The sequence below is a fragment of the Vulpes lagopus genome, chromosome 11 (assembly GCF_018345385.1).
Source record: "Vulpes lagopus strain Blue_001 chromosome 11, ASM1834538v1, whole genome shotgun sequence".
Lineage (NCBI taxonomy): Eukaryota > Metazoa > Chordata > Mammalia > Carnivora > Canidae > Vulpes > Vulpes lagopus.
The window spans coordinates 26,067,688-26,180,526 of record NC_054834.1 but is presented as its reverse complement, the minus strand read 5'-3'; the positions used below and the strand labels follow the sequence as shown (position 1 = coordinate 26,180,526).

The 112,839-nt window shown below is 44.1% G+C and overlaps 4 protein-coding genes across 6 annotated transcripts; 3 read left to right on the top strand and 1 right to left on the bottom strand.

Moving 5' to 3' along the window:
- The first annotated feature begins 6,777 nt into the window (after positions 1-6,777).
- Positions 6,778-71,292, top strand: SPTA1 (spectrin alpha, erythrocytic 1). 3 transcript variants are annotated; one of them, XM_041722156.1, is made up of 51 exons: positions 6,778-7,014; positions 8,041-8,166; positions 10,089-10,229; positions 10,897-11,043; positions 13,229-13,362; positions 13,891-14,035; positions 15,674-15,828; positions 16,776-16,911; positions 17,028-17,129; positions 18,529-18,666; positions 19,278-19,388; positions 21,011-21,088; positions 21,233-21,388; positions 23,021-23,225; positions 24,823-25,004; positions 26,306-26,549; positions 27,789-27,911; positions 31,214-31,431; positions 32,255-32,347; positions 34,128-34,265; positions 35,243-35,394; positions 35,935-36,121; positions 37,911-38,012; positions 39,535-39,626; positions 40,257-40,401; positions 41,127-41,308; positions 44,483-44,582; positions 44,696-44,893; positions 45,650-45,793; positions 46,382-46,485; positions 46,954-47,116; positions 47,373-47,504; positions 48,004-48,141; positions 48,321-48,425; positions 49,657-49,865; positions 51,351-51,471; positions 52,024-52,145; positions 52,940-53,072; positions 56,997-57,095; positions 57,790-57,952; positions 58,521-58,597; positions 61,415-61,624; positions 63,820-64,116; positions 64,957-65,069; positions 66,207-66,224; positions 66,715-66,766; positions 68,071-68,258; positions 69,125-69,178; positions 69,599-69,745; positions 70,392-70,536; positions 71,072-71,292. In XM_041722156.1, exons 1-51 carry the CDS (start codon positions 6,778-6,780, stop codon positions 71,195-71,197), a joined length of 7,227 nt encoding a protein of 2,408 aa, XP_041578090.1. In that variant the 3' UTR covers positions 71,198-71,292. The 3 variants fall into 3 exon arrangements, with proteins under 3 accessions (XP_041578090.1, XP_041578091.1, XP_041578088.1); XM_041722157.1 differs by having other exon boundaries at positions 56,997-57,099; positions 57,785-57,952; XM_041722154.1 differs by having other exon boundaries at positions 47,370-47,504.
- Positions 71,293-74,888: 3,596 nt separating this feature from the next.
- LOC121501569 (olfactory receptor 10Z1) lies at positions 74,889-75,830 on the bottom strand. Its single transcript, XM_041773744.1, has one exon. The coding sequence runs from the start codon at positions 75,828-75,830 to the stop codon at positions 74,889-74,891; it is 942 nt and encodes a 313-aa protein (XP_041629678.1).
- Positions 75,831-99,262: 23,432 nt separating this feature from the next.
- Positions 99,263-100,222, top strand: LOC121471514 (olfactory receptor 10X1). Its single transcript, XM_041722329.1, has one exon. It carries the CDS (start codon positions 99,281-99,283, stop codon positions 100,220-100,222), a length of 942 nt encoding a protein of 313 aa, XP_041578263.1. The 5' UTR covers positions 99,263-99,280.
- Positions 100,223-111,158: 10,936 nt separating this feature from the next.
- On the top strand, positions 111,159-112,112 carry LOC121501352 (olfactory receptor 6P1). The gene has a single exon (XM_041773314.1). It carries the CDS (start codon positions 111,159-111,161, stop codon positions 112,110-112,112), a length of 954 nt encoding a protein of 317 aa, XP_041629248.1.
- The last annotated feature ends 727 nt before the right edge of the window (positions 112,113-112,839 follow it).

Below are 112,839 nucleotides of genomic sequence, written 5' to 3'. Positions count from 1 at the left end.
ATGTGTCACTACATGCAGAAGAAAGTGGTAAGTGTTGGAATGATACTGGTACAAGGCACATTCTCTGATGCACAGAGGCTCACAATTTGGGACCAGAGTTTAAGAAATGAAAGAAGCTGAAATATTTCTTTTACTTTTTCTGATCTGGAAGCAACCATTCTATTTGGTCCACATTTTAAAAAATCAGCTTGCATAAGATTAGTGAGGGTCTCCCATTCATGGTAGGATAGAATGAGATACTTTTATTAAAATATGGAGCTGACTTCACATATGTTCTCATTGTATGCATGATGAAGTTCAGCCATTTAACTTAGTACAAGATTATAAATACCTGTTTATATTCAGGAGGATATGATTAAGGTGGTGGAGAATTAAAAAAAAACAGGATAATAATTCCCAGTAGTTTTGTATTATTAATTGTTGCTGAAAACCTAATGACTTTCATTCTCTTGAGACTAAATTTCTGTCTCTTTACCTCATATACCTTTAGAACAGTGATTTTTCATTCTTGGAAAAATAGCTACAATAAAATCAAAGATGTTGTCCAAAATGATGAGTGAAAGGAAGTACATAGAATTGGGGAAGGTCATCAAGATGATGTGATGTTGGTTGACCCATGAGCTGGATCTGGGTAATGGGAGGTCCACAACCCCTCCCTGGTCCTTGGAACGTGGATTCTACTTGCCTTTCCCTCCTAAGAGGCTCCTTGTTCCAAGAACCCAGCCTTGACATAGTGATGTGCTGCTGACAGCATCTGGCCAGTATACATGACTGAATCCCGTTAATGCCTCTAAATAAACTTTTAAGACTCTAGCGAGTGAGAAGATAAGCCCATCCCATGGTTGCCCAAGACAAACATTGTACGTAAGTTCCCTTTGCTTATGAAACCTGCCACCTACCATCCTGGAGTGGCCTGCCTCTTTGGGGGGCTTTTAATTTGTTTCAGAAAAAGGGAAAAGATGATATAATGGAACCTTCGATGTAGACTTAAAAATGTCTTTTCTTTCAGTGATTGATTTACAAATGTCCCGGTTCAAGTCACCTATATTTGCAATAACAAACTATTCTTCCAGTTTTCTAAAATCATTGTTTTCATGAGAAAATCAAATGTTACTGACATCACTTTGCTTGTAGTATATATATATATATATATATATATATATATATATACACACACATATGCAGAGGAAAGTGGTAAATGCATATCTATATATATACATATACACATTTATGCATTTTTTAAAGGATTTTATTTATTTATGACAGACAGAGAGGGAGAGAGAAGCAGAGGCACAGGCAGAGGGAGAAGCAGGCTCCATGCAGGGAGCCCGACGTGGGACTCGATCAGGGGTCTCCAGGATCCGGTCCCGGGGTGAAGGCTGTGCTAAACCACTGAGCCACCAGGGCTGCCCCTATATTTATGCATTTTGAATGAAGCCAACTGTAAGCACAGGAGCCATTAGCATATTCTCATTACATATGTAATGTGAAAAGTGGGCCCTCTGTTTTGTAAACCCCTCGAGAATAGGCATCTTGCTTTGTTCACCTCTATGTTCCCAATGCCTGTTAGAAACTCTTATCCATAGAAATGCTTGATAATGGTTCATTCAAAGAGTAAAGTTTTAGAATAGAGGCAGTCTATGTTTCTTGACAAATTACAATTGATAAAAAAAAAATTAAGCTATAGAAAATACTCAGGCTATTGCTACATTCACCAGAGAATGACAGGGGAGGGGAGATAATGGGCAAAGGCAAGTTATCTGGTCTATTTGCAGTTGCACATGCAGCAATTTTTAATAGTGAAATGAAGCCATGTCACAGATAATCCACTAAAATTTCTGACTGGCATATATTTAGATGTTAAATAGAACTTTCATTGATATCATGGGACTCCAGTCCCTTAAATATAAGAACTAAACTTCATAGTTTAATTAAGGCTGTGAAGGAGATAGTATGTTCAGTCCTGGCACTTGGCTCCTACTTTCTTTTATTTTAATGAGAAATAATATGTTTTAGTTGAGCTCTTTTTTCCCTGAGTGGGGCCATGGCACCAAACCTGCTATTTTTATAAGGTTTATAAGGACTTGGGTTTATTGCTGTACTCAAAGAAAATTATTAGCGGATGGGAACATCAAGCAATTTTATGTGAGATTTTTAAATGATGCATTGCAAATCATTCTTTAAAAGGTTCAACCTTAGCTTTATGAGGAATTATCTCATAGCAGATCCCTGCCCTTTACATTCTGATTCTCAAAATTAATGATTCAGTATAAAATGTATGACTTATAACTAAGATATAAAGTGAGTCACATAACAATTCTCTGAAAGAGGTAGGTTAGTCATTACCACCCCCATTATATACTTAACAAAATTAAAGCAAATTTCCAATGCTCATCTGGTTATTGAATGGAGGAATCAAGCCTTCAAATTAGATGGTTCAGTCTCAAATCCATTGTACTTACCATTATCCCCAGCTCTCCTCTCTCCTCGATCACATGGTCCATTGTATAAAGCAAATGTCATGGGTCTTGTTTTTTCTATTTAGTGCAGTGACACTAAGTAAAAAAAAAATTAAAAAAAAAAATAAGAGAGACCCACAGATGATTATAGTAGGGAGCACAAGAGTTCTATTTCTTTGATGATAGAATCGCAAACTTGAAAAATATATATTCTGAATAGAGTTAAGACACAAATAAATAACTTTAGAGGATCTCGAGTGATAAGAATTAATGTGGATACAGTTAACTGCAAAAAGATCAGTTTATGGTTTTGAATTATATTATCTAATATTCTAACCCATTTAAGAGGCAAAAATTAGAGATATTTAAAAATGAGAACTAATTCTGGAGAAACAAAAATTAAAAATGTTAAAATAATAAAATAATAATGACTTTTATCCCGTGGGGAAAAATTATTTTACATTAAAATTAACATTATTTTTCTTGTTGGTAAATGAGCTCAGAAAGTTGGACTCCAGAAAATCCTTGTTTATCCAGTAAACATGATATGAATGGTAGTGATGCAAGTTGGGAATACTCCAGAATTTGGGGTGTAAAGCATCTCTTGGAGTTTCCAGGCCCAAGAAAAGATCTGATAACTGAGGGGAGGCCCCAGACAAGCTGGACAGAGCTGATTAAACCGGTATGTGAAGCACAGATCTGCCTAGAGCAGATAACCACGACCCACGCAAGGACCCTGCAAATTACTCCCGCCCATAAAAAACTGAAGGTAAGACTCCTCTCTAATGAAGCTGTCTGGGATGCACTCCAGCTTCCTCTGCAGCTGCTCAGCACTCACTCATTTACAGCGGAGCAACTTGCAATTTTAAAAAATTAAAATAAAAAATGATAAAGATATACAGGGCTCTAAACCTCACTGTATTTGAATCAGAGTCTATGTCGTCAGAGCCAATGAGCATTCTTGGAAAACTGTGAAAATGGCCAGAAGGTCAGGAGTCTAAGAGTTAAGCCATTGGGACTTAAGATTTTCTTATTATGTCTCTCCATCAATCCCAAGGGTACCCTGATCCTCGCCTCAACAGTGGTAGTGCTCAGGGACTGCAGCAACTCGACTTGGCCACCCTACAGGGACTGAGAAGATGGAATGGGACTGAGGCCTGAGGCTAGTGGGCAGCTGCTATCAGAGTAGCAGCCAGAGTGCTATCAGAGAAGCTTGTACCATGAGTCTCTCCCAGCTGCCCACTATGGCTAAAAACTCAGAGAACGCTGAGTTATGATGCATAAAACCTCTTCCTGGACCCTTGCACACTTCCACATCACTACCTGCTCTAAAAACTATTGTTCCTACCCACCTTTATTTTATATTTCATGGTGACCAATCCTTCTGATTGGCCTTGTTATTTCTTTGGTCACAAGGTTATCACAGAGTTGGCACTGTTGGTGAGAAAATTCTGGAATGGGTCCACCAGAGATATTGATGGATAAGAAAAGTTTAACTAGAATAGATGAAAATCAGGGTGGCATGATGGTCATACTCACAGGGACATGGCTCATTGTTTGCATATATACAAACCAAAAGCCGGGGGATGGAATGCCTCTCAGACACTACTTCTGTTCTCATATAAAAATAGGGATGGTAATACTTGCTTCACAGAATCTTCTAAAGATTAGAAATTAATGAGAATCAATCATGTCAATATATAAATTTTATGTACATTAAGATAATTGATGGTGGTTCTTATCTCTTAGATAAAGATTTAAAAAGTCTTCTCCTCACCCCAACTCCATCAGAGGTTCCTTGGTGCATGTGATATAATTCATTCTCTTAGACTTGCGTTCCAGCCTGTAATGCTCTAATATATTCGAATATAATGAAACTATATGGAAGGTCAAGTAATACTAGACTTTCAAGAAGAGTATTTAAGCTGTGTCAGTTGAAGGAGAGGGAAGAGGGGAATCAGAAGTGTAAAACCTCTCTCTACTCTAGTAGAATATGAAGCTAGGATATTTAAGCTGGAATCACCCTGGAATGATGCGTGAGTAGCACACCTGGCTCAGCTAGTTTCCTTTTGTGGGAGGGTTTGAAGCCATCCTACTATTTTCTTTTTGTTTATTTGTTTCATTTATGTAGTTGCTAAAAAGAAGTATGCCTTGGAGAATTTCTGCTTCCTCTTCTCTCCATTAAAAATAATTCCTAAAATAGGATGGCTTTTTTTCCCCACATTTTTAGAACTCTATCCCGTTTTCAAATATCTTGCGATTTCATTAGTTTGTCAAATAAGGTATCCTAATTTTTGCTTCACGAAATACAAATAAACACACATATATCTTACTTCCTTGATTCCTTCCATTTAAATGATTAAGGGTACAGATAAATCAGGTTTTTAAAAGCCCAATCTGTGAAGCCAGAAATAAAATTTTCTTCCAATTTTGGCAAAGGCTCTACAGAGAGAATTAGGATATCTTGTTGATTTAAAGGCTGTTAAAAATCTGTGGCTGGGTTTGATGAAGTTGTTGAGTTGTATTTCCTAGAGATGGGTTGGAACAAGAACCTAGGCATGCCCCGAGTTCCTCTAGTTCTGCAGGGTCCAAAGGTTGGATGATCCAGAGTTCCATCCTAATTGACCATGCTCAGACATGGAATCTGAGACTGATCAAAGAAACACAACAGAATTTTAACACAGCCTCTTTATTTTATGTCTATAATTGTGGGTTTTTTCTTTCTAATTTTTCATTTAAAAACCTAACTTTTATGTTTTATGAAGTCCTATTGAGGAACTTATGGAGCCACAGTCTCTGAACCGCTGAGTCACCCAGCGTCTGTGCAAGTTAGTGGCTCCCTCAGATGAACCTGTCTCCTGAAGATAACGTGGACTGTAGCTGGCAAGGTGCAGGGCTCAAGGTTTTTTTTTTTTCTTTCTTTTTTTTTTTTTTTTGACTCTTCCATGTATATAACGTTTCTTTCATCTTTATCTGAAGAAGGCTAGACAATTTCATGAGAATTGTCTCTCTTTCTCCCTCTTTATCATCTTCCTCTCTCTTTCGGGTACATTTTACCTTGCCACGTTCTTGACCTTTACGAAAAGTGAAACACCTTCCAAAGGAAACCGTGAGTACAGAATTCTTTGTAGTACAATTTCTCATTGACATAATTAGGAAAGCTGTCTCTTTTTGAACTTCCTGTCCTGTATTTGACAGAATCTATAAGAATGGTTTCTTGGCTTTTAAGAAGTAGAGAAGTTTAATTTTAATGGTCTTTTGGTGAATATATCACTTTAAACAATGACCTTGAGCTTGTGACTATACAGTATCAAAATCTAGCAATCTTTGCATTTAGCATCAAAATCTAAATGCAAAATCTAGCATTTATCTGTACCCAAAATCTAGCAATGACCCATAGAGAACAAGCAGGTAACTTGGAGCAAAATAATGTGCAAGGAAGATTTTGGTCTCCATAGAATGATTCAATTCTGTAGCCAAAATAGTAAAGACCATACACAAAGGAGCAATTATATTTTGGGAGGAAGAAGATTAAAATTTGAATTTGATGTTCAGTGATCTGGCTGAGATAAGCTAGGGGAAACTGCCCATATCTGGATGAATGAAGGTAAACCCTATGGAAATTTTGTAGGACATTGCCCCAAATAGGTCAGATCCTAGTTATATTGTTTAATGGTATAATGTTTTATACTGCAAAAGACAATTATAATTTGAGAAGCTAATAATTTGAAATTTTGTGATAACTGGATGAAGGATATCTAAACTTTTTATTTGTAGGATTTGCGAATAAAGCCAATAAAAGGGGTACACAATGTATGAGATATATTTTATATATAAAAACAAACATTTCCAAATGTTTGTGCATGTCGTTTATTAAGTTTATTGCAAGCCTTGTTTAATTATTCATTAAAGTAAATTCAGAATGATCAGTACATGTCAATAGTTTTTTAGCCTTTGAAAAGAAAACAAAAGTTGATCTCTCTTTTATGCCTCTGAAATGTGTGATTTCGTTAATTTATACTTGTCTTTCATCATTCATCCAAATTATTTCTATTTATAGAACTTAATAAATGTCAGCACACATTTATGTGAAAAGTTAGAAAAATGTTCTGAATGATAAAGAATTATTAGCTTAAAGATTAGCTGTGTATGGTTGAAATTATGTAAATACACTAGAGCCCTTGTAACAATAGGATTTTACAGACTTCAAGACATCCAAATATAAGTTCAACATGAGTAAATGTCTCGGGACATATAAAAGGGACATCCCAGAGATTTGAGAACCAGAAAGAGATAGAAAATTTTTAACTTTCAGGCTATGGAGAGTGGCGGACCAAAAGTGCTGGAAACAGCGGAGGAGATCCAGAAGAGGCGTCAGGAGGTGTTGACTCGCTACCAGAGATTCAAGGAGCTGGTTGCTGAGAGGGGTCAGAAGCTTGAAGAATCCTATTACTACCAGGTTTTCAGACGGGATGCAGATGACCTAGAGAAGTGGATCCTGGAGAAACTCAAGATCGCAGATGATAAGAGCTATGAAGACCCAAGTAACATACAGGTACTCCGTTCCTGTGACTTCAGGCCAGACTCTAAGATCTCCAGGGAGGAAAACAGTCTTGTAATATAAGTGCATATTTAGTTATCTGTAAGGGAGTAATGTCACAGAAAGTTCAGACTACCTGTCACGGACCATAATTCTGCCTCTAAATGGCCCGTGTCTTTAACTTCTTAAAGCCTCAGTGTCTTCTTTACAGAAGAAACTCTCTCTTTGCATGTAGTCTTAATCTGAAGTCAAGCTGTGGCCATAATAGTGAGTGAGATGTTGAAGAATTTATGATGCATCAGGCAATTTCCATGTTTTGAGGTGAAGAAACGTCAGTGCTTTCACTCTGCTTGCGATAGGAGTTGGTGGAACTTTTCCTGGGTTTCTCCAAGGGGCTCTCCATGCCCTAGCTCCGTCCACATGACAGGTGTCAGGAGGAGAGCTTGGGTGGAAGCTCCTCTCCTCCTTGTATTGCAGCATATGACAGAGTCATGACCAGAAGAAAGGGTTACCTGCCTAAAAGGGGTCATTGATGTAGGAGAGACAGCACCTGCATTAATAACAAAGTGATATCTATTAAAGGATCAATAAATACAGGACAATAAGAGTATTATCTGATAAGCAGAAACCTCTCAATTAAAAAAAAAGCCATTATTGTAATTATCAACTTCCTCATTGCCTTCAGTTTTTCATAGCACTTGCTTCCTCTTTTCTGAAGGGGAACAAACGTGGGACATCTTTTCATTCCCACCAATGGCAACTGAGACCTAAAAGTAACAGGATATTTACTGGAAACTCCCCAAAGGCAATGGGGACAGGGCAAAATATTTCTCTGTGACCCATGACTTTGAGCCTGGGTGGACCTGAAGTGACCATTTCTATTAGGATATGACTTCTCCAGCTCTGGTCATGGGTTATCACTGTATCTAGGTTGTGAAACAAGTAGTTCTGCCCAAAAGTAGGAAAAGGAACAGAAGAACCCCTTTGTGGCCCAGGGACACTAGGCTTCGTTAGCCATAACTTCTGATTTCTAAACTTCAGGGCAAGTACCGGAAGCACCAATCCTTTGAAGCAGAAGTGCAAGCAAAATCAAGGGTCATTCCTGAACTGAGAGAACTCAAGGAAACTCGCTTTGTTGAGGGGCATTTTGCCTACGAGGAAACCACAGTAAGTGTACAAGGGCTCTGTAAGACACGTTTCCAGGGGTTGATCACGTTATCAGAGTTTTCATTGACAATGCCAGGTATAATGTAGGTGGCTTGAAACTGGGGTTCTTGCCTCTTATCTTCCACCGGGGTGGGACAGGAATGATGACAGATGTCCCCATGTCCCCTGAGGCAGTGGGGAAGAGCTACGATACAAAAGCTATCCTGGGAGAGCATCACATTCCTCCTTGGCCACTGCAAAATCCAGTCCTCTTCAACCCAGTTCTGTGTGTCCCAGACGATTGGCTTTCCCAAATGTCATTTCTAATGATTTCTTCTGCTCTCAGAGTCCTCGTCCTTTAGACTTTTCAAACAAGGGATGCTCTGCCAAGTGAATCTTCTTTGATATATCCCTCTCTTGCCTGTGATGCCTCCTTCTCTTCACCGCCCATATGCTATGACAAATATTATAGTTCTCAAAACCCACTCTTCCATTCATTTAAAAAAGCTCCTAAAATTCCTTGTCTTCAGAAAATCTCCCCTAAATACTGAGGACTGAGGACTGTCACCAATTTGGAATTCATTACTGATGTATCAACTCTCCTCTGACTTAATTTCCACAGTCTTCCAACCGGGTTTTTTTTATATATATAAATTTGTTTTTTATTAGTGTTCAATTTGCTAACATATAGAATAACACCCAGTGCTCATCCCATCAAGTGCCCCCCTCAGTGCCCGTCACCCAGTCACCCCCACCCCCCGCCTTCCTCCCCTTCCACCACCCCTAGTTCGTTTCCCAGAGTTAGGAGTCTTCCATGTTCTGTCTCCCTTTCTGATATTTCCCACTCACTTTTTCTCCTTTCCCCTTTATTCTCTTTCACTATTTTTTATATTCCCCAAATGAATGAGATCATATAATGGTTTCTGTTGATAGAGTCAATTCACGATCTCTTCCATGCTAGTAGATTTTTTTTTCCCGTTTGTTTGTTTTTACTGCTTAAGTATTTTTGAAACCACCAAGCCAAATTTATGTGACATATTTAAAAATTGGGTCTAGTCTTTCCACATTTAGCTTACAAATTCTAGTCCATTTTACTGTCAAGAAAAATATAGTCTGAGGACACAGACTTTAATCAGAAGAGAACCTAACTGAAGAGAACGTAACAACAAAAAATCTCAGCAAGTTATTTATTGATATAAAATAGAAATTATTCTTGTATTATTCACAGCTTTGTGTGCCACCAATCCCCTAATCAATTAAAATAGTTGAGAAATGTTTGAGACATCTTCACAACTGTCAGACTCCCTGTGCTCTATTAGACCACAGAACTGTAGGATTCAGAGAGAAATGTGGTCTAACAGTGGAGTGGTTGAAAAATACAAGATTCTTGAGAACATGACGTAGATAGTACCTTCAATTTTACAAGTCATGTAATACATGATCTTCTAAGCTCACCTGGCATCAAAGCCTGCAAATATAAAGCCTCAAAATTCTCTTATTGCTTTGGTGCCACTAATTTCCCTTATAAACTGGCAACATTGCAGCTCTTATTCTTTCTGGCAGACAGTTCATGCTGAATTTCTTCCCAGTACTTAGATCACCCTCTGCCCGTCATCTACCTATGAAAATCCTATCTGTTCCTCAAGCTTCAATTCACACCGAGCGCCATTACGTGAATCCTTATTCCACCCTGTCTTACTGTTTGTAATCATTTCATCCTCTAAAAGCTCTAAGCATCTTCTTCTCTTATGGCAGATGTTATGCAGCTTGGTTTAATAGCTACTCCTGAGCACTTACTGATTTCCTCCTTTAAACATTTGTTAAGCAATTAATGCACGAGTGAATGAGGTTTTTATCCAGGCCCCTCTCTGCACACGTCTCTGCATCTGTACCTGCTCCACAGTGGATACGGAGTCTGAGCAGTTTTGCATCTTCTCCCAAAGACCCATCTGGAAGAGCTGCACAAAATATGGAACCTGCTGGTAGAGCTGACTCAGGAGAGGGGTGCCCTGCTGCTGCGGGCCCTGAAGCTCCAGCAGTACCTGCAGCAGTGTGCTGACATCTTGGAGTGGATCGGAGACAAGGTACGGGGTCACACAGGCCACGAACAGGACTTCCCATCCCCATCCCAGGCATTCTAATACAGGCTATTCGTAAAGCAGTCAGGGTGTCTGTTCCTGGCCTTTGTTCCCTGAAGGAAGGAATTTTGGCAAAGATTTGGAGGTATCCTGGAGATTATTGATATTGTGCATGGGAAAAAGTGCTCTAGGCTTGTCCCTGCCTGCCTGCCGTGACCCTTAGAGCTCCTTCTCCTAAATATTTGCCCTTACTCTCAGTCCAAGCTGAGCGTTGCCAGCTCTTTTCGTAAGGGTTGCCTCTCAGGACCTGTAAGTATGGAGGTTTCTATTTTGCTAAACACTTAAGGAATAATCCCATAGTTAGAACGGAAGATACACCCAAGTAAGTGTTTACCGCAACGTGTTTGTAGATACTCCATGTGCTGAATTGAGTAGAACCAGGATGAATTTATTTTTCATATTCTAGAACAAAAAAGGGTGCTTCCAGGAGCTTTGGCCAACAATGTTCTCCCTCAGGAAATATGTTCCTGCTTCAGGACCTTTTCTAAAGGGCTGCCCCCAAGCTCTACCAGCCTCCCCTTCTGAACTCTCCTGGTTGTGCAGGCAATGGTTTGGGGCATTAGAATTACAGAAACTGTTTGCTGGGAACTCAGCAGACTTTTATTGTCCACAGGAGGCTATAGTCACATCAGTGGAGCTGGGTGAGGACTGGGAACGTACAGAGGTTCTACATAAGAAGTTTGAGGAGTTCCAAGTGGAGCTGGCAGCCCGGCAGGAGAAAGTGGATGGAATAAACCAGTATGCCAACGAGTGTGCCGAGGTGAGGAGCAAAGGGTCAGTGCAAGGCAAAGGTTCTGGCATCCAGAACCTCCCGGCCATCAGTGGGTGGGACATGAAGGACATGAGACATTGTGAGAAAACAGAGATGCATGTCCCTGTGGTCACACGCCCAGGGGAGGGATACTTGGGTGGCTCAGTGGTTGAACACCTGCCTTTAGCTCAGGGCGTGACCCCAGGGTCCCAGGATCGAGTCCCGCATTGGGCTCCCTGCAGCGAGCCTGCTTCTCCCTCTGCCTGTGTCTCTGACTCTCTCTCTCTGTGTCTCTCATAATAAATAAATAAATAAATAAATAAATAAATAAATAAATAAGCTTAAAAAAATATGCCCAGGGCAGTGTCATCTCCTATCTGGGTCCATCTCTTGCCGGTCCATGGACATAGAGGTGTGAGAAGGAAAGACAGTGTATGTGTGCACACATGTGTGTGCACATGCATGTGTGCAGAAGAACTAGACCCACACGATGTAACTCTTGTGCAGAACACCTGCCACTTGTGTTTAAGCTGCACCCTTTCCTCATGAAGAAGAACCAGCATAAAGTAGCAAAGAATATAAAATAATGATTGGCTATCATAATGTATATGACGTCATTATGCATGATTTATTGTGAGTGGGGGAAAGAAGAAGGGAGACAGTTTTACTTTCATTCATTTAAGAAAACGTTTAAATAAGTTTTCAATGTCTGAGAAAACTATTCAGAGTGAGAATAAACAACCGTGGAATATGCAGGAAAACTGGGGAGCCAGCCTGGTTTTTACATGATACAAGGGAATTAGAAACTCTAACCATTGATCATTGTGTTTCCCATTTGGTTTCACCATCACTGAAGCTCCAGGATGGGAACAATCCTTCTGTATTAACAGAACCCAGACTTCAGGATGCATGGGTTGGGGGAAATAGCCTGCATCTCAATTTTTTCCCAGGCCACGTTTCCAGCCATCTCTAAACTTTCTCTCTCTACCCCCTTTGTCTCATTGTGGAAGTTCCTTGGTTATTCAGGACTATCTAACACGCCACTACAAAACTTAGAAAAACAAACATTTTCTTTCTTCCAGATTCAGTGATTCAGCTGCTCAGCTAGGCAATTCTCCTGACCGCACCTGGTTTTCTTGAGTGGCTGCAATTATCTGGTGGCTCAGTTGGGGTGGAGGGTCTAAAAACACCTTGCTTCCATGTCTGGGGCCTTGGTTCTCACTTCCCAGCAGAGCATATTTTTTATGTGTCAGTGTTCCAAAGGTAAGAACAGAAGCCGAAGGGCCTCTTTGGCTGAAGGGCAGGAGTTCATATCATTTCTGCCACATTCTATACTAAGCCAATCATAGGCCAACCCAGATCCAAAGCCTGAGGAAACGGACCTCCCCTCTTGCAAGGAGGTCTTCATGGCAAAGTAATATGGCCACTTTATCTAAGCAACTTTAGGAAGGATTAATCCAGAAAAGAATGTGTCCTCCGCTCTTGAAGAGTGGGACCCACACAACTATAAATAGAAAGGGCTATACATTCAGGAAGGAGAATGTAGAAAATTCTGTGTGGAGAGGCTTCAGAATGGGAATGGACATTCCAAGAGACAGGGACAGAGGAGTATAGGAACTGCTCAAAATCACAAGTGTCAAAATAAGCTGATGCCATTAATTTAATCTAGTATTCACAAATCTCAGTGCTTCAGATGGTGTGCAATGATGTACGGAATTTTCTGAGAAATTGAATGTGTGTGCATGTGTGTATAATTCTGGGAAGAGGGAAACAACTCTTCTTAGATTCTCAAAGGTGTCAGGACCCCAAAGGAGTTAAGAACCACAGTAGCCGAGTTGTGGAAAATAAAGTCATATTTCACAGAGGGAAATTTTTCCTCCTGATTCTCAAGGGACTTAGCAAGCATCAGAGTGGAATTCTGAAAATAACACAGGGGCTGGGCAATCCATGTTAATAGGCTGTCTCAGTGCTGTGAGAAAAAGATACAGACAGTATCTGGTGGTTTGGCCTCTAGATTTTGGTAATATTCGGTTGGGTTAAAGCTAGGGCGCGGGGCTAAGGCAAAGATCAGGGCCTGGCTGCAAGGTCATTCTCCATTCCTGGCAAAGTAGGAACCCGTGTGAAATGAGAAGTATTCAATGATTTTTGGAATATTCTCACCTTTGTCTAATGCCAGTACTGGTTCTTCCCACAGGAGAACCACCCTGAGCTGCCCTTGATCAAGCAGAAGCAGGATGAGGTGAATGTTGCCTGGGAGCGTCTCTATGACCTGGCTCTGCAGCGAAAGGAAACACTGTCCAGTGCTGCAGATCTCCAGCGATTCAAAAGGTGTGAATTTGGCCAACACATCATGGGAAACTCTGCAACAGCACGTGTTTGTACTTGTGCTAGCCTCTGACTACTGTTAGCAATCAGTGGCCAATATCTCAAACCAAAGTAAGTCATGTGCTTGCACTTAAGGCAGCAATGAAGAGTGTAGTTGAGGCAACTGTGACCCACCCTGTAGCCAAGTGTGTGATGACCAGAGCCCAAAGCAGTAAAACTGGCACGGTGAATTAGTAATGGAAATGCTGCAGAGACAAGGGAAGTATATTAGGAACTGGATGAGGGTGGACGGTTGAGTTGGGAAGAAAAAAGACAGTAAGAGCTGACCCAGATGTGGGAAGTATATCTACTTCCAATGACCAGATATTGCCCAGGCCTCTGTAACTCAACTCAAATCATTCAAAGCAAGAATCCTTTACATTACTTTTTGCTAGTGAGTAGGAGTTCAAGGTAATTGCTAGCTGAGTGAACCAGGGTGGTCTTTGCTGTGCACCTGCCATTTTCTTTGTTGGGGCTCCTGTTGTCTGGCAGGGATGTGACTGAAGCCATCCAGTGGATCAAGGAGAAGGAGCCTCAAGTCACCTCTGAGGACTATGGCAAAGACCTCATTGGCTCTGAGGACCTACTTCATAATCACAAGATCCTTGAGAGGAATCTTGCAGTCATGGAGGACAAGGTAAGCCACTGTTGGAAGCATAGGTGGCCTCTTGGGCTGGAAGAGGTATATGGTGGCCACTCTGCCTCCAGAGGACATAGTAAATTCACTAGTTTGACAAAGGAGAAATTCCTTGGCCCTGAATATACTTCCTTGTTGTAGTTCATAACTTGTACATGGATATTGGATGTCCTTTATTTTTATTTACATATACGTACATGTTTCATATACTCTTGTGGTTTTGTAATGTGCTTCATGACTTAAAAACAAAAAAGATACCTCCAAGAATGGTTTTCTAATCTTACCCAGAACCTGCAGTCAGAGAATCTTTCCTTTTGTCAAACCAGCTGAATCCTGTTTCTTTTTGTCCTTGACTCAGTGATAAGGGAAGAAATTTCTCCTTCTCCTCTTTTTCTTCCTCTTCCTTCTAAATAGACTCAGAGACACCTAGGGCACCTTACTTAATCACCCTTGGGCTCTCTTCTGAAAGCTGGAAGACTCCAGTCCTTATCCCTAGATGACTAGACAAAGGCATGCTTGAGCTTGGAGCAAGCTCTGACTCCTGACGCCCTCCCATCCTCGCTCTTCCCTTACAACATCACCTATAACCTCAGCTAACTCCTCTGGAGTGCATACAGTGGAATCAGCCCACTGGAGGTCTCTACCTGCTGCTCCCTGACCTTAGCTTTGTCCCTGGAGCCAGTTTCTGAAAACTATCCTATTATTTGATTTCTTTCATTCTTGCTCCATTTTTGCATTTAGTCTTTTTCCCCCTAATAATGAATAATAAAATTTCATAACTTGTTGCATAATGATAATGAAATGTCAAATTCCAGACAACACCTGATTATAGTTAAATATAATGAAAGCACTAATGGTAACATATGGAAAGTCACCCAAACCCACATTTTTGCCCCAGTGGCTCTCCTCCTTAGGCATTGTTCTCAGAATGGTCTGGCATCGCTGAAAATCTTGGCAGAAATTCTCCTGGGCAGAAGTGTCTCTCTGATTTCCACAATAGTATTTATGGAAACAGTAGAGAGGGTGGTGAAGGACAGTCTGAGGTCTAAACCTTGTTTCTGACACTTGGGAGCTAAACGACCTTGTGTAAATAAAATACCCTACCTCTCAGTTTTCATATAAAAGGGACATAAGAAGAGTTTCTACCTCTGAATATTTTATTTTATTTACTTTATTATTTTTTAACATTTTAAAATCTAAATAATTTGTCAACACATAGTATAACACCCAGTGCCCATCACATCACATGCTCTCCTTAATGCCTGTCACCCAATTACCCTATCCTTCCACCCACCTCCTCTTCTGCAACCCTTTGCTTCCCAGAGTCAGGAGTCTCTCTCATGGTTTGTCTTCCTCTCTAATTTTTCCTCACTCAGTTTCCCCCTCTGAGTATTATTTTAAAAGGACAAGGACATGCGTGTGAAGTGCTGAACAATAAGCACTCAACAAGAGACAAAAGTGGTCAGTAGATCATTATTGCTGACATAGGACATTAGCATATTAATATAAAATTACTAATGTAAGTATATTAAATTATTAGTATTCGTATAACTGTTGTGTGAGATTTCGCCCACAAAACTTTGTCAGGATGAATCAGAGTGCTTGGATTTCCCACTAGGTTTCTGTTTCATCCCAAAGGTGAAGGAGTTATGCGCCAAAGCAGACAAGCTCATGCTTTCCCATCCTCCAGAGGCACCTGGGATTCAACAGATGAAAGAGGATCTGATCTCCAACTGGGAGCACATTCGAGCCTTGGCTACCACCAGATATGTGAAGCTGCAGGCTTCCTACGGGTGAGAAATCCCTCCTCCCTGTTGCTCTATCTCTACAGATATAACATCAAAAGCAGAAATTAAGAATGAAAAGAATCAAATAATGAGGGAGTCTACTTAGTGGTAGAAGAGAAAGGTTTACTTGTTAAGAGGAGTCCTCTGACAGCTGACATGACACCCACATGACACCTTCCCTCACTGAACCCCTTCGGTCTTCCTCTACCTGCATAGTTGTCGGATGCTAAATGAAGTGGCCCGTGGTCCAAGGACCTGGAAAAGCAGCGGAAGAGATATCAAAATCCTGGCCCTAGCTTAGGAACTGAAATAAATTTCCAAGCTGAAGGGTTTAAAAATAAATCTAGAATTATTTCCGGAATGTGGGTTAGCTTGCCAAAAAGCTGAGTAATCGTTTCAATAGTTAATATCTATAGGTAGTCACTAAAACCCCAGAAAACAGCGTTTATCTTCCTTTTACAATTCCAAATTAACTGGCAAGCATTTAATTATTTGAATAGGTAATGGTTTTAGTGGTTTCAGTTTTATTAATAGGGTTAAGGGTGAGCTAGGGTGCACAGAGGCTCCTAACCTGAATTCCTAACCTGAAAGATCCCTTTTCCTACCAGGTGTTTCCTGTTATTTATATGCCATGTCTTATTTAGTGGCCTCCTTGGGAGTACTTTGCTGCACTTCAAGTGCCTGTGGGGTAGATGAGACCTTGTGATGTTGGCAAAGCAATGCCCACATACCTCACCGCAGGATGGCACAGTCATCCCAGGAGTCAGCAGCCCCGAGGGAAGGACAATCTGCTTCACTAAAGGACCTGAAGCACATCAGGGGAATGGAAGGGGTAGAATTAGGGTGAGGAGTACATTGCACGTCTCAGCTCAACCCAACCCGGAGTCTTAGCTCAAAGTCCACTTATACCTGGTTTCTCCTGGGATTCCCTTCCCTTCTTCCCTTCCCTGCAGGTACCAGAGGTTCTTATCTGACTATGAGGAGCTCTCAGGCTGGATGAAGGAGAAGACAGACCTGATCAATGCTGATGAGCTGCCCAAAGATGTGGCTGGTGGGGAGGCCCTGCTGGACAGGCACCGGCAGCACAAGGTAGGCAAGAGCCCCCACTTCCACCGCCCTCCACCCCGTGGGAGGAAGAGGGGGGGGGCAAGAGTGCCAGAGAGTTTCTTGCTGCATTTTAAGACATTTTTGCCTTGTGGCCATAGCACGAGATCGAATCTTACGAGGACCGATTTCAATATGCTAATGAGACTGGTCAGGAACTGCTGGACGCCAGTCATGATGCTGCTGATGAAGTTCAGGAAAAGGTAATCCAGTGTAACAGTGTGTGAAATGTTGATACATATTTAGCCCCACTTAATCCCATCAGAATATGATCATCTCTGAATAGGAAGAGAAGTCATATCAACGTCTTAATATTGACCCAAATTTCACACTGCTTCTTTCATATATTGCCTTAGCTAAGTTGAGTTATCTGCAATTCTCAGGATGTGATGTGTGCTTCCTCACCTCTGATCCCCTATTTCCTGAACTCACCTTATTTCATCAATTTGCCTTCTCCTAATTTGAAATCTCCATACCACCTTGCTTTGCCATACATGCTCTGCTTTATCGCTTTTCTATGTTCACCTCTGGACTGTGAATTCTTTGAGGACTGCACCTATTCATCTTTGGATTCCCTAAGATGCCTGGCACATGCCTTGCTTTCCTCTCTCCTCTATAAAGCCTCAAATCACACTGATTTTCCTGTATCTGTGTTTCTCAGATCTACATTAAATAGAGGAAAGCTTTAAATAGTCAGAATCCCACTGAATGAACAATCAGGTTTGCCATCCTCTTAATCTCCCGAATCACAAGGACTGGCCTTGACCCCTGACCCCTGAGAGATTTTGTTTCAGTCACAGGGTCACAGGAAATCCTTGGGATGATCATTAAAATAGGATTTGTAGGCTCTTTGCATTTCATTAGATTTCAAGCACAGCCTCTAGTGCTGGCAGATGGATGAGGTTGAGATGGCCATATTTTGAATTCACCCAGAACTCTATGGAAAAACTCAAGCATGGATTTTTAATTTTTAACAATTTTCTGCCAGAGGAAACCTACATCCTTGCAAACATACCGGTTATCCTGGGATTCTGAGAATCGGTGCTGCCTTTTTGATGGAGTTAACAGTGGTGCTAATAAATTGGAATTTCTCAGGCAGATGTGTGGGCAGGAACAAAGGCTCTTATGGGTTTCAGAATGTGGCCTTTCTCTTTCCTTGGTAGTTCTTATTTACTTTCAGAAGAGAATGTGAACCTCTCAGTCTAATCATTTAAGTGCTCTATAAAGTTCAACTTCATCAAGTATCCACCTTTTTTAGACATTGCACTTTTCTCTGGAGCGCTCTAATCTAACAAGTCCTTGGAGTAATGGTGCGCTCCTGGTATGTCCTGCAATCCTGATCTCCTTTAAACCTCATCCTTTAAACCTCTGTTTGGTACAATACTTCCCACACTTCTACTCCCTGCTTCTTCCAATTAGAATTCATCTTTTCTTCCTCATTTATACATATTAAGTATGTTGTTATACCTCTGCAATGCATTTATCTCATTTTGCCCTGCTATAGTTACTCACACATTGAAGTCATTGGAGAAGAGCCTTTTGTGCATCCTTCTAAAGCCCTTGCATTTATTAGAGACTCACATTTTCTCTTCCTTTCCAAAGATGACAACACTTGCCAGTGACTGGGCTGCCCTGCTGGGACTGTGGAAGCAGCGACAGCATCAGTATGTGCAGTGCATGCTCTTACACCTCTTCTATCGTGACAGTGAGCAAGTGGACAGCTGGATGAGCAGACAAGAGGTAAAAGGAGGGGCTCAGCAAGTGTTCAGAAGCCATTTCTCCTACCCCTCATTTATCACATGACTACCATCAGCACCATCACAACCACTTCTGTAGGCTGGAGATTGTCCTAGGAAGTGGAGGGTGACCTACAAGGACAAGAGACTATTACAATTCCCTCGTGAACAGATGCCTAAAACAATACCTAAAAACACAGCAGAGAGGCGTTAACTTCAACTGAACATAGGGCTGAATGAATATCAAAATGCTAAGGGGTCAGGAATAGAAAGTTGTGACAAGTCAGGCCAAGTTAACCAGAAATTTCCTGGAGGAGGTGAGTGGTCCTCTTGAGGCAGCATTGGGAGGTTGGAATGGTGCTTGGATTAGTGAGGACAATTCTACATGGACAGAACCAGAGACAAAGATGGTGAAGTTGTGTGGCAGGACAGGGGAGGATTCTGAAGTTCCTGCTGCTTGAGGTTAGTCCCTACCCACCATCCCACCATGTGCTAATCCCACCTTGCTCTTCCACCATCTTCTCACCATCCTAAGTCTTTGTCTCACATATGTTCCAAAAGCAATGTTTCTCACCAATGACGAAGAGCTGAGATGTATCTCTCTACCTTCTATAGGCCTTCTTGGAGAACGAGGACTTGGGGAACTCCCTAGGCAGCGTGGAAGCCCTTCTTCAGAAGCATGATGACTTTGAGGAGGCCTTCACCGCCCAGGAGGAGAAGATCATAGTAAGCAGTGGGCCCTGGTGCTGGCTCTATGGCCACCTCATACAATATGAGGGTCACACGTAACATGAGGGTTCTTCTTAAAAGAGGAAACACCCAGAAAAGGAATTATACCCATTTTTGTGATCACATTTCTTACTCTACAAAGCATACTTAGAAGGTTTTTAAAGATTTTTTTTTTAGCCATTTACATTTTCTGACAAAGTGCATGATTGTTTTGTTTTTTTTTCTAGTGTAAATAGATATTATTGGATCCATATCTGATATGGAATTATTACTCGGAAATTTGAAATGTATTGTTTACATTTTTTAGGTTTTTTTTCCTCTCCAGTAATGTCTCCATTTAGTTTTCTTTAGTAAAATCTAGACGTCTAAGCGACATCTATTCTTTTCCTATATATCTTCAGCTTTGCATTTCTCATCTACTGAGACCACAGTTTTCCTGTGAACCCTTCGTTACAATGTCCTAGAAACTGGTCAATGTAGAAGCAGGGCTCAGACAAGCGTGGGAGGATTTTATTGGTCCAATGTACTGTATGTCTTTGGCTGTACCCTTGACTGATGTTGGCTTTTAATTCACGCACATGCACATATACTACCACCACTGGCAGCAGCCACACCATGACAATAAAATTCCAAGTTATGTTAATCTATAGTCAGTATGGTGATTAATATGGTCCCTTATCCATCCATATGTTTGCTCTGTTTATTTTCATTGGTAAAAGATTTCATTGGTACAAGATAAGTTATTGCTTATAAAATGCTATCATTAATTTTAGATTATTTTCCTATCCCCAATCACTCAATCCATCGTAAATTCTAACAATTTGAGGAGCTCATGAATGAATATGAAAAAATTTCTGACCCTTATGCCTATGAGGCCAGAGATGTACATATAAATATGTATGACAGATAGGTCAAGAGAGAGAAGGAGGAGGAAGGGAAAGGGAGAAAGAGAGAAAGGGGCTGGCCACTGGATATAACCATATCCAAAGTGCTTCCTCTTGAAAATTCAAGAATAAGAGTACATGGGTGTCTCAGTTGGTTAAGTCTTTGACTCTCAGTTTTTGCTCAGGTCATGATTTTCTGGTCATGAGATCAAGCCCCAAGTTGGGCTCCATGCTTAGTATGGAGTCTGCTTGGGATTCTTTCCCTCTCCCTCCTCCTCTGCCCCTTTCCCTACTTATACATATTCTATCATCTATCTATCTATCTATCTATCTATCTATCTATCTATCTATCTATCTATCATCTATCTATCTATCTATCATCTATCATCTATCTATCTATCAATCATCTATCTATCAACAAATAAATAAATACAATCTTAAAAAATTAAGAATAGATCAAATATCACCTTCAAGTGACATCAAAATTCATTTACTATAATCTAGATATTAAAAATATTGTGACATAAAAGAGGTTAATTAATTTATCAAATACACATTTTAAGAGAGAATTTGTAATAGAAATCAGAACTAGGACCTAGATCTCTGATCCTGAAAGTTGTTCTCTTCCCATATTTCCCACATTTCCTCTTTAAACAGCTACTAGCCAAACGGTGACTATTTCCCGGGGGGCCACTGAGGAAAGCCACGTTGGTTTTTATTGTTTTTGTTTTTCAGATCTTAGACAATAATGCAAAGAAGCTGATTGATGGTGGCCATTATGACTCGGAGAACATTGCTGCTCTTCGAGATAAAGTATGTCAGAAGCCCCAAATGTGTCTGCCTGTCTGTGCCCTGGGGCCCGAGGAGTGTTGGGGCCCCAGGGACCAAGCTGGGCAGTGAATCGCATGTGTCCATATTTAGCTTTGCTGACCATGGGTGTTATCATGGATTTTTCAGCTCTTGGCCCGACGGGATGCCCTGCGTATGAAGGCTGCCACCCGGCGCAAACTCTTAGAGGATTCGAGGCTTCTGCAAAAACTGTATGAGGACTCAGATTACCTAAAGAATTGGATCACCAAGAAGAAAAAGTTGGCAGATGATGAAGATTATAAGGTAAGCAAGGTTTTCAGACCCTGGGCATACTCATCAGGACTTAGCTTCGTGGGACTGGAGTTTTAGACCTGAAAGGATGCCAGAGTTCAGCAGATGAGCCTCCTTTACAGAGAAGGGCCATAAGCCCTTCAAGGCAAGATATTTCATTAAAGGCCAACCAAGACCCTGGTTTCTGGATTTCCTGTGTCTTCCTGCCTCTCACTTCTTTGCTTGCTCCAGCACAACTTCTAATGTTCTATAACAGAATGGGGGTAGGGAGGGATTGCTCCTTATTTCGCTGCTTTTTGTCCCTTGGCTACCTCTGTTGCTCCCTTCTGCACCCTTATAGTACAAAAACATTGTGTTTGATCCTCATGTACACTCAAATTTACTAAAAGCCACCAAGAGCCCAAAGATAACCTCAAGGTTGGGCATAATGCAGAGTTACACAGTTTTGTAGTTAGAGTGGAACAACTCCTTATTTTTACTGATGAGGAAACAAAGGATTTGAATTGGAAAGTGACTTGCCCAAAGTTATCCAGTTATTTAGAAAGCATTTTAACATAAGCATTAGATGCATGAATTCTGGGGAAGGTGATCCTCGACTTGAATTCCCTCCCTGTTCTGTCTCAGTTTATGTGATTTGGGGAAATTCTTGACTTATTTCTGAGCTATAGATTTCTCTACCTTGGGGTTGTGTAAAAGATATAGTTTTTACTCATAAGTGTCATGCAATATAAACTATTAGACACAAATATATGTACTTATAAACTTTCACATTTACAATCAAGGCTAGAATTAGTCTCCTTATTTCTAGGCCAATACCTATTCCCAATATTTACTTTTCTAAACATAATTCCATTTCAAATGTATACCTCAATCCTTTTATTTCTATATCTTTATAGAACTATGAACATCTTATCTGTACCTTTCACTTTGTGAAACTTGGAAATAATATGCTTGTGTTCTCTGGAGGAGGTGTGGTTCCAGGGTATACAGAGTAAACAGTTCTTCTCCAAATGAGGCAAATGGATGGATGGCTCATGCATGAGGATGGAAATGGGAAAAAATTGTCATCTTTCATGACTGCTCTTGTTCATCTGTTTGGTTTCTTGAATTCCACATTTGGGTGAGGTCTTATGGTATATGTCTTTCTCTGGCTGACTTATTTCTCTTAGTATGATATACTCTAGACCCATCCATGTCATTGCAAATATATATATATATATATATATATATATATGTATATATATATATATATATATAATCAACAATAACTAAACTATGGAAAGAACCCATATACATATGTTTCTATTAGTCAATGGACATTTGGGTTCTGTCCTTAGTTTAGTTATTGTTGATAATGTCTGATTGATGGTTAAAATTTGCGTGGGGTGCCGTATCTAAAATGATCTTCAGGAGATATCTAGGCTCTGTAGAAAGGCACGCATGATTAGCCATGTGTGCCATGTGGCTAGAAGGAGGGATTGGCCACATGAGTTTACTCACATAATCTGGCTCAGTACTTGGACTATGACAATTCTCTTCTTTCCTCTCCTTCATGTAGTTGTATTTATAGTGAAAGGTAACCCCATCCTCAAAATTTCTGCTCCTGATTCTTCAGATAATAGTTTCCTTTATTTTTGAATTTAGGATATACAGAACTTGAAGAGCCAGATTCAAAAGCAAAAAGAATTTAAAATGGAACTGGAAGAAAATCAACGCCTGCTTGATACACTAGAGAAAACTGGCCAGGAGATGATCGAGGCTGATCACTATGCCTCGGACAAGGTGAAGGTTCGTGTAAGTGAGGTTGTCGGCCTCTGGAAGGAGTTGCTGGAAGTTACCGAGCAGAAAGGTGAGAAACAGAGGTTTTGGTAAAAAATTACCTCCTAAATCCTGGAACCTACCATCTTAATCTCTATTGCTTTGAATTTGCCTGGTGACTGCCATGAGAAGGGATGCCACTCATTTCTTTCTTGTGTCGACCAAGAAGTTTTTATAACCCAACCTAAATTTAACACATTAAATATGTACAATTTTATGTTTTCTCCATGCATGCACCCTCAAGTGAAATTACTTCTGTTTTCTTCACTTTGGTCCTGCCAATTTTTTTCTTTCTCCCAAATAAATATTCTTGAGCCATGAATCCAGTATTGGCTACACATCTGAAACTAGTGTCCTTAAATTAGGTTCTACATCTTGGGTTCTATAGATAAGATGATATTATGACCCAGGTTATTAAAGTTGACATTAAAAGGTTGCCAGTACCACATGTGATGTTCCTACAATATTTTACTCTTATAAATGGGGCTTGATGACTTGCGTTTTTCACCAACTGAAAGTGTTCAGACTCTGTTGTAAGGTCTTTAAAAAAAGTATCCCACACATCTGCTTGAATAATTTCTTACATTTAACCTCACCTCTCTCAAAAATTCATGCAGTTGTGACTAACAAATAATGAGGTTTTCCTGTCAATATTCTGCTTGTTAGACACAGACTCCATCATGGACATGACTCTGCCATGGTTATAGAAGAGATATACCATGTTGGTTCTTTTAGATATCATCCTAACGTAATTTTTGGTTTGGGAAAAAAATCCAACCTAATAGTAGCCATAAGATGTTACTACTATTCCTCACCATCAGGAGAAATTAGTAATTGCTTCACAGAAATAATGCAAATAATTGTTGTAAGGTCAAAGAATAAAGAATTTAGCTGAGAATGTTGTGGATAATCAAAACATTTTCTGGAAGAGAAAATTGTGAGGCATGGCTCATGATGAAGGACAGGCATCATGAAAGGCTGGCAATGTTCTGAGAAAGACATTTATAAAAAGACAGTTCAAACTTTCAAACAGAAGCAGTCCAATTTTATACTTCTTTTTTTCCACAAAGATTTTATTTATTTATTCATGAGAGAGAGAGAGAGAAAGAGGCAGAGACACAGGCAGAGGGAGAAGCAGACTCCCTGCAGGGAACCCAATGCGGGACTCCATCCCGGGGGTCTCAGGATCACGCCCTGGGCCGAAGGCAGGTGCTCAACTGGAGATCCACCCAGGTGTCCTCCAATTTTATACTTCTCTTGGGAAATATGGAGTTTGGGTTAGAATCCCTTTGAAAAGGAGGTCTCAATAAAGAGTAACACATGATGTACAAAAATATTCAAGATGGTTAGGACCTGATACAACAAGATTGTACCTCCTCACCGCGGAATAAACTGATTGTTTATCTTTGTTTTGAGAACGAATGCTACTAAATTTTAAAACAATTACCATCCAAATTCTACAAATTTAAGGTGATTTTTTTGCATAATCACATGAGAGATGGATATGGTTTTTTTTCTAAATAGATTATCAAAGTATTATATTTCTCCTTAAGCTCGATGGAAGGTACATGACTATGTGATGGGGGAAGAGTCATGGTCCCTGTCTCAGACGTAATGCCTCATTCCAGGGACCCAGCTGTATGAAGCCAACCAGGAGCTGCAATTCAAGAATACTGCGGAAGACCTGGAGCACTGGCTGGGCGAGGCAGAGCAGCAGGCCGCCGCCGAGGACTACGGAAAAAGCCTGGCAGATGTGCAAAACCTACTCAGGAAACACGGCTTCCTGGAGTCCGCTGTGGGCAGCCATCAGGTCCGTTGCCGGATCTTGGCCAGAACAGGCCAGAACGGCCATGCATGCACTGAGCACACAGGTAGTAAGTCACTCTCAAAAGAGAAAGAGCAAGAAGCCAGAGGTAAAATTCCAGCATTGTAGTCGGTCAGCTGCCCCTTTCTAAATCTTGTCTAGTGTAGCCATTTTCTGGGGGCGGTCATCTCTGTTGGGACCCCAAGGCTGGTGGGACTTCATGGGCTCTCCTCTTTATGGCATCACACCCCCACTGCAGAAACGTGGGCCTCGTTATCCAGCTCATCGTTCACTGGTTATGCGATCTTTGGTGCATCTTTTCACCTTCTCACATCTCCATATGCTCCTCTGTACAATGGCCAGCATTACCTCTTCCTGTTCTGGCACTCCACGATTCAAAGCTTGAAAATAATCTTTAATCCTACTGCTTTGTTAGTTCAGAACATTGAAGGATGTAGCATTGAAGTGATTTCCACAAGGTCACAGAAAAAAATTGGCATCAGGGTGAGGACTAGGATGTGGATGGATAGGCTCCTAGTGTCAGGGTTATTCCTCTGACATCCCCCCAGACTGTCACTCGAATTTATCCAGTGAGTTGTTAGAGTGTGGACCCTGGGGGATTTTCTGGAGAACTCATGTCTAGTTGACTCACTTTCTTATTGGAGGGGTCCCTAGCTTGATCCTTCTGTTTTAGGGAACAGAGCTGTTGCCTAGAAAGTCCTACTGGTCTGTCTTGTTAAAATACACTTTTAGGATGTCTGCTCCTCTGTTAAATGGGAAAGACAAATAATATACAGGACACAGAAAACACGAAACAAACTCAGTCTTAGATAGCTCCAAAGATGGCTTGATGGAGGTTGAAATAAGGTAACGAAACAGTAAGATTCCTTTTTGAAGCTCCACATTTCATCTCTGGGGCATTGTTCCTGGGATGCCACAGACTTTTCAGCCTGGGGAGTTTTGGTATTAGCTATACCTGCAGCTCCTGTGTAAAGGAGGAGGGCGGGGGTAGGGTGGGGAAGGAGACAGAAAGGCTCCTTCTGTTTCCCTTGGGGCCATGGTTAACACTCCAAGGCTCTGTGGTTTCCCTAACTTCCTTGGCACCCTCTCTATATATTCTTTCTGAAATGAGGTTTAAGAATCACTTTCCCATAAATAGCTCTTAGTCCTGACTTTGGCATCCCCTGCCACTGTCTCACAGTTGTGATTAGAAGTTGTCACACAGTACCTGTGGCATGCGGAAGCCACCACCCCCCTTCCTACTAGACTGACAGCACCTCCTGACCCGTACTCTGCCTCTCCCTCAGGATCAGATGGACATCCTCAGAGACCTGGCAGCATATTTTGAAGAAAGAGACCATCCTGATGCTGGGGACATAAAAGCAAGGCAAGAGTCCTTGGTGTCCCGGTTTGAAGCTCTGAAGGAGCCAATGGGCATCCGGAAAAAGAAGCTCATTGATTTTCTCCACCTGCATCAGATCTGCAGGGACACAGAAGATGAGGAAGCCTGGATCCAAGAGACTGAGCCCTCAGTGGCTTCCACCTACCTTGGTTAGTCCCTGAGCATGAGCGGGCTGAGCCACAGAAGACCAGGGGCTGCAGGCTGTTGGGGAGATCTGGGACATGCTAGTGGGGGCCTGGAGCGTTTACTCCTGCTCTTCCCTCTCACACTCAGGAACAATTTTCCTGTCTTCCATAGAAGATTTTTTTTTAGATTCATACTGAAAACTTTACCACCCAAAATAAGGCATGAACTGTGCCATGAATGGAAGACCTCGGGGAAAGCTGGAGTGGCCAGCTTTTTGCTCCTTGCTCTAACTTATGCTCCTGCCAAGGCTCTTGGCTGAGCAGTCATGGCTGGTCCTGGAGGTACCAAGTGACTGTGTCTGTAGTGTCAGCACCTCCCATTTACAAAGATCTCAGCCACTACAAGGAGAAAAGGGAAGGGACGGCAGAGAAAATCCGTACTTTCCTTTCCTTTGGGAGCCGTCAGTTCATCACTACCAGTGCCAGGACACAAGTGGAATGCAAACTCAGTACATGTGTACTGGAGACATCTAAGAGGAGCTGATGATGGTGGCAGTGGAGAGGCCAGTCTGGGAAAACTTCTAGAAGAGAAAAGACCTCTTTGAAGGGTGGATGGGGATGGAGAGTTCCCAGAAAGTCATTTAGTCAGAAGCATAGGGAAGGGAATTTTGAAGGGATGGGAGATAGAGAGGATGAAGGTGACATCTGGAACTGGGGGGCTTTGAGGGTGGAGGAAATTAGCAATGCACAGCATTTAGCCAGTGCTTGTTAGTGTGAGCAGCAAGGGAGGCATGATTTATAAGTTATTTCTAATCTTCACAAAGAAAACTTCAAAACACATAGCATGCCATTTTCACAGCGAAAAAAACCTAGCCTAGCGGATTTAATAACTTTCTGCTACCCATAGGAATCAGCAAGTAAAAGATCCTGCTTTTTACACCATGATGTAAAATTCTGAAAGAAGATGGATTGCATGGCATTGGAATTTTAGCTGAAGAGTTACTTGCCTTTCTATCTATACAGTGACTTATTATCTTTTGTAAAATAGTGAGTTGAATTTTCCTAGTACAAAGAGGCAAGGGAAAGAATAATGCTGGACAGAGTTATTCGGACAAAGTGGTATGAATTTCAGGAAGCCCACTCAGTGATTACAGCCTCAAAGGGAAAAACGTGTAGCTCCATGAGTTGTAAAGAAGTAGAACAGCCTCTTCTTATTCCATACAATAGAACAACACCAGCCCTTGAAATTATCTTTCTCTGTAGGCAAGGACCTGATTGTCTCCAAGAAGCTTCTGAACAGACACCAAGTCATCCAGGATAACATTGCCAGCCATGAGCCACGCATCCAAATGATAACGCAGAGGGGAAATAAAATGGTAGAGGAAGGTAGGTATGGTTCAGGTTGAATTGGTCAGTCATCGCTATGCTAAACATCAGGGAAGAAGTTTGTTCAATTTTAGGGCTTCATGGGAATTTAAAGATATCCAATTCACCTTCCCAATGCAGAAACCCCCAGTTGGGCACCTCTGACCGATACAATGATGTTACAGTATTGCTTATATATTCCAATAACAGGAACCTCCCTGCCTCACAAACCAGTCATTTGTGTTTTTCAGTTAAGCCAAAATTATTAAATAAAATATTTTATGATAATAATCAATTTGCTCTTCTGTAGAAGTTACAGAATTTATTATTATTTTTGGGGATTTTATTTATTTATTCATGAGAGACACAGAGACAGAGGCAGAGACACAGGCAGAGGGAGAAAAGCAGGCTCCCTGCGGGAAAGCCCGATATTGGACTTGATCCCAGGACCCCAGGATCATGCCCTGAGCCGAGGGCAGACACTTAATCACTGAGCCATCCAGGGGTCTCAAAGTTACAGAATTTAGAATTTAAATTATAAAGCCCCAAAACAAATCAGGTCCTTTTCCCCGCATGGAACTTCCAGGTCTGTGAAGACTTGCCTTGGGTTGCCAATATCTTATAGTCTTGATAGTTAAAAACACCATTTCTTTAAATTCTTTCCTTTATGTAGTCTCAGTATCTCTCCTCCTCCTGGTTTCCCGCCTTCAGAAACTGCTTAAATATGACGTTCCAGGTGTGCTGTAAGCAAGGTAGATTGCACTGGGATCCTTCCTCCCTTGATTCAAGAATAGATTGTGGCCAATAAAGAAATAGTTGCCAGCCAGCATCCAGCTATCAAAAGTATAGCTTAAAATTCATATTGTTGAGCAAAAATTAAGATCTCAACTGAGTGATTCAAACCTAAAAATGTTTATTTATGGTTGCTATTTTACTATGACTCATTTTATTTTTTTTTTCTTGAAATCTCCAGTTGTAATTGCGGATTTCACCTGTTTCTTTCAGTTCTATCAATTTTTGTTTTATGTATTTTAAAACTATGTTATTGTATGCATATATATTTAGACTCATGTCTTCTTGATTAATTTAAATCTTTAATATTATGATATACAGCTCTCTTTATCCCTGGTTACATCCTGAAGACTACTTGGTGCAACTTTATTACAGCCACATCAGCTGCCTTCAATTCATGTTTGCACATTATGTTTCTCCATGGTTTTGCTTGTACTCTGTTTCCTTATGTTTAAAGCAGATTTCTTATAGACAGGATAGAGCTAGGCTTTGCTTTTATGTTACGCAATTTGGTAATCTCTTCTTTTTAATAGGATTATTTAGACCATTTGCTTTTAAAACAATTATCAATATGGTTAAGCTTAAATCTAGTCTCTTGCTATTTTTTTCTTTGTCTATCAGTTTCCACTTTCTTTGGATTAATTATGTATTTTTTATGATTCCATTTTATCTCCATATTTGTTTATTAGCCATAGTTCTGTGAGGCATGTGTGTGTGGGGGGGATGTGTATATGTATGTTTATTGTAGAGTAGGGATTCTCCAATTGTGGTTTTGTGGGCTTCATAATGATGTTAAGACCTTATTTGCCTTTTTCATATTCATTTTTTTGTAAGTGCACCCTGAAATTTTCTGCACAATGTTTGATGATGCCTTTGGTATAATGGTTAATAGAATATATAGCTGTATGTTCTTTTGTCTTGAAATTTTATGTTGAACTATCAAATTCTACACCAGAAACCAATTTTATCATATATGTTACCTAACTGAAATTTAAATAAAAACTTGAAATAAAAAAAAAATTATAAAAGGATTCTGGGAGCAAATATTTAAGAGCCACTGACCTAGGATTTAAAATATAGATCTTTAAAGCATCACATTCTAACTTTATATAATGTCATACTATTTCATGTGCAGACTGAGATCCTTAGGCAGTATGTTTCCATTTCTCTTATTTTCTCCTTTGTATATTGAGGTCACACATCTTAATTTTACATGTTATAAACCCACCATGCACTGTTTCTAATTTTGCTTTACCAATCAATTAGCTTTGAGATTAAGAATGGAGAAAAAAAGCGTTTTATATTTATTCACATATTTGTGTTCTTCATTCCATTGAAGACATTGATATTTTTACCTTATAACTTTTCTTCTACATGAAGAGCTTTCCCCAATAGCTCTTGTAGTGCATGTCTGCTAGCCATAAATCCTCTAAGCTTTTGTTGGTCTAAAAGACTTCATAAATTCTTGTTGACAGTTTCTCTCTTTCCAGACTTTAAAGATGCTACTGCATTGTTTTCTTACACTAGGGGTTTCTGATGCAAAGTCTGCTCTCCCAATCTCTGCTCCTGTGTGTAATGTGTCTCTTTCCTCTGTTATGCTTTTAAGCTTTTTATCACTGGTTTTCAGAAATTTGATTACAGTATAACTTGGTGTGGTTTTCTTTGTTTTTTGGATTTGGCGATCACTGAGCCTCTTGGAGCCTCCAGGGAACACTCTAACCTGGAATTGATTTCGTGATGAGTCCACCACAGAACATAATTCAGTCCGCTTTGGTGGGAGCTGATGTTAACTACCCACAGCCCTATGTGAGCCTCGGGGATTTTGGCCTCTTGCTTTTCAGTCCCCCTGTCCTCACTTTGAGGAGTCTCGTGACACATGTGTGTTAGGAGTCATCAATCAGTCAGACAGGCGAGGGCACCCCCTGCAGCCTCTGAGGCTCCATCTGTGTGAGGCAGGCTCCTTCTGGGCTGTCCCGCCCGCCCCGGCTCCCTCTGCTGCTCAGCTCAGCGTGACATCCAGGTCTACCAGGTGTTGACCTCCAGCACTACAGCCCAGAGACCACCCTGCGCCTGAGGGCACACCTCATTTCTTTCCCTTCTCTGAGCAGTCACAATTTTCTGCCTGTGGTCTGAATATCATCGGATCTTGTCTGTCCTGTTCTCTAGTTAAGGTGGGAGAACAGGTCTTGTGGGAATAAATCCCTTTGGGACAATCTGCTGGATTTCCTATTTGCTCCAGAGAATACATGTTTTTGGAGCAGGACTCACACCTAGGTTCTCTGTTTTCAGGTCTGTGTATCACAGACTATACCACCCCCTTCATCACCACCCATGCACGCCCATCCTCCAGGAGCACCTACTTATGCTCAGTCTCAGGTCATTCTAACTTCCAGGAATTTAGGTAAATTACCACACTGACTGCAGGTAGCCAGAACCTCATGCCTCCCTTTCTCTCTCTCAGGTCACCAAGAGGATTAAAATATAGTGATGTTAATGAGGCTAATCCTTCCCTTTCTATAACTACTCCATAGGGCACTTTGCTGCAGATGAAGTGGCCTCTAGGATCAAGAGTTTGAATGACAATATGGAGTCTCTGCAGGCTCGGGCTGCTAGACGACAGAATAATCTTGAAGCCAATGTCCAGTTCCAGCAGTACCTGGCTGACCTGCATGAAGCAGAAGCATGGATTCAAGAGAAGGAACCTATTGTAGACAACACTAACTATGGGGCTGATGAAGAAGCAGCTAGGGTAAGGTGGGCATGGGGGTGGACATTGTCTAGTACTCACCAAATAGTACCAAATTAGATTATGAGACAGCTACAGGTTCTGTGAGATTATTTTGGGGTTTCCGGAGGGGTAACTTTTGGCCTTCACCAGTTGGGATAACCTCAGAATTGACACAAATCCTGAAAGGTACACTACATTTTCCTGATCCCACAGAGATTTATAGATTCCTTAAAGATTGTCTAAACCTGAAAAAGTGTGACTAGGGATCCATGCTTACCTTGGTCCAATCCTAAATTTCCCGGTATAATCATGGAATTTCATAAACCAACCATGGTTCTAAGATAAATACACTATTTATTTTATTGAAATAAAATCAGACAGACATGCTGGAGCAAGAAGAATCTCAAAGGTCATAGTTACCCTCTGTGTCAACTTCTCATTTTATTCGTTGTCTTGTAGTAAATCAGTATAGTTTTTAACAAACCTTCAGCACTAGAAATAATTGCAGTGGGCACCCAAAGCTATGCTAGTGTTTAATCCCACAAAATAACATCAGCAGCAGCACCCTCTCCTAGCTATGATGTGTGTCTAACATTTGTGCCATTTTGACTTTACTTTGAAGCAAACGTATTGAATATATTGAAATTGTTGATTTTTTAACTCCTATTTTTCTGATATCTGCAAATTTAGAGTTAAAAAATAACTTCTTTATTATAGATGGAAAGTGTCTCTTATTAGGAATTAGGACAATTGAGGGAACCCAAATTAATAGCTGAATGACCCCCAGGAATGCTTAGTGCACCTCCGGCCTTCACTTCTAATCATCTCTCATCAACAAATCTAGGCTCTCCTAAAGAAGCATGAGGCCTTCCTGGTGGACCTGAGTGCATTTGGCAACAGCATGCAAGCCCTGAGGGACCAGGCAGTGGCCTGCCAGGTGAGAAAGCGTAGACATGCCAAGCATAACACTCCCCCCAGACTAAATGGGATTCTCTTTATTACCATCTTTTACTTCTAATATCCCAGGAAGCAATGCAAAGGACTAATCTCTCTGTTCCTTATAAGCAGGAATTGTAGCTTCTTTGTAGCATTTACAGAGATTCAGTCCATAAGAGGTTCTCGGTGGGTGAGTGCGATCACGTGCTCATAGATGTACTCTCGCTTTCCATGGACATGGAAAAGACATGGACATGAGACATGACATGAGACATGAGACATGAGAAAGAGTCTCAGAGGAAGGAGTGTTCTCCTCACTCGAAATAAGAATGTTGGAAAGTAGGAAGATCTTTATAGCTGAGGTGAACCACTTTATCTGAGTTATTTTTTCTTTTTTATTTATTAATAAAAAGTTTTTTTTTCTTTTTTATTTATTAATTTGAGAGAGAGAGAGAAAGGGGGAGAAAGAGAGAGAGCATGAGCAGGGGAAGAGAGAGAGGAAGGAGCAGACTCTCCACCGAGCAGGGACCCTGATGTGGAGCTTGACCCCAGGACCATGAGATCATGACCTGTGCTGAAGGCAGATGCTTAACCAACTGAGCCAGGGGCTCAGGGGCCCCTGAATTTTTTTTTTTAATTTTGATTTTCTGGATTTTTTTTTTAAGTTGGTTTACTGTGCAGATGAAGAGAAGAAGGGCTTTTCTACTCATTAAACAATGAAAGCAAAGACACCAAAGCACAGAATAATCAGGTGTATTTCGGAAATGGGCCGTGCAAATGCTGGCAAGTGTGAGGATGCCCCAGCCCGTGGTGAGAGCTTGTCCTGGAGAGTGGCAAAGCTGGGATCCACTGAGTGACGGGGGCACCTCCTTGGGGTAGCAGAAGGAAAAAGAGAGACACCTGATACCATCTTTCTAAGGAGAGGCTCTGCACTCACACACTAGGAGTAGACAACAGACATAGGCACCGCATTCCAGGCCACCATGTGTGTTTAGAGCCTGCGTGCTGTGTCTCCCTCTACCTGCATGGTGAAGCCTAAGCAAGAACAGATGGATGTGTGCATTGTGTGTGCTGAGGAAACACGATACTCAAGGGATGTAAGTCAGCTGAGTCTGTAAGGGGAGGCACACATCTTCTGCTCTAACCTGATGCCGGGGTGGGCCATCGCTTACAAAGAGGTGTGGTATTCTTGTTCATCCTCTCAGAGGTAAATTTGCAGAAAGTGTCAGTCAGAGAAGGCTATACTTCGGAGAGCAGGCTGTTTGCTAGAGAGAGATCCAAGATCTTTGATCTCAGGCCAGGTGTCTGTTTTTATAATTCTGTGGCCTTTCCTGTGCTGTAGGTCACCCACCTCTCAGAAAAAAAAGAGTCCACATTTTCTTGACACAATAATTTAAAGATGAAGAAGCGGTTGGGAGTGTTGTCAGTGGAGGCCCAGGAAATGCAGAAGGTGATGAGAGATAGTGGGTCTTTCACTTTCTCAAATAATCTTCTGAAATGTTGATGCATATAATCCTTTATTACCTGCTTTACGAACCAGAGACCTAGAGCGCTTAATTTGTTTCTGACAAACTACATGCCCACTTGCTCATTCTGTGTTCGTACTTCCCAGCCTGCGCGCCCTTCAAGCGTCAGGGTGGAGCCGTGTCTCCACGAACATGTCGCAATCTCTGTCTTGCTGGTAGCTGCGTGGGAGGCTCCAGCTCCAGGGACAATGTAGAGGCTGTAGAGGACGTGTTGCCAGCAGGTGACGGACGTGATCCTCTCCCTCTTTTGTTCAGCAACAACAGCCTGCGCCAGTGGAAGGAGTGGCTCGAGAACAGAGGGTGGTGGCCTTATATGACTTCGAGGCCCGCAGCAACCGAGAAGTCACCATGAAGAAAGATGATGTCTTAACTCTGCTCAGTTCCATCAACAAGGTGACTTTCCCTTCTAACCTGCTTCCCATTGGCAAGACAGCTCTTCAGTAGTCAGCTCTCCCGGCCCTGCAGGTAGCCGTATTTTAGCCAAACAACATTTTCCTGTTGCTGCCTCTCTTAAATAGCTATAATTTATTAAGTAGTATCTTTCCTCAAGATACTGCATAAGATCCTGTGTATATATCCTTTGGGGTTATAAGACCAATTACACTTAATAAAATGAAGACTCAAAGAGCATAAGTAGGAAGCCCAAAGACATAGAAGTGATGAATGGCAGTTCCCTAATACTAAACTAACCCTTTTTTGTCACCTGTTTGTCCCTCTCCTGTCCCAGTGGTCCTAGTGCTAGAACCACAATGGGCTGGATGAGGAGCAACCCGAAGAAAGAGAAGTCTCATGTCAACTGGTTTTCTTTAATGTGTGAGGAACAGATCTGTGAAAGAGCCTGTGAGAAAAGGAACAAAATATGACTCTTTTCGTGAAAGCTCAAAGGACTTTTCACATCCTAATAATTTCCCAAAATTATTGGGGAGAAGAGAAGAGAGTTTGGGATGTTGTTGCCCCGAGAGTGAGCGAATTTTTGAGAGGGAGGATGGGTGTTCCATGATGAAATAAGCCGTGTGCCAGTCCCGCTTTGTCTTTGCTCAGATTTTTCCTTGTCATCCTGTTGTGCTCCGAGGACATTGACTCCAGAGTATTAGTTCAGTGACACCCCAAACTGCTCTGTGGGGCCCAGGGTGATACTTTAACACCAAACATCCACATAAGTGAGTTCCAGGGCCATCCATGCACAAGTTTTAGGTGCTCTGGGAGAGGGGTGAAGAGGAGATGCCCATGCCGGACATTAGCAGCAATGGTTTGTTTTTTGTGCCTTCAGTCTGCTCCCGGGCCTATGGACTTAGTTCTGAGAGTTGGAGCCCCTCCTATCTGTGGTTTTCCAAGAACTAAGGAAGGAATGGGGCTCTCTCTCCCTTCAGGACTGGTGGAAGGTGGAAGCTGGCGACCACCAAGGCTTTGTGCCTGCTGTCTATGTCAAGAAACTGGCTCAAGATGAGTTTCCCATGCCCCCCCAGCAGCAGCAAGAAGAACTAAGCACCATCGCCCAGCGCCAGGAAGACATCGAGAACCAGTAAGTTGTAGAGGCACTACTGGCAGAGACACTTCTCATGACTCTGCAGCTGTTAAGATTAGCGATGCCGTTGTAATGTCACAGATTTTAGGAGCTAAAAGTAAACTTCAGGTCTTTGAAATACTTCGGATTTTGTTTGAGAACCTTAAGTCAATTGCCTGAGGTCGGGCACTTGGCAGGACCTCTGAGGGTTATGGGAGGCCGTCTGACGTCCGTGTGAACTTTGTTTACGTTACGAGGCTGCTTCTCATCCAGCTGTCGGCAGGCGTGTGAAAATCTCACACCTAGAACAGGGAAGGGGTGATGCCAGTCACGCTATTGGAACATTGGAATTTTGTATTATTTTTAATGGAATCCAGTGTATTCCTCTCTCCGCTCTCAATGCTTCTTTCCTCCCCAGATTTATTTCCTCCTCCCCTCTGGTCTTCTTTTGATTTCCCCTCTCTCTCCTTCTTGTTCCCTGCACCCTCCCTGCTCCCACTCTTCTGTGCTTCCCCCATGTTTCAGGAGACTGTTCCCACTCTCTGTTACTGTGCACAGGTACCGCTCCCTCCTTGACAGAGCAGAAGAGCGCAGGCGTCATTTACTGCAACGCTACAACGAGTTTCTGCTGGCCTACGAGGCAGGCGACATGCTGGAGTGGATCCAAGAGAAGAAGGCGGAGAACACTGGGGTGGAACTCGATGATGTCTGGGAGCTGCAGAAAAAGTTTGACGAGTTCCAAAAGGTGAGAACAAGCAACCTTCCCTTCCAGGTGGCTTTCTGACAGTGACCACTGCTTCCTTTTATTCCACATCTCCTCCCAAGTGGCTCCTCAACCAATGCTCCTCAAACGCATTAGTTGCATTTGCTAAATATCCTTCCCAGAGCTGTTGAGAGTTCCACGTCTCAAATCTCCCTCTGGGCCGCAGAGGTGGAAGGAAAATACAGAGGAGACTAGTGGCCCTGGCTCTGCAGCCTGCAATTCCTGATCCCCCGGGAGTGCTGATCTCCCTGAGTTCTTCAGCACTTGCCCCACGTGGTACTGAATTCTGGGATCCCAGGTTGAGGTGGGAGCTCCAGAACTCTTCAGAAACTCTATGAGGCAGAAGCTGAAGTGGGAAGGTGGAAAGAACAACCCAATTTTACAGCTGGAGAGTTCCTAAGTTTCTGCCTGCCTAAAACCTTCCATTTTTTGTTCTCACAGATTCATTCCATGTGTTATCTAGCAGTGAATATAAACCTCTTCCTTGCTTTCTTTTTCTTGTGATGCCTTCCACATAGAATTCAAGGCGACACATAGATGATGCATAGATAAGTAGATAGATGGTTGATAGAAAGATGATACATGGATAGATGGATAATAGACAATAGACAGATAGATAAATGGATAATAGATGATAGATGATGGATGGATGGATAGATAATGATAGATAAATAAATAGATAGGGATCATATGTACACATATGGAATATTTAAGGAAGAAGGAAAGTGAAAGAAAGGGAAGCAAGGACAAAATTATAAAAGAACTCCAAGAATGACACTCCCATGAAGAAGCTCATACAGAGGTCTTTGTACCATGAAACGGACAATATCATCCCCATAGGCATTGTGATGAGCTACCCAGAGCTATTTCTTACAACACCCCTTAACACAAGCAGATTGCAACGTATTCCGTGAAATTCTCTAGAAGGCAGAGGAGTTTGTGTTGGCAGGAATGCACAGGACACGGTTCAGGTAGAGAGCCCTCTGACGGCACCATTTTTTTTAATATAAATTTATTTTTTATTGGTGTTCAATTTGCCAACATATAGAATAACACCCAGTGCTCATCCCATCAAGTGCCGCCCTCAGTGCCCGTCACCCATTCACCCCCACCCCCCGCCTTCCTCCCCTTCCACCACCCCTAGTTCGTTTCCCAGAGTTAGGGGTCTCTCATGTCCTGTCTCCCTTTCTGATATTTCCCACTCATTTTTTCTCCTTTCCCCTTTATTCCCTTTCACTATTTTTTATATTCCCCAAATGAATGAGAACATATAATGTTTGTCCTTCTCTGATTGACTTATTTCACTCAGCATAATACCCTCCAGTTCCATCCACGTCGAAGCAAATGGTGGGTATTTGTCATTTCTAATGGCTGAGGAATATCCCATTGTATCCTTAGACCATAGCTTCTCTATCCATCATCTTTTGATGGACACTGAGGCTCCTTCCACAGTTTGGCTGTTGTGGACATTGCTGCTAGAAACTGATGGCATCATTTAATGCAGGAGAGATTTTTAAGGACTCTCCAACATTGGACATGCTCCACACTCCAGAAAAATGGTGGCTCTCTTGCCAAGTTCTTGCTAGTCCCTGGGGGTCAGGGAGTGTAAAGGGACTTTTCTCTGTGGCGGGGGAGCGGGACAGCTTCTTGTGCATCTCAAGCGACATTAGTGATATTGATATTTAGCCAAATCGGGGCAGAGATGAGCAGGCAGGTATGAAAACCCCTAAGGAGAGGATTTATATCACTTTGGACAAATTTTCCCACCCAGGATTTGAAGGCCAATGAGCCTCGGCTGAGGGATATCAACAAGGTGGCAGATGATCTTCTATTTGAAAAGCTTCTAACACCGGAAGGAGCTCAAATACGACAGGTAAGTAAAGCTCCTTCCGGGACCCTCGCTGCCAGGCTGAGCTCCAGGAAGGGCGGAGGGTCCACACCTCACTTAAATACACTCAACTTCATATTTCACAGGTCAGCTAGGACAGGCCAAAGGTATAAAGCTGGCTTCAGGAAAGGTCAAAGGTGATAGTTCAAACAGTCCAGCCATGTATATATTTAAATTGACCTCAAATCTATAAACTGCGACACATGCCTCCCTCCTCCCCCCATCTTCACTTGCAGACACAGAAAGTTCATGCTCAGATACACGAATGCAAAGAAAATGTAGGTAAGAAGCTGTGAGGGTGGAAAGGGGTTAGTCAGGAGAGCAGACTGCAAGAGACAGGCACTGATAAAATCTGATGAAAGGAGAAAAACATAAGTCAGTACAGACGGGAGGTGGGACATCCTAGACCTGATTAAGATTGGGGCAGCCCGGGGGGCTCAGTGGTTTGGCGCCGCCTTCATCCCAGGGCATGACCCTGGAGTCCCGGGATCGAGTCCCACGTCGGGCTCCCTGCATGGAGCCTGCTTCTCCCTCTGCCTGTGTCTCTGCCTCTCTCTCTCTGTCTGTGTCTCTCATGAATAAATAAATAAAATCTTAAAAAAAAAAAAATCCCCAGCAATTCACCCAGAAAGAGTGTTGGTATGAGGGCTCCAGACCTAGCAGCTCAAACCCATGAGCAACGAGGGGCATGTGCCAGGGCCAGAGCTGACTTAACACTCCTCCAATTTCTCCTCTGGTGGCCAGGGTCTGTGTTTTCAAGATGCAGATCTGATCATGATACCCCCATCCCCTCATTTTCCCATTGTTCTTAGGACAAAGGCCCCCAATTCTATACCACTTCCATGCTGTCATCTGTCCCTTACCCTTCACCTGAGCCCCTCATACCGCCTGTGGAAAGAGAGGTGGTGTTACTAGAGGGTCCTGGGCAGACTGGTGGCTATGGGGACAAATAAAATCTTAAAAATAAATAAAATCTTAAAAAAAATAAATAAAATCTTAAAAAAAAAAAAAAAAGATTGAGACCTATAAAAGATTGAGTGAACATGAGTGGGATGCCCAGTCTAGCTCCCTGGGTTGTCCTAAGCCAGGGAAGATGGGGTGTGCGTAGGAACAACTCAACTACTCCTACAGAAAGTAGAGCTCTAAGTGGCTGTTTGGTGTGGTGGGTTCAGGATGTGGGGTATGATAGCGGCTGACTCCCAGGGTAGCACGCCCGCTCGTCTCCTGGAGGCTGGGCTGTGGTCTCTGTAGCGGCGAGCACCAGTGGCTCCCTAGGGGGGCCCCCCCACACTGAAACATCAGGCTGGGACGGATGCTCACCCCCTTCTCAACGGCATGGATGAGGGCCAAGCGCAGGTGCTCTGGGAATGGAGGAAACCTGTGCAGCTTCCGAAGGAGATGACGTGACAACACAGCATGACTCAGGCCTCACGGGGTCTCTCTTGGGCAGCCCCGAGGGAGCAGAGTTAGCTCCTCAGCTACCGCCTGTTGTGTCTGCGTCTTTTAGGAGTTGAATACCCGCTGGGACTCCTTGCAAAGGCTTGCGGAGGAGCAGCGCCAGCTGCTGGGCAGTGCCCACGCTGTCCAGGTGTTTCAAAGGTGAGCAGGTAACCCTGAGCGGCAGTGCCGCCCTAGAAAGCATCGAAGCCCCGAGTCGGCCTGCTGCAGGGGAGGCAGGGCCATTGGCGGGACAAGGCCTAGGCGGAGATCGGAGCAGGGCAGGGGATGCCGGAGCAGGTTCCTTCCTCGGCCCACGGCGTCCTTGCAGGGGACCTGCTCTAATCCCCGAGCCTGGGTGCTCGGGGACCCCGGTGCATGATCAGCAGTTTTCACAAAAGGTAGCGAGACTTGGAGCGGAGACAACCAGTGAGGGTAATCAGCTTTGTGAGCTGCAGTAGGGAGCGGCGAGCCACGGGCCACGTTGGCCCTCACCGATCCTTTGGCCATTTTTTATGTCTGGTCCCAAGTCTGTGTGTGATTCCACATCCGTGTCCGCACACACATGGGCAAGCAAACAGCCTAGCCGTAACCGGACCGCTTCGCCGGTATGCACGTGGCTGTGAGTATTGGGGGCAGAGAAGCAGCCACACACAGGCCCTGGGCCGGAGGCTCCGGCGGGCGGTGTGGCCAAGCCTTGAGCAAATGCTCCCCCAAGGCCCAGTCCCCGGGGCCAGCTGGGCCAGCTGCGGAGCGCACCGTCGCTCCAGGTCCCTTACTCTCGTGAGCCAGGGAGGCGGACGACACGAAGGAGCAGATGGAGAAGAAGCTGCAGGCCCTCGGCGCTGCCGATCCCGGCTCCGACCTGTTCAGCGTGCAGGCCCTGCAGCGGCAGCACGAGGCCTTCGAGAGAGACCTCCTGCCCCTGGGGGAAAAGGTGAGACGTGTGCGCCGGGCTGTGCGGGCCTGTGCGGGCCTGAGCCCTCGGCCGCTCTGCCTGCCCTAGGCCTCCCATGGGCTCCTGTCCCTCCCAGGCCCCTTCCTCCCATTCCCCTCACTTGCCCTCGCACCGGTCCCTCAGACAAGTGCACCGGAGGGACACCCAGGACCATGACCACAGAGGGAAGCCGTAGGAAACGACCCGGGCTGCCCAGGTGCCCCTCTAGTGGCTTCCCAGTGTGTGGACCGTCGGGGGGGGGCGGCCACAGCCAGGACAGCCCGGGCCGGCGTGGGGGTCTCCTTCCTGGGCACCTGACCGCCCGTACTCCTGCTCCACCTCCAAGGGCCTCTGCAAGCCGCCGGCAGCGCTCTGGGCCAAGTCGCAAGCTTGGCATTACCGCGCGGGGCGGAAAGGGCACAGCAGATGTCTACAGTGAAAAGCCCCTCGTGTTGAAAGTCGGGGCCCCGGGGTTCACCGCTGGGTTGCCCCTGGTCAGCAGCCGCTTCAGCACCCTGCCGCCCCCCCTCCCCCCATCTTGAGAAGAAGGTGGCAAGGCGTCAGGGCAGAGCACCCTGGCAGGTGCCGCGCCGACCAGAGGGGCTGGTGCGGCCTGGTGGGGATGGGGTGCCTGCGGCCTGCCTCCATCTGCGGGGGCAGCGTCAGGGGGTCGGAGGCAGCCTCTGCAGGAGCGGCCCCTCCTCAGAGCCCTCGCACCTCTGCAGGTGACCCTGCTGGCAGACACAGCTGAGCGGCTCTGCGAGTCTCACCCGGATGCCGCGGGCCACCTGCAGAGCCAGGCCACAGACCTGACGGAGGCCTGGCACGGCCTGCTCAGGGGCACGCAGGATCGGAGGGACAGCCTGGATGAGGCCCGCAAGTTCTACACGTTCCTCACGAAAGCCAGGTAGAGCTCCCAGGGCGGCCCCATGGCGTAGGCTGGGCAATCTCCGGGGGCAGGCCACGCCTCGATGCTCCACGGCGGGGGCACCTGTGCCAGGGGGCCGGTCGTGCGGGCACATCCTCTGCAGCGGGAAGGCGGGAGGAGCACGGGCAACCGTGGCAGAGCACGACCGGTGCAGACACACACCGTGCCAGGTTCACCGGCTCGTTGAGGAAGGTGCGGCCAGAGCTCGGTGAGCGTGTCAGAAGCTCAGGCCGGGTACCAGGCCAGGAGCGCACATGCGTTGGGGTCAAATCCTAGAGCTCTCCCATTGCCTTTCTGGAGAGTCCAGACATTATTGCCACAGTAGAGCAAGCAGACACCCCATCTTGTGAGGCCAGTCCCACCTCTGCACCACCGGGCCGTCTGCCAGGAGGAGCGTTGGAATTGAGGATCCGGGAAGTAGGGGCTCGCGATTTAATACTTTTTTTGGGGGGGAAAGGACTTTTGGTAAATAACTGCAGCTGCTCTTGGCAACTCCCACCCCAGTTACGTCTGGAAGACCATAGCTTTTAATACAACGTAAGTAAGCAGCAGCCAGAACCACCCCCAGATCATGTTGGTGCTCCCGGCTCTCCGTGCGCTCGGGCTCCGCTCGGACTTCAGGTTCCAAGTCAGATGCTGACTCCTTTCCTTTCTGAGATCTCACTCGTCTTGACGCAGAAGTAATACTCCCCCTCTCTGAGCAACTCTGACTCCTACCTTCACCTCTTTGCAACTCTCCTGCTTTTCACGCTGTTTTTGAAAGAAATAGGTATTTGCCCCTTGTGTTTTGTTTCCTTTTAATCTAAGGTGTGAACGCTCTTCTGCAGGGTTCGGTGCTTAGTAAGCAGCCAAGGAGACTTAGTTGTTTGACGAAGTGAATACAGGAGTTTATGAAAGAAGCTCTGGTCTATGTATACAATGGAATATTACTCAGCCATTAAGAACAACAAATACCCACCATTTGCTTCTACGTGGATGGAACTGGAGGGTATGATGCTGAGTGAAATAAGTCAATCGGAGGAGAAGAACAAACATTATATGTTCTCATTCATTTGGGGAATATAAATAGTAGTGGAAGGGAATAGAAGGGAAGGGAGAAGAAATGGGTAGGAAATATCAGAAAGGGAGACAGAACATAAAGACTCCTAACTCTGGGAAACAAACTAGGGGTGGTGGAAGGGGAGGTGGGCGGGGGGTGGGGGTGACTGGGTGACGGGCACTGAGTGGGGCACTTGATGGGATGAGCACTGGGTGTTATTCTATATGTTGGCAAATTGAACACCATTAAAAATAAATTTATTATTTAAAAAAGAAATAAAATGCATGCGCCCACTATAATCAACTAAAAAAATATAAAATAAAATAAATAAAATAAAATAAAATAATAAAATAAAATAAAATAAAATAGGGGAAAAAAAAAAAGAAAAGAAAAGGCCTTTCTGCTCTTGAGTGGATGTTTGTGGTTTCTCCAGCCAGAGGAAGGACTCACTGTATGTGATGCTCAATTTGGGCATCATACAGAATTGCAGATGAGGGCACTGTTAGCTTAACATTCACCTTCTGGGACCTGGACCTTCGCTCTCCTCCTCATTCCCCTTAACTGCTAACAGGGAGAGGTGGGCTCTCGTCTCATCAACAGCATGGAATGAATGGGGGGGGGGCGGTGTATGTGTGCTGGGAATAAAAGTAAGAATGGAAGACATACCTTCCCTGAGATTCCATATAAGATAGATCTTCAAACCCAAGAATCTACTTTTTAGGAACAAGAATTATTAAGAGCAATGGAATACGTATTGGTTCAGGATGTAAGTGTCTGGGTTCTAGTCCAGATGCCTGGTTTTACTTGTATTGATTACATGGGCAAATCACTGGCATTCTCTAGGCTGACCTCCTCATCTCCAAACCAAAAGCAAAAGAGTTCCCAGGATTCCGTAGAGGATTATTGCAAGAACTGAAAGAGATAACGTGGATGAAGATATGTTCAAGCATAAGGGACTGACATTATTAAGTTAAACAGTGTAAACAACAGGCGGATGTAGTGATTCATCACTTACATCCGACACCCAGTGCCCATCACAAGGGCCCTCCTAATGCCCATCGCCCATCTAGCCCATCCCCCGCCCACTTCCTTCAATCAACCCTCAGTTTGTTCTTTATCATCATGAGTCTTATGATTTGCTTCTCTCTCTCTTTTTTCTCCCCTCCCCCCACAATGTTCATCTGTTTTGTTTCTCAAATTCCACATATGAGTGAAATCATGGTATTTGTCTTTCTCTGACTTATTTAGCATAATACACTGAGCTCCATCCACATTATGGCAAATGGCAAGATTTCATTCTTTTTGATGACTGAGTAATATTCCATTGGGTGTAAATGTATGTCGCACATCTTCTTTATCCATTCATCAGTTGATGGACACTTGGGCTCTCTCCATAGTTTGACTATTGTAGATAATGCTGCTGTAAACATCGGGGAACATGTACCCCTTCAAATATTAACTAACTAGAATTTAAATAAAATTCTGAAAAAAAATATTAGCAAAATTTGAAAAAAACACACTTCCAATTGGTTTCTAGTAAATCATCTTTATCACACTTATGTCTTTTCCATGTTTTTTCCTTTTACTTGGAATTTTTCTTAGGCATTGTTACCATATTCTAGAAAGTGTCGATCTGTCTTCATCTCTGTAACTTTATATTTTAGATCTCTTTCCTTTTAAAAGATTATTTTCATTCTTTATACACAAGCATAGTAATGCATAACAAATTTACAATAATAAATTTGCCTTTTAAAACAAACAGGATGCCTTGGGGGGCTCAGTGGTTGAGCATCTGCCTTCAGCTCAGGTCATGATCCTGGTGTCCTGGGATCGAGCCCCACATTGGGCTCTCTGCTCAGTGGGGAGCCTGCTTCTCCCTCTCACGCTTTCCCTGCTTGTGTTTTCTTTTTGTCAAGTAAGTAAATAAAAATCTTTAAAATAAACAAACAAACAAAAACCAGTGTGAACAACAAACCTAAGATCTGAGAAGCATATAAAGCCAGATGCAAGGTGTTAATCTAGATGTATTTTCTAGAGAGGAAAAGTCAAGGACGGACAGCCCTGTCTCGAGCTATAAGACTTTCTTGTCAATCCCAATACGTCTATTTCTCTAGAGACCTGGACAACTGGATCAGTAGCATTAGAGGCATAGTATCATCACAGGAGCTGGCTGATGATTTAATTGGCACGGAGATCCTGCTGGAGCGACACCAGGTATGGCTACAAAATCCACAGCCACTAGTCACATGACTTCCCAAACTTCCCTCATTTTATGACATTGTTGAGATGCCACTGGTACTACCAATCTCTCCCTTTTTCCAACATAGGAGCGTCGTGCTGACATGGAGGCAGAGGGTCCCACCTTCCAGGCCTTAGAAGACTTTGGTGCAGAACTTATAAGGAGTGAGCACCGTGCCAGCCCTGAAATTGAAGAAAAACTTGAAGAGATCAGGGTAAAGAAAGGTGACTTGGAGAAAGCTTGGGAACAACGCAAGAGGATGCTGGATCAGTGTCTGGAGTTGCAGGTAAAGCTAAATTCACCCCATTGAGAAGGATTGGCCTTAGTCTGTTCCTTCTGTGCAAATTTGCAGTCACTACAGGTGCTCCTTTCACTGCGCTTGCCCTCCTGTGGGCACACGGGCATGTCTTGGCTATCTGCCATTGTGCTCTCATTATTGTGATGTTCTTTGCTCTTATCCCTGCAAGGAGAGCCAAACAAAGTGGGGATCAACTATTGGCATGAGATGAGGTGATTATAATGTATTTATTGATTGACAGTTTGGCTGATTGGTTCTTTTTGAGAACCTGCCATGTGCAGAGCCCTGGAAATACAAAGATTAGTAAAATAACACCCTTTTTCTTAAGTAGTGACATTACACATGTAGACAGGCCATTCTAATACAGAGGGATTATTTATAAAACAAAATGTATGAAAGTTTTGAGGCTAAAGAAGAGGGAGTGATTAGTGCCAGGGAGGGAAAGGATGAACATCCTGAAGGTAGTATTTATGAGAGTCCTAAAGAAATAACCAGCCAGCATCTGCCTTGTGCAACATACGGGAAATGCACCCTGGGAATGGAAATATAGCTTATATAAAAACATAAAATGTGTCTTTAGGGAAGAGTAAAAGGTCCAGTATAGGTAAGATTCATGGTATGAATGTTTCTTTGAAGAACATAAGCAACCCTTACGGGACCCCTTATGTCAGTGCCATAGGAGAGGGATCAGTCATTTCCTCTGTCCCTTGGATTGGATATAACCTCTTCCTTCATTCCTCATAGTTGTTCCACGGGAAATGTGATCAGGCTGAGGGCTGGATGCTGGCACGTGAGAACTCCCTGAGGTCAGAGGGAGAGAGTTCCTTAGACAGTCTGGAGGCCTTGTTGAAGAAACGGGATGACTTGGACAAGGCAATCACTGCGCAGGTAATAACTAATATAAGAATTCCAATAATGAATATGAATAATAATAACAGAAATTCTATACATGTATGTAGTTTTGTGATTCACAAGTATCTTAATTTGCTTTTTACAGAGAGCTCTGAGCAGACAGGGCAGCTTGACACCGTGGCTTAGTCTTACCCAAGTTCACTCATGGCATCAGACCACCTTACTGCAGCCCAGCTTTTTACAACCGAACAACCTTTTAGAATTGGAAGTGACTTTATATGCTGGTTATTCCAAAATCCCACCCAGTGCAGGAGTCACCCTCTGCCATGGTCATGGGAGGAGTCTGTTCTTTAGGGAGCTGAGTACCATAGGAGTCAGTACAACAGGAGTCCCTACCAGGAACTCAGTACCCCAGGAGCTCAGAACCATCTTAGTGTCATTATTAATATTTCTCTTCCTGTTGAGTTAAAAGCCACTTTCATGGCATTTACCTTTTGGCCCTGGTTTTGTTCCCCCTTGTGAAGCCACAAAGGGTATCTCTGTTCTTTTCTCAGAGGGAGTCTGAGATTGCACTGAAAGCCTAATCCCCAGGGATCTGGATTTTTTTTCTTTTCCTCTATCTAGGAAAATAAGATCACTGAGCTAGAACATGAGACAGAGCGGCTCGTAGCTGATGACCACTATGCCAAGGATGAGATTGCTGCTCGCTTCCAACGGGTGCTTGACAGGTCAGGCCTGAGCAAGTGTTTTGTGAGCTAAGGAAGACATAGCAGAGCAATCTCTTTGCTAGCATGGAGGACGGTGGTCACACTCTGAGTTCTTTTCATTTCTAAATGCCTAAAACTATCTTGTGACTTGCGAACATTTCTGATCCAGGCTCAACAGAATGAAAGACATGGAAAATAACTTAAAAATTACTGACTTAGCCTCTATATTTTATATTTGAAAATAATGAGACTATGCAACAACTAGATCTATCAATATAATATGCACTATTATATGTAATATATGCATGTATATAAAATGTAATATTATAATATACAACTAAATAATATATAGCTATGTTATATATAGTATAAAAATTTATAAATAATGAGAAGAGAAAGGACAGGTTGGCAAACGGGAAGATTGCAGATATGGCATCAAAGCTTGGTGGGAGGGTCAAGGGCAGAGAGTGATCCAGCCTCCTCCCCCAGATGGAATGCTCTTAAAGAACTGCTGGTTGCTGAGCGAACAAAACTCGGCAACTATACTGACCTCAAAAAGTTCTACCATGACCTTGAGGACCTGGAGGAATGGATCAGCGAGATGCTGCCTATAGCCTGCGATGAATCCTACAAAGATCCCACCAACATCCAGGCAAGTTCAAAATAGGAATTTTGGAAAACTCTGACAAACCCAGATTGTGGGGTGAAGGGTCAGCTCCCTACACAGAACGCTTCCTCACTGTTGAGACCACTGCCCTGCCCTCAGGAGCTTCCAAGTCTAATGTGAAGGGGTGGGTCTTTCAGAAGGCGCCATTAGTTATAACAGAACATTGACTTTCTTAGAAACAGAGTTTATCTAACTTGCTTCCTTAGATTACAGGGTAATTTGGCTTCTGCTTTCCCTTCAGAGAAAATACCTGAAGCACCAGACCTTTGAAAATGAGGTCCAAGGCCGAGCCGAGGAGGTGAAGGAAGTCCTCGATTTGGGGAACTCTCTGATTGAGCGGGATGCATGTGAGGGCAATGAAGAAACCATGAAGGTAGGGGTTCTGCTCAGGGTGGTTTGGGCTAAATGCACATTCGGAGAAGCCTCTTCCTCCTTCAGCGTTTCCACGGGTGGGGATGCGGAGTGTGTTCTGTGGTTAACAGTCTTCCCTCTGACCGTCCACAAAGAAGGTGGGAAACCACGATGCTCAGACCTTATCACTTACGTCAAACTCAGTATCTAGGATTCTGAGAAAGCTTTAGACCTACATCCCAAGTGTCGTCTTGCTTGTTTGACATTTTCTATCCCTGCTGCGAAGAGTTTGGGCATTTAGGCACGAGTCTCTGTCAGCAGCCAGGGCCCTTTCCTCAAACTTTCTTCCAATGCCTCCTGTTGTTTTCCCAGATTAAGCATAACTGGTTTAAAATGTACAGCATTCAAGTACTGGTGGATTTTGGCTAGTTATGAACTCCCAGGTCTACAGTGTCTTTTCAAGTTGTCATAGGACTCAGGATCCTAAAGACCATAGTGATCCCCGAGTTTCTTTGGGTTAGACTCAACTGGAAGAGCTGGAGGGACACTGGAACTACTTGCTTGAGAAAACAATTGACAAAGGACAGAAGCTCAATGAGGCAAGTCGCCAACAGAGGTTCAACACAGGCATCCAGGACTTCAAGTTCTGGCTTTCAGAGGTAATCACACCCAGAATGGTGGGGACATGGGAACTTAATAAATACTTGCCCGTTAAATGGCTTTATGCATGAACAATTTCCTTAACTTTATTGGGAAATGTTGGGGGACACGGTTGCTAATGTTGTCCTTAAAAACAGTTTGCATCTGGCATCTTCATTGCATATTCCTTTATTCCCAGGCAGAGACACTGCTGGCCATGAAAGATCAGGCCAGGGACTTGGCTTCAGCAGGAAACTTGCTCAAGAAACATCAGCTTTTGGAAACAGAAATGCTGGCCCGAGAGGTAAGCAGTGTTAGAATCTCATTGCTCTGGGCAGAATGGAAATGCTTCTGACCCTCTTCTCTCATCTTAGAAGGCCATTTGAGAACACTGTCTTGCAAACCGGCTGTGTTCTCAGCCAGTGATCATTATAACCAGGTCAAATCCATAAGCTGCTGAGCTGCTGCAATGGTCACTGCTAAGCAATTATCATGAAGCTGCAGATTCAAAGTAAGAGGATCCTAAAGCTATCTTGTCTGCCTTTTAATGATGGATGCACATAAATTCACTATCTACCAAAGCTCATATTTGATCTGGCCTTTGAAAGAAAATGGAAGTTTATTTTACATAATTATAGAGAGCAAAACTATCAGAGGGGGCTGTCATGTGCAGTGAAGTTGAATTATGTATACACTCTGGAAATTCTGTGGAGAATTTCAGTTGCATTCCAATATCAAGCAGAAATGCATCTTGGGAGCAATGATAAACACGTTGGCAGGTATTAATTTCATCTTGGAGAATTTTATCTTACCAATTTTATTTGGTGGCAGAGATATGAGCAGAAAGGACAAGAAGTCAAAGTCTTTCTAAGTTCAGAGCTTTAGGACTTGATGACATTCCCCCCGACATCACTAGAAGGGCAGCGTGAGCGTGAAAACAGACAGAAGGGGCTGGGTGTGTCCTGGACGTGGCCAGCCTCGGGATGGTAGGTTAGAGAAGCTTTTGTTGAAAGCTTCTAACAGCTAATCTGCATCAAATTCAGTACAATGAGGAAGACGGTCCTGGTTGGAGACACACACTTATTCACACTCATTTTCCAGTTGGGGACGGGAGGGAATACCAGAAGGTGAACGGACAGGTTGAGCATCACAGTCACATCCCTCATACTGCCCTCTGATCTGGCCCTTATCGGAGCCGAGTTAAAAGAGCATATTTATCAAATTGACTATCTTCAAAAATAACCTATTAAACCCAGTCTTTGAACCTGCACTAGTGGTTAAAGTCCAAAGTCTACTTTTTTTTTTAAAGATTTTATTTATTTATTCATGAGAGACACACAGAGAGAGAGGCAGAGACATAGGCAGAGGAAGAAGCCGGCTCCAAGCAGGGGGCCCAACATGGGACTCGATCCTGAATCTCCAGGATCACGCCCTGGGCTGAAGGCGGCGCTAAACCGCTGAGCCACCTGGGCTGCCCCCAGGGTCTACCTCATACCTGTACCATTCTGTTCACTGAATACACCTGGGCTTTTTAGGATGCACTCAACGACCTGAATGAGTTGGCCACTGACCTGCTCTCCAGCGGGACTTTCAATGTTGACCAGATTGTGGAGGAAAGGGATAATGTCAACGAGCGTTTCCTGAACGTCCAGAACTTGGCAGCAGCACACCACGAGAAACTGAAGGAGGCCTATGACTTGTTCCAGTTCTTCCAGGACTTAGATGATGAGGAGTCCTGGATAGAGTATGTACCGCCAACGCAGGCTGCTTAAGTAACCGAAGAGCAGAGACCATCTGCCAAACGTGTTCCTTCCTATTTGGTACTGAAGTGAAATATCTAATTGCTTCTTATAGCTGGTATTACTTCTTAACCATGTTTGCCTTAGCCTCAAGTTAACATTGGTTTTATTTATTTTTTTATCAGATTACTTCATTGTATGCAGGCACAAGGAGACAGGCTTGGAGAAGTGGGGAACAATTCACATACAGTCGGGGAACAAAATTAAGCCATGTACACTTGTTCTAGATGGTTCATAGAATGTGTAATATCTGAATGAGACAGCTGGGCCTTCACAACTGACTCAACTGATGAGATCTTTGTCATTTTTTTTATTATTTAGATTCTAGTTAGTTGACATACAGCGTAATATTGGTTTAGGGATAATACCGAGTGCTTGTCACAACAGGTGCCCTCTTTAACCCTCATCACACACCTAGCGCATCCCGCATCCACCTCCCTCCATAAACCCTCAGTTTGTTCTCTTATGGTTTGCTTCCTGCTTTTTCTATCTTTCTTTTCCTCTTCCATTATGTTGACCTGTTTTGTTTCTTAAATTCTACACATGAATGAAATCATATGGTATTTGCTTTTTTCTATCTGACATGTTTTGCTTTGCTTAATACCCTCTAGTTGCATCCACGTTATGCCTTGTGTATCCTGTGTATAGTAGGTATCACCGAACTGGACACAAGACAATATTACCCAGTACCTGCCATGGTTTCATTACTAATTCTGCTTTTGTTGTAAAAAGTACTATTGGGAAAATCTTAGTAAATCAAATTCCCATTTAACCTGCCTCATCGCATTCCTCTTCTACAAATCTGATGATTCTTGCTGGTAACCAATGAATTAGGGGGAAGCCTGATACATACATAGGGCAGCATGTAAGACACTGTAGGAACTTCTAGAAACAATGAGATAATATATTCTTGTCTGTAGTCTTTTTACTGTCCTTTGTGGTGCTGTTCAAATATTTTATACTTGGAACTAATCCAACTGTCATGATACCTACAGTATCAGCTATCTATACCCATTCTACCCAAATTCGTTATTGATATTAATAGGCAAAAGTAATAAAGGCCATGAAGGTCATATATGTACATAGGGCCATTCATTTGTGAGCATACAGTTTTTACATTTTTTTTGAAAGAGAAACATTAGTGTGTCGTTTTGAGCAAAGAAGAAAAAATGAACAGATAGGCAAGGGAACGAACGGGAAGGCTGGGACAGCCATGATATAGTGGGAACCCATATGTTATTTTCATTTATATTGTCAGAAGTTTTGCAGAAAGCCTTGGGTACTAATTATCTTTGTGGTTACTGACACCCAAGTGTTCCAGAATTTACCACCTCCCCACCCCCAGCCATACACCCACTCTTAGAACACTCTTGCTTTAGGATAGTCTCACGTGTCTAAACTATGTTTTCCATTTCCTTCCTTGGTCCCAGGGAAAAATTGTTAAAAGTGAGCTCCCAGGACTACGGGAGGGACCTTCAGGGGGTTCAGAACTTGCTGAAGAAGCACAAGCGCCTCGAGGGGGAGCTGGTGGCCCACGAACCCACCATCCAGGTAGGAGGAGTTGTATTCTAATAGCAGTCCCCGTACTATGGGAAGTAGGGTGATGGTACACAATACGGAGGTGGCACGCAGGGTCCCGGGAGCTAGGCACAGAGCTCACAGGCATTCTTCCCTCCTCTCATGTTGCCCATAAGTAGAAGGACTCTGCACAGGGATCTGTGCTTTTCCTTGCAAAGGGCGCTTTCAACACCCCAGTCACTGTGGCTGCTGACTAGGACGTGGGCTGGGATATCTGGAAGAGCTGTTCTTGAGCCGAGCCACAGGGGAAGAAGACCTCTCTGGGTCTGGCTCGGCAGCAGTGTCACCATGAATAATCCATGATCGTGGAGTGCAGCCTAGTGCAAGCACTGAAGTTGCACGAGGCGACCTTTAGCATGGTGGGCTTCATTGCAGGCATCTTCATTCTCCCATGATTTTCAAGACACACCCATGAAGTTTATAAATGACATGGAGTGTGGGAAGGGCTGGACACCTGGCCAGGGAGCTATGAGTCAATGAGGAGAGTCTATGGGGCAATGTGCCATGGGGGTGTGTGTTCTTCAGAATGTGCTGGATGCAGCACAGAGGCTGCAAGACAAGGCTGCTGTGGGGCAAGAGGAGATCCAGGAGCGGCTGGCTCAGTTTTTCCAACACTGGGAGAAGCTCAAAGAGTTGGCTGCCACGCGGTGAGTTGGCGATAAGAGGCCCCACTGTCTTCCTGGGTTGTTGGTGTTGGGCTTAGCATTGGCTGCTCCCCTCCACTCCCCATCTCTCTTTATCATCAAAGTCCCTGCTCAGACGGCAATCTTCCATGCAGCTTGCCCTACTTACCCCAGGAGGACGCGGGGAGGTTGTCTCCTCTGCGGCCTGAACACACGTCTGCTCCCATGCTTACTTGCAATTGTCATTTATTGTCATTTATCATTGTTGGCCTCATATGCCAATCCTTCACACCAGGGCCTGCCCCTTGGGTTTCTTTTACTGTGTATGACCCCCCCGCCCCAGGCTTAGTGCTGTGTGCAGCTCCTAGGAGTAAAAGAACAAAGAGGTATATTTTCTTCCTGATACCATACAGCCAATGAGAACCATATAGCCATATATCCAAACAGAATAATTTCTGCCTATGATAGGTATGTCTTCCTGGGGAAAACAAGGAAACTTCTAGCATCACGTGGTGCCTTCATTGGATAAGAGGAGTGGTGGTGCTTAGAGTATAAAGAGATACTACTTCACTGATGCTCTTCTCCAGCTCTGATGTTTGGGCCCCCATGTTTGGACAAGGCTCCCCTTCCCCAGCAAAGATTCCCAGAGAGCAGATGATGCCACAAAACTGACTGTCCGGGGCCAGGGCCTCCGCTGGTTCACAAGACCTCAGATTCGATCGTTCTGTGGCCTAGTGCAGTGGTGGTTGTGCTGCTCTTTGTGCTCCCCTGAGTACTGGTTTCTTCTCGTCCTCCCTGGGCTCACCACCCTGCTACAGAGGGCGTCAGCTAGAGGAATCCTTAGAGTACCTGGAATTCATGCAGAATGCCGAAGAGGAGGAGGCTTGGATCAGTGAAAAGGAAGCTATGGTCACCGGAGGGGCTTCTGGAGACACACTGGCCACTACTCAGGTGAGCAACAAGTCGAATAACTAATATCTTCTCTTTGGTTTGAATCTTTTCTTAAGTAGTCGACGTTTTCCTCTATGAAAAGAATCTTTCCCCTGGTGGGAGAAAAAGATGATGCAAATATGGATACTCCTGTCAGTTTTAAATATGAAAAATCAAGACCCAAAGATACAATCCTGGAATATATCAGGTGTGAAGGCAGGACTCAAAGCTCAATCCCATGATTTGGGATTTTGTCATCATAGTGACAGACCTTCCCTCATAGGGTGAGGTTTTCTAAAAATTCCCTCAGATACTAACGTTACACTGACTTGGAAAGATTCTTATGCCTGGGCATTGGTTGCAGTTTCTAGAAAATATAATTTTATTTTTTTTTTTATTTTTTTTTTAGAAAATATAATTTTAGAAGGGCTACCTGGCAGGTAGACTACTTTCACAATTTAGAGACATATTTGTAAATATGGTATAGAATTTCCCAATAAAGAAATGAATCTGTGTGGCCTTGAGTTAATATGGAGTTCTAGAGCTTTTGAGTGATCTTAAGAAAATAATGTTCTTGGGACCTTGAGATCTGTACCTAATAGCCTTAAAACTTAGGGATTTACCAAGAATTCTCTGTGGAGTTTAATTTGCTCTTATGTGATGACATAAGGAAAGCCTCACACTGGCAAGAGAAAGCTTAAAACCTGAATAGCATAAAATTCGCACTGCCAACCCCTTTCCTTTGAAAAGTCATTTGGGACATGTGCACATATGCCACACATTTAAGTGGTTTAAGTTTTCATATCACACACTCCCAAAGGCTTCTCTTTTATAAATGAAATCTTTTGTCTTGAGAATTGTGGATACACATGCACTTGTAACAATATAGAATTCTTAGGGAGGATTATAGAATATAGAATAGATCTATAATCTATAGATTATAGAATATAGAATTCTATAGAATATAGAATTATAGGGAGGCCCCAGGTACCATCTACCCAGGTTCGTCCAGAGGTGACACCTGCCAGGACACTGGCCCCTATGTGGTCAGGATGCAGGACATCACTGTCACCCTCTTCCCTCCTGTCTCCACCCCCTTCCTTATTCCTGGGCAACCACCAATCCTTTGTCAATAATTTCTGACATTTCAAGCATATTGTATAAATGAACTCATAGAGTATGTCACTTTTGGGGATCAGCTTCTCATTCAGCGTGTCCGGCGAATCATTCAGGTTGTGTGCAACAATAGTATTTCATGGTATGGATGTACCCATTTAATCACTTGGATGTTGAAGGCTATCTGGATTTGTCTCCACATTCAAGCTGTTATGAGTAAAGTTGCATTCAGTATTCATGCAGAAGCTTCCATGTAAACCTGAGTCTTCATTTCTCAGAAATAAATGTCTAGGAGTCCAATTGCTGGGACATAGGATAACTGCATATTTTGTTTTCTAAAATAAATTAATAAATACATAAAAATGTAAAAGCACAAAGCTGTTTCTAGAGTGGTTGTACCATTCTACACACTCACCAGCTGGGTATGAGTGATCCCAACTTTCTCCCCTTCCTTGCCGGGATCTAGTGCCGTCATCGTCTTTATTTTAGGCCATCTGATAGGAGTGCAGGATAGCTCATTGTGGTTTCAATCTGTATTTCCCTGACGGCTAATTTTTTATGTGATTTTTTTGCTGCTTATCTCTTTTCTCCATTGAAATGTCTCTTTGCCTCTTTTGCCCATTTTCTGATTGGAATGTTTGTTTGCTTTAACTGTTGACCTTCTGTGCTTTGCGTCAAATTTTAAAACTTTTTGCCTAGCCCTAGATCATGAGATCTTCTCTTATGTCTTCTTCCAAAAGTTTAGAGAGTTACATTTTAATTTTAAGTCCACAATCTATTTAGAGCTCACTGTTGTCTGAGATGAGAGCCAGGGCATGGCTCATCTTTTTACAGGTGTGAATGTGCCACTTTCATACCTGCCCACACCACTACATCTGATGTGTGATTTTTGTAGACAACATAGAGTTGGGTCAGATTTTTAAGCCCATTCTGCTAATCTTGATCTTTCAATAGGTGTATTTAAGCCATCACATTCAAAGGGTCGTCTTAATGAGTTTTTGCACTAACATAAAAATTCCAGGAAAAGATTTAATGAGTTTTATTGCTAATACTCCTCACTATTACCTTAAGATATTTATCCACATAGCCATTCTATGTCATCTTTCATGAAGAAAAAATTGACCTTCTGAGTTTTTGGTTTCCTGGGCCCATAAAGATTGGCTAATATAAGAAAAGAGAGTTGTTTACCTATTGTTGAATTTCAATTTCCTTCCCATGATCTCATCATCTCCCTTCGTTTAACATCTAAGAAGAAGAGAAGATGTTTCTGATCAACTTCTTGCAGTTATGAGATGTATTATAGATATATTTAAACCACGTTTTAAGCTTTTGGCCTTATCAACTTTTAAAACAACATTAAGGAGGCTAGTTAAGAATGTATTTTAAAGAGAGACATCTGGATTTTACTTAAAGGAAACTTGTGTTTGATGTGTGGTACCTGAGCTTCTGAGGTGTCCAAGGAGAAGCATAGAAAAGAGATTGGAAACAGAAGGTGACAGTGTTGAAAAGACTTTATTTCATGCATTATGAGTATGTGAAAAGATGGCTGAGTCAGTCTATTTTATATAGTGGATCATGTTCCAGTCTCCATGTACAGTTTCTGCATCAGGATAAAATAGAACAGGGCACCTGGGTGGCTCAGTGGTTGAGCTTCTGCGTTTGGCTCAGGTCATGGGATCGCCTCCCTGCATGGAGCCTGCTTCTCCCTCTGCCTGTGTCTTTGCCTCTCTCTGTGTGTCTGTCATGAATAAATAAACAAAATCTTTAAAAAATGATGAAATATGACACAGTCATACAAGATCATGTAGCTCACCTTGTATTTTAAAGAAACAACCATCTTATTTTAATGCCCAAGAAACCATGTATGGAAACCATGTATCAGAAATTCTTTTATTTTCAAAATGTAGTGGTTAAAAGTCTGGTAGTCACATGAAACCTGTTTCTTCCTTTGGCCTGGTTAGTATGTGATGTAGAAGGAAAAGTGGATGGGGTGCCTTTGTGACAAGGTGAGGCAAAGGCAGCAGAGAAAGCCCAGGCCCTTGAGGATGGGGGGTGATGGGCAGAGCTGGCTGGTCTGGATAACACTCAGGAGAATACAGAGAAGGAGGAGACACAAAACTCCCGGACTTCGTCTTGACTCCATTCTCCATCCTTCCAGCAGCAGGTAGACACAGAGAAAGTTGAGAGCGAGATTCAAGACAGCTCAATGTTCTCTTTAGCTGCCTTTGGGTCAGTTCTTTTGGTTTGTTTGTTTTGTTTTTAAGATTTTATTTATTTGAGAGAAAGCAAGAGAGAGAGAGAAAGAGCATGAGCAGGAGGGCAGGGACAGAGGGAGAAGCAGACTCCCTGCTGAGCAGGGAACAGGACTCAGGATTCGGTCCCAGAACTCTGGGAGGCAGACACTTAACCGACTGAGCCACCCAGGTGCCCCTAGCTCAATTCTTAGTGTAAGATAATACTTATTATCTTTCCATTGGGCATAACGTTCGATGGAATTATATAAATTTCGAAGTAGATGAATCCTTATATATTACCTTGACCAAACACTCTCATTCCAAAGTCCAAAAACGCCTAAGTTCACAGAGTAAGTTAGAAAGACTATCACTGTATTCCTTTGCCTCCTTCTTTTCTGGTAAGATTGCCCTTTTTGGCGAGTAAAGAGCCTTGGGAGAGGCATTGAGTGGCATTATGCAGGAGGTGGACACGCCTCTACTCCAGCAGCATTGCTGAATCATCCCTGTGGGTAGTAGTGTCAATGGGAGTCAGAATGTGGATGGGATAGATTGTCCAGGCTTGGATGTGTTGATTCTCACTGACTCATTCATACAGAGCTTGCTAAAGAAGCATGAAGCGTTGGAAAACGACTTTGCTGTCCATGAGACCCGAGTGCAAGGTATATGTGCTCAAGGAGAAGACATCTTGAATGAGGTGAGCAACTCGGGGATTCCAGGCCAAGCTCATTTTCCAAAAGGGATTGGTCCAAATACAGAATCATGAGCAGTGCTAAATCACACTGAATTTTAATAATTTCTGCCTAAGCTGCCTTGTTTTGCTCTGAGCAAGTAATTACCTATTCAGTCGCTGCTTTTTGAAAATTATTTTTTTCAAGTTCTTGTAGGGATACCTCTCAGATGTCCTTCAATCCTTTCTTGACCCTCCTACTCATTGTATGCAGGACATGGCATTTATAAAGGTCTTATGACATGCTTTGATTGTAGAGTGTTGCAAAAATGTGAAGAAGTTTCTTCATATGCCTGTAGGGAGAGGACCAGACTGAAACTTCTTTGTGACTTGAGAATCATTTTTTTATTTAAATGCTTGTTTTTACAAACCCTCACTGGTCTAAATGCTATACCAAGAACCTTGGACAGAGGGGACTCCAACTAAAAAGGCCACAATAATGTGTACAAACACAAGTAGATCTCCCAAATGCTAGAGTGGAAATAACCATCCTGGACATGGAGGAAAAATATAGTAAGTGCACTAGACCCAGAGGACAGTAGTTATGTATTTGGAATGAGAGACATGGCACCTTTTTATCATGCTAAAGAATTCCAGCTTCTAGCCCTAGACATCCACCCACGTATCTGTCCCTCCTCTCCTCTCCACCTTGATGTCGCAGGAGAAAAGTCAGCAGAAGGAGAAGATTTCTGCCAAGATAGAGTCTCTGAAAGAAAAGATCCCTTCTCTGTCCAGGGCAATAGATGCTTGGAAGTTGCAACTGGAAGATGATTACGCCTTTCAGCAGTTTAACTGGAAGGCTGACGTGGTGGAGGCCTGGATAGGTATGACATGTGAGGGCCAGGGTCCTTGGGTGTCAGAAATGCTGGTAAATTCCATGGATAGAAAGGCTCTGGGCTTTTCTCAATTCCCATGGGAAGAGAGATACTCTGTCCTCACCCACTCCTACCTTTTCTAGACACAATTATACTCTCATGTGCACACCTGCCCCAGAAAGCTTGCTGATGGGTGACTGAGGACCAGAATTCCAGAAAACACAATTTTGAGGAATTGGTGATTTTGTGTTTAGTATTCAGAAGGACAGAGCCATGGCAAAACTTCTAAAATACAGTGTGTTTGATCACTCGCAATTTATGTCTAATCTGCACTTTCCCTTCGGTTTTCAAAACACACAGAGGTTCCCTTGGCCCTAGCTCTGTTCCCGCCACTGCTATGCTGCAAAGTCCAGAGAAACCATCCATCCATCCCCGCTGCTCCCATATTCTAATAAATGATCCATTCCCAGAGTCAGGACGCTCTCGTAGGACTTAGAGTAAATATTTCTTTTCTCCTCAGCAAGGCCAAATCAAGAGCAACTACCATCCCCTCTAATAAATCCCCTTTGCTCTCTAGCTGAAAAGGAAGCAAGCCTGAAGACCAATGGCAATAGTACAGACCTCGCCGCCTCCCTCACCCTCCTGGCAAAGCAGGTGAGAACAGGGCAGCTCCTGGCCCACATTCATGGAAGCTGAACATTAGGATTATCCCATTCCCCGATTCTGTGGTTATTATCTGTAGGCTCTAATGTATCACTTTCATTTTTTAAAAATTTTTCTTTATTATATCTTTATATTATATTCCATTAATACCTTTTTATATCTTTATCATTTTATTTTACTCTCTCTGGGGTTAACTTATCTTTTTAAAACATTTCTTGAGGTGGTTATTTAGATCGCCAAATATTTGGCCATTCTGCTTTTCTAGCATCTTCATGTAAGGATATAAATTTCCCTCTAAGCAGAGCTTTACCTGCACCTCATAATTTCATATGTGACTTCTGCTATTGTCACTCAGTTAAAATGTTTCTGTTATTTCTAATTTCTGCTTTAACCCACTGGTTATTCCATAGTGTATTTTGCTAAATTTCTAAATGTTTGGGAATTTTCTTATTATCTTTTTTTGGCATTTATAGCTAGTTTAATTCCACTTTGTTTTAAAAACACATTCTATATTATTCTAGAAGCTTGATTTACATCCACCAAATGGTCCATTTTGGTAAATAGTCTATGTATAGTTGAAAAGGATGTGTATTTTACAGTGGTTTATATTACCTGCCAGATATTGGTTGTTAATCATGTTATTTAAATACTTTATTATTTTTATATATTTTGAAACTAGGTTTAAAGTTGTGTTAACATTTACAATTATAAATCACCTTGATGAATTGATACTTTTAATCATGAAATTTTTTTTCTAATAATACCTTGGTTTAAAGTTTTCTTTTTCATGTACTAGAGAACTAGGCTTTTTGTTTTGTTTTTTGTTTGAAGTGTATATCTATTTCCATCCTTTGGTTGTTTTTTTTCTTTTTTTACATTTATGTCTTTATATTTTATTTCTTTGTTGCTGATTTGATACACTTATATGCTGCAAAATTATTACCATTGTAGCACTAGCTGACACCTCCATTCCATCACGTAATTAATACTTCTTTTTTTGTGGTGAGAACATTTCAAATCTATTCTCTTAACAAGTTTCAAGTATATAATACTTACTGTTCTATTAGCCGTATATTAGATTCTCAGAACTAGCCATTCTTTTAGTCGGAAGTTTCTATCCTTTGACCAATATCTCCTCCTTTCCCCCACCCTCCAGCCCTTGGCAACCACCCGTCTCCTCTGTTTCTCTAAGTTTGGCTCTTCCAGATTCCAATTGCGAGTGATATCAAATAGCATTTGTCTTTCTCTGTCTGACTTACTTCATTTAATGTAGGCTCTCAAATTTCATGCAAATTGTCACAAATGGCAGGATTTCCTCCCATCTCATGGTTGAATAATGTTCCATTTTACACACACACATACACACGCACATCACATTTTTGTCATCTGGTCATTTGTTGATAGACACTCAGGTTGTTTCCATATCTAGGCTAATGTGAATGATGTTGCAATGAACATGGACGTGTGGAGTGTCTTTATATTTTAGATGTGTCTCCTAAAATCTCACAGAGTTGAGTGTTGTTTAGTTATCAAATTTGATCATTTTACTGGAATAGTGAGTTCATTTACATTTAAAGTAGCATAACTCATGAATTTTGATTGAGTTATAATTTAACACTTCCATCCCTCATCCAACCCCTACTGCTTGGCCAGGGACTGAAATAATTCAAGGCATAATTTTTTTTTTTGACTTGCCTTTTTCAATTAGCTCTTACTACTAGGGCCTTTTATGGGTCCAACTGAATCCCTTTCACTGAGGCTAGTCCTCTTTGTGTCCTCAACTCAGCGCTGTAAGACTATTGAGGAGGCTGTTTAGCATATTTGACTCTTCGTTACTGTTTTTCTGCTTGGCTTCTGGGACTCCTGTCCTTTACAGTTTAGGGAGCTGTAGATGCCATGAAGGAAAACAGGCAGAAGGTTGAACCAGCTTTTCTGCGGTGCTTATTCCATAGCTGCTCAAGTCCTGGCTGCCTGGTTCCCCAGAAACTTTCTCTTTAGTTTCATGAGATTATCAAGAGCTCTGAGCAGCTGCCTTTCCCTCAGTTGCTTGGCCTGTGTGGTCCACACGTCCTAGGGAAGTAATATCCAGAAAATATTACTCTGAATTTACTACTACTTCATCTCTCTAGAGTTTTGATTCCTTGAGGTATAGTTTCCCGAGTTGCATTCTGATCTCTTTCAAACAGCTGATGTTTTGTACTTTTATCCAGCAATTAAAGTTGTTCTCATAGGAAGAACTGGCTAAATACAAGCCACCCTGTTAAAGCTGGAAGTGTAGTACCCAGAATTTTGTGACTTTGATATCGACACCACACACACGCAAATGACTGTGCAACTGGCCCTGTAAGAGGTCTGTTGTCAGCGTGTGTACTTTCAAGATTTCAAGATCTCTAGTAGTGTACTGCTTCTTTTTTTTTTTTTTTTTTTTTTTTAGTGTACTGCTTCTAATCAGAACACAAAATCTAACAGGGTATGTACAGGAGTCTTAGGATGTGAGCTGTAGGAAGCATTTAGTTTTGACTCAAAAAAAGGAGATCATATCGTGCTCCAATATTCCCTTAGTATTAATTTTATACCTAACCTATGCTCTGATTCCAAAACATGCATCTACCAGAACTTAGCCATAATTCCAACCACAAATGTTCACTTAAATCTCTAAGTTATGTTTCCTTTTGCTTGGTCCTCACTCTGATTCTTTCCTAGACCTTACCTTGTTCATAATAAAAATCTGGTGGAACCCAGGTGTGAATGGCCCCTGGGAATCTACACTGTTTCTCTGTTCACAGCCTCTCTTTGGGTCTTTCCCAGGACACACTGGATGCCAGTCTGCAGAGTTTCCAGCAAGACAGACTGTCAAAGATAACTGACCTAAAGGACCAACTGGTGGCTGCTCAGCATAGCCAGACCAAAGCCATTGAGGAGCGCCATGATGCTCTGCTGAGGCGCTGGCAACAGCTGCTGGAGGCCTCTGCAGCACACAGACAGAACTTGCTAGAGAAGCAGCTGCCCCTACAGAAGGTAAAAAAAAAATAAAATAAAAAATACAATTTCAAAAAAGTCATGATCAGGCTTCAATTATCTGTATATTAGTCATGGAATCCAGAAATAGTACTGGAACTACTGTTTGGATCGTCTGTAGACATTTGAGTGAGTGCATGAAAAAGATCAGGAAGGGATTCTTATTGAACAAGAAGTAATCAGGGTGTTTTTAGACTGATAAGAAGGGTTTTTTTTAGAGAATTTGTCAGTTACCCAGCTGACTTGAGATGAAAGTCAGACACATCATAGAAGGACAAAAATGGTCCTAGCATATGGAAAAACTAAGCTGGCAGGCAGGAGGCAAGGCTTTCCTTACACTTTTCTCTAACCCAAATAAAAGGAGCACTTGACAAATAGAATTTGAATTCTCATCTTGTGTTCACCTTTCCTAGCTGGGAGACCTTGTACCTGTCACTTCACATCTCTGAACCTTGATTCCTCCATTAATGAAATAGGATCGCATTACCACTGGCTTCTGCGTTATGATGACTAAGAGAGATAATGGATCTGAAAATGCAGTGCAAACCACTAAGCTCTATATAGGCTTAAGTGATGAAAATGTTCTTTTTAGTCGTGGCTGCTAAGGTATTGGATGTTGATCATAAAAAATATCACTAATAGAAGGAAGTCAGGATGCTCAGTGAAATTACTGAGCATTCCTAGACTGTAAGAAATGTGGTACCGGGCAGCAAGTAAAGGTAAGCAGTTAGGGGAACTAGGAAACAAACACACAGATAAAAATTAGTCAGTCTGGACCCTTAGCTAATTACTCTACTGAAGGGCTTGGTACTTACACAAATAAAAAAAAAAAAATTAAGTGAAAAATTAAATCGATTTATGGGCAACTTTACACACATATATATATGCATTCAACATAGAAAGACACCTGGCATTCTGACTCCATTTGTCCTAATTTTCAAACTAACAAGAGTTTGTTATTTGATTTATTTTTATTTTTATTTATTATTTTTTTTATTGGAGTTCAATTTGCCAACATATAGCATAACACCCAGTGCTCATCCCATCAAGTGCCCCCCCTCAGGGCCCGTCACCTAGTCACCCCCACCCCCTGCCCGAGGTTTGTTATTTGAGTTCCTGATTGTGAAATCTGTGTAAAATACTCAGATGATCCAACAACGTAAAGTACTTTACAGGCTTTTGTGTCTTTCCCATGTAGGGGCCAGTTCAGCTTTCTCTGTATTAGTCTATTTTAGCAGAGATTGCTGACGTGAGTACAAGGTAAGATGTAATGGTGTAATACCTTTGTAATCCCTCTTCCATTTGGGCCAATTTTCTCCTCTTTAACCTCCAAATTTGGGGATGAAAACTCATTTTCACATTTGCCTCAGATAAATCTCTTGGGAAACACAAGCTGCTGACCCTAAATCTATGCTACGTTTTAAATCTACAACTACTCTTGCTCACTTACTCTTTGGAACAATCTGTACCATTTCTCTTGTTCAGAAATCCAGACAATTCAGTCATTTGGAGCATCTGGATAACTCCAGATGGTAACGTATGGCTAAGGGTACAGATTAGAGGTCGGGAACTAGGTTGAGGCCTGAACATGTCTTAGGAGGAAGGCAAGAAAAGAGCTCAGAGACAAAGAGACATCGGAGGGGCCTGGTCTGCAGGAGAGCAGAGGAGGGAAAGAAGCAGCAAACAGAGAATGAGAGAGACGGGCCTAACCCATCAATGATCCGTGTAGTCAGTGATTCACGCCTTCATTCATTGAACGCCTGCTGTTGCATGTTTGCCGCGTGTCAGGAAAAATCAGGGCAGAGACTTTGAGATAAATAAGAAATCGTGCGGGCTTATCACCGAAAACGGCTCTTGCTTGTTTTGGATTCTTGGTCCTAAAACAACTCTGGGACTCCTTCAGCCTCCTTATTTGTAGATAACGGAGGACTTGACTCATTTCGCACCAGGGCCAGGGCCCGGGCTGGCACCTCACATGCACCTGCCTGCCCACTGAGTGCATGTGCTCGGTGGTTTCAGTTCTGCTGTCTGGGAGAGCTGACCCTGAAAGTATTTGAGTATGGTTTTGGTGGTGGGGGGGGGTGTAGGGGTTTTCTTTTTGTTATTGCCATATTTTGTATTTGTTGTTTTATCCTGTTTTCTCTTTTGTGGAGGGCCTTTATCAGGAAAGACGGAGGTGACTTTTTTCTCTGCAGGCTGAGGAGCTGTTCATGGAATTTGCACACAAGGCTTCCATTTTCAACCACTGGTGTGAGAACGCCGAGGAGGACCTGTCGGAGCCTGTGCACTGTGTCTCCCTGAACGAGATCCGGCAGCTGCAGAAGGACCACGAGGCCTTCCTGGCCTCCTTGGCCGAGGCACAGTCTGACTTCAACTATTTGCTGGAGCTAGACCAGCAGATTAAGGACTTAAATGTGCCCTCCAGCCCTTATACCTGGTTAACAATGGAGGTGCTAGAGAAGTTCTGGAAGCACCTATCTGAAGTCATCAAGGTAAAGGCACATGGCAGAGACTTTCTTTCACTCTGGTGAGCGTGACCACCTAATTTATTATAGAAGTTGGGGGAGAGGGGACTTTTGAGAAAGAAACGACACAATTAATAACGACGCCAGGACAGTGGTCCTGAATGGGAACCGTCTAAGGAAATTTTGAAAATACGTTCACAGTGGGTGTAGCCCTACGCCCCAGAGTTCAGACACTCTTCTGCCTCTGGGTGTGAGCAGTGAACCGGGGAAGCAAACACAGGCTCCAGGAGGTGTTTTCAAACATGGGATGTGAAAGTTCATGAGGTTCATATGTATGTTCACAGCCTATAGATTGCCCCCCACCCCAGGCACTCCTTATTTTATACATAACTCCAAAGTGCCTTTTTTTTATATGCTTGTGTATCATTTTCATCTGTCTATAAAGATATTCATCATAGAAACTATGGAAAACATTAAAAAACAAAGAAAAGTTTTACCAAAATATCGCCAATTTTAAATGGCAACTCTTGTTACTACTTTTCCCTTTATGGCCACTTTTATGTTCACTTAAATGAAGTTTTCACCCAGAAAAAAAAAAATGAGAGGAGGGATGATTTGCCTTTAGTATTAGCGTATTTGCCACTGGGCTTGGTCTTAGAGACACCTGCAAGTACTCATGGGGCGGGGCGTGAGGGAGCTTCCTTCCCCTTTTGAGGCCAGGAGGAAACATGAGCATGGAGCACATGCTTCCAGAAGACACTTAGACTGAGGGGAGGGCAGGTGTTCAGCTGAGCCTAGGAACCAGCTATTTTACTGAAAAGATAGGTCTTCAATGTTCACGCCACTGTCTGTGATGTGGGGCTTTAGGAGCGGGAGCAGGAGCTACAAAAGGAGGAGGAGAGACAGGTCAAGAACTTTGAGATGTGCCAGGAGTTTGAGCAGAATGCCAGCGCCTTCCTTCAGTGGATCTTGGAGACCAGGTGCGCAGCGCTGCCTCTAAAGCCATCATCCCTGTGTCGCCACAGGGATGAAATCCATATCTGAGGGGAGCGGGAGGGGGTCCTGCAGCAGTTATGCTGTTCCAAAATCACCAAATCCTATCTGTCCATTTCATTGGGAATTGATGTTTTTCTAAATCAGTCCTTGCAAAATCAAGAAACAAGAAGGCGATGCCACTGCCCATTGTGTATACTTCCATACTCTCTCCTAGACACTCTCATTTTTTTCCTTTTGACTGTATTTAAAGTCTAAAATGATACAGTCCCTTATGTCTACACTCTACAAAGTGCTTCCACACCCACTACCTCCCTTAACCCCCAGAGCGACCTTGAAAAGTGTACAGAGCGGGTCTGATTAGCTCTGCCTCCGAGTGCGGAAGGAAGTTCAGTGGACAAACGGACTTGCTCAAGGTCACATAGGATTTCATTGGCATGACCAAAGGCAGAGCCTGCCGAGAGCACCTGCTATGAAGCTCTGGTGCTGCCTGAAATAGAACTGTGGTGAGAATCAGTGAGATACTACGTGCTGGTTGCTCTTATCAAAGGCGGAATGTCTTATACGTGAAAATAGCATTTGTCGCATCTTCTGGGGCAAATGACCTGGAAAAGAAGAGATGTCGAGAGTTGTAATACATTAGAACAACTGTCAAAGCCGGTAGGCCCCATCCAGTAGGTGGGTCAGGAATGCGGAGTTTTGAGAGTGAAAGCGGTGGTTTAGACCATCTGTGATACATATACTGTTTCTACAAACTCAACAAGGAGAAACCAGGTGATGAGCAAGAGGAAATCATGTGTCACAGCTAAAAGTCATCCGGCAGAAAGCAGAGGAAGCACAGTTCATCCTCCTCTGCCCCGGGTTTTGTCCCCCATCCCCTGGCAGCATGCCCAGCACTGAGTACGTCACATGACTCCTGAGCTCCTCATCCTAAGACAGAGCTTCTCAGGGAGGGAGGGATGCTGGGAGCAGGGGCAAAACTCGTTCCTGTCAGATTTAGAATGTTTCATAAATCTGAGGAAAGAAGATCACTGAAGGAATTTGTGTTAACTTGTGCTTTCTCTCTTTTTTTTTTTTTTTTTTTTTCCTCTTTTCTGATTCCTGTTCCGGACTCCCGTGTCCAGGGCTTATTTTCTGGACGGGTCAGTATTTTACGTTATCATGTTTGTTTTGTTATATTGTTCTCGAAGATGAATAATAAGGAGGGTTTAGCACCGAGGCATCTATCATCATCATCTCCCTCACCATCAGGTTGAGATGGTGCCCAAATGGATGGTGCGGGGTGGAAAGAGGAGTGCAGGCCGTATCAGCCTGCCTTCAGCCCACTAGAGGGAGTCATGTCCTCATTAGATGGCAGGTAGGTTTGAGAGGAAGAACCTAGAGGAAGGTGTAGAAGCCTTCTGCCAGACACAGAAGGACCAGGGCAGACCTTCCTTCTCTTCTCATCTGTCTAGCAACCTGCCAATTGGCAGAAGGGTTTGGTCTCGTGAAAATCCGGTCTGAAAATTCATTTCAGACAGGCCGTATAATAGACGTACAAGTAGAGAAATGTAGGGTGTCAGAATTGGTGAATCTGGGTGGAATACTGACCTCTGATGCTATGAAAAACATTTCCCTCTCGTTCTTAACTAGGTCTTTGCTCAAAGAAACAGGAACTCTGGAATCCCAGTTGGAAGCAAATAAAGTAAGTGATGTTTGCTTAGCTGAGGATGGTGTCAGAATTACGAAGAGTGCGAGGAAGACCGCGTAAAGGCAACCCTAAGAGTATTTTTAGGCAAACTCCTTGGCCTTGAGGTCAAGAACGTAAGAGTCTAGTCCCAACCCTGCCAGCAATTCGCATTCTAGCCATCGGCCGCCGCTTCACCAGCACGGACATCAGTGTAGCTCAGTCACATTAATTCCCATGTCTCTACAATGGAGTTCATTAATTCCCTGCATCGCAGAGTCACTGCAAGACACTAAGAAAGAAAACAGACGCAGAAGCTATCATCATTTGACATCATAATATAATTAAATCCAGATGGTCTTTCAAGAGCTGAGCGTAGCAATGGGCTGGAACAGTGTTTCTTAACCTTATTTTCTATTGTCCCACCTCGAGAACATTTAATTAATTAAATCCAATTCCTCCCTAATGAAAGAACTTCAGTAATAAAGAGTAAGATGTTGTCAGGTAGGACCGATCTCTGGAGGGCCACAAGCTATTGTACTATGTAAGGTATTTAGTATTTCCACCCATCCCCCTCCTCGGAACCCATTCACTCCTCCCCTACTCGGGGAAAAATACTTCCCTGTCGAGAAAGCATGACCTACATGCAGGCGATGGGCAGCGGATGTGCCTGGACAACAGGTGCATCCTGGGGAAGTCGGTCTGCGTGGCTGCAGGGGAGTGGGCAGCAGTTCAGCCACAATCCCCAGAGCAGATAACCTATGGCACAGATCCCTGGGAGCGGGCCACGCAGGCATGCTGGGAATGCTCCTCCCCTCTTTCTGCAGCATATAACTACTAGCTCTTGGGGCACCTGGGGTCTCAGTGGCTGAGCATCTGCCTTCGGCTCAGGGCGTGACCCCGGGGTCCTGGGATTGAGTCCTACATTGGGCTCCCTGCAGGGAGTCTGCTTCTCCCTCTGCCTGTGTCTCTGTCCCTGTCTCTGTGTCTCTCATGAATAAATAAATAAGATCATGTATATCTATATCTATCTACAGAGATATATATATATAAAACTACAAGCTCTTAGGTTTATATATTACAGATGACCAGAATGGCAAGGGTCACATCACCTAACCTTCCCACCATCACATAAACGAGGAATACAGAAGCGGATTTCCTGAGCAGTTCCTTTTACCCAGAGGACAGGACGAGTCCCGAGAATAATTTAAAAGGAGCAATTAGGAGAGACCCAACCTCCTCAGCTCCTAATCTCCTCTACCATCCCTTGGTTTGGAGCCGGCACCCCGCGTGACTGCTTCTCTCCTTCTTGTCTCTTCTAGCGGAAGCAGAAGGAGATCCAGGGCATGAAGCGCCAGCTGACCAAAATTGAGGATCTGGGAGACAGCTTGGAAGAGGCTCTGGTCCTGGACATCAAGTACAGCACTATTGGGCTGGCCCAGCAGTGGGACCAACTCCACCAGCTGGGGATGCGGATGCAGCACAACCTGGAACAACAGATCCAAGCCAAGTACTGTGGACCCATGACCAGGGCTGGGCAGGGTGTGGGTGGTAGCAGGTGTCAGAACTTAGCCCCAGGGGCTAGAGTTTGGGGTATTAGATGAAAGAGCTGCTTCAGAGATATCATCACCTCCAGAATCAAAACTCTCTTTCTCTCTCCTGTCCCACAGAATATTTCTTTTTATATGGGAGTCTATTTTGAAACAGGAGACCGTGCTGCCATCCCCTTGAAGCTACTCCTCACCTAGTATTCAGAGTCCCTTCACCATCTTATATGATCTCTCTGGGGAGCAATCCCTTTTGTAAAAGTCCCTCTCAAATGTCTAGACTGCAAGAAATATTCAAAGTGTAGAGCCAGAAGAGTAGAACTCGCTTGTTTGTTTGTTTTTTTTTCTAAATAAATTAATTAAATCAAAATAGCTTTAGGTCTCGGTAATAATGGCAGCATTATTGTCTAGATCAGGGATTGGCAAACTTTTCCTATAAAAAGAGTGATCATTAATGTGTCAGGTGTGCTGAGTCATGTGGTCTCTGTTGTAACTATTCACTCCACTGTCGTAGAGAGAACAGGCTGTTGACAGCCCACAAATTCACGAACGTGTCTATGTTTCAATAAAATTCTATTTATGGACACTGGAACTTGAATTTCATGCAATTTTTATGTTTAATGAAACATTTCCTCTTTTGAGGTAGCTCATTAAACTGTACAAAAGCAATGGCAGATGACATTTGGCCCATGGGCTATCGTTTGCCAACCCCTGAACTGGATGACCTGAGTAGCATAATAACCACTAACATCCCTTTACATTCCACATTGTGTGTCTTCTGCTATTTTTCTGTTTGATTTCATGAGCTAATTCATATTTTTCTTTTCAGAGACACCATAGGTGTGAGTGAAGAGGCTCTGAAGGAGTTTAGCACAACCTATAAGTGAGTTTAACCTCATAGTTGATCAGCTCCTTGTTTTCCAACCCATTTGGAATGAATCTACAAATAACTGATTTTTCCCCCTCACTATTGGTGTGGTAGGATCTTGAATGAAGATCTAGATGTGTTAATTAACTTCAAGTCATGACTTTTACTATGTCTGTGAGATGCCTGGACTTCAGAAAATACATGCTCTCATTTTATTGGCAATATATTGGCAATTTATTGGCAAAATGCTCAACATTTTATTGCCTTTGCTCCATTCACTGGGTTAAAAATCTTTCAGAAACACAGGCAAGCTCCTCACTCAGTTTTCTGATGACCTGTGGACATGTTAAAGTCTCAGCTGATCCAAAAAGAACTGTTCTTTTCTATTCTAACCTGGTTCTCTATTGAACTTGACAAAATATTTTTGTTCTTCAGACATTTTGATGAGAATCTGACAGGCCGCTTGAGCCACAAAGACTTCCGGTCCTGCCTGAGGGGGCTCAATTATTACTTGCCTATGGTGGAGGAAGATGAACCTGAGCCCAAGTTTGAGAAGTTCCTGGATGCTGTTGATCCAGGAAGGTAGGAAGAAGACCAAACATGAGACCACAGTAGGGAATGGGGTCTAGAGAAATGAGCAGAGATTGAAATGATCCATGAAACAGGTAATTAACTCATCTTGAGAACAGGAAGATAGACCAGCAGATGTGAATTGGGCCCTCATGGGATTAGCTCAGAAGCTCATAGCACTGTTCCAACTCTGGCACAGGCTCTAGTAATCTGCCCAATTCCTGATTTCTGTTTGATCTTTGAATCTCTGCTCATTCTGAAAAAGGACCTCGATAGAAGAATCCTGCCATGTGTCTAAGGTCCTAAGGTCCTGGATGATTTGGAGGCCGACCGGTGGGGGTGGGGTTGTTTGCTTGTCGGGTGGACTACAGTCTTGGAGGGATCCCTTCACTGTTGGGGACTGATTCTTTCTAATGCCAAGGATGAGAAGACCAGAAATAGAGGTCTTCAACTCAATTTGAAAAGCTTGAAGTGCCTGGGAAGGGGTGCTGATCGAGACTCCCAGACTGTGTGGAGAGTCCAGCCGGAGGGCTCACGTGGGTGTGGAGGCTGGGGCTTGGGAGGGAGCATTTACTTAGCTGCAAGGGTGAGAGGCGTTGGGGCCAAAATAGAGGTCACAGCCCACAGTCTCAAGGAGGGGAGCCCATTTCTCCCACAGGAAGGGCTATGTCTCACTGGAGGACTACACCTCGTTCCTGATCGACAAGGAGTCAGAGAACATCAAGTCCAGCGATGAAATAGAGAATGCTTTCCAAGCCCTGGCAGAGGGCAAGGCCTATATTACCAAAGAGGACCTGAAGCAGGTCAGATTCCGGTTGTGTCCACTGTCACTCTGCTCCCATGGCAATCCAAGCATGCTTCTCTTGGGCCTGACAGTCTACCATTAAAAGCTACCCTCCTCCACCCACTTTTGTTGTTGTTGTTGTTTTTGGCTCAGACATTGTCCTGCACTAGTTACCACTTGCTTTGCTCACCACTTCAGTTTATGTTGTCCCAGCATGAAAATTACAGTCATTCTCTAATGATTATAAGGGTCAATTCCAAACCCAAAACTCAGTTTTTAAGGCTATATCTTTAATAACCCAAATTTAGGAAATGGGATAAAGTGTGTAGTCAAAATGAGATGAGACTACTAAGGTAAGGGCTCAGTTGAAAAGATGAGCTGGTCTTACTCATTAGACATTACAGATTCCTGAGAAGGTCCACGATAGGAACAGGGCTGGCTGCTGTTTCTCCGTCTTTCTGCCCCCTGGGTCCTGGGTATGGGGCCTATGGCCAGCCCCAAGGAGCCAGCTATTTTTAATCCCTATATCTTTATCTCTTTCCTTTTTGTTTCAGGCCCTAACCCCAGAACAAGTGCAGTTCTGTGCCTCCCATATGCAGCAGTACGAGGACCCACGAGGCCGAAGCCACCTCGCTGGCTACGACTATGTGGGTTTCACCAATTCATTCTTTGGCAACTGATAAGCAGTTTTTCCCGAATCATAGAAACTCTTGGTGTGGTGGGAAGTACTGGGGGAGGAAGAAAACAGGCAAGTATGGGGAGGGGGAGATAGTTGTGTGTGCGTGTGTGTGTGTGTGTGTGTATGTGTTAGAGCATTTGGAAATGTCTCAGGTTTGGGGGATAATAAGGCATTCACCAAGCTAGGGGAGAGAAAGCATCACAGGCTTATTTTGTATGCAACCCCCTACTCAGGGACCAAAGTCTCAATTTTTTATTTGTCAGGTTCTATGCATCTATATTACTTTGTTTTGTTTTGATTTTGAAATAAAATATTTCCTTTTAAAAAAAGTTCATTTGTTTGAGTATTTCTTTTTAATAGGGCAACGTGAAATCAAATGTTACTGTATTTCTGAGAACCGTACTGTCCTCTAAACACGGGCAGCTAATTACACTGCAAACGAGAGCCATGGCAGGAAGGATAAAGTCCAAGACGAGTTACAAAGAGTTTCTCTTGAGTTTTGGAATGCAGACAAATCCTTACATTTGAAAATGAAGGTATTTGACATTCTGGATAACCCCAATATTTTAGTTCGTCTGTAGAAGAAGAAGAAGAAGACCTGTGTTCTTCTCATTCTGTCTCTTCTCCATACTTCTCCATCAGAGAGGATGTCATTACTCTCAGAATGCCAAGGTTCTGGCAGGGCACGGCTTCCTTTTGTCTTCCATGTCCCCATATTTTTTCTTAAATTTTAATATGATAAAAAGAATATTTGTTTTGATTGACTTCTGCCTCCTTTTAGACTAAGAGTCAGAATCATTTTAAAAATGAAGAATTAAGAAGAAACAAGGAGAGGGGGTGCTGTCTCCAAAGAATGTTCAGGCCAATGCTGACGATCTGTCTGGACTTGGAAAAAGTCCATGGTGTCATTTGCCGGCAAGAATCCTGCAGTCACTATCTCCGCCTTGTGTGGCAACGTTGGGAATCCTGCGAGGTCGCCGCCGCCAGCCCATGGATATTACCACCTGGTCTCAGCCTTATCGTTCCCACAAAGGGAAGGACAAATGCTGTCCCAGGAGCCGTTTAAATGAATTTTGGTTAAAACTACATCAACGGGGCAACAAATAGGGCAGCTGCAAGCGTTGCTGTCTAGAACCTTCGAACAATCCTCAATGGCTATGTTGTGTGCCCTACTCTGGAGATTCTATATTAATCTTCACCTAAAGAACCCTTTGAAACAGGTGCCGCTCTCATTTCATTCTACGGCTGAGAAATGGAGGCGCAGAAAGGCAAGAAGCTCACTCTAGGTCGCATGCCTAAAATGTGGCAAGACTTTGACCTCAGGAAATCAAACTCCAGAGTCTCCAATGTTAATAGGCTGTCAGAGGGCCAGGAGTTGGGCATATGTGGTCATGTTCACATTGGAGGGGCCTCTGCTGTGTGTGTGCACACGCACCCCTGAAAGCATAGTTTGGTCCTTGCAAGCACATGGTCACTTCCCACCAAAGGAGGGAATTTGAATCACTTAGAAAGATTTTGTAAACTCTTTCTGCCTGTCCCCACCCCAGATCACTTGTGGCTTGGTCTGTAGGGTTGGCTCCCAGGAACACCTGCTCTGAAACCCACCCCCAAGTGTGATTTTTACATCCTTCCAAACATAAGACTGTTATTACATTTGGAAGTCAAAAGGACCTTTGAGAATTGCTTAGCAATTCTTGGAACATCGTTACCCACCAGGTCTCAGTGTGCATTTAAGGAATGTTATGCTAGATGCACTGAATGGATTCTGGAAATGAATCTGCTCAGACAGCCTCAGTGCAAAGGGGAGATTACTCCCAGCCTGAATGGTGAAAAGACCCACTCTGAGACCCACTCCCTTGCAGCCACCTGACCAACTTTCCTACCTCTCTCCAACCTGTTCTCTTCTCTGGGATCTGGCTTCCTTCCTCCCAAATTTAGTTTCCATGAAGCTCTAACTAGAGGCTGTGCTTCTTCCCTGAGAGCATGAAAAAATATGGATTCTCTGTAAGTTCCTCTATAAGTTCCCTCTCTTAAATCATGCCCTGCTGCTCACTCATTGCTGAATTATGTGAATCCTGCATTTTCAAAAATCTCTTCTGTTTGTAATTTTCTTCAGCTTCCAGTTCCACTACGTATGTTCTGGGCTGCAGATATTTCTTTTTAGGACGATGGTGATGGATTCCTTACTGATCCCATTGCCTCTGTTTTCTCTCTGCTGAGATCTGTCCTCCTCTCTGCTGCTGGATCAACCCTCCAAAATCAGGTCCCTGATGCCACTCTGCTCTCTGCTCAGAGGTTTACTCTCCCACTGCCAAAGGGATCAAGTCTGAACCAAGGTATTGAAGCTGCTGTCTGCAAAGAAGTCTTCCCCCAAGCTCACCTGGCATCGTTTGGGACACATTTTCAGTACCTCTGGACAACTCACCACACTCTGAAACAGGCTTAGCTTGCCTTGCCATTGAGGCTTCAGTTACTCTGTTCCCTCTTTCAGAATATACTTTCTCCCCATTTACTGCATTCAAAACTTACCCATCTGTTAGGAACAAATTCAAGTACCTTAGACACAAAGCCTCGGAGTCTCCACTGAGATTAACCTCTCCTTAAACTAAAAGCCAATATCACTTTGCTTAGCATGTTATCAATAAAATCAGCTGACATGTATTGGAAGATCATTATGATCCAGGTATTGTGCTAAATTCTTTGCACCTATGGTCCTGTTTAGAAAGCGGTGCAAAACTACAGGGATAACCACTTTACAGATGAGGAGATAGAGGCTGAGACAGGCTGCTAACTCACCCAGCATCACACTGTAAGTTACAGGGCCTATATTCAAACTCCTACATGACAGCTGTGTAAATTCATTACACTTTTACTTGTCTCTAAGGACGTCTGTCCCGTGCATGACATATTGCAGGTGGAAAGTGCGATACACAGGAGAGCGTGTCCGCCACGGATTCCATGGGACGCTATCCATGCTAGACAGTGAGCCAAGTGAGGAGGTCCTCAACACCCAAGATCATGAGGCCATCACAGAGCAGTGACAATAATCAAGGAAAATGGGAAACATGTGTCTTTCCTGAGATACAATCCATACACTGGGAGATCTAATTACAACGAAGAGCACAAAGTGACGATGAGTCAGAGATAAAGAGGACAACAATATTAAAATATATATATAAAAAAAGATGAAAGACACCCCATGAGGGAGACAAAACAACCTGCCTTTTCATTTAACAGAGCATTCAAACTCATCCGTCAAATGGATTCTCACCTAGTTTCAGACCTTAGAAGAGCGTTATAGGTAGGATAGTCTAACTGCAGGAATTTTAGACATCTCTATGGTATCCTGATAGGGCTCCAGCCAGCCCTACTTTGAACTTGAACATGCCAAACTGCTTCCGTCTTGTTCAGCAGAGCTGGAAAATACTTACTGTATTGGAGCTTCTGTGGTGGTGGCATCTCTGAGGCTGAAAGTGGAAATTCAGATTTTTGAGCCCAGGGTGAGTTAAGCATGGTGGACAGAATGGGAAGCCCTGCTCCGTATTCCAAAGTGCAGGCAGCAGGACAGGGCCCTCCCACAGGGTTGGGGGTGGGACAGCTTTGATCTGAGACCCTGAGTATCAGGCCTGCTGACCTGGGTTCCTGGTCTCAGTCCACCCTACACAAAAGAGCCTGTCCCTCTGGGGGAGCCTTCATCCTCTACCCAGCAATCTGCCTCGGAAGGCACTTCTCAGGGCTGTCTGCACAGCCCGATTCCTTAGACTGTAAACAATGGGGTTGAGGAGGGGAGTCACCACGGTGTAGGTGACAGCAATAAGCTGATCTCGCTCCAGAGAGTAACTGGCTTTGGGCCTCAAGTACATGAAGGAGGCACAGCCATAGTGCACAATGACCACGGTGAGGTGCGAGGCGCAGGTGGAGAAGGCCTTCTTCCGCCCCTTGGTGGAGGGGATCCGCAGGATTGCTATCAGAATGTAGGCATAGGAGATGGTAATGGAGCAGAAAGAGACCAGGAGGACCAGCAGGCTAAGGATGAGGATGCCCAGCTCACTTGGGCCCGTGTCCCCACAGGCCAGGCTCAGCACTGGAGGTGTGTCACAGAAAAAGTGCTGGATCTCGTGAGAGCCACAGAATTGGAGGTGGAAAATGACCAGTGTCATTCCCAGCCCAAAGAGATATCCAGTCAAGAAGGAGGTGCCAACCAGCTGGGCACAGAAGGTAGGATTCATGTGGCTGGTATAGTGCAGTGGGTCACAGATGGCCACGTATCTGTCAAAGCCCATGACAGCCAGAAGGAAGCAGTTGGTACAGGCCCACGAAGCGGAGAAGAACATCTGGGCAGCACAGCCCTCATAGGAGATGGCCTTGCTCCCCATGACCAGGCTGGAGAGCATCCGAGGGATGATGCCCAGTGTATAACAGGTCTCAGAGAAAGACAGGAAGGAAAGGAAGAAGTACATGGGGCTGTGCAGGTGGCTGTCCAGCCGGATGACTACGATAATGAAGACATTGCTGGTCAGGGTGACAAGATACAGGGAGAGGAATAGTGCAAAGAGCAGGAGCTGCAGCTCCCCAAAGCTGGAGAAGCCCAGGAAGACGAATCCCCTCCAGATGGTTGCATTGGCCTGTGCCATCCTGAGTGGCACCCAGGGAGACGTGCTGCTCCCTTCCACCTCGCCGGCAGATGCCTCGCTTCTTTAGGAAGCCGGGTGAGGTGGATTCTCATATCCTTGTGCCTGTTGTAACTCAATAAGAAAGCTCTGATTTTGACCACAACCAAACCTCAGAAATTTATAGCATTAGCCACACACATATGGATCCGTTCTCACACGCATATAGGTACGTGCACAGGTACAAAGACACACGCGACTCTGCATACATACCTGCCTACCACACACAAAGCGCTCATACACAGGCATGCCCATTTCACACTTTCAACTACTCTATGCCGTGCAGATTGGCCATGAATGGCCGTACTCACAAATATTTCAGGCACGTTGTAAATGCCTGTCTTTTGAGACAGCACAGAAGTAAGTAGACGTGCACCACACTTCATTTATACCAACATCCTACACACACATAAGAATACAGATATGGGCACGTAGTCGCTGCTCTTGAGAACGTGGCGTGCGATCCTTGTTGGGGATCATTCTGTAGGTCGGGTGACACAGCCAAGACTAGAAAAAAAAAAGTCTGGGTCCTAATCTAACATTCCTTCCCCCAAACGATGCTGACTCTTCTCGGACACGGGGAGATGTGTGCCCCCGTGAGCACGGAGCTCCGTGACAAGGCCTCTTCTGTGCTGCCCCCACCCCCAAGTCTCTCCCATGTGAGGCCAGGCCGAGCGCCGAGGGAAGAAGCATCGGAGCTCAGGGAAGAGGTGGGCCCCTCAGGGTCGTGCCTGGGCAAGAGAGGGCTCTCCGCTCATCCGCGGAGGCTCAGGGTGAGGAGGCCCCTGCTTCGCAGCAAAATGCCTCCCCACCGCCCTGCCTGCAGGACACCTGAGACCCGTCTCAGACGCCCCTCCTCTGAGCAACAGGTGACGTTCCCAAGTGATACCAAGACATTCCCGAGGCCCCAGGAGGTGAGTCATCTCCGCTTCTGTCAAAACAGCTTCTCCCCCTGAGGGTCACCAGTCCCCCTCGGGTGCTGTTGCAGGAAGCACCCTCAACCGTGCTTGTCATTAGCCATTAATATTCTTTTGGGGAAAGCAGAAGAGGAAATGTGAGCAAAGAGACGCTAGGATCATGATTCAAACAGTAATTCCATTATGTGCCAACTATAACATTTATCATTCTCATATGTTAAGTCTCTTTGAACACTTAAAATGACCTGGTGAAAAGGGTTGACAGTTGCATTTTATAGAAGAAGAAACCGAGCCTGCCAGAGTTTCAGTGACCCATCCGGGATCTCAGAACTCGGATTCATGCTCTTAAAGTCTCCCTGTAAGATGCATAGTAAGAACATAGGAATTCACCTGCCCCTGCTGTTGTCTCAAGAGCGGGAGAGGAGCGTTCCCAGGGTGTGTCCAGGTCCAAAGGAGCATGCACACACTCATGGTCCTATACTGAGACCCCCCTCGTTCCCCCGGCTTACCTTCCTCCCACATCCTCATCTGTCCACTTCTCTCGGACACATCTTTTCATTTTATCAAATTTTTAAAAAGATTTATTTATTTATTTTGGAGAGAGAGCGAGCGAGCCCAGGGGGGAAGGACAGAGGGAGACTCTCCAGTAGACTCCTTGCTGAGTGCGGAGCCCAAGCTCCATCTCACCACCCTGAGACCACGACCTGAGCTGTAATCAAGGGTCAGACGCTCAACCGACGGAGCCACCCAGGCGGACCAGACACATCTTTTTAAAAGCAACGTTACCTTTATCCTCTTTCCACCATATTGCAGTAGCTGTATCCGGGTTTTCAATCCATCACTCAGATTGTCTTGAAACTTGAAAATGTTCAGAAAGTCCAGAGTTAATCATGTCATCTAACTCTTCACCCAACGTGCATTTTCCCCCTGCTACACCAGCCATGTGACCACACGTCTCTAATACACATTTTCATCCGTCTGCTGATTCAGTAGAAACGATAATGATAATTGTCAATGCGCGTTCAATGCTAGACATTTTGTTAACCTCATTAGATGAACCGAACGCTCAGGATGTTTAAAGAGTTTTATTATTTGTCCTCCTTTTTCAGATAAGAAGACTAAGGCACAGAAAAATTAAATCCCTTGCTGAAGATGACACAGCCAGGTGGCAGCACAGTATGGAGAGTGTCCAGGGACACTTCTCTTAACCACCGAGCTTAGTGATGTGCATCAGTCAGAAGATGAGCAGAGACAGAAATTACTATCACATTAGTACAACCATTGCCTTTCTGGTAATTTTCCCCGTGCTATTGTTTTATTGTTTTATCTGTCGATCTAGAGACGATAGCAGACATTTTTAATTTAACCCACTCCAGTTAAACTTAACATTGGATTATTTCCAGTTAAAATATCAGGAAGTTCCAATGACACGATTGCATTCATTTAAATCTGCTAACATGTTGTTACAATTTTTAAACAGGTATATGCTTTTTAAAAAAATATTTTATTTATTTATTCGTGAGAGACACACAGAGAGGGAAAGAGGCAGAGACACAGGCAGAGGGAGAAGCAGGCTCCATGCAGGAAGCCTGTCGTGGGACTCGATCCCGGGACCCAGGGGTCACACCCTGGGCCCAAGACAGGCGCCCAACTGCTGAGCCACCCAGGGACCCCCAGGTATATGCCTTTTTAGAGAAATTTAGAGAACACTTACATGCGTGTATATGATATTCTATATGTAACCTCACATTCAACGTGTTCGGCGTCCTCATTGTCTCCTGTGTGTCAAAGTCGCTGTGGGTCGGTTTTCTGGCAGCCTTCCCTCAGTATTTCTTACACTAAGTGCTTGCTAGCATCTATCTTCATGTTTCTCCATCTGAAAATTTCTTCCTTTTCGCCTTTATTTGTGAAATATAGTTCTGCTAGATAAAAAATTCTTACTTGACACGGTGCTTGTTTCCATCTTCCTTTATGCCATGTGCAGTGTCTCTGGCCTCCCCAGTTTCTGATGCCCAGGCGGTCCTTAAAGACGTCATCATTTTACTCCACGTAACAGGTTGGATTCCTCTTGTGGTTTCAACGTGTTCTCTTTACCTTTGGCTTTCACTGGTTTGGGAATGAAGTGTTTCCACGTGCTTTTGTGTGTTTCTTACTTGTGATTTGTTGAACATCTTGACTTTGTACATTATTGTCTTTCACCAAATCTGGAAAGTTTCCAGCTATTATTTCTTCAAATATTTTCTTTCTCTTTATTTTTTCATTTCCTTCCGATATTCCAAAGGCCGGACTACTTGTTATCGTATTGAAAATCTCACAGAAATGATTCATTTTAATTTTATTTTTTTCTTCTTCAGATCAATGTATTTCTATTGATTTATTTTCCAATTCATTGGTCTTTTCTTCTACCATCTCCAAAATGCTGTTGAGCCTATTTCATGAAAAAGCTGTATTCCAGCAATATGTAAAAAGAATAATATTTCATGACAAAAGGGATTCATTTCAAGAATGCAGGACTGATTTACTATTTGAAAATGTTAATGTAATTTACCAAATTAGTCAAGTAAATGGAAAAAGATAAGCTACTCATCTCAATATTTATACAAAAATTATTTGTGGGGGATCCCTGGGTGGCGCAGTGGTTTGGCTCCTGCCTTTGGCCCAGGGCGCGATCCTGGAGACCCGGGATCGAATCCCACATCGGGCTCCCAGTGCATGGAGCCTGCTTCTCCCTCTGCCTCTCTCTCTCTCTCTCTCTCTCTCTCTCTCTGTGACTCTCATAAATAAATTTAAAAAATTAAAAAAAAATTATTTGTAAAAATCAATATCCATTGTTGATTAAAAAAAAAAAAAAAACTCTGCTTCTATTTAAAACTAAAGCCACTATCTTACCTCTTTGTGAAACATTGAACTCTTCCCTAGATGAGGACCCTGAATGCTCTGTATCTATTTATTTATTTTAATATTTTATTTATTTACTCATGAGAGAGACACAGAGAGAGGCAGAGACACAGGCAGAGGGAGAAGCAGGCTCCTTGCAGGGAGCCCAACATGGGACTCGATCCCAGGACTCCGGGGTCACGCCCCAAGCCGAAGGCAGCCATTCAACCACTGAGCCCCCCAGAAGCCCTCTGACAGCTGTTTAAAACAAAACAAAACAATTTCTCAAATCAATTGTTTTCCTTTATATTAGATACAAAAAATAAGAAATTACATTTCTATTTTTTTAAGATTTTATTTATTTATTTGAGAGAGAGCATGAGTGGGGGAAGGAGTTGAGGGGGAACAAGAGGTAGAAGCAGACTCCCCACTGAGCAGAGAGTCTCCACTGAAGTGGGGCTCCATCCCAGGACCCTGGGATCTGAGCTGAGGGCAGATGCTTCACCGACTGAGCCAGCCAGGCGTCCAAGAAATAATATTTTTAGATGTCAATTTTAATAACATCAAAACATAGATGCTGGGACACCTGGGTGGCTCAGTGGTTGATCGTCTGCCTTCAGCTCAGGTTATGATTCTGGGGTCCTGGGATCGAGTACCACGTCAGGCTCCCTGCAGGGAGCCTGCTTCTCCCTCTCCCTGTGTCTCTGCCTCTCTCTGTGTGTTTCTCATGAATAAATAAATAATTTAAAAAAAAATACTTAAAACCAGCACTAAGAATTAAATTCAAGACAAAATGAGGAAGTACTTTATACTTAAAACCACAAACATTAATTACATACAATTAAAGAAAATTTAAATAAATGAAGATATATAAAATGTCATGGATAAAAAGATTCAGCATTGTAATTTTGATTTCCCAAAGTTATCTATAGATTAAATGCACCTCAGTTGAAAACTCAAACAGGACTTGAGTAGAAACTGGCAAACTAATTCTAAGTATTATCTATCTGGAAACAAAAAGATCTAAACAATCATGAGAGATTTGGGTGAATTAAACATCTCAACTTAAAATTACTGTAAAGTAACAATACGTAAAACACTGCCACTGGCAAAAAGATAGGTATATAGATCAATAAAAAAAAATAAAATAACAGCCCAAAATAGTCATATATATGTACATTCCATCAATTTCCATAGGGTTGCCTGTGCAAATCAATGGGGAAAGGAAAGTTTTTCCAACCGATGGTACTGAAATGACTGCATTTCAATATAAGAAAAACAAAACAAAAAAAATAAATGAATAAAACCTTAATCCTCACTTCATTTCACGCACAGAAATTATCCCAGATGAGGTACAGACCTAAACGTCTAAAAGGACAGAACAACTAAAAGAATACACAAGAGAATATCTTCTTTACCTTGGGGTAGGCAGGAGACAAAAATGCATAGGCATAAAAAATTGATCTATTAAATCACAAAAATTAAACTTTTGCTTATCAAAGAGCAGGTGACAGAGTAAAATTGCAGAATAAGTTTACAAGAAAAACCAATTTCTACAAAGCTGAACAGAGAGCTAGTAAGCATACGGACACACGAAGACTTGTATAAATATGTTTTAGTTACATAATTTGTAACTATGGAAAATGCAGAAACAGCCCAAATGACCAGGAGCATATGAATACATAAACGAGTTGTGGAATATTCATACAATGAATCAATTCCTGGAAATAAAAGAGAATAAACCTACAACACCGTAGAAAGTCTCAGAAGCATTAGATTGAGTAAAAGAAGCCACAAGCAACATGGTTCACACAATTTGTTTCCATTTATGAATTTATTTATTTTTTTTAAAGATCTTATTTATTTATTCATGAGAGACACAGAGCAGAGACACAGGCAGAGGGAGAAGCAGGTTCCATGCAGGGAGCCCAACACGGGACTCGATGACGCCAGGATCACACCCCGGGCCGAAGGCAGACACTCAACCACTGAGCACCCGGGCATCCCCCCATTTATGAACTTTAAAGAACAAGAAAGTCTTATAATGGTTTCGCTCCTGGCCCCCGTGGCTCTGATTGGATAGGAGCAGGAAGGAACTTCCCGAAATGGTGGAAATGTTCTAGGTCTTGACCTCAGACTTGACTAGTTTTGGAAATACAAACTGAAAAACACACTCCTGCATAACGAATGGGTCAGGGAAGAACCCAAAAGAGAAATCAAAAACTATATACATCACCTTGCCATGTAGACACACTGAAACGAGGAGATGCTCACAAGCACCTGTAAGAGGAAAGTCGATACTGCTAAGTAACCTCCCTGGAGAAGGAAGGTCCCAAACAAATGACCTACCTGCACACCTGACTTCCCTAGAAAAAGAACACGCCAACCCCAGGACAGAAAGCGGGAAATAGCAAAGATGGAAGCAGGAAAGAGGACTAGAAAAACCACGGAAAAGCCCAATAAAATCAGCAGCTGGGGCGTTTGCTGCTTGTTTGTGTCTTTGTCTTGGAGGGAGGGGCGCGTCTGGTCGGGGTGTGCAGGTCTGTGACCTCAGAAGCTGGCAGGCTGGGCAGGTCAGGGCCCCCAGGAACCGGGTCACGGCCCGGCCCGTGCTGCAGGCCCCAGTCCTGGCCACTCTGGCCCTCGCAGCGCTCCCAGGGCCTCTCCTGTGGGTTTTCCCGTAATTCGCGGGGTTCTCCGCTGCACCGAGTGGGAGGAATGAGGCAGGGGTCTCCGCGCGGCCCGGTTGCTCTCGGCTGGATTTTATCACAGTTTCTTGCACCCAGGGAACGAAGTCTGTAACTCCAGCCTTTTCCAAGTTAGGTGAATAGGTAGGCGACTAAGGCATGCTCCAGGCCGAGGGGATTTTAATAAAATCTGCTGAGCAAAGTGGCTGAAATCCAGAATATTTTTATTTTCCTCAAACTTCTGAATATAGAAAGGCAACATGTTTCTTTTTTTTTTTTTTTCAACATGTTTCTAAGTAAGAGATAATCATAGCTGACAATCGTTTCGTGATAACTGGAAACCCTATTACGATAAACTTTTCAGAAACTGAAAAATTAGGATCCCTGGGTGGCGCAGCGGTTTGGCGCCTGCCTTTGGCCCAGGGCGCGATCCTGGAGACCCGGGATTGAATCCCACATTGGGCTCCCAGTGCATGGAGCCTGTTTCTCCCTCTGCCTGTGTCTCTGCCTCTCTCTCTCTCTCTCTCTCTGTGACTATCATAAATAAAAATTAAAAAAAAAAAGATTATTTATTTATTAGAAACTGAAAAATTGAATGTTAATGATAGTCAAAGAATATTTTTTCAGGTCAATTAGATTCCACATCGTTGAAAGATTCCACATCATTGGAATCAGGCGGGGAGATAAGTATACTTATATACTTAGATTGCACATCGTTGTTTTTGAGAAAGTAGAAAAAAGATTTCTTTTTAAGCCCCATGTAATGCGGTGGAATAAAATTATTCTCCAACTAATTATTAAAAATAACTTTTGATGATAGACCGTTCAGCTATTGGAGAACTTAAAAAGAATTTATTTATTTATGTATTATTTATGTATTTATTTATTTATTTATATAATTTTTATTTTTATTTTTTTATTTTTTTAAAAATAAATATTTTTTAAAAATTTAAGAAATTGAGTAGCACTGCTTTTCTTAAAAAAATTTCTTTTGGGAATAAAATTGATCCTAAGCTGTCTTATTTCAGCAAAAAAGAAATATTATTCATTGATGTATAAGGTAATTTTTAAAGCACTACTTTCATTCAGGGATAATTCTACATTAAAATTTGAATTTTCACATTTAATCCTGGATATAAAATATGATAAAAACATTAAAAAAATGTTTTGTTTGCCAGGAAGTATGGTAAGGTGATCGAAAACTGATAAATAAATAAATAAATATGTATGTACACATATATCAGAGAATTTCATAGAGAAAAACGCAAGATATGTTTTTAAGGGGAAACTCCAAGCAAATTACCGCTGCATCTAAATTCCATCGAATACATTTTTTTTTTAATATGAGCTATAAGAGTGCAGTTAAAATATCAATATATGCAATACAGAGTCTTATATGCAGGGGGGTGTTACATGTGTGTGTGCATATACTTATCTCCCCGCCTGAAGAAATACGGGGCAGCTCTCGGGCCAGGGCGCTGACCCCAAGGGAGTGACCACAGGGGGAGGCAGGACAGGGCCTGGCTGGGAGGCGGAGGCCAGGGCGAGGGAGGTTCAGGCTGGGAGGCTCTCAGAAACCACAAAGTTGAGTCAGGCTTTGAGAGCCCGTCAGCATCACGCCGTCCTGATTATGTAGCTCCGTGGGCGAGGTGCTTTCCACTTGATTCTTCTTTTTTCATGAGTGTGGTGGGTATTCCAGGACCTGTTCCTCTTCATGTGAATTAGAACGTGTTTGTCATTCTCTACCAAAAAAAAAAAAAAAAAAAAGTAAATAAATGATAAATAAAAATAAATAAACACATTTCTGGGATTTTGAAAGGATTGCATTAAGCCTATAAATCACCTTGGAGATCAATGTTGTTATTTTTTTTTCTAGTTTCTTGAGATAGGAATTTAAATCATTATTAGAGATCTCTGCTCTTCTCTAATAGATGCTTTAGCTGCATCCCACACATCTTGATATGTCGCAATCTCATTTTGGTTCAGTTCTATGAATTATTTTTATTTCCTTTGAGACCTCAATTGCTTATGACCATGGATCGCTTGATATTGCTTAATATCCATGTGTTTATAGATTTTCCTATTGTCTTTCTGTTCTTGATTCCTAACTTGACTCCATTATGGTTAGAGAACCACACATCCTCTGTATGATTTCCAGGCCTTTAAATTTCTTGCAGTTAAATAGGTGATGGCCATTAAGGCGTGTGTGCACCTGGGATGAGCATCGGCTGACATGTGGAAGCAGAGAATCACTATATTGTGCACCTGGAACTAATATAATACTGTATGTTAGCAAAGTGGAATTAAACTAAAAACTTAAAAAATGTTTCTTGTGGTTTGTCCTGTGGCTCAGGATATGATTTTTCTTGGTGTGAGGTGTGGGTAGGTTACCCCGTAGGCTCTGCGGGCAATGCTGCTGTGGGATGAGGCCTGGCTGGCAGGTGCAGGCAGATTAGGGTCGCCACCGCCACTGGCTATAGGTCTCCCACTAAGTCCCTGCTGAGCTTCCCCTTTCTTGATTCTTTGCCTGAGAGAACAGCCTTAGCTTTTATTTATTTACTTATTTTTGCTTTGTTTCTGCCTTTGCCCGTGGACATTTTCGGATTACAGGTCACAGGGCTCTCCGCACCCCGACCCAGAATACACGGGGCATAAAAAGAAATGCTAGGAGCCCACGGTGGTGGTGTTCTTCAAGGACTGAGGTCCTGGGTCAATCCATCTCTTCCATTTCATCTTTCAGAGTCATTTTAGAATTGTTGAGTTCATTCCAGACTTGTTAGCCTTATTGAGATGGGAGTCCTGAGAAATGTGACTATAGACTGTTTTGCCTACAACTTGAAGAGATAGGAATTTGTAAAAATTGGTGAACTACTTTCCAAAATTTTAAACTATTTTGTAGTTTTTACGTTCCCGACAATAGTGTACGAGTGACACTTCTTCCAAACCTCACCGACACTAGTATGGCCAATTTTCTTTTTTCAAAGACATTCTAATAGTTGTATAATGGAATCAAACTGTGTTTTTAACTTACATTTCCCGTTGACTAGTAAGTTGACCACCTTTTCCAGTGCTTATTCCCCAATTGCACATATTCTTCAAGTGTTTTAAAACATTTGGCTCCGGTTAGGAGACCCTCAGGGATTCCTCTGTCCTTTTAACAGAGGGACAAAAGAACTTTCTTGGGATGCCTGGGGGGCTCAGCGGTTGGGCTTCTGCCTTCAGCCCTGGGCGTGACCCCGGGGTCCCGGGATTGAGTCCCACCACAGGCTCCCTGCATGGAGCCTGCTTCTCCCTCTGCCTGGGTCTCTCTCTCTCTCTCTCTCTCTCTCTGTGTCTCTCATGAAGAAATACATAAAATCTTTAAAAAAGAGAGAGAGAGAGAGAGAACTTTTTCATTCAACCCACATCTAGCTCCATGCTCAGCAGAGAGTCTGCTCCTCCCTCTCCCTTGGTCATTCCTCCCAACTTGTGTTCTCTCTCTCTCTGAAATAAATAAATAGAAATTTTTAAAAATCTCATTATCATATATATGCATACACACCTACATATACATGCATATGATTCTTTTGAAATATATTTATTTAATCAATTTTATGTCATTTCACGGTTGCAAGCGCTGGACTACAACAACGTATCACATTCTACCAGGAACTGGAGGCCCAGCCTTCTCATTTTCCATCTTTCCCAGCAGTCCTCCTCCTGTGACTGTTCTGCTCCAGCTTGTCCCCTCTTGCCTGGGCAGTTTCCTCCCTGAGCACACAACAGTGCTATTCACTTATCATTGGCTCCATCTTCTTTCCTCCACCAGCAAGAAGAGACCTTTCCTCCTCAGGGTGAGGTCTTCCAACACCCCAAATACCCAGGAGGGTGAGAGTGGGGGAGGGAGCATTAGGGACGTGCCTCATTCCCCTCTCTGCCAAGACAGAACTTGTGAATTAGTGCACAGAATAGGAACTCTGCAACTCTTCGATCCCCAGAGAGTCCCCAGCAGAGTTGTACTTGCCACGCGTTACACAAGGCCCTGTAACTAATGAGAGAAAATTACTAAGTTGAGTGAGAAAGTTCTCTTGCTCCCTCTGATGAAAGGAGAGAGGAATCCCTGGGGGTCTCCTAGCCAGAGCCAAAGCTCTCGAGCTGAGGAACCTCAGGCCCTCATGACAATCAGACAATATCTCTAAGCTGGTAGGAGAAAAGGTGCGTAGCCTCTGTGATTTTGTGCGTGGTAGAAACAGACCGTATCGTGTGTGGCCCAGCCTCACAGCTCACCTCGGGAGCTCTGGGGCCACAGGGAGCTGAAGCCTGCACAAACTCAGGGCCCTCTCCTCACTCCCTAGCTAGAGAAACTTAGACCCAGAAGGTGCACGGACTTTCCAGGGTCACTAAACTAGGAGTGATGAAGACCAATGACTTTTACTCAGGGGATCTCTGTCTCTTCTGAGTGAAGAGCAAAGCACCCTTCCAACAGTGGGAAGACCATCGTGGGAGGATATAACCCTAACAGTGACTGGGCTCCAGGGCCCTGATACAATACACAAGGTAGGAAACTCTTGAAGATGATCGGACTCTGTTTTCCTCACAATTAATTGTCCCTGCGTTTTCTTCAAATGATCATTTCTCTCTGAGTTTGGAAAGGGTGTTTATTTCTTTTATCAGTGATTCCATTTCCCAAATTAAATTTAATACAAGTTGATTTAGGGATCACTTCAGAGATGAGTGAGGGTAGGGTGGGGCATAACACCCCCACCCGCCTACACGCGTCGACTTTCAGAATAGGTCAGAAGCAGGAGGAGGGTCTGAAATTCCTCTACTGCTGATGGTTCACCAAGTAGGTGTTCAGCCTATCAATTTGGTAAGAATTATATAAGGAACGGCCTCTCTTGGAATATGTATTGCTGATCCTTTGCATTTTTCAAATGCTTCTGAATTTAGTGATGGATTTGAACACCAGCCCTCTGGGCTGTTTAGGAGAGGACATGGCATATTATGTGAAACCAGGCTGTCCTGCAAATGGTATGTTAGAAGGACCCTGAGGGGCAGCTGGGTGGCACAGTCGGCTAAGCCTCTGACTCTTGGTTTTGATACAGGAGAGCTTGGTTCCTGATCATGGGGTCGAAGACTGAATCTCACGGGCACAGGAGAGTGAGTAAAGTGATAGAAGTGTATTAAGTAAAGTGACAGGGGTCCCGACAGGACTGCCACCGAGGGCTTTCGGGCTGGCCTTTCATTGATAACCTAACCAGGGAGCCCACGGCTTGGAGATTTCCTTATGCTGTCTCAAGGGATTGGCATTCGGCCGTTTTGGGGTCTGGTGAGTCTCCAGGATCGCTTGGTAACCATCAAAGGGAGATACTCCTGAACACTGGGGAGCCAGAGAACCTAATTTCCTTTTTTTCTCTGTTTTTCCTGTCTTATCTCTGTTTCCTTGGGATGGGTAGGAGCCTGAGTTGGAGCCATTTGGTGTCCTTGGGATCTATGGGAGCCTGACTCTGGGCCTTTCCCTTCTCTTTCCCTGCCTAGCCCCACCTGCATCATTCTTCCCCCTGGAAGAGTAACCCTCACTGCCATTAGGGAATGGATGATGACTGCTCTGGCTGCCTCAGGCTGAAAAGGGACAGTGTGAGGGGACGGCAGTCAGAGTATTCTCAGGGGTCGGTTAAGAGGTTCATGGTATGGATCCCAAGAGATGTTGGAAGGCATGAGGCAACACAGGCACCGACAAACAGAGAAAAAGACAAAATCCAGCAATTATTTCTATGAGTAAGATGGCAACTCTGAAATTTTGACCCCAGTTTCTGAGCCAATCAAATGATCCTGGAGAGACTCTGATTTTGTCCAGTTGAGCTCAGATGTCATTTATTAATCGCAAGGCCTTGTAAGAACTGTCAGTTATATTAAAACAGCACATGTTGGGATCCCTGGGTGGCGCAGCGGTTTGGCGCCTGCCTTTGGCCCAGGGCGCGATCTTGGAGACCCGGGATCGAATCCCACATCGGGCTCCCGGTGCGTGGAGCCTGCTTCTCCCTCCGCCTGTGTCTCTGCCTCTCTCTCTCTCTCTCTGTGACTATCATAAATAAATAAAAATTAAAAAAAAAAACCAGCACATGTTTGGAAACTCTTTACAACCTAAGTGCTGTTAACATAGTAAGTAATCAATGGTTGCTCGACTTTCTAGAAATCCTGCCCTAATTTCACTCAGTTCTTAATTTAGAGCATCCAGTGCTTGGGACGTGTCATTTAAGGTTCTTCTGAGCAAACAGTTTGCTTTATCTCATGATGTATGACTTTTCCTAGTGCTGGGAGGCCTACTAATGAGAGGGCTAAGGCTGCTTCTTCCCCATCCGATATAAGAACCACATTATCATTGCAATTGGGAAGTAGATGAGGCAGTCCTCATTGGTAAAGGGATACTGGAGGTAGGAAAAGTAATAGTCCTAGTATGCCTACAGTATACAATCCCAAGAATCATTTAGGAATGACATAATAGGCCATATCAACACAAAATAAGGCCCATCCTCTTGGTAGGTGTAAGTCACTAGTTGAGGATGGGAGGTGTAGGGTAAAGTTGCATTGATTAGTAGGCTTACTGCAGGCTATGCATATGAAATTGGCTTGAACTATATGTTTTAGACATATTGGAGGCCTGAATTGCAGAGAAGAAGCTTGAAGCTGAGTAGTAAGACGCTTGTTGAGTCATAATATTTCAGCCTGGGAGGCCCCCACACCTACTAGGCTATTGAAAAGCCAACTTTGTGGGGAGTAACTGTTGGCAATACAAAAACAAGGTTGATTCATGACACCAAGAGCCATATGTATCCAAAAATTGGATGCAGCCAACAGTGTCCTGGGGTCAGGGTTTATAGTGACCTTAGTGGGAAAAGAACTTTTATAGTCAATATTGGGAGGTCTTTTTTTTTTTTTTGCATTTTTACACAGGTGTATTTTCCTGCATCCATTAATGTCTTGGCAGCCAGTTGTATGGTATAATTTTTATTTTCTTTGTGGGACTGATCTGTTAAGTTCGTGAAACAGGAAGTGTTGGCCATTTTCTGTTCATAAATAACAGTATTTTCTTCTTTCCACACCATGGGGCTAAAAGGCAAAGAACAGTTGGAACAGCTTTGGAGAGTTAAGTTTCCCCCCATAGTTATATTGACAGCCCAGGATGTTAAAATGTATGTTATTCCATAGTAAAAGTAACTCCAAAATCATGGCTCTTAGGTTTACTTGCCTTGTTTTTTGAGTAGTAAATGGAGGGCTTCTATGGGCTCACAAGAATAGGCTGGAGGGTCACTTGTAGGACTATTGAGGTCTGATGTTCACTCGTTAATATGGGACAGATGAATCCAGGATTCAAGACCTGAATCTTGGGACGCCTGGGTGGCTCAGTGATTGAGTGTCTGCGTTCAGCTCAGGGCCTGATCCCAGAGTCCCGGGATCGAGTCCCACATGGGTCTCCTTGCCTGGAGCCTGCTTCTCCTCCCTCTGCCTGCATCTCTGCCTCTCTTTCTGTGTCTCTCATGAATAAATAAATAAAATACTTAAAAAAAAAAGACCTGAATCTTTAACAGCAGTTGGAATAGAGAGAATGACAGGATATGGTCCTTCCCATCTTTCATTCGTTGACAGGGAATTAGTGTGTAAAGTTTTAACCAACACCAGATCCCCCAGTTGATATATAGGAGGTCCTTTTTCCCGTGGCTGCTTATTGGATAGTTGTTGGAGTTGTTGTTGGAGTTGAGCTAAAGATGTTATATGTTTAATCTGGGCATCTGTCTCCGGGTCAAATAGAAAATCATTGGTTAGGAAAGCTCGTCCACATAGCAGCTCAAATGGACTAAGTCCTTAAACTTTTGGAGTGTTTCTTATTCTAATTAATGCTATGGGAAGGGCCAAAGTCCAGGAGAGCTGGGTCTCTTGAGATTATTACCTTAGGTGTTTTTTTTTTTTTTTTTTAAGGATATCATTTATTTTTTCCACCTTTCCTGAGGACTGAGGCCTCCAAGCACAATGTAAGTGGTAATCTATTCCCCTGGATGACATCCCCTGGGTGATAGTGGCCTTAATGGAGGGACCATTATCTGGACTCTGCAGACTTTGGGGCAAGCCAAATCTAGATATTAGCTCATGAAGCAAACCCCTTATTATTTCCTGAGCCTTTTCAGTCTTATATGGGTAGGCCTCTACTCAGTTGGTAAAAGTATCGACTCCTACCAACAAATACCAGAAAACTTTTGACTCTGACATATGGATAAAGTCTAATCGCCAATCCTTTCCAGGCTAGCCTCCAGTCCTTTGGTTCCCTGGAGGTGCAAGTCATCTGCCAAGGGGGTTGTTTTTGAGACAAATTTCACAGGCAGATGTTACTTGTTGAACTGTTTTTGATCATTTTTCCCCAGCATTTTCTTGACCAACAGATACATTTTGTCCCTACCCAAATGAAAACCTTGATGTAACAATTTAATGACCTTCCAACTTTGTGAGCCAGGTGATAGTAGTTGCCCCAGATTGGTCTGTAACCATCCTGAGGGCTGGAGACTGTGCCCATGGGAGACTCCCCCTTCCATTTCTTCAGGAGAATAAGTAGGTCTAAACGGAGTAAGAGAACTGTCCCAGATAAGGGACCGTCCAGTAGCGGCTCCTTTTGAAAGTGTTGCTTTGCAGCAGCTTTAGCTGTGATATCAGCAAAATCATCACCCATAGTTGCTTGATTAGCCCCTTTCTCATGTCCCGTACAATGTACAACTGCTACCTCTAGGGGCAGCAAGACAGACTTTAAAAGGTCATCTGTCTCCTTGTGATAATCTCTAGGGGACCCATGTGCTGTCAGGAAATGTCGTCCTTTCCATATTGCAGCCTGAACCTGTAAGACCAAGAAGGCATATTTAGAGTCTGTATAGATATTAAAATCTTTTTTTTAAATTTTTTATTTATTTATGATAGTCACAGAGAGAGAGAGAGAGAGAGAGGCAGAGACATAGGCAGAGGGAGAAGCAGGCTCCATGCACCGGGAGCATGATGTGGGATTCGATCCTGGGTCTCCAGGATCGTGCCCTGGGCCAAAGGCAGGCGCCAAACCACTGTGCCACCCAGGGATCTCTAGAGTCTGTATAGATATTAACCGCTTATTTTTGCTTAGTTCGAATGCTCGGGCTGAGACTATTCATTCAGCTAGTTGAGCACGAGAGCCTGGAGACAGGGGCTTGCTTTCAATCACTGCAGAAGAAATAACTACAGCATATCCGGCCTTCCTTGGTCCCTCTTTTGCAAAGGAGCTGCCATCAGTATACAGAATCCAATCCAATTTTAAGAGGCGACTATCAGTTAGCCAGAAGCCTCCTTTCGATTCCAATTGTCCTGTTATATTGTGAGGGGCGTAAACAGTTATATCTGCCCCCAAGGTTATCTTAGTGGCTTCGGGTATTAGATGTGCAGCAGCTGCTGCAGCCCGTAAACATGCCAGCCGCCTCCTTGCCACGATGTCTAATCCCGTGCTTAGGCATCCTCTCGGTTGCTGTGATCCCCTAGTCTGGGTCACAACTCCAAGAGCTATTCCTTTTCTTTCTGTGACTTACAAGTTAAAATCTTTTCCCACCAGAAGATGTAGAGCTGGAGCTTTTAATAACACTCATTTAAGTTTACAAAAGGCCTGTTGGGCCTCTGGCTCCCGTCGTAGGATAGAGGTTCCACTAGACTGAGACTCCTTTATTAAGTGATATAACGGGCGAGCTATTTCTCCAAACCCAGGTATCCATAACCTATAGTATCCTGCAATTCCCAAAAACCCACCTAGCTGTTTCAGGGTGTGGAGGTAAAGGGAGAGACGAGACGAGATAGGCTTAGTCCTTTTTTCTCCTAGTGTGCTAGTGCCTTCTGATAATATCAGGCATAAGTATTTTACAGAGGTTGGCACAGTTGGGCCTTTTTCCTTGACACCTTCTATCCTTCAGATGAACGGATAAAGAAGATGTGGTCTATGTATACAATGGAATATTCCTCAGCCATTAGAAATGACAAATACCCACCATTTGCTTCGACGTGGATGGAACTGGAGGGTATTATGCTGAGTGAAATAAGTCAATCGGAGAAGGACAAACATTATATGTTCTCATTCATTTGGGGAATATAAAAAATAGTGAAAGGGAATAAAGGGGAAAGGAGAAAAAATGAGTGGGAAATATCAGAAAGGGAGACAGAACTTGAGAGACTCCTAACTCTGGGAAACGAATTAGGGGTGGTGGAAAGGGAGGTGGGTGGGGAGTGGGGGTGACTGGGTGATGGGCACTGAGGGGGGCACTTGATGGGATGAGCACTGGGTGTTAGTCTATATGTTGGTAAATTGAACACCAATAAAAAATAAATTTATAAAAAAAATAAAATAAAAAATAAACCACAACAACAACAAAAAAGAGAGGCCAAAACGTTAAGTAAAGCACTTGTTTCCTCTTGAGAGATTGGGTTGGTGGGACCACCAATAAGAATGTCCATATATTGCAAAACCTTAATGGGAGGATAAACTCCAAAAAGATCTTTTGCTAAGGCCTGACCAGATAAATGTGGACCGTCCCGAAATCCCTGGGGCAAACCAGTCCAAGTTAACTGTATATTTTGTCCTGTTGGAGCTTGGAAAGCAAAGAGATACTGCAAGTCAGGGTGTACGGGGATACAGAAACAGGCATCCTTAAGCTCTAGGACTGAAAACCACTGAGTGTCACTGGGTATCTGTGCCCACAGGGTATAAGGGTTGGGGACCCCAGGCTGGAGTGGGGTGGCTGCTCCCTTCATCAGGCGGAGGTCTTGAGCTAACCTCCATTCACCGTTGGGTTTTGTATTCCCAAAATAGGGGAGTTGCAGGGACTGTCGCAGGGCTTTAGAAGTTCCTGTGCCTTTAAATTATTTATGATACTTTCTAATCTTTTTTTAGTCCCAGATTTTAGAAGATATTGCTTTTGGTAGGGAAAGGTGGAGGGATCCTTTAGGCGGATCACCACTGGGGAGGCGGTCTAACCGTGTCCTATTTTTCCTTCAGAGGCTGTACCTGAGGGTGGCCCCTCCTCTCTGTTAGAGGGAGACAGGAAGGTTGTCCCGGGGCCACTAATGCCGTGGTCATCGTTTGAGCTAAGATGTCCCTTCCTAACAAAGCAGTTGGACTCTCAGGCATGATTAGAAGGGAATGTGTGGACCTTGTCTCTCCCCAGATACAGCAGAGGGGCTCTGAAAAGTATTTGGTCAGGGCTTCTCCCTAGACGCCCCGACAGTGACCTTAGGAGTAGTGAGGCGACCGGGATAGGAAGGGAGGACAGAGCAATCAGCCCCATACCCAGGAAATTGATTTTGTTTCCCCTCTATCTCCAGTATAACCCGAGGCTCCTGTGTAGTGATGATCTTCTGTGCGACGGGGGCAGAGAGATAGATCCCCGGGCCCCATGGATCCTGCTGGATCCCTTGAATTTTTTTTTTTAATTTTATTTATTTTATGATAGGCACACAGTGAGAGAGAGAGAGGCAGAGATACAGGCAGAGGGAGAAGCAGGCTCCATGCACCGGGAGCCCGATGTGGGATTCGATCCCGGGTCTCCAGGATCGCGCCCTGGGCCAAAGGCAGGCGCCAAACCGCTGCGCCACCCAGGGATCCCCTGCTGGATCCCTTGAGAAGGAGGCGGGCCCTGGTCCTACATCTGTGAGGACAGACACTCTCCCTGTGGTCTCCTTTGCATGGAGGACAGCGCCGTGCTGGCCTTTGGGGCATTCTCCCTCGAAGTGGCCAATCTGCCCACATTTACAACAGGCGTCAGGAGTTTTTTGGGTTGGCTACAAGTCTTGGCCTTTTGATGGCTGCCACCAGAAAAATGGCTTTCATTTGATCTCTCCTTCCCATATCTCTGGCCCTCCCGTTGATCTCTACTGAAAAAGCCGTCTTCGGGGGGGGGGGGTGCAGTATCCAGGGAGTTGTTGGGACCTATCGCCATCTTTTGTAATTTCCTCCAAATATCAGGAGCTGATTGAGTTACAAGCTTATCCTTTAATATTATTTCCTCCTCTGGAGTATGTGGGGTCAGACAGGTCTGCAATATTGAAGTCTCTCTAAGGTAGAAGGGGGCTCTAGGGGCCCCTGAATTACCTGGGCCACCTTAGAATAGTTGAAAGCCTTGGCCCTGGTTCTCCTCAATCCTTCCAGAACACATGCCTGGAAATGTTTCTGTTTCCAGACCCCCAGGGAACAAGCATAGTCCCATCTGGGGGCGCCCGGAGGACCGTCTGTTACCAGTGGGGAACGCCCCTTCCCCAACCTGTAGTCGTTCCTCCAAGGCCATCACGTGCTCGTCCCCAGAGCTCTCGGCAGCCTGCAAGGCAGCTTGCCTTTCTGCAGCAAAGTCTGATCAAGAATCAACGTTACATCCCTCCAACCTGATTCAAACATTTGGGTTATACTTTGAAAGACTCCGATATGTTGGTCAGGGTTCCCTGCGTCCTGCCCAGGTCACTGTTGATGTGTTGGAAGTCTTGGAGAGACAGTGGCACGTGTACCTTGCTTGGGCCACGTTCACTGGGCATTTCAGCTACGGGTACGGCAGGTGCACCTTTTTCTCACGGGGGAGATTCTCGGTGTGAGGCAATCCTGAATGAGGTGAGCAAGAGGGTTTAACAGGTGGTGTTTCCTGGGAAGAAGCTTCGGGGGCGGGTCATTGGGCACCTGCTCCTTGTGATAGTTTGCGGAGCCCCGAGGGAGGGGCTCACGAGACCTACGGAGTCAGCCTGCTGTCCTGAGGCGAAGAAGGCTCGGGCACAGGGGCCCCGGACCATCAGCCCCCCCTTTCAGTCCAGATCCAACTAGGGGAGTAGGGCCTTCCGGAGGCCAGGCCTCTGCAGCCTCCAGGTAATGCTGAGGCCACGCCCGGGAACAGAAAACCTTCAGATGTTTTCCCTCAAGCGTCAGCCGGCCAGGTTTCCCCAATTTTGCAGAATGCCATCCAAGGTGTCTCTGCCGAGGCTGGTCTGTCTCCCGGCTTGCGACCCGGGTTGGACCCACTTACCCCATACCTGCTACGCAGAGGTGACTGCGAAGGTGTCCCTGCCACTCAGCTCTGTCCTGTAAACCAAGGCGACCCGGGTTCGCCGTCCCCAGGGGAGCGGCCACTCTTGCCCAGCTGCCCCTAATCCTGCTTGTCCCCTTGGGTTTCCCCATGAAGCTGGCTCCCCTCATAGGGTTTAGCGAGGTTAATAGTTACACTGTGATCCTCCCCTTAGAAGCCAAAGGAAGCAAGTGGGTCACCGGGGCCTTGGCGGGAGGCTGTGCTGCCTCCGGGAGACTCCCCGGGCTGGGACCCCTCGGCCATCTTGTCCTTCCTGCGTCTGCAACACCCCAGGGCCACCAGCTGCAAGCCAGGGGCAGGCCCAGAGACGGGGTTGCCTGTCCCCACCTGAGCCTGGGCCCCAGCCTGAGCCGCAGCCCCTGGTGCATCCCGGGCCGGTGGCCCGCAGCCGCCAGCCCAGCGCAGTTTCAGTTAAGCGTCCTCGTCGGACCTTCGAGCGTTTCTGTCAAACACCTGAGGTCCCCTGAGCGTTCCCTTTGGGCAGGCACAGGCCACCACCGGCAAAGCCCCCGGGCGCAGAGAAGCCAACCAGGAAAGTGGAAAGACTGAGAGCGGAGCCCACCAGGGTTAGGCCGGCGTCCCGTCCCTTGCGGGGGGGGGGGGGGTAGCCCTTCCTCCAGAAGCCTGTCCCCTGAGTCAAGACCCGCGGCCCCACTAGTTGCCTTTAACTGGCCGACAGGTGCCCCACTTTGCAGTCTGTTACGAGAAGAGGTCTCCCAGGAACGACAAGACAAGAGTCCGCCTTACCCTTCTTTGGGCGTGATCGCAGGTTTCCACACCGGATGATACAGGACAGCGTGGTTCCTGCTCCTGGGGCCTCGCAGGCACCGGACAGCGAGTGAAGCGAGAGAAGCGTGTTAAGTGAAGAAGTGAGAGGGGTCCCGACAGGACTGCCACCGAGGGCTTTCGGGCTGGCCTTTCATTGAGAACCTAACCAGGGAGCCCACGGCCTGGAGATTTCCTTGTGCTGTCTCAGGGGATTGGCATTTGGCCGTTTTGGGATCTGGTGAGTCTCTGGGATCTCCTGGTAACCATCAAAGGGAGATACTCCCAAACACTTGGGAGCCAGAGAAACTAATTTCCTTTTTTTCTCTGTTTTTCCTGTCTTATCTCTGTTTCCTTGGGATGGGTAGGAGCCTGAGTCGGAGCCATTTGGTGTCCTTGGGATTTAGGGAAGCCCACAGATTTATGGGAGCCTGACCCTGGGCCTTTCCCTTCTCTTTCCCTGCCTAGCCGCATCTGCCCCTGGCTCATTCCTACATCAGTCTCAGGTTCAGCTCCTGAGCTCAGGGTCAGGAGATCAAGCAACGCCCCCCCAACCTTGGGCTCTAGACTCAGCATGATGCCTGCTTAGGGCTTTTTCTCTCCTTCTGACTTTACCCCTGTCTTCCATTCTATAAATACATAAATAGATAGAAGATGATAGATAGATAGATAGATAGATAGATAGATAGATAGATAGACAGATAGATAATAGATAGATGATAGATAGATGATAGATGATAGATAGATAGATAGATAGATAGATAGATAGATAGATAGATGATAGATAAAGAGAAAGAAAGAGCGAGCTTGAGTTCTGTACGCAGAACACCAGGTACTAAAAACAACTTGTGTTGTCAGTCTACTCTCCCCTTCACCTCGCTTTGGGGTATTTGGTTCATCTTTTAGTTCTGCACCCCACTGAATTGCTCTTCCCACAGAGTTATTGTGAAGAGTCAAGAGAACTAGAAAACTTCAGCATGTGAGGTCCTTTCCTGAGGCAAGAACTGTTCACGGTGGCTCCGGAATAAGCAGGAGGGCATCTGGACCCTAGTATTTCTGGGAGGGGAGAAAGTCGTCTGAGATGGTCGGAGTGCTTCCAAAGCCTGTTTGCAGGGGGAAGCGTAAGGACGAGCTGCCAGTGTGGGTGTGGGTACCTAAATTTAGACGTGAAGGAGGCTCGCTTAAAATGCCTCCTAAGGGAGCCCCAGGATGGTTCAGACGCCGCCCCTCCTAACACAGCGGGAGGCAGGATGACAAAAGCTGCTCAAGTCTTCTTTTGGAGAGACAATCACTCAGACAGAGCAGGTGTGCAAACAGTGAGACAGAGTGAGAACGGGAAGGGAGAAGGTGTGGTGGGGAAGTGGAGTCACATGCTTTGCGTGTGGCCAAGAAAGAACGAGTCTCGCCAGGTCTAAGAAGAGGACAAAAGAATCAAGGAGATCTCTAAGGAGAGCCCATATGGCCGTGGGTGATTTCGGCAGCCGTTCATAAAAAAAGGTTTATAATTATATAACTATATTTATTTTATTTACATTTATGTACATATGATAAAATTATATAATTATAATTTAGATCATTTTCCTAGTGCCTCTTGACTGTCAGTGAGCAGCTCAATTGGGCGGACAGAAGCCTGAATCTCAGCCTGAACCAAATCCAATTAAGAGTGGAAAGTCTATTTCTCTTCATGCTCAGCACACTCTGCAACGCTGAATAACAAAGTAAAGGAGAAACTTTATAGATTCAGCACTCTTTTTTGATAACCAACCTATCCATGCAGCATGTATAGGGAATCATTACTTTCTTAATACGCTCTGTATTAGCACTGTGAGAAATGCAGAAATCTATGACCGGCGGCCTCTTTCCTTGAGGCAAGAAACATTGATAAGTGGGAAGAATATACAATTAAAGTCAAAACACTTGGATTCCAGCTACAAATATGCCACTTCATAGACACAGCTATCTTATTTCTAAAATCAGTAAAACAATCACAGCTGCCGTACGCATCCCACGGCTGTCCTATGCACTTCACATCTTCATTGTCAAGAATAAAACCAATAATCTTTAGAAGGAATTTGCCAAAATGTAGATCCTGTCAATGCTAGTTATTAAATATGTTGATGTGTTGGAGAGGAATAACCATAGCTCACTATAGCACAAAGCCGAGGGAATAAATATAAGGGTGTTAAATATAAGGAAAGGCAGAGTGTTGTAGAAGTTAGAGGAGGCTGAGATTAAATCAGAAGCAGAATTATCAAAGAATTCACAGAATCTCTAGTTATTTTATCTTTTTCAGATGCTAGGCTTGGCATTGACAAAATGGGCAAAGTTTCACCTGCAACCTGCACTGTGTTTGCATAAAAAGTCTGCTTATCAATACCATCGACTTACTCTAATTAATCACTATTAATCTGAAGTGTCCTGGAGTAGCCTATTTTCACTCTCCTGAGAATAGAGGGAAGGGAGCATATTCTTTACTTTCTTTTAATATTTCAGGATCTAACAGTCTTCTCCAAGAAGAGATAGTGACTTTGGGCTTCTTTGCAATCATAGGCCATTGTCCAAATTTGGTCCCTAAATGACTAACAAACCAATTATCAATCTTCACTCATTAGATATTTACAGACAATATTTTACGTGGAAGTTGCTTTGTCAGACCCTGACTCTGTGTATGAACTACTTGGTAGTTTTGTTGTTGTTGTTGTTGTTTTTTCTAGTATTCAGAGTTTGACCAAATCTAGCTCAGCTAATGCACCTTAATTTCCTTTATCTGGATATTAGTCAGAATCCTTTTTCCCCCATTATATTACCAGCCAATAAAGTCTTCTTAAAAAATAAGCCAGAAAGCATCTTCTGTCATCCAATAAGTGATCAGTGATCAGCGGTTGCTCAATAAGGGGGTAACAAGAGAACTTAAAAGTTAGGAAAGCACATAACCTACATATGGCTGGTGTTTTGCTAAAGCAAATGAAAAATCAGGCAGTAATTATAACTCTGGTCATCTGTCTTATTCACACCGTAATTTTCAAATAATAACGGAGAATGGAATAATTATTTGTTGTTTCTTCCAAATTTCAGACATGCAAACAATGAAGGTCAACCAGACAGTCCTGAAGGAATTCATTCTTGTTGGCTTTTCCGTGTACCCCCATGTGCAGGCTTTCCTCTTCGTGGTCTTCCTTTGCCTCTACCTTCTCACCCTCACAGGTAACCTGGCTATCATGGGTCTAACTTGGGTGGACAGATCTCTCCATACCCCTATGTACCTCTTCCTTGGTGCCCTCTCTTTCTCCGAGACCTGCTACACACTGACCATCATCCCCAAGATGCTGGCCGATCTGCTGACTGAAAACAAGAGCATCTCAGTCATGGGGTGTGGGTTGCAGATGTGTTTCTTCTTGGGACTCGGTGGCACAAATTGCATCATCCTCACCTTGATGGGATATGATCGCTTTCTGGCCATCTGCAACCCTCTCAGATATCCACTGCTTATGACCAATGGGGTGTGTGGACAGCTTGTGGCCTCTGCTTGGGGGGGAGGCTTTCTCATCTCTCTGATAGAGACTGCACTGATATTCAGGGGCTCCTTCTGCAGCCCCAACCTTGTCAAACACTTCTTCTGCCACATGCGGACAGTGGCGAGGCTGGCCTGTATAGACAGCGACCTCACTGAATCCATTGTGACAATGATCTCAGTGTCAGGCTTGATGGGCACCTTCCTGCTCATCATCATCACTTACGTGTTCATTCTCTCCACTGTATTCAGGATCCCATCAGCCAAGGGCAAGCAGAAGGCCTTCTCTACCTGCGCCTCGCATCTCACAGTGGTCATTATCCACTTTGGGTTTGCCGCTATTGTCTATATGAAGCCAGAAACTTCGGGGGGAGATGATACCCTCATGTCTGTCCCTTATACAGTCATTACTCCTTTCCTCAGCCCCCTCATTTTCAGCCTCAGGAATAAGGACATGAAGAATGCCTTTAGGAAGGTGCTTGGAAAGAGAAGTTTCTTGAATAAATAATTTTGGATTATTGCTGCATGACTGACTGTCTCCTGATGTCAGTAGGCATTGCTCCTGTGATGCCAGGAGAAGCCTGTGCCATTTGCATTTTCCAAAGTTGGCACAGAGGAATCCAGAGACTGAGCCTGGGAACTCAACCATCACAAACATTTACTCAGTTTGTTAAAAAAGTTGTTGAACTACTCGTACTTCTACTGGCTGCTCCTGAAGACACTAGGCTGCCAGTAGTCAGGCTCTGGGCATCCTGCATCATGGAAGGGGAAAAGCAACACTGTGGAAGGGGAAAACAACTCTTGTGACCACAACACTGAGAGGCACTTAAAAATATCTAAAGATAAGATGGCTGAGGAATTTTTCTAGGTCAAGATGTGAGGCATTGGGCTGTGCCTCCCATGAGATAAATCTTTTCTAATTGGTGATACACAATGTAGAAATCGTCAACTGTCTATTTGTGCATATCTGGATTGATACCTGTATTTGGTAAGTCCCATGCCATATTGATTACTGAAGGGTTTTTTTTTTAAGATTTTATTTATTTATTAGAGAGAGAGAGAGAGAGAGAGAGTATGAGCACAAATTGGGGAGGGACAGAGAGAGAATCTGAAGCAGACTCCCCACTGGGCACAGAGCTCCATTTGAGGCTCAACCTCATGACCCTGAGATCAGGACATGAGCTGAAAACAAGAGTCAGATGCTTAACTGACGGAGCCACCTAGAAGCCCCTCATTACTGAATGTATTTAAAAACACTCTTCATGATTGTGAGAAGTGACAGATGCTCACTTCTGAATATATTAAATATCTTGGAACATTGATCCAACAAACAAACACAACAGTACAACCTCCTGTACATCCCAGGACTGGAAAAATCCATGGATGAGGGCTGGAAATAACCCCCGTTGTCTTTTCAATGAAGGAATTCCAAAGCCAATGTTAAAAAAGAAAAAAAAAGTCATGATATTGAAGGTTTTCACCATGACAGGTGTTTTGGAATAATTTCTGCAGACATATGATGTATGCAGAAGGAAGCCAGATAAACAGAGCATCAAATCCTTACATCACCTGGAAAAGCTGGAAGTACTGTGGAGGTTATTTCACACAAAAGTAGCAAGTGATCTTAGGGAATATTCAAACACAGGAGCCTCGGGGATTTTCTGAATCCGTTGCTCAAAGTTCATCTATTGTTAACCAAATCTGTGCCCTCTCATGACTGACAGACATGACATGTCTCATGACATGTATTAGGGTTTGATGTACATCGAACATATTGCTCACAGGGATGTTATAAAGAAAATGAGAGAACAGATGAGGTATTTTACAAACACACACCATTGTGGTTACCTGTTGCCGCGACTCCCTTCTCTTCCCTGGGGCCATTCTGGTGGCGCAGTGACTGGAGCTTCTTCTACTTTTGCCCTTGAGAACAGATTATCCAATCTAAGGAAGGCAGAAAATCTTGCAAACCGATGCTAACCATTTACCCACCCTTGCTAGGTATAGATAATATGATGAAGTCTAGGCTCAAGTTCCTGAACTTGAATTTGGACTAATTAACTTGCATATATCTAAGGTAGTGACTGGGACAGATAGCGCTAGTTGCTGCTCAATATTCTGTGTTGAGATAGAAATAAGTAACTAAATGGGAACTGGAAAAATACTTAGATGTTTAAAAGTCAAGAAACACACTTCTAAATACATCATGAGTCAAATAAAAACAACTTATGAATACGAGAGAAATTATTTGAATTGGAGAAAATGGAAATACTGCGGGTCAACAAGTTCATGGGATACAGCTTTCCAGTGTTCAGATGGAAATATATGGCCTACAAAATGCATATTTAAAAGGTTCACAGGCTGAAGATTAATAGCATAAGCATTCATCTCAAGAATTTGGGAAGGAAAAAAAAATAATTTGGGAAGAGAGGGGATCCCTGGGTGGCTCAATGGTTTAGTGCCTGCCTTTGGCCCAGGGCGTAATCCTGGAGTCCCCGGATCAAATCCCGCATCGGGCTCGCTGCATGGAGCCTGCTTCTCCTTCTGCCTGTGTCTCTGCTTCTCTCTCTGTGTCTCTCATGAATAAATAAATAAAATCTTAAAAAAAAAAAAAAGAATTTGGGAAGGGAATAGCTATATGAACACAAAAAAATTATAAAGAAAATAATGAGTAGGTAAGAGCAGAAATGAATTAGATAAATATACAATACAGTGGCTTAAAAAGTCAAAATTTACATGACTTATATGAATATAAATATATATGTATATATTTATAATTTATATTAAAAAGTCAAATCAATATGATTTATTGATATTAGAAATATATTATTATTCCCTGGTGGGATTGATGAATAAAGGCAGGACATATAAATAGACAATGATGGGGGGGGCGCCTGGTGGCTCAATGGTTGAGCATCTGCCTTCAGCTCAGGGCATGATCCTGGGGTCCCGGGATTGAATCCCACATCTGGCTCCCTGCATGGAGCCTGCTTCTCCCTCTGCCTGGGTCTCTGCCTCTCTCACTGTGTCTTTCATGAATAAGTAAGTAAAAATATTTTAAAAAAATTAAAAATCGAAAAAAATGAACAATGATGGGAATGAAAATTGGGGCGTTTCTCAGGTCACACCCACATAGAAGATGAAAGAATGTTGTGAGAAACTTCATGAACATAAATTTGAGAACTTGCATAAAGTAGGAAAATTTCTATAGAGCACATATGAAAGCTGACACAGGGAAAACAGATATGTAATTCTCAATAAATCGCATTTTAATTAATATAGTCCACATTATAAACAAACAAACAAACAAAACTCTCTGGGTCCCTTAAGGTTCACTAGTAGATTTTGTCAGACTTTCAAAGTGGAAGTTATGCCAAACTTGCCCCAAACCTCCCATGGGACCGAAAAGGATAATTACTTCCCAACTCATTTTTTGGGCCAGTACGACGTAGACACTAGATCTTGAAATATCACTCAGGAGCACAGGAGCAGAAATCTTAAGTAAAACTCGAGCTGGATTTAGTCCAGAAATGCAAGATTGACACATTCGAAGTCCATCCATATAATTTACCATGTTATCAAAATAAAGGATATTAATTATGTTAATTGTTTTAATTGATGAAGAAACATTTTTGGATAAAATCTAATATCCATTCAGGGAATGAATAAAACCTTTTAGTATAATAAGAATTAAAAGAAAGTTCCAGGGATGCCTGGGGGGCTCAGCGGTTCAGCCACCGCCTCCGGCCCAAGGCGTGACCCTGGGGTCCCAGGATCGAGTCCCATGTTGGGCTCCCTGCAGGGAGCCTGCTTCTCTCTCTGTCTGTGTCTCTGCCTCCCTCTGTCTCTCTCTCTGTCTCATGAACAAACACATAAAATCTTAAAAAAAAAAAAAAAAAGAAAGAAAGTTCCTTAAACTCAGGAGGCTCTCCAACTTCTTATGTGTGCCCGGGTCCCGCTGACACAGGTCTACACAGCCTCGAGGATGGACAATCGACTTCTCACTTGGGATACAACAGGTGAATGCGGACAACGATGCAGTCACGCGGACCGGAGCTTCCTGGGGATCTACGGGAGCACCCAGTACAGACCCACGCGAGATGACCAGATGGTTCCTCCGTCCCGGGGCCCTTGTCCACGGACCAGACTGCTCTGCCTCAGTGTCCACATCTCGGAAGAAGCCCAGGAGAGGGGCGCCTGGGGGGCTCATTGGGTGCAGCGCCGCCTTGGGCTCAGGTCATGATCCACAGCCCCATGCAGCCCTGCGTGGGCTCCCCACTCACCGGGGAGTCTGCTTCTCCCCCCTCTGACCCTCCTCCTCGTGCTTCCTCTCAAATAAATAAATAAAATCTAAAACGAAAAAGAAAAGAAAAGAATAAGAAGCACCTCAGGCGGAGCCGTGGGGGTCAGAACAAATCTGAGCTATTGCCTTCAGGAGCCCCCCCTCAGAGGACCTGCATGTGTGCTGATGACTCCGTGTGCCTCCCAGCAGGTGGAAAACAACAGAACCATCTGCAGGCCAGAAGCTGGAAAGGGCCCGGCCAGGGGTCCTGGACCCCGAGGGAGCCTCATTGTGAGGGTGACAGGGCCGTGCACCCATGTGCGGCCTGGACCCTGCGAAGCCAGGTGCTCGGGGCACACATGTGACACGGAAATACCACCTCACCCACCTCCCTCCCCTTCCTGAAACCCTCTGGCCAACTCACCCTCCAGAACTGTGCTCTCACGATTCCTTTCTTGGCTGATTTCTGGTCTTTTTCCTTCTTTGGAAAGGCCAAGGGTCATTCCCCAACTGAGCCCGTTCATCTTCGCTGTCCCCCTGGATTCCAGTCCACAGGTAGGTCTGTCACATCTATGTCTGCCACGCCTGTGGTTGTTCTTTATTACTTCCACAGTTACAGCCTGGACACGGACCTAAGATCCCAGCTCAGGCTGGACACATGCGGACATAGCTGGACTTTCTCCCGATCCTTGTAGCTTCATCCCATCTTTTGCAAAATACTCCTGTTTGCAGCCCTACTGTTGCGCAGGGAGGAGCGGGGAATTATTCCTCAGGCAGTGCGCCCCCTTCCCAGTATCGCATCGTAAACAGGGGGTCATTCGGTCCAGAGCCACGGCCGAGAAAGAATTCTTGAGGTGTCTTTGGTGCAAAATGGTGGTTTTATGAAAGCCAAGGGACAGGATCTGTGGGCAGAGAGCTGCTGCGGGGGTGGTGAGGGGATGTGGAGGGAGGACATACCTGGGAGTTGGAGGAAGTAAAGACAAAGAGGGGTTTCCAATAGGACTTTCATGTGCTAAAGAATACTTACCCCTTAGAAACGACAAATACCCACCATTTGCTTCGACATGGATGAACCTGGAGGGTATGATGTATACAATGGAATATTCCTCAGCCATTAGAAATGACAAATACCCACCATTTGCTTCGACGTGGATGGAACTGAAGGGGATTATGCTGAGTGAAGTAAGTCAATCGGAGGAGGACAAACATTATATGGTCTCAATCACTTGGGGAATATACAAAATAGTGAAAGGGAATAAAGGGGAAAGGAGAAAAAATGAGTGGGAAATATCAGAGAGGGAGACAGAACATGAGAGACTCCTGACTCTGGGAAACGAACTAAGTGTGGTGGAAGGGGAGGTGGGCGGGTGGTGGGGGTGACTGGATGATGGGCACTGAGGGGGGCACTTGGCGGGATGAGCACTGGGTGTTATTCTATATGTTGGTAAATTGAATTTAAATTTAAAAATGTAAAAAAAAAAAAAAAAGGCAGCTGGGAGTTTCCTGGAGGGACTCGTACTCCTCCCTCCTCAAGTATGTGTCAAAGGGCTGCAGGTTATAAGGACCTTTAACTGTGTCTACACTTCCTTCTACCTTAGCTTCCTGCATCAACTTGACCTCTGCTTGGACACTGCCAGGGATGGGGACATCACCACCTAGCACGGGAGGTAACTGACCCATCTGTGGCAGCTCCAGGAGGCCGAGAGCCCCGGGAGCTCCCTGGGCCTGCAAGGCAGGCAGGAACCCAGAGCCGTGCGACGAGGAAAACCCCTCATTTTCAGAAGCAGACTCCGATCTGAGCCAGGAATCTGGAGTCTGAAATGATCCCCTTGCCCACCCTTGGTCCCCGGCCTCCCCTGCGCCCCCTCCTAGCCCAGGGCTATTCACAAAGGGACATGAAAAGGGGTGAGCGGGGAAAGACGCCTCCCCTGTTGGATCCCCCTGATGTATGGACAGGAGAGGAAGCACCTCTTCTCACCCAGAAGCAGACAAATAATACAGACGGTCCAGGTTTGATGAGTATTTTCTCAAAAAAATTTAACGATCTGAAACACCAATTAATTCATCTGTAACTTTCTTATTTTCTTGTTCTCCTTCCCCAAAGGGACCTTAAACTTGAATCATCATTATGTCTGTGGACGTAGACACGGAGTGGGAAGACTCGGGTGGTGGAGTCGACGACGTCAGTTTGCTTCCCTCCAGGGCCGTGTCCCCCCAGGCTTGGCCTTTCCGTTGTACCGGGCCGAGCATGGCCCGTGTGGCTTGGCCCAGCCTAGTGGGGGGAAGGTGGGTCACCATGACAATGTGTCCTGAGGGGCCCTGTCCCTGAGGATGAAGGCATAAGAGCCGGCTACTGCTGCCCCTGTCTGCTTCATGGCTCACCTGCTGCACCTCTGTGCCATCACGCCACGGACGGACGACTCAGCTTGAAAAATCATGAAGAATCAGCTTTCTTGAAGAGCCGCTGGGTCTGACTGCACCTGCCCAGAAGGAGAGGAAAGCAGCCCGGGGACAAAGCCCAAAGGCAGGGTGAGTGGGTGGTGAGCGCAGAGGTGAGGCAAGCCAAGAGGTAAGCAAACCTGCCCGAGAAGCTCTCGCCTCACTCAGGTCAGGTGCGAGGGCCTCGCTCACCCACTACGGAGCCCAGAGCCCTCATAATCCTGAAGATCTCTTGAATTTCTCCAGATGTTCAATTGGCTTGACATAAAAAATAAATAAATAAAAAAGAAAAAGCTCAGTGATGCCGACGTCTCATCCTGAGAGCCCAGCTATTTTACTGGCAGTCACATGTGTATGGCCGGGAGCAGATGCTGAGCAGCACATCAGCGGGCTCGCAAGCATGAGGCACGCGCTCAGCTGCACCCGAGCCTGGGCTGGACGTGTGTGTCGGGGAGGACAGGAGACCGCGTGTGGAAGGGCCTGTGCAAGCAGAGGTGGTGGGGGCACGTGGGGACCTGTCTCAGCACCTCGGGATCCGCACCCGCCCCACCCCGGTGCATGACCCATGTCCTATCTCCCGAGCCAACCTCGTGGTGCCGCAGCCGCAAACCTCTCTGGTTGTGCTCAGTGACAAGCTGAGCATCCGAAAGGGTAGGATCGGGGCTACGCAGACCCAGGCTGTGCCCGGGTGCCGGGCCTTGCAGCGCCCGGGCCCCCCGGCCCTCACCTCCAGCCCTGCTCTTTGCAGAGCATCTGATGCCTTAAATCCACTTCCCGGACCCAGGCTTACGGGCGCTGGCGGGTGCAAAAGGGCTCCTGGTGGGTGCAAAAGGCTCTTGGTGGGTGCAAAAGGGCTCCTGGCGCCTGCAAAAGGGCTCCTGGTGTGTGCAAAAGGGCTCTTGGTGGGTGCAAAAGGCTGGTGGTGGGTGCAAAAGGGCTCCTGGTGCCTGCCAAAGTGCTCCTGGCGGCTGCAAAAGGGCTCCTGGTGGGTGCAAAAGGGCTCTTGGCAGGTGTAAAAGAGCTCTTGGCAGATGTAAAAGTGCTCCTGGCGGCTGCAAAAGGGCTCCTGGCAGCTGCAAAAGGGCTCCTGGTGGGTGCAAAAGGGCTCTTGGCAGGTGCAAAAGGGCTCTTGATCGGTGCAAAGGGCTCTTGGAGGGTGCAAAGGGCTCTTGGCGGGTGCAAAAGGGCTCCTGGAGGGTGCAAAAGGGCTCCTGGCGGCTGCAAAAGGGCTCTTGGCAGGTGCAAAAGAGCTCTTGGCAGATGCAAAAGTGCTCCTGGCAGCTGCAAAAGTGCTCCTGGAGGCTGCAAAAGGGCTCCTGGTGGGTGCACAAGGCTCTTGGTGGGTGCAAAAGGGCTCCTGGCACCTGCAAAAGGGCTCCTGGTGGGTGCAAAAGGGCTCTTGGCAGGTGCAAAAGGGCTTGGATCAGTGCAAAGGGCTCTTGGAAGGTGCAAAGGGCTCTTGGAGGGTGCAAAGGGCTCTTGGTGGCTGCAAAAGGGCTCTTGGTGGGTGCAAAGGGCTCTTGGCAGGTGCAAAAGGGCTCCTGGTGGATGCAAAAGTGTTCCTGGCGGGTGCAAAAGGGTTCCTGGTGGGTGCAAAAGGGCTGCTGGTGGGTGCAAAAGGGCTCTTGGTGGGTGCAAAAGGGGTCCTGGGGGGTGCAAAAGAGGTCCTGGCGGGTGCAAAAGGGCTCTTGGCGGGTGCAAAGGGCTCTCAGAGATGCAGGGATGGGGCACCCCAGGGAATCATTTGCTGGGCTGCAAATGTCTGATCAGCTCTTCTTAGAACTGATCCGCTAGACGAAGTATCCCTTCTCCTTCCCCCTTTGCTTTTCAAAACCTGTTGTCCCTCGGGCAAGGGAAGGCACAACCGACCCAGTGTGCGCAAGGGACGCGGGGGGACGTCGGTGCGGTGCCAGCTGGGCGCTGGGGGACAGAAGGACCAATGCCGGCAGCCCGTCCTTTCTCAAGTCTGCCGTTTCCAGTCTATTTCTTTCAACACAATTGAAGGGAAGCTGATGGAGTTGTCAGCTAATAGATCAATAAAAGCCATTTTCATGATAGATGACTCTGCAATTTCTGGCACATAACTAATAGAAAGTTCAAATAATTTAGTGTTATTACTATAACAAAACGACTTCCATTCCCCGAGCTGTGGTGTATCAATGTCATTTATTTCCACGAACTGCTTTCCTCAGTGTTTATATCTCCAAAATGAAAAATAAGAATGGAATGGATTGGGAAACTGCTCTCATTCTGATGATAAGTCGTCTTCACGGATGCGCACGAGAACTGAGAAAAAGTGCAGTCCGCGTTATTATAAAATGATACGCCAGTAAAAAAAAAAAAAAAAAACATTTTTGAAGTATGTCATATATTTTTATTGTTTTGGTGAAATGTATGCTGATTACAGAATAAAAGCTAATAGGAAATCTTTTCAAAACATTTATAGCCTCCGGAGTACAAGAAACAAACAAACCAACAACATGCAGATGGATATAGAGAAATCGACAAAAGGCTTGTAATTATAAAAATATATTACAATACCCTGAATTATGAGTTCAGTGAGAAAAATAATGTAAAATTTCTTAAAATGACTCATCCACTCATGTAATTTTTGAAACAAGTATTCGTGGCACCAATGTTAAGATTTCACTGACCAAAAAAAAAAAAAAAATTAAAGAAAAAAAGGATTTCACTGGCCGATAAAGGACCAACATAATAATTTCACTTAAAAATAAATAAATACAAATAAAAATTTAAAAATAATAATTTCACTTAAAATATGATTACTCACATGTGGTGGACATTAGGTTTTGTGCAATTATTTAAATGTATGACCAAAAAAAATTGATGTCTAGTTCACAATATGCAAGCTGATATATTATCATCTTATTTTGTGTTTGTGATTGGGAATGGGTTTGTTGTGGTTGTTTTTGTCTTAATTTTTTTTTCAACCTGAATAGAGTTGAGCCACAGGGTTGCATGAGTTCTGGGTGCACAACACCCTGATTCAGCTTCTCTACAGGTCGTGCCGGGCCACCCCGAATGCACCTGCCATCTGTCACCACACAGCCATTACGATGGTGTATTGTTTTTTCATGTTTGCATAAAGAAAAACAAATGTTAAGTTTCGCCAAAAATGAGAAAGCTTGATGATACGTGGCACGTGACCCGATCTCAAGTCAGATGTCCATGTTTGTCAGGGGCCCCTCGCTGGCAGTAGTGAGAGGAGGAGGCTGGCCGGGCTCAGAAGGGAGGTCGGGAGGCGTGCGATGCTCTCTTCCAACCTGGTGCCTCAATGGCGTATCAGCTTTCTGTTACCGTTGCACACAAATTCCACACACTTGGTGGCACAGCAGTTGAGATCTACTCTGTCTGTGGGTTCTGGAGGGCAGCAGTGTGGAATCAACGTGAAGACGTCGCCAGGCTGCACGTCCTCTGGAGGCTCCTGGGGAGAACCCGCTCCCCGTCTCTGGGGGCTGCGGGCTTTCTTCAGATTAGAGTCACACCACTTCCAGTCCTCAAGGCCGGCGTCTTCCAACCTCTGTGCCACCTCCATGGGGCCTTCTTCTCTGTGTGTCTACTTCACGTTGCTCTCTGCCTCTTTCTTGTAAGGAAATTACAAGCAATCACACTTAAGGTCCAACTGAATAACGCAGGATAGACTACCATCTCCATAGCCTTAACTTAATCACACCCGCAAAGACTTTGTCAGACGATGTAAAGTGTACAGGTTCTGGAGATCAGGGTGTGGGCGCGTTTAGGGGTCCATGTTTCAACCTACAGCACCAACCCTGGCATGAGACAATCCTGGCACAGAAAATGTGCTCCAAAACAGCTATAAAATGAATGGGAAAATAATTCTTTTTTTTTTTTTTTTTTTTGGAGCAGGACTCTTTTAGCCCTCACACATCCTGCCTCTCTCAAAATAATTAATTAATTGATTAATTCATTTAAAAATAGGGCACCTGGGTGACTCAGTAGGTTGAACATCTGACTCTTGATTTCAGTTCAGTTCATGATCTCAGGGTTGTGAGATCAGCCCCACACTGGGGCTCCAAACTGAGTGTGGGGCCTGCTTAGGATTCTCTCTCTCTCTCTCTTCCTCTCCCCCACTCCCCTACTTGCACTCTCCCTCACTCGTTCTAAAAATAATAATAATTTTTTTTTAAAAAATAACTTTTTTAGCTCATCTGTACTGAATTATCTCTCCAACTGTGAGTGGATATTTCCCAAACCAACCCTTCTTTATCCCATGCTCCTAGCCTACAGCTCAGTTATGTCTTTGAGCTACTATTTCCCCGTTCCCTGGAGAGAAAAGCCCTCAGGCTCCAGCTTGCTATCCCTCATTCTTTTATTCATTCACTCAACAAATACTATGGGGTTACGGCTTTGCAGGAAATGAAGGAAGAGCATGTTATGGTTAAGAAAACAAGAATTGAAATATTAAGACCTGTTCTGAAGTCACCCAGCAAGCACTTACCAAATGTCCACTGTAGTTAAGATCACTAAATCGTTGAGCACAATCCTCAAGTCTCTTCCCTTGAGGTGGGAGATGAAACAGCAAAGTGAAGGAGCTAAATGTTGTACTAATATTCAATAGCGTACTATAGAGCATCTTCAGAGGGTTGTAACCTGGGGTTGTGGGGAGGTTAGCAGTTTGGACCCCCTGTCTCTCAGCATCTTGTTCTTCCTTTCCTTTCAGGTAGGCAGGTGGACGGAGATGATGGGAAATTTGAGTGGAGGCCACATAGCAGAGTTTATTTTGGTGGGCTTCCCAACCTCTCCACCCCTCCAGTTACTTCTCTTTGTCCTCTTCTTTGCAATTTACCTGTTGACACTGTTGGAGAATGCGCTCATCGTTTCCACAATCTGGCTCACTCCAAGCCTTCACCGCCCGATGTACTTTTTCCTTGGCCATCTGTCCTTCCTGGAGCTGTGGTACATCAATGTCACAGTTCCTCGTCTTTTGGGAGCATTTCTTACCCAGGACCGTAGAGTCTCCTATGTAGGCTGCATGACCCAGCTCTACTTCTTCATTGCCCTAGCCTGCACCGAATGTGTCCTGCTGGCAGTCATGGCCTATGACCGCTACCTGGCCATCTGTGAGCCCCTCCGTTATCCTAGTCTCATGCCGTCCAGCCTGGCCATTCGCCTTGCTGCTTCCTCTTGGGGTGGTGGCTTCTTCAGCTCCATGATGAAGCTTCTTTTCATTTCCCGACTGTCCTACTGTGGGCCCAACATCATCAACCATTTTTTCTGTGATATCTCCCCGCTACTCAACCTTACCTGCTCTGACAAGGAGCAAGCAGAACTAGTAGACTTCCTGTTGGCCCTGGTGATGATCCTGCTTCCTCTACTGGCTGTGGCTTCATCATATGCTGCCATCATTGCCACCATCCTGAGGATCCCTACTGCCCAGGGACGTCACAAAGCCTTTTCCACCTGTACCTCTCACCTGGCAGTGGTTGTCATCTACTACTCCTCCACCCTCTTCACCTACGCAAGGCCCCGGGCCATGTACACCTTCAACCACAACAAGATCATTTCTGTGCTCTATACGGTCATTGTACCATTCCTCAATCCAGCCATCTACTGCCTGAGGAACAAGGAGGTGAAGGATGCTCTCAGGAAGTTGGTTCTGGGCAGATGCCACTATCCTAGCGATGTCCCAGACTGATGTACAGCAGAACCTAGCAGGGTTCAGGGTCTTAAGGAAGGAACAGGGTCCTAATAGTGCCACCTCAAGGAATCATAAAATAGGCTCAGAGAGAACACTGATCAATTAGTATGCAGTTTTGTTAGATAGTATCTGGGAATCTCCTGATACAAAAGTTTACGAATCATTAGTCTTGTACAGGGTTTCCAAACTATGGTTGAATTAGCTGCATAAGACTCTCCCGGGGGTTTAGTAAGACACAAATTCAACCCCCCACCCTGCTGCCCTCAAATTGTAGAGAGTCTGGTAGAGCACCTCTAGGTTGCAACTCCACCATGTACAATTCCAACGTCTTAGCAACTCTTGTTTCATAGCCCGTTTGAAATTCCCTACTCTAGACCAACTTCTTATTTCATAAATGAGAAAATATAAGAAAGGGGATTTACTGGTCGATATGTCAAAGTGATATAGGCTTTATTGCAGCAGTTTTCAAGGTCCAAATTCTCAAATCCCATTTCCATGAGAAATCACAGAAGCACATTATACCCCAAGAACTGAAACTCATGTCACCTAATCGATAGTCTGTACAAGTCTCACACCCACTGCAAGTCAAGGAGGAAGAAGATGTAGTGTTGATATTCAACGGTGTGTCTACCAATGAACATGGATAAATATCCATCTGCATCTTCCTTCTTTGACTCCCAGTGGGACACCAAGCTGGTTGACCTAATAATGAGTGTTAATTCAG

Excerpts from the sequence above, each read along its gene's own strand:
- SPTA1 (XM_041722157.1), top strand. The coding sequence starts at position 6,778 with ATGGAGAGTGGCGGACCAAAAGTGCTGGAAACAGCGGAGGAGATCCAG. Across the intron at positions 38,013-39,534 it reads AAGGAGCTCAAATACGACAG|GAGTTGAATACCCGCTGGGA; the intron begins GTAAGTAAAGCT and ends TGCGTCTTTTAG. Across the intron at positions 45,794-46,381 it reads ACAAGGCAATCACTGCGCAG|GAAAATAAGATCACTGAGCT; the intron begins GTAATAACTAAT and ends TCCTCTATCTAG.
- LOC121501569 (XM_041773744.1), bottom strand. The coding sequence starts at position 75,830 with ATGGCACAGGCCAATGCAACCATCTGGAGGGGATTCGTCTTCCTGGGC.
- LOC121471514 (XM_041722329.1), top strand. The coding sequence starts at position 99,281 with ATGCAAACAATGAAGGTCAACCAGACAGTCCTGAAGGAATTCATTCTT.
- LOC121501352 (XM_041773314.1), top strand. The coding sequence starts at position 111,159 with ATGGGAAATTTGAGTGGAGGCCACATAGCAGAGTTTATTTTGGTGGGC.